The following is a 114990-nucleotide window of genomic DNA, read 5'->3' on the forward strand; positions in this document are numbered from 1 at the left end:
CCTCAGCTCCGACTGACTACAGACCAAAGTTTCCCTGAGCAAGACGTTAAATTACAAATTGCTCCTCAGATTAATGTTTTCAACTAACACAAAAAATATATTATGTCAACTGAATGTAATCTATAAAAACTTTGGGTTACAGTAATTAGAAAAAAACACAGATTTAATATCACTGCTTTGTGTCTGGGGTTTTTTTCACACACACACACATACATATATATATATTTTATATTTCATGGCCTTAAGAATTATAATAGGCTAAATATACGATGATAATACAGGTTTTCAAAATATAAACTAAAATCTGAACACAACTTAATCAGCAGGCTGCAGATTGTTTGACGTGTTTTGATTGTCTTATCTGAAATCTTCTAAACTCAGTCTTCATAGAACATTGTCATTGCTTTGTCAATGTCATCTGTCTTTGTTTGTATCTGTGTGTGAAACTTTTTAATTTAATTTAATACCATCTTGACTAGGACTCCCCTGGAAGAAGATATGTTGTATCCCAATGGGACCTTCCTGGTTAAATAAAGGATAAATTAACATATATAAAGGATACATTTATATATGTAAAATTAATACATATTAGTGCTGAGGGACTCATCCTGTGCATGTAAAGTTAATTAAACTAACGATAATAAATGTTAGTTGCATCTCTAGCCTATTTATCATTGTATCTTAATCATGCCATTTGTTGAGAAAGAACAACATTAGAACAACAGTTATAATACTACTGAAAAAAATAAGAAAAAATAATCTACCGTTATTTACTGTTTTTAAGAATCATATTTTTTTTCATACTTTGTATTCTATTGAGTTTTTGTCCCGCATTGTTAAATTCTAGACAAACATTTAATTGACTTTTGTACATATATACGCTAGTAATGATAAGAACAAATGAAAAGAAACAACGATAGAGAACATATAATATAATATAATATAATATATTATAATATAATATAAAATAGTATAATAATGTATTTTATTTTTTATATGATAGGTCTGTATGACCCATATATTCATAGTGACTGTAGTTTTATGATAAACTAATAACAGATGAAGGAAAAAACAGTACACCGTCGCATGTTAATGACGACACACTGTCCTTTGTGACGCACAATTGTGTCGTCACTCAGGCAACATGGCGGCCTCCGTGAGACTGCTGGTGCGCAGAGTGACCCGTCTCTCCCACGGACATGTCACCGTCTGTCCCTCGGGTCCCTCGGGTCCCTCGGGTCGTTGTTGTTGGGCTCCGTCGTCGTGTCGATGTTTCAGCGATGACAGAAACACGCACTTCGGCTTCGAGACGGTGCCGGAGGCCGAGAAGGCGAAGCGAGGTGAGGGGGCTGAACGGCGAAGGGACCACGATAACGAACTTCACTCGGAAATCCCGCTATTTGAGACTTAGATGCCTCTCGGGAAAGTCACACAACTTGATAAACGGAATTCGGGATTCATTTTGGCATCTAGAGGATTTACTGGACAATTCGGCCTATAAGTCGACCCCGTGATGTGACGCGTCTGTCGACCGTTTACATGGTACATTACAACGCTGTAAAATGTACGGGTTGTCCCTTCCGCGTTGTTTTGTTGGAATTTCATCAAAGTTAAAGGTGTTTGGTGTTTTACTTGTATGCCGAATTGATGAGTAATAGGTAGTAATTAGTATTACGGTTTTAACTATATTGTAGCAGCAAGTTTCCACCCCCCAGGTAACCGAGATACAATAATTTGCCAATTTTCGAACGGAGTTTGGTCGGAACAGAAAACAGAATATACTGTGTATTGTTATCAGACTGCTGCCGTTTTGTTTTCAAAGTGAAGCAAGTCATAGTATAAATCATGAGAGAATTAGAAGTATACAGACATAAACCAGGTACCAGTTCAAATGTTAGCGTTTATGTTATGCATGTACGTAGCCTTGAACCAAATTGGTTCAAAGTCAATTATTATTATTATTAATAATATATTGAATTTATAAAGCGCTTTTCAGGAACCCAAAGCGCTCAAATTATACAATTATGTACAAATTATTGTATCTAAACACATTTTATTGACATTAAGCACAAGTGTGGAGGAGATCAGTTTAAAAAGTTTGTAAAGTTTAAAAAAACCCATCTCAATGAAATATATAAAACTGACCAATCAGAGGCTTGTTTTCTCGTTGTCAGTGTATAAGGTGTTTGAGAACGTGGCCCAGAACTATGACGTCATGAACGACGCCATGAGTCTTGGCATCCATCGACTGTGGAAGGACACGCTGCTGCACGTCATGAACCCACAGCCCGGCGCTCGACTGCTGGACGTGGCGGGTGGAACAGGTGAGAAGCAAGTTTTCGTGTTCGCCTGAAAATCCTCTCTGGTGTCACACTTTTTTTCAATTGTTTCCTTTCAATTGTGATCATTGTCCTCTCCCTTGCAGGAGACATCGCCTTCCGTTTCCTGGAGTACATCCGCTCTCAGCGAGAGCGGCAAAGGCGGCATGTGGCGCGGTCCATGCAGGCGCTGTCGTGGAAGGACATTTCCGACGTCTACGCCGCAAGGGAGGGGGGCGAGGACGGGCCCCGGGAGTCCAGGGCCGTGGTCTGCGACATAAACAAGGAGATGCTGAAAGTAGGCAAGCAGAAAGCCGACAGCATGGACATGAGCGCTGGTAAGTTTTTTGGGGTTTTTTGGGCTGTGAAAACATCTGATTACAGGAGTTTTCTTTCTCTCGACACAGAGGTTTTCAGTCACGTTTACATGCAGTCCTAGTCTTTTGAAATGACGACACCAGTTTGATGTTTCTGACCAGAGCATCTGTGTGTGTGTTGATGTGTGTGATGTGTGTCAGGGCTGTCGTGGGTGGTGGGGGATGCGGAGGAGCTGCCTTTTGATGACGAGCAGTTTGACATTTACACCGTCGCCTTTGGCATTCGCAACGTCACTCACATAGATCAGGTAACTGACCGGACAAACGCTCCCGATGAAGACTCTATGTTCAGTGACATCAGCCTACAAGTTATAATTATTTGTAACGTGCAGTTTGTCCATTTGTTTCAAAATGCATTTTCCTTTGGATACTGAGCTGCCACCTACCTCATTCAACTAGTATGATCAACCATTTTTTTTCATAAAATGTCACTTCTTCATTCAATTTTTTAACCGATCCAACTAATGATCATTTTAGGAATCGATCAATCTCTTAACATCTCTTCAGTTTATCTTTAAGTGGTTATAAAGCCCAATATTTCAATACTTTTTTTCTTCAGGCACTCCAAGAGGCTCTGCGGGTCCTGAAGCCCGGCGGCAGGTTCATGTGTCTAGAGTTCAGCAAAGTGAGAGATCCTGTATTGGCGAGGTGAGGACGAGCGTCTCGGTGTTAATGAAAAAAATTGGGTTTTCCAGTTGCAACATGTTCCGCAGGCACTGATTGGTTTTTTGCTTTCATACATTCGTTTTAGGTGGCAAATGTGTTACACGTTGCATGTTTAATTGGTTGATTTAGATGCCACATCCTAAAAAAGAGGTTTATTCTTTCGAGAAACTCATCGCCTGGTTACTTCCTGTGGTGTGGACGAACACTGCCCTCTTCTGGTTTCTTGAGGCTCTGAGAAAGCAGCTTTGGGCTGCAGGTAACTAATATCTTATTCCTTTATTTGTTTTTATTTGATTTTCAGGCTTTATGACACGTACAGTTTCAAGATAATCCCAGTTTTGGGAGAGGTGATAGCAGGAGACTGGAAGTCCTACCAGTATCTGGTGGAAAGTATCCGCAGGTTCCCGGACCAGGTGAGAAAAAACATATCCCCCATCTCCGTCTGCCCGTTTCCATCTGTGCTACTTTGGATATGATTTTATCTCTGTATAAACTTCAAGGTCATATATTTTTCATGTAGCATTAGTTTTTTTTCTCCCATTATTGGTCAAGCTAAACTTGTTTTAATTATTTCCTCAGTCTATAAAATGTGAAAAAAAATGATATAGCCTATAAAAATCCTCAGATGTAAAAGCATGAACCAGCAGTTTTTTACTTGATAATTATTTATCGCCTATCAAGACTTTTGCGGATTCATTTTCTATGTAAATAAATCAACTAATCTGCTATTTTTTGTTTACAATAATATTTGTCATTGTATGTTCTTTAGCCAAGTTTCATCTGTTTTAATTCTTTGATCTTTGAGCAGCGGTGTCTTCTCAGTAGGATTAAATGTCTGAGTCACTTCCTGTGCTGCGTTTTTCCTGCAGGAGGAGTTCAAACGTATGATCGAGGACACGGGTTTCTACTGCGTGCGGTACCACAACTTGACCGGCGGAGTCGTGGCTCTTCACTCCGGTTACAAGCTTTGAGATTCACGTCGAAAAACTAAAACACTAAAAAGGAAAAAAAAGAGACTAGCTCTGCGTTTCAGGCTGTGTTACTGCCTGTCTGACAGACTGTCTGCAGAGTTCTCGGGACGGAGCATGAAGCCCAAGAGAAATTCTCTCTGCAGGTTCCACTGCACAATGACAGAAAATCGGAGGTCAGTGGACGTATTAATTATATATATTTTTTCTGCTTGTGAAAATTGTTGTTAATATCGCCATCAGGACAAGAAATGTTTTCACGGTAACTGCGGAATTACTGTTGAAAGCCCAGTGAGTGAAACCATTTGAGTCCATCTGTTTTGAATATAATTTTATCCACAATGGATAATAAAACCTGCAAATGTTGATCTGCGTATCTGAATGAATTCTTCCCGAAGCTGCAAATGGCGATTAATTATATATATGTACGTATATATATATATATGTATATATATGTATATATGTGTGTATATATATATATGTGTGTGTATATATATATATATATATATGTGTATATATATATATATGTGTGTGTGTATATATATATATATATGTATGTGTGTGTATATATATATATATGTATATATATATATGTATGTGTGTATATGTATGTATGTGTATATGTATATATATACATATATATGTATATATATATACATATATATGTATATGTATATACATATATATACGTATATATATGTATATATATATACATATATATATATGTATATATATGTATATATATATACATATATATATATGTATATATATATACACACACACACGGGCGTAGCACGTTCTGTTTTGTTCGTATTTAGTGTTTTCTAAGTAATTCGTGTCATAAGATCAATTAAAAATTGGCTGAATACATTGGTTGAGAGACTGAACTGTGTATGCCAAAAATTAGTGGAGGTTCTCTGAGGGGCACTCTCACCTCTTACCATCACGACTCAGCATGAGAATCTGTCAGCTAATCTACTGACCGGTGACTTTGTAATGTCTTCCCTCAAGAAAGTAAAGTCTGGGTCCCAACTTTGACTACCTGAATACAGTAGGAGTTAGCTAGCTAGTTACTATTAGACCACACAGTATCATAAATGTTAATAAAACAGTCCCACAGGGACTGCTTATGTATAGGGCCCAGATTTGGTGGTACACCCCCGTATATCTGTATCTATATGATATAAAACATCTCAATGTAGACTGCAAAGAAACGGAAAGGAGAACAGCACAACATTAGTTACTTGAATAAAACTGTATATTTTACAGATCTTTGTACACCTTAATTACAAAACTGTACGGTACTAAAGTTTTTAAAATCAGTTTTTTGGTCAGAGAAGATTTAATCGTCTTGTGTGCAATTACCATGTATATACAAAGTCTCATGTTAGTGATTTTTTTTCTCTCTCTCTCAAAACGAAAAGCAACCAAATAAGTCAAAAACGTTTTATACACTCTGAACATAAGACATGGCTTAAAAGATAAATATATTAGTAAATAAATATTCAGAGAACATATTTCCATTTATGAAATGTGTTTTTGCTATACAGGTACAGAAATATACACAAGATTGATTTCTAGCCTTTAAAAAAAAACAAAAAAAACATTTGTAATGGTAATGACAGAAAATAATTATACTCTTAGAAAATTAAAAAATATTAATTTTTGTACACATTTTTAATCTTCTTAAGTGCTAGAAACAATGACAAAAAAACAAAACAAAAAAATTAAATAGTGACTCAAGTACCCCAAAATGTTATATTTGCAGTAGGTACATATCTCTATGCAAAAGGCAAAGATTAGATTCTCACTTGATTACAGCACTGGGTTAACTTATAAATAGGGTTATTTTCTGAAGGGTCTCCTCCTCCTCCTCCGCGTTGAGAATGTGTATATTTCATAGAAACAGTATTTAAAAAAACAACAACAGTCTGTAGGACAAACAGAAAGGCATGAATGACAAAGCATTGATATTGCGAGTATGTATTATGCACGGCATGATAGGATTCAAAACGAATACATTGTGTTGTGGATAACTGCATCGTTGTTAAAAAAAAAAAAAAAAAGTCACAGTACGATAAGGAACCCTTTATGAATTATGAGTCTTTTTCCAGCTACTTTCCTTTGGCCTTTTTGATACATGCAAGAAGAACCTTTTTTATTTTATTTTTAATAGATATCTATTAGCCTCATTGAGGAAATTGGGTAAGTGACAGCAAAAAAACAACAACACTTTCTCTTCTAAGGGCTTCCGAACGCGAGGTTGGAGTGCTACACTCCTCGCTCCTGAAGAAAAACCTGCGTGCTTTTTTTTTTACCCGACACAACACAACACTTGTCACTTTGGTCTGGAGTTCGACCAAAGGCAGTGGTGTCTTTTAGATATTGCAACAAAAATAGTTTCACCGCCGGCGTAAGGCTTTCATGTTGCTCTGGCACATCTCGCACAGGTTTATTAGGCCACGACTGGACAGAGAAATGCAAATGCATAAAAACAAATTCTGTGTATCATTATCGAATAAGAGACCAGTGTCAGCCTTGCGTTCACATTTCTATGCATTTTCTTATTTCTTCCTGTAATATATATATATATATATATATATATATATATATATATATATAGCTTCTTCTGCACAGCGAAGAGAGAGGGTCACCAACACGTAGACCCATTTCCCTGCTCTTGAAAAAAGTTTTTTAAAAAACAACAATCATGTCTTTCTGTTTTGGTATAGCTATGTCCATACAACCTGTCTGAGTTGGTGGTTGAAGCTTTTATAGGCAGTCAGTGTTCATGTGCGCACATATACAAGATGTATACATGATGTAGATGCGGATGTTGGTGAATTAAGAGTGTACTTTTTATTTTTCGTAGAGTACAAAGAAAATCCCAGATTCCTAGGTCTCGCACAAAAGACGGGGAGTCTACGTAGATCGTTCTTGACGGAAAAAAAGATCTCTCAAGAAATGGGGCCCCGCTGAAGCTAAACCTTGACGGCACCGACGCCAAACCCTACTTCTGGTTTCGGTTAACAACCTCCTTTCTCGCTCCGCGGCATCGCCTCGCCACACGTTTTTCGTGGCCACAGGAATGAACTTGATACGCTACGTCTGGAAACGACGGGCCATTTCAGTAGAAATCCACACAATCTAAGATGATAACATTCAGCGCTCAAGAGAGCAAGGTTAGAAACAAGGCAACTGAGGGTTTCAATGATTGACTGACTGATACGGTACCAAATACATACTTCAGACTGTGCCTCCCCCCTTCGGGTTTCAAGTTCATATACCCAGACTTCCCTCATGTGTCGATGTACTGCTTCCCAACGCAGCGGGGCTCGCGGAGAGCCGAGGGTGGAACAAAGCCCTGGTCTCCTCCTCCCGAGGGTATGGCTGACCTCTAAACTGTTCCGAGGTGAAGTAACCCTCGCCGGGCTCGTGTCGCACCTCCGCCTCCACCGTGACACTGACGGGCAGTAAACTGTTCTTGGCCTCGGCGGCTCCTGTGCCCGATTCACAGTCCGTGTCCTCGGGAATTATGGGTATCCTCTGGTTGAGCTCACAGCAGCCCTGTCCGGTGCACATCTCCGAGTCTGCGTGTGCATACTGCACATTGACGGCGTAGTCCTCGGCGTAGCGACCCGCCGCCGCCCTGTGGACCTTCATCTCTTTGTAGAAGCAGCAGGGCAGCCCTTCGTAGCTCACCTGCTCCGAGGGGGGGCACATGTGCTCAGGAGCAAAGTAGTTCTTGGAGGCGGAGCTCGGAAACTCCACCGCCCTTTGACACCGTCCCGAGGCCAGAGGCCCCGCTTGGTCCGAGTCCTGCCCTTTGCACTCCGAATTAGGGGGGAGCACCTCGAAGCAGCAGCTACAGGCCGCTGCCCCGATCTCCCCCGACTCCTCCTGTGTCCCTTTCCCCCTGTCCGCGCCGGTGGCCTCCGGAGCCCCGGCTGAGGTAGTGCTAGTGTTGTTGTTCTCCCTGGGTTCCAGTGATGAGCGACTGCTGTAGTTGGGCTCCAAGCTGCAGTTGGAGAGGTGGTCCCCCGAATTATATCCCGAAGCCCCAGGAGGGAGCTGTAGGCAGTCATGTCCCGAGGGGGCGTGGGACGAGGCGTCCTCGGCAGGAACTGCGGTGCAAGCTGCAGCGCCCGCTTCCCCCGCGGAGCCCCGACACGGACTCTTACTCCGGTAGACGTACGGGTCGTAGTCACTGCTCAGCGAGCTGCGGAAGGTGGAGCAGCTGCCGTACACCCCCTGGTTGCTGACCTCGGTACAGTCCAACATGGAGTCGCTGGAGGAGCAGTGGCACTGGCCCGAGCTGCTGCTGCTGCTGTCGCTGCCGGGGCAGTCGGCAAGGTAACCGCTGCACACGGAGCGGTGGCCGTGGTAACAGCTCAGGCCAGAAGTGCTGCCGTTGTCGCCTATCCTCGACGACGAAGCGGGCGCCATGTGTACCACTGTGGGGTACAACAGCCCCTGCTGAAAGGCCCTGCTGTGGTGGCCCTTGTGGGCCCCTCCTCCTCCACCACCAAGGTGTCCTGCCACCGCAGGCACTTGTCCGCCCTCGGGCTGTTGAGGGAAAGTCAAGCCCTGAAAATAGTAGTGCTGGTACATAGTTTCGTACTGCGAGAAGCAGGCCGCGCGGGAAAAGTTGCGGCCGTGGAACTTGGGCCGTTTGAAAGCAGCGTGGTGCGGTTGCGCTGGGTAGGCGGGGGGTCCGCGGTGCTCCAACCCGCAGTGGTGGGGGTTGAGCGAGTGGTCCAGGTGGAGGGCGGGGTGGTAGCTCCGGAGGAAGGCGGACGTCGACTGCGGCGGGTACAGGCCTTGAGGGTCCGGGTGCTGGTCCACGGTGAGCACCGTGATGGCGTTGCCGTGGGGGTCCATGCTGGTTCTGGTCGGATAGGCGGTCACCTGGCCCGCCCGGTGCACCCTGCCCGGATAATGGACCGGCAGCACCACCCGTTGCCGGCTGTGGACTGGGTTGCCGGGCTCCATGCATGCGGCTCCTGGATTTCCCTTCTTTTGCTCTGTGAAAAAAGTAAAGAAATAATGTGACGTTCAGAATCTTGCGAATGAAAAGTGACATTACGAGCAGGTCTTTAATAACCATCAGTGAAATATATGTATAGTATAAAGTAAAATAGTCACCGATGATGTTGTGTCTACAGTGCGGACAGGTGTGATGCTGGAGCAGCCAGGGGTCGACGCACTTCTTATGAAATCTGTGAGCACAGGGAATAACCCGCAGCTCCTGTAGGGGAAAGACAGCAAAAAAAATTAAGATTAATTTTACCTGTACAGTAACAATATCAGTTAATACATTAACGGCAAATAGAATCATAATTTGACAACATATCAAATTATTGTGCTTTGTTTTTCTTGATGACCTTACTATGATTAGAATTTTAAAAAGAATTTCCAATCAACATTTGTAATTTGTGTACTTAAAATAGAGAAAATGAGACAATTTAAGAAGGTCGACAGTGTCTTCTTACAGCGGGAGGGACAAAAAAAAACTTAATAACTGGGGATTAATAATTTAGATCTCCTTGATAATTTGATCACCTTATTTATTTGTGAAATTTAGGATCATTGATCCTCTTCAGTAGCACCTTATAAAAGGACATTATAGTTTCAATATAAAAAAAATAACTGGAGCTTCTTAATTTTATTCAACAGATCAAATACAATTATCAAAAACAATCCTGCAGCGTTTCTATGAAACAGTCCAGTTAAGTTTCAGCGCTTACACCAACTACTGTGGGTAACAATTAAAGGTATAGTTGCACATTATGTAGTAAATTAGAGTCATTTTTTTATAATTAACTCAATGTTTTCCCCCTAATGGAAAAACTAACATTGTTTTTAATTTCTCAATAGCGTGACCGAATATCCAGCAGGTGGCGGCAAAGCAACGCAGAGCTGTCAAGTGCGGTGGCGATGATGTGTTGACGTCTAAATCGAGCCCAAAAATAAAACGCTACACTACATACAAACACAATTTTGTCCACAAAACAAAACAAACAGTCTCTCGCTCTCGAGGGGTTGACTTGAAAGAGAATGCCACGGTTGCGCTCCGAGGGAGGAATCCCCCAAAGTCACAAAAGCAGGAGCTGCACAATGAATATGGATTTTTAATATTCTCTTCCAGTCAAGGGCTCCGGCACCGCCATGAATACTCGACTCTGCGGTTTATAATTGTGACTCATCTTCGGGCTATTTTCCACCCGAGGTTTTTGTTGCTCACTGGTTCACTGCTAAAAAAAAAAACAAAACGCTTTGATGCCATTCAGTCTTTTATACATCGCCACTTCCTCTGTGCAATCCTGGCGCCAGGCTTTGTTGTGTTTTTCTACCGAAGACACACACACACACACGCACACACGCACACACGCACACACGCACACACACACACACACACCAGCAGCTACCCCCCCCCCCCCTGCCCAACAGTGTCCGCGAGCAAGGATGAGCAACGCTGTTACAGGAAACCCCTGAAAAAGTCCCCAAGATTAGGACACATAATTTGACAATGACTGCTTTTAAGAATTAAAAGAAAGCCACACCGGGGGAGGGGAAAAACAGGAAGCCGGTGCACCATGGGTACCGTTATCTCTCCAGGTGCTCGACTAGGACTAGAGCTAAACATCGGGGAAAAAGAAAAGGCGCCGGAAAGAACGTCGCCGAAAGGCCGCAGCCCCCCGAGCACATCGGGGGAACTTCCATTCCATTGTCCGCGTCAGCGGCCTCGTGTTTCATGTCTGCAGAGTGTGAGCGTGAAAAAAAAAACAAAGCTCAGTGGGTGAAGATTGACTGCGGCAGCGGCGCTGCCGGAGCGGAGACGTTCGACTCCCACGCGGTTCACTTGCTTTAAAGCAAATTATCACTCGTGCATTTGAATTATTTCTAAGAGGATCTGTATTACAAAAAAAAAGGATCAGCTCAAATTTGATGTGTCCATACCTGCTGGTGGACTTCACTGTTTACTGGCACAGTTTACAGTGGGGGGCAAAAAAAAAAAAAACTGAACATGCTCATTGTGCCATTAAATATTAAAGTTATTTTCCGACTTGATTTTGCGTTGTTGACTTTCTTCAAATGTTATTCCCTGGCTACATATGTGCGGAAAACGTGAGCGCGATTCGATCGTAATGTGTATGCATACTTGGGACTGTCTTTATGTTTTCATAAGCGGAGGTTTTTTGGAGGTTATGATTTCATCTGGGTCTGGGTATTTTCTTAGCAGGCTTGTGCAAAAACTACTAGACCCACCTCCACCGACACATGGTGGACGGATGAGGCCTGGGCTTGGAAAGAACCCATTCAAATGTCTGATCCTGAGGCAACTTAAACACTTTCCTTTAACTACGCAACATCATTTCTCAGGGAATAATGCACAGATTTAGATTTTCTGCTGATTTGGACTCTGTTCTATGACAAATATATAGGTTAAGGCTATCAGGCCACAGACGTTGGCGGTCACACCAGCGCCGGCGCCGCTTTTGGTTCTCACCTCTCCGTCGATGTACTTCTCCAGGCAGATGGCGCAGTCGGAGGTGGAGCTGCTGCTCAGCGAGTCGGAGGCTCCGCAGCTGCTCTCGCGCTGGCCCTTCCCTTTGGCCCTGAACTTGCGAGTCTCCATCTTCTCCAGAGCCTGGATGGCCATTCTGTTCATGGAGCTCTGCGGAGGGGGAGGGGGGAGAGGCGGGGTCAGAGCGGGAATATCTGCCGATGGGCAAGTGGAGGGTGGCACGGCAAAACCCAGATGTTAAAAGATGATGATTTTTTTAAGCCAACGTCCCTCAAAAAGTGCACGACAGCGTTGGCGAGATGTTGTCGTGATTTGCGACTTTTCCCTTTTTGAAAGGCCCTGCTTTTTATTTTGCAATGTTTGACTGACGCCTGAGCAACAACTGTCCCCTGGCTCCGCTCCTCCGGCCCCGTTCATCCATATCATGTGCGTTTCGTGTTGCCATCCTTTTTTTTCTTATTATATTGACACGTGCAGAACTACTTGTTGGGGGATTCAATGAAACGACAAACGCGTGTGTGACAAGCCTCAGGGATTCATAGCGGCCACTGCCGCTACGTCGCTGTGCGTCGCGATGATGAACTCAACTGGAGCGGTTCTTCTCTTCAGTGTTGACTCGCAACTAGATGATTGATAGTGGTGGATTAATCCCGGTCGGCGAGACGGCGACGGGAGAGAGGCACGGACGTCTCCGTCATCGCAGGCTCGAAGAAACGCGGAACATACGGGACTTTTATCTTGTGCAGGGGAGACTCAAGAAATCCAAAAATCTTTGATTCTATGATCGACTTTTGTCCAATGTTTGCAGTCAAATTGGATTCAAAAAATATTAGCAATGTAAAAACAATATTTAATCCATCCGGGGGGTCGCGTTGACGGGAAAAATAAATCGTGCGTTTGGGCGTTTTCTTTTCTGCCCGTGTAAGAGGCGCATGTAACCTTGGTCCTACGGGACTCACGCTGGGAGAATGAGTGGATTTACAGTAAACCGCGCGTGTACTCGGGACACTCACCTGGCTCCGCCTCTGCTTCAGCTTGATCTTGATGAGTAGAATGAGGCAGACGAGCGACACCACCACGAAGAAGGCCAGGAAGATGCCCATGTCAAAATATTCCGTGGGCTGCTGTGTGGTGGGGGGGGGGGGGGGGGGCAGAGGGAAAAACACACAATTTGTCAAAAATCATTTTCACAAGCAGCTCGTTGGTCTGTTATGTTTTTATCTGAACCAGGATATTGGATTATATATTCTTTTGCTTGTTTGCGGACCGTCGTCACCGCTCTGTTCCCTCTAAACGTTGTGGCAAATAAAACGAGAAAAAGCTTTTTCTGGAATGGACGTGCGACTGATTATTAATTTTTCTTTTCTCGCTGTGTGGATTCATGACCGTCGGTGGTCTACTCCGCTGACACAAACGAGGCGATTCTCTGGGCAGAGTTGAAACGATAAGTCGACCCATCGCGATTCCTGTTTCTGAAAATTTGTAAAATGTAAAATTCAATTTCCTCCGGCTCTGGACTCCTGGTCGGACAGTAGATAGAGGTTTCTTTTTTCGTAACCTTTTGATATTTCACAAGCTGACGGCTTTATTGAGAAGAGAAGAGGATCCCTCGCCGCCCGACTGCACAGTTGCAGACACGACTAGAGCATCTCCTCTATCAAATCAAAAACGTCTCCAAGTGCTGAAGAAGAGCGCGGTGAGGAAGAGCCGCTTGTTCCCACTCCTCCCCTGATCGCAGGTCCCCGTCTCCGGGGCCTTCCATTATGTCAAGTTACTTCACCTCAAAGCGTGTTGGTCTCTTATCGAATATTTCCGAGCAAACAAACAGCTCTTTGAATGGCCGATATTAATCTCTCGCAGCACTGAGAAGAAGAAGAAGAAGAAGAAGAAGAAGGACGAAAGAGGAGGAGGAGAGAGGCAAAGGGTCGGATTTCGCAGCTGGAATTTTATTCCCGCTTGTCCCCGCATCTTTGTCCCGAGCGCGCGAGCTTCGCCCTCACGCTCCTCAGTCTGAGCTCTCACCCTCGGTGGTCGATGTTGGATCCGAGCGCGGGCCACTTTCTGCTTGTTGACGATGTTCATCAGCTTCACGGCGTCGTTGCCCTTCACGTAAACCACCGGCCGCTTCAGGGGATCCTCGGCAACCTGGTTGAGCTGCGGAGAGGAGTAGAAAAACGTGCACACGCGTCAAACACAGGTGTACATAACACCGGCGACAGGACGACATTGGACTCGTTCACCTGCTCGATAAAACGGCCCTTTCGTTAAAGGGTCGTTACACCAATTAGGTTCAGTTTTCTTCCATTTGACCGCTCGGCTTTCAAGTTTTCATATTCAACAAGGCGAATAGCTAAAAAATTCATTATCAAATACATTATGATAAAGCGGTGGTACCCAACCCCCCCGGCCCCCGGCCCCCCCCCCATGTATTTATATCACTCTGCTCCAGGTCATTCACTTTCTTTTCCCATCGTTTGTGCTTCTCCCTCTCTGTCAGAGCTGCAGGATCCAGACCTGCCACTGCTACTTACTCAACTATTATCATTACTATTATGAATTACCATCATCATAATCATCATCATCATTAGCATTGTTGCTGGAGCTTCAGTCGTTAACGCTGATGTTCAAGACGTCACCGCGTCCATAAGTGTCACTATTACTCTCATTGTCATTATGACAACCAGTCTGACAACAAGTAGACAACTGCTCCTAGTCTCTGACACACACACACGCACACGCACACACACACACACACACACACACACACACACACAAATAATTTGTCCTATACAATACAGATGAAAGGTGAGAGAAAAAGACAAACAACAGTTCTGATACAAAAAGTTTTTTCCTCTTTAAGTCTCGTATGGACCATAAAAAGGAAATAAATTAATATTTACCTGATATACAAGGTAAAAAATAAACACACGTTGTGATCGACTGTGGCTCAGGAGGTAAAGACAGACAGGCAGCCGGCCACTAACCAGCGGGTCGGGGGTTCAATCCCCATTTTCCTGGCCCATAAGACTTGAAAACTTATAAAGACATATTTACAACTCTGACCATCGGAGTCATAGGCCACAACGAGCGCAAACTCAATCAGAAGCCTTCGAAACATCGTGTCCAATAAGCAAAAGGATTATTATTCTCTCTTATTCAAGTGTCCAACTCTTAAAAATCACTCCTCGGTGAAAGTGAGACTTCCGCAAATAGACTCTGCTCAACTTTAAGGTCACATCAGGCAGAAAGTTTAGGAACGACCGACCTAATGGATGTGAACTGTCTGGACATACAAAAGGCAGAACTCTCTCTCCTTTTACCAACTGGGGGAAAATGACCCGTAGGCTCGAGACGTGGAAACTGTGGTCGCAGTTTGCCGGAGGGAGCAGGAGGAAGTAGTGGGATGAATCGTGCGGCCCTGGCTCCCTCCCTCCCTCCCTCCCTCCTCCTCCTCCTCCTCCTCCTCCTCCTCCTCGTCTCTCGCTCTGTGCCCTGTCGCCTGCTGCTCGGAATCTGTAATTTTCGAAGAGCCCAGGGGAAATACCGAGGATATTCGCGTTTTCTATTTCTCCTGCTGTCGTCATGTTCCCCAGTGAAATATCGTATGTCCTGGCTTTGAAAGTGTAGACGCGGAAAAAAACCAGAACCCCTTTTTGATCTGCCGCTCGAGTCGGGGCCGCCGTTTTTTGAGGAATGACTCCGCCGAGACTCTGGCCGGGCCACTGACAAACAATGCACCAGTAAAAAGGCCGTACATAGAAATGTAAGCATAAACTGGGAGGGATGTCAAAAAACAATAATTTTTCCCTCAACAAAAACTATCTGAGCCGCCGTAGACGCATCCGGCCTCGCGTTAAACAGACGGAGGTCAAGCGCGTCCACTCGCTCCTAATTTTGGCCGCAGGAACTCCACGCTCCCGTGGCTCCTCCCTCCCTGCCCCTCGGCCTTGTGGGTCCTTGTCTGTGCTGATCGGGCCGCTCCGACTGGAAATGCCTCTCGGGGGGAATTTAACACAACCGCCCGGCGCTGGCCTTTCATGTGGTCTCCGCGCAATCGCTTTTATCTCTTCAGCTACGCGCTTTACGACCCAGCGGCAGCGGAGAAGAGGAGAGAAGAGGAGAGGAGAGAAGAGGAGAGGAGAGGAGAGGAGAGGAGAGAGGGAGGGAGGGGAAAAAAGGAAAAACCTGCAAGTCTGGGCCTGGCGTGGCGAGGATGAATACCACAGGAGAATTCTTGCGACAAAAGGCGCTCAGAGGAGCAACTATGGCGTATTATATACCTGTAAACACCAAAGACACAAGGAGCCAGAAAGACTGGAAGGAGGAGGAATGCGAGTGTGTGTGTGTGTGTGTGTGTGTGTGTGTGTGTGACAAGAACTACACTTTGTTCTTTGCTGCAGCCTCCAGAATGTGTTACTCAAAAGACAGATTCACGGTCTCGGGGGGGGGAGGTGGGTGGGGGGGATCGGGGGGGGGGGGGGGGGGGGGGGGGGGGTGGAAGTAATGCGGCGCTACCTGTGCAATTATGAGCTCAACAGAGTTTGGGTCACGGTCTAGTGAAAGCTGAACCTGTATATCCATTTTCAGTCCGCGCGAGAAGAGGAGGAGAGCGCACTCCTCTCCTCCTCCGTAACGCCAACTCGAGCTCAAAAGGCCCCGGGGACGGTTGAGCGAGCGTCTGAACATTGAACTAAAGATAGAAAGATCGTTGTCTGTACCAACGGCACGCACGCACACGCGCACGCACACGCGCACGCACACGCGCACACACACGCGCACACACACACACACACACACACACACACACACACACACACACACACACACACACACACACACACACACACACACACACACACACACACACACACACACACACACACACACACACACACACACACACACACACACACACACACAGCCAGTGAGAAGGACAGGGCCTGCTGCTGCGCTTTATCCAGAAGTCAAAAAGATTAGTTGAACGCCAGGGTCATTCCAGGTGTGTATGTGTGTGTTTGTGTGTGTGTGTGTGTATGTGTGTGTGTATGTGTGTGTGTGTGTGTACAAACCTGGTCGATGGCGTCCGGATTCTCCGACACGTCGAAGATGACGGCCGTGGCTCCCCGCTGCACCGCTCGCTTGGCCTGCAAACACACAACACGGTGACCCTTTCAGACGTGTTATCCAGCAACACAGTATGATCACATTGTCAACTTCCCCCCCAGGACAAAAAGGTTGTTTTTTTTTAAACATTCAAACTCCGGCCACTAGAGGGAGTTCTCTGCCCGAGTGTGACGGCGAGAGCGGCTCATCTGGAATGAGCCGCTGAGAAGTAAACAAGCCACCGGTGACTTTTGTTAGGACGCACATGTTGGTCTCTCGGTTCTTGGTTCTCCGTTTCCTCATGATGTCACTCTAATCATCATCAACATCATCATCATCATCATCTTCATCATCCTCATCATCATCATCATCATCATCATCATCATCTTCATCCTCATCATCATCCCAAATGTCCCCCGTTTGTGGGGCCGAATATCTCATGAAGGGCCAAAGAGTCTGTTTCATTCCACCAAATTGTTATCCCCCTCATCAGAACACCCCACCCCCCCGATTCCTTTATCTTAACTCCTGCCTCCCCTCAGACCCCCTGTTCTCAGCCCACTTTAATGCACGCCGCCCCTGTTTTAGACAAACGTTTTGACGTGTGCACCACGCGATCTAAAGAGAGCGTGGCCGGGGTCGTGTCCTGGTATCATCAAGTGACCCTTGGGTTCTCGCCAGCGCTCTTCATTACTGGAGGGAGGAAGAGGAAGGGGGGGGGGGGGGTGAAAGTGACGGCGTACAGTTGCTTCGACTCGGCTGCCGAGTGGCTGGAGAGCGTCGCCGCTGCAGAGAGGACGGGGAGGGGGCGTGCGTGGCGTCACGTTGACTTTCTGAGGAATCGGCTATCAACTCTGTGACAGGGAACTGAAAATCTCTGGTTTGCGGACGAAAAAAATCCTCTTGATGATTTGGGTCCATTTCATGGACCAAACAACTTCATCGATTAACTGAGAAAACAATCGCCAGACTCATCGATTATGAAAACAATCGTTAGTTCTGCAGCCCTGCTATGACGTCGAGCAAAGTCTCTGCATCTTTTGTCCGAATACGAAAGACTTTTTCATCGCAAACACTTCTACTGAGAGGTTCCGTGAGACGAGAAGAAGAAGAAGAAGAAGAAGAAGAAACTATCTACACTTGCTCAATAACGTAAAATCTTTGAACGTCCCATAAACTTGTGTATGACAGAATCTGTATATTCCTATCTTTACTTCTCTCGACCGTTCCAAAAGCCCCATAAGCTATTCAAATTATGATATGAAGAGGAAAACATTTTCTTTACAATAAAGAACGACACAATCCAAACAGCTGGCGACGACTCTTCTCTGTGAGTCGAACGGTCGTTCCGATGTGTGCGCCTCTTTGCTCCTTTCGTGCACGCTTAAAATCTGATGTGTGAATGTGTTATTATTTCTACATTTTCTTTTTAAAGGATGATTTGAAGTCCGTCACTCTGCAGCCGCCGTCTGCCTCATGTCAAAGAGCCGGTTCCCTGAAGTCTCGCACGGTGGATGAGCACCAAGTGGCACATCCAGTTTTCTAGCTGAGATTTTACTTGCACCCCCCCCTCTCTCTCTCTTCTACTTCCTGTGTGTATTTTCAGTCTCAGAAAGGGGTTAATGCTTAAATATAACTTTCCAGGAAGTAGCATGTGAAGCTCAAGCGAGTTTTCGGACTGGACTGCACCAACCGGCGGTCGGCTTCCCCCCTCGACCAGGGAGAGACAAGCAGAGGTCCGTCACTGACGGGAGTCAACAGTGACCCTGAGACACGAACACACATCTGGATTTCTTTTCCCGGCGGGACGAACCGCGGCACGGACAAGTTTCAGCAGGAGAGGAGAACAGGAGCGGAGCGACAAAAGGCCTTTTGATATGAATTGGGCAAATGGTACAGTACCACGGCACACCACTCTGGATGTGAACCAGCGTCGGGAGGGAACGAGCAACATGTCAATTTGATTTCTCCCCTTTTTGGTCTTTTAAAGTTGTTCATGAATCTGACTTTCGGAGCTCTTTTTTTTTTAACTCCTAATTAACTAATCGATCTTAATAAACTGGAACATAAAACCAAGCTCTCGCAACTTCTCTCTCCCTCTTTTCTTTCTTCCTCGGCCTGCCTGCTTTCTAACGTAAACCAACATTACACTTTTTACTTTTTGCCCTCCTTCTACTTTTTTTGTGCCTCGGATAAAAAAAAAAAAAAGTTCAAAAGCCGGATCTCGGCTCGGCTTTTCCCCTCTCACCCAGTTTTTTCCTTTTTTTTCTTCTTCTTCTTCTTCTTCTTCTTCTTCTCCGCCAGGCTCCGGCCCCCATTTGATTCAGCGCAAGTCTGCTGCTTTGATGTTCGGCTCCCCCAGTTAATAATTAATAGCTCTCGGTAAGACGCTTTGAGCAGAGCGAGAGAGAGAGCGAGAGAGAGAGAGATCTTCCTCCTAAAGAATCTCCTACTCGGGCAAGGCCTTACTACACGCCGCAGTGCAGGGACTTGCCTGGCGACGACAAAAATGCAGCCACAGGCAAACTGGCTCTCTTGACGAAATAAAACATAAAGTACACATGACGCATCTCCTTCCCAAACCCCCATGAGAAATAAAAATACAACCTCGGACTCCAAAGGACGGATACAGATTTCTTGTTTCATGACAATGTTCCCCACAATGTTAAAGACTTTTACCACGTTGCTAAATAGAGGAGTCAAACTGGCTACTGGATTTCACCCGGTGTGAGGAGATATTGTTTCGAGACGGAGCTCAGTGCAAACTTTTCAGAAATGCCGCAAACGCACGCTCCGTATCGAGACCGAACAGCTCCCAGGCGAAAAGGTCAGAGGTCAATTGTGTTCTTGACCCGAGTAAAGACAGGTCCCCTGGAGTGGACAACACTCACACACGAACTAGGAGAGCGCTGCATCACTTTATTAAGAGAACTAAACCTAGTGGACATATGGAGGCACCTGAATCCATCAAGGAAGGAATTTTCACTGTTGCCCCAGTGCCGACAAAAGCCAAATCTACAGTAGATTACTGCAGAACTTCTCTCCAGTGTCAGAGGCTGCCGTTGTAACAGTACAGTCATATCGGATCATGCAGCTGTATCACTGGTCAATGTGGAGCCAAAGTTGACACGTAAATCTCCTAAAGTCCGTTAAACTGGACGGTGTGAGGTTGCCGACACGAAAGACGACCAGTGCGGTGTGTTGTTGTTGTTGTTGTTGTTGTTGCGTTAAAGAGTCACAATCTGTAATCTCGCCTATTGTTAGAAACTCAAACCAATGATCCCCCTTTATCACGTTCCACCAAAGAGACATTTACCCCTCGAGCCGTTCATCATCAATCATTTATCTGATCTTTCGGTCATTGTCCCCGCGACCCATCAGATTAAACTGGTGACCCCTGGAGATCTAATGATATCATTTATTATAACATATCACTTTACTTTTTGATAGTTTGGGCACATTTACTCCTGTTGGTGTTATTTCATACTTGACATCATGGTCCATGTTCAATAATCCCAAGTCGTTGTACGTATCGCTCCTTTTCCCACGAAGGGGTTTCGGCAAGAATGAGTTTCATAAGACCTGAACTTTAGGGAGCATTTCGTCTGACGAGAAAATCGAGGTTACAAACTCGAGTGACAAAGGGAAAGTGGGTGAGGGACGCGATGGAGGGCCGGAGGAACGGGACGAGATAGATGGGAAGAAGGGAAAGTATTCGAGAACGTTGGTCCCTCGTCCTCCGTTCTTTCATGATGTCACTCTCATCATCATCATCATCGTCATCATCATCATCATCATCCCAAATGTCCCCCGTTTGTGGGGACGAATATCTCATGAAGGGCCAAAGAGTCTGTTTCATGATTCTTGATCTCGGGGGGTCCCCCGGCACGAGCGCCTGATCAGTCATCCACGCTGACAAAGAAGAAAAGAAAACGGCTCAACATTAACTCCCAAACACTCCTGAGCTGGACGCCGAGGTCCACACAGTACTGAGAATCCAGTCTAGACACAGAGGGACATGAAAGCTATGTTTAGCATCCCTAAGTAAAGCCTGCCAGCTTGTGAGATCCGAGGGTTAGAGACCATTTTCACCCCGTCCGGAGCAGCGAGACTCTCCCTCCGCGCCGCCCTTCGCGTGCGACCCAGGGGTTCCTCGGACGGACTCGGCACCGCGAGCGGCGCGCGGCGCGCCTGGAGCAGGAGAAGACACGCCCGGGTTACACCTGCAACGTCTTGGCTCTCGCACCATCACTCCCTCTCTCTCTCTCTCTCTCTCTCTTACGCGCCCATACTTTCTCTCTCCTCCTCCTCCTCTCTCGGCAGTGCTATAATTAAGGCAATTAAGTCTTCAGAGGACTCTCCACTGCTATTATGCCGTAATTTCATGTTGCCTCCTGGCTTTACGGTTTATTAAAAGATAAAGGCATACTTTTCTCCCATTGATTTCCTTATATGTGGTCGCCCCCCCCCCCCTCTCCCTCTCAGACGGGGCATGTGTTCCAAAACATTATTTACATTCGGCTAAAATAAAATCAAGTGTGTTCTCAACGTGGCCCGCGTGCGTCACCCTGCAGAGAGAAATGAAAGCGACGTTGGAGGCTCCTCCTCCTCCTCCTCCTCCTCCTCCTTCGTTCCCGCCGCACACAATGTACCTTTCTCCGCTCGTGGAGTCATTCCGTGTCGGCCTCGACATATTTCCGCAGGAATTTAATCCTTTGGCCCGCTCATCAAGCGTCACCCCGCGCGCTCTGCCACCATTTGATGTTTTGAAACGCTCCGCTGGCGGCTGGGGACTGGCAAGCGTTCATCTGTCACAACAAGTCGCCCTTGTTTACGGATACCTGACGCATTTCGCATCGGCCCGCGTGACACGCAATCAACTGGTTTTCGACGCCCGACTCGCCGGCGGTTCGCTCTCGGCTGTGTGTCACGAAACAGGAACTTTCTTTCTGCCCGTCACCGCGGGCACGTGGAAACTGTCCTGACGCCATTTTCTTAATCGAGGGCACGACGTGAACCAGCGTGACCTCGTTGATATTAATCCTGCCGTTTCTTTATGAATCCTCTTTCCTCTCCTGCGCAAGGTTTAGGCCTCGGAATCAAAAGGTAAAAAAGAAATAATTAAAACCTCCTCAGGTGCACCTTGGTCCCATAAAGTCGTCTCTTTCTCCCTCCACCCTCGCAAACTTTTGAACAGGTTAGGTCAGGACGCCGGACAGAACGTGCAGGAGATCATGAATGCATATTTGGCCAAAAGCAGGAGGAAGAACACGGAACAGATACGGAAGAGATGCTGCACATCCAGCAGACACAATGCAACATTATTATTATTGTTAGTAATTTGGGGTCGTGTTTCTTTAACCCGACTCATCAAGTGTAACCTTTCAGCTCTTGTTTTGGTCTCAACCAACTCCTAGGAGAAACGCCTGGCTCTTAAAGGGGCAGTGAGCGATTTTGTATCCGATTGGTAAGTAAACAGTAAATGATACAACATATAGTAACGTTGAAAAAATATGCCAAACATTCAAGCGTTGAAATCAGATTAATATCTGATTGAAGCAGCACAACATACGTGGTCCTGCATGTTTGTCTTTCTCAGATACTTCGAAAAAACTAAATGTATTTTTGGTCTCTGCGCTAAAACTCAGGTGTCGCTGCGTTCATCCTACTGAAGAGGAGCAGAATTAATATGCGGTGTTTTCACAGAGAGGCCGACGGGTTGGTGCCTCTCACGAGAGAGAGAGAGAGAGAGAGAGAGAGAGAGATTTGAGAGTGGATGTAATCACCTCACTCTCCGGCAAAGACAAAAATCTATATTGTGTAACGTTCATGACGGGCCGGCGTGCGCGTACACACGAACGCACTCTCGATTCTCCGTCTCGCTGTGGGAAAATCGGCTCCCGTGGGCGGAGGCTCTTCCCTTCCACCGGTTTAATCCCGCCAGGGGAGACGAGAGTTGTCTTCTTCTGACGTAGAAGACAACGGCGTCGCCACGTCGACGCCTTTACTTTGCCATCAGTCGGGAAAACACACAAGAGCTCCTACCTTCATCTGCCCACGTTCCCAAAGTCGACTCCCCTTTCAAGTAATTCTGAGTCTGCCATCTTCACCCCCCCCCCCCCCCTTCCTCCCCACCCCCCATTGTTCTCTTCCTCTTCTTCACCTCATCATCATCCTCCCCCCTCCACTTCTGTCTCTGCCCCAGTGCACATTGTGGGGCGGCCATTCACCGACCATTGCATAACCAGAATTATACAAGTGAATTGTGTTATCAAAGTGTGTGTGTGTGTGTGTGTGTGTGTGTGTGTGTGTGTGTGTGTGTGTGTGTGTGTGTGTGTGTGTGTGTGTGTGTGTGTGTGTGTGTGTGTGTGTGTGTGTGTGTGTGTGTGTGTGTGTGTTCGTGTGTGTGTGTGTGTGTGTGTGTGTAGGAGGAGGCCTTGCCAGTGGAACTTGGCAAAGGGCCGGTCCCCATTAAAGAGTCGAGAGAACCCGGGCAGGGAGGTGGGAAGCCTCTCGCACTCTCTCATTGTGAGGCCGACACACAGTGTCTCCGGCCCACAAACACGTTTACCTTCCTCCTTTGCTGCGGCAAAAACCCTGACCCGGATACGCTATGTATCTCCATTTTATTGAACAGCAAGCTCACGGCTTCCACAGTCCATCGCTTTGTCGAACACTGAGTACGTGCCACACGTTTGGAGGTCGGGGTTCAATACTGTTCTTCGTAACTTTCACACTGTCCGAATTATTCCAACGTTTTTCCCGCGATCCGACTAGTAATCTTGATGAGCGGCCCACTCCCCCACTCACACTCTTCACGCTCCTCCGGCTCCCCTCGCCCAAACTCAAGCCGGCGATCGAGCCGAGCGACGGTTTTCTTGTCCTTCTCAAGACGAGAGATCAGAAAATTCCCTCCGCAACCTCTTGACGGTACAGAAGACAGCGTTCAACTGATTGAACCCACAGTCGGAGTTTTGAACATCTCCCCCATGTCACACTTTACACATCGTCGTCCTCAGGCTCAAGTGACGTGTTACTCCAGCACATTTTCAAGAAAGGCCCCGGAGAGAGAGACACACAGAGTGACTCAGACTTTTGCGCGAGTGCCAGGCCAAATCACCTTCTCTTGGCAAAACGCCGAAACGCTGTGAACCCCCCCCCCCCAAAAAAAAGAAGAAAGAAAGAAAGAGAGAAAACAAACGTTCTGGCAGAAAGCCTTCACCGAGGGAGACAAAGAGATAATTGTTCCCCAGACAATTAAATGCTTGTCGTCATCACGTGGCCGCGAAGGAGGACTTCTGAGGAAACACCGAGACGCCGAACAAAGGCTATTTTCAAAAAGCTTTTCGTTTGATTCCTTTCACGGTGAAAGAAAAAAAAAGAGAAAAATGAAGCATCTTTCTTCTGATGCGATAAGCAGCAAGCGCACACACACACACACACACACACACACACACACACACACACACACACACACACACACACACACACACACACACACACACACACACACACACACACACACACACACACACACACACACACACACACACACACACACACACACGCACACACACACACACACACACACACACACACACACACACACACACACACACGACGAAGACAGATGCAGGCCTCAAGACTAATCAAGGGCCCGTCGAGTCGTCCCTCCTCCAGCCGCCCTGCGGAGGCCGAGGCGCTGGGAGCCCGGAGGAACGGACAGCCGCTAATTAAATTTCCTCCCCTTTTCCTCTCCGTCCCCTCCCATGTTGTTTTCTTACCGGTTGTTCGGGCTCTGGGTCCTTTGTGATTCGCAGGAAAATAAACAAAGCGCCCTCTGGCCCGGGACAAGAATACCACGTTCTTAAGTGCTGCTTCTCCCGGCTGGTGTCTAAACATCAGCGCCGGCTTTGGATCTAAGTGATGTTGTGAAGTCCTGGTCAGAAATGAACCATGGGAAAACTTTGAAGAAACAAATTACTGCTGGGAGTTAATTGGATTATCTGCAGTGAGATGGATTGGAGGTTTTTTCTGTGGATATTGAAACAGATAAAATCCCTAAGTTAAGAAAACACGAATGCATACTTGTCTGATATGAAAATATAAACATAAATAAAATATTTTCTATATAAGATTTCCTTTTTTTTTTCTTCTTCTCTTTTTTGCTCCTGGGCTCTCAGAGGAACACCCCGATATGCAAGAGGGAACTTTGCCTGGCATTTTCAAATTCAGAATTTTCATATTTTTCAGGAGATGAGAGGCGTCAGATGTCGTGGGGGGGGGGGGGGGGGGGGGGGGGGGGGGGGGGGGGGGGGGGGGGGGGGGGGGGGGGGGGGGGCGGTAACGTGGGGAACGAGTCAGGACAAGCGCTGGATGTGTCCTCGTCTGCTGCAAATCTCCTGACACATGAAAGATCAAATCTGAACTTTTTTTCTTTTCCTTTCGTTCTTCAACTTTTGTCTCGCTGACTGTCGAGAAGTAGAGGAGAATGCATTTTGAATCCTCCGCTATGCTTCATTTTTTAAATTTTACCAGAAGGTTCCATTTTTTTTTCTCCTAACCATCATTTCACGGTCGTGCACCATCCATAATGTCTAACGTCTGAACAGTGAAGAGCAGATGTTGGGAGAAAACGCTACTTTTTAAATCCAGCTTTGGTCTTTCGTCCGCTTCGTCACAGGATGCATTCAGGTAACACTCCGGAGTGTGGGTCACGGGTGTTTTTTGGCAGCGGTCAGAGCCCGACGCACAATGACTGCGGTTATACATCATATGAAATGGAGAATTGTTTCGAACAAATATGCTTCAGGCTGCAGTTATGCAGGTATGCGCGAGTGAAATGTTACACAAGCTGCGCCGACAGATTTATTGATGAAAGTGGCAATACGCACTTTTTTTATTGTTGCTTCAGACGTGTGATTATGAAACCGATGCTGATTGCACAATAAAATGGCTAGAGAATAAATTGATTGGCTCCTTACGAGCAACTACATCTCTTTCAACAATTCTGTCTGCCGCCAGGCACGGAATATGTTAGTAAACAATAATGGCGGGCGGTCGATGATTGGACGAAGAGTGGAAACTCTACCCGGCAACAGTGAGACAGTTAAAGGGGCGGTAAGCCACTTTTGGAGAAATCTCGTCTCTCTCACGCTTTGTCGTTGTTGTGATTTTACTGCTCCGGCCGGGCCGCGACCCCGCGACCCCCGGGACGGGAGTCCGACGCACGAACCACAAGGCCCAAACCGCAGTGCTGCGCGGTGCGGTCCGCACCATGTTTTTTTTTGTTTTTGATTTACAGAACCTGGGCTGCGCCGTAAACCTGGATTTATTTATCTTTTTAACGCGCACACACAAAAGCGACAGCTGACGGACGGTGAGGAAATATTTGCAGATTTTTTTTACAAAGCGTGTATTGCTTTAGAATCGCTTACTGCCCCTTTAATCGGGCTCAAACTTTCTTTTTTTCTTTTTTTTGAAAAGTTGCCTCTTTCCACCACATGAACGCTCTCATTTTTTTCAGGCCTAAACAAAGTAAATCCCGGCCCTTCCACTACCTGCCACGCGACACACACTCGTGGAACCGGAGGACTGAAGCGAATCTCGTAGCTCCAGACGTGCAGCCGAGGATTAACTGACATTTCGTGAAACTCGACAACGCGGCAGCGTTAGTGGCTCCCCCTTCACCCGGGCGAGCGTGTGTGCTGTAATCCAAATGTAGCCGAGGCATCTTTGCTGAGCGGCCACTTCTCGCTCCCTCCTTCCCCCCTCGATTTCGCCTGCAGTCATTCGGCTCTTTTCTCTAATCTCTCTCTGCCTTCAAGCTGCTTCAGCAGACCGTGTCGCTGCTTGCATGAAAGAGAAGTTGCTGTTGTTGCCTCTCTCTCTTGTAATACTCTATCCTGCTGCTGGGAGGGGGTGTGGGGGGGTTGCTGCTGCTGCTGCTGCCTGTCTTTTTTTTCCCTTGGCAAACAAGGCAGCGCAGGTCAGGACTCAGTCCTATAACCCCCCCCCCCCCCCCCCTCCATAACGCCTCCTTTCTTACCGGACCTCCTGTCTCCCGCTGTGCAGTCGTCCTTGCGGCGGACCGGCACAGGAGACCGATTTAACCTTTGGGTGTTTACTGGGTTTTTTTTGTTTTTTCTTCCAGCAGATGTACACGGCGAAAGAAAAGTGTTGGGGGAGGGAGAAAAAAAAAAAAACAAGAAGCCGGGGAATGAATGGCTCCGTCCATTTCTTTCGGACTCGCCGTCAGTCCTTTGCTGACATCCGCTGAGGTCAAGGCGTTTGGAGAGACAGAACGCAGTGAGGGACTGAGAGCGCAGCAGAAGCACAGGTCCATGAAAAGACAGGGATTCAAAAAAAAAAAAGGTACTGATTTATCATTGCACACCTCTAATATTGTAGGATCCACGATGGACACAGCGGTTAGAATCGACGCAGCAGAAATGGCGATATCGTCTTTTTTTTTTCTCATCCCGCACACCTGCCGACTCCGTTACCCACAATGCAGTTTGGTCATAGTTGGGGGCGCGCGGCACTCGAGCCGAGGCTGCCGAGGTTCTGGGGAGCTCACCTCCGTATTTTTTTCTTCCCTTTCTCATTTTTAAAAACCCCCTAATCGATGGCGACATTGACCAGACTTCGCACGTCAGACTCCCTCTGCAGCCACGAGCGGGAGTTCCCCTTCGAGTAATGTAGGACACAAAGCCTGAGGAGTCAAAAGAGGGTCGACGGGAAAACAGGGAATCAAACAAACCGCACTGTGTTTTTCTTCTTCCTCAAATCCTCTTTTCTTTCTGATGGTTTGAACCGTCTGAATGGTCTGTACACGTCCATCTCTTCATCCAACACAACACACACCTTGTTCTTTTTTATCTTTTGTCGTGTCCCGATGGAGACGACAACACAGCAGGAAGTGTGCGGGCCTGAAAACAGGTTTTCGAGCAGAACGTGGCAACAAGATGGCGCAACGTTTGTCTCCTCAAAGTCGACAAGTCGTCCATGTGCAGTATCTTCGGCCGTCGGATTGGTCCATAAGTATACGCCCACTGCCACGTCATATACCCCACGGTGACAACATGAAATCCTTCAATATGGTTTTAAAGCACTTAGATCCATCACAGATGGAAACACTCCCCATACACATCTGAGAACATCTAAAGGAATCAACAACTATCATTTTAAAGGGGGCATTTAACCACGACTAACTACCGTCCAGAAGTATCATGGAAATTCTATTGTTGTGCTGGTCCCCAAAAACAATAGTCATGTTCGGTGTATTCCCCCTCCTCACCCTTCCCGCCCGCCACCACGTTCCTCTTTCTCTTCTTCCATTACCTCACTGTCCCACAGCATGGGCAGCTCCAGTGTCACGCGCACACACACACACACACACACACACACACACACACACACACACGCGCGCAAACACACACACGCACACACACACACACACACACACACACACACACACACACACACGCGGCCCACTTCTTCTCCATCCCCTTGTGCCGGGGCCTAACCCTGGCGGGGCATAAAAGAAAGTTTGGACCCCAGGAGCAGGATGCCATTTTCACCCCCACTAGCCCTCCCGCGGAGGAATCATCCGTGGCCGCGAGAGGCATCAGATTAGCCGCGCGGGGACCAGGGGGCTTCAGTTTCCAGCTTCCGTGCCAAGCCGTGGGCCCCGGGCCTTAAAGACAACACAGCCCGCGACATTCGCGGCGGGGCGCGGGACATGAGGATTCCTCACTCACACGGGGCACATCCCCCCCCCCCCCCCCCCCCCCCCCCCCCCCCCCCCCCCCCCCCCCCCCCCCCCCCCCTTACAAAGCAACTGGGCTTAGGCGGAGATGAAGGGAGAAAAGACGCGGGGCTTTGGGTGACGTGGGTGGATGTCTGGCCCTCTATCTTTTTCGGAGATTTACTTTTTCCACCGCTCATCTTTTGATCCCGGCGCCGCTCCCCGTCCTTCTCTGGAAGCATGTTTGACAGACGGCGGCTGGTGTCTGACTGTCAAACAACAACTGCGATTAGAGACAAAAATCGATGTAAGGGGGTGGATGGGGTTGGGGGGGGGGGGAGGGGGATAAAAAGATACAACTCAGTGGTGCCTACTTTCTTGTCGTTCCTCTCATTCCCTCTGTTTTCTCCCCTCTCCCTCCGTCTCTCCCTCCCTCGTCTTCAGTCCCCGGGGGCTCCTTTCTTCTCTCCCTAAATAGGGGCCCGAGCTGTGAAGTCTAATAATGGTCATTTGGCCTCCAATTGAAAGCCGGGTAATTCGGCCCAAGGACGGCTCACTTTGAGCCACATGACACAAGGAGCTTCCCAGTGACCATGGAAACCGGCGCAGTCGGATCCCAGGCGCCTCCCAGCGCCGTGAAACGTGGTGAAGCGGTGATTTAAGAGAGGGACTTTTTTTTTTTTCTTTGCAGGGGGGTTGGGGAGGGGGGTCGGAGGAGCAGGAAGGTGGGTGAGGGTTCCAGCACGGCGTTAAAGACCGGGCGGGGGGCGGGGGGGGGGATAAGAGAGGGAGACAGTGGAAACCTCTGCCGACACCCCGCCAGGAAGAGCGGCCAAGATAATATCAGCAAGTTGAGGCGTACACAAACATGAAAGGAGAGCCCAAAAGGCAGCCCCCCCCCCCATCCCCCCCCCTCCTCGAGTGCCGCGCACTTCACAAGCTTTTCTCTCCACTTTTTTTTTCTTCTCTCCTCCTCCTCCTCGTTTCTTTTTCAGTTTCTCTCTCTGTCCGTCCCTCCACGCTGAGGTGTGTTTGAAAGTGTTTGTGTGTGTGTGTGTGTGTGTGTGTGTGTGTGTGTGTTTGAAAGTGTTTGTGTGTGTGTGTGTGTGTGTGTGTGTGTGTTTGAAAGTGTTTGTGTGTGTGTGTGTGTGTGTGTGTGTGTTTGAAAGTGTTTGTGTGTGAGTGTGTGTGTGTGTGTGTGTGTGTGTGGGGGGGTGATGAGGCGCGTGCAATTTTTTACCCCGTCAAACCGCAAAGGGCTAAACTGTAGCTGGACAAGCTCATTGTCTCAGTCCTGTACCTATTTCTATTTTTTTTTTTTTTGATTCCCAAACGCGGCACCGCGAGGACGCCACTGTGACAGCAATTCTGCATCAATGAGTGTGCCGTGATCGTGGATGCTGCTCAAGAAACCATGTGAAATTGCAGCCGGAACTGGGAAAGTTTGGGAGAATTACTTCATTCTCCAAGCCCTTTGACATTTACGTTTTCTAGAAACCTTACATTTGATCAAATGCGCACATCCCCCAGAGCAGAGCAACGTTTTTATGAAGCTGCCACAAACACTTGCCTCCATTATGCTGCTGCTGCGGCCGCCTTGATTTACACAACCAGTGTGAAAGGATGCAAGAAGGCCCATCTTTCCTTTTTTTTTAGAATTAAGCGTTGGGGAAAATCGCCTTATCAATATTCGGCATCTTCATGTCTCCGCTATGAAAAGATTTCCTTTAAAAACAACACAAAGCTTCACCTGTATCGAACAAAAGCCGCTGTAGTGAATCAATCGCTATTGTGGCCTTCGCACCGCAATTTAGCAAAACAGTGTTCGAGACCGCGGCGTGTAAAAGTGCCGCAATTTTCTTCTTTCCCTCTTTTGTCGAGGCTCGTGCTTCACTAAGGTCTTTGCAGAAAGAGAAAGAGAAGAGAGCGGCACATTGAGTCATTCAGCTGTCTGCATCTGCCAGCCTTGTACTTCGTCCTGCATCAGGCCGACGAGCTCGCGCGCGCGCACACACACACACACACACACACACACACACACACACACACACACACACACACACACACACACACACACACACACACACACACACACACACACACACACACACACACACACACACACACACACACACACACACACACACAGATCAGACGGCGTTTTGACGGGCCAAAAAGGGGGGGGGGGGGCTGCGTCAGAAGTGTTCTGAAAAAAAACCCCGCGGCAGCCAGTTGAGTCCGGCGCAGTGATTCTTCTTTACAACAAGCCGCGCCACATGACACCTCACTGGCACTGCCGTGGCCCCGGGACGAACTCTAGCACGCACCTGAGTGTGTAGGACAGCGAAAGCTGGCCAAGGGCCCTCGGAGCCAGTCGTCCGCAGAATCACACTCCTCTGTCTGTTGCCGTGTCTTTCTTTCGTTCTTTCTTTTTTTTAAAGCGGCTCTTCTTCAGACGCGCACACACACCGTCCTGTAGGGCTTTGCGTACTTTATGCATCCCCTTCATTCCACACACACACACACACACACACACACACACACACACACACACACACACACACACACACACACACACACACACACACACACACACACACACACACACACACACACACACACACACACACACACACACACACACACACACACACACACACACACACACACACACACACACACACACACACACACTCTTTGCAGCTCTGGCTGACATGCCAGACACGGTTGGAGTCCAAAAGCCACTTAGCACTAAGACGCAGCAGCTGTTTGCCCGGGCCTGCCGACCCACGGTGCCAACTTGAAGAAAAAAAGGACACAAGAGACGCGCACACACACACACACACACACACACACACACACACACACACACACACACACACACACACACACACACACACACACACACACACACACACACACACACACACACACACACACACACACACACACACACACACACACACACACACACACACTCCTCTGCCCACTCACATTGTTCAACGGCAACTGTGGTTTTTTGGGCTTGTGTTTTGTATGTGTGTGAGAAGACTGGAGCTTCCCACACAGGATACACTTGTTGTGGCTACGTGTGTGTGTGTGTGTGTGTGTGTGTGGGTGTGCGTGCGCGCCCCTGGCAAAAACTTGAAAGTGGCAAGCTTTTATTCCTGGAAGGATATGTCAATAAAGGAGCTTGAGAGTTTTCTCGTTCGCTCTAGTTGTTTTACGGGGGGGGGGGGGGGGGGGGGGGGGGCCCTCGCAGCGGCGGCGCAGTTACGCTCCGCTGCGATGAAATGTTGTCTTTGGCCGGCGTCTAAGGTGGAACTGATCGCAGTTCAGAGACGGAGCTGGTCAAGGGCAGCGCCAGGCCACACACAACAAGCGCATACCGGGGAGTTTTACATGCGATGCCCGCCAAGAGGCTCGCTCGGACACGGGCTGCAGCGCCGTGTGGGAGGACGGGTCGCATACTTCTCAAATCCCAGCCGCCGACTTACCGAACCAGACACATTAGCCTTCGTCAACTCTTAGAAAAAAGCCAAGCCCCCCCCCCCCCCCCCCCCCCCAATCTCTTTCCCTTCCATCTAACTCCCCCCCTCCTCCTCCTGCTCTCCGCCCCCCACCCCTCTCGCTGTTCCTCTCGGTTTAGGGGCTGATGTCATGAGAGCGCGGGCAGGATGAAAAGGGGGGGGGGAGAAAAAGCCGGCGAGCTTAGGCCCCGTGTGGCCACTGGGCCGACACTGCGGCACTTGAAAGGAGAGATGTCTCACTGGCCCGGCGACAAACTACCACCTACCGGCCCGAGAGCCGGTGGCGTGATTTCATGTTCCAGAGGCGCTGCCAAAAAACGCAGCGTATGGACGTGGAAGACGACGGGGTGGAGATGAAAGCGGGGGGGGGGGGGGGTCGCTTCTGGGAAAGTCGAGCGGCCGAGAACACGGCGCGTTATTGGACTGCAATAAATAGTTCCGACTTGAGAGCGGATGTGTGCAGAGGTGTGAGCATGATTTACAACACTTTACAAACGCCGCGCAGAAAGCGGATACTCGATAAGCTGTAACTGAAGAGAGGCAGCTGTGTTCCGCTAACACCGGGGCACCTTGCGGTGTCATCCTGACGCGACGCGCAGAAGTCAGACGGGGCGAAACCACTTCAAAGACAGTCGGCCACAAGTACAGCGGCAGCTGATTTACTCTTGGGTTTCCTGCCCTCGCCGGGCCGAGCGACGGCCGCGGCACACAAAGGTCGGAGGTGTAACAGTCCCGCACAGGCTCGCACAGGAACCCAGACAGGAAGTGCGGGGAAAAACTGTGTACATATACATGACAGGTCAGCGCTTTGTTGAGGACTGCACGTGGACTTCAGAGGGCCCGGCGCAGACCGACCCCCCTTTTCCCCTCCTCTTCCTCTACTGCTCGTATTTGCCGCCGTCAGAGCATCTCTCTGCGACGGTGTGAGCGGCCTGATCCGCTGAATGAGGAAAATCACACTGGTGACAGGAGTAGTAGATGTATGGACAGTTTCCTGTGGAGCAGGGGGTCAAACCAAGAGGCTGCGTCAAGTGAGGGCATTTTCAGAACGACAAACATCAAAACCGAGAGGCTCAGCTGAGCCATAGAATGATCAAATATAGCCGGTAGCGTGTCGACCGGCTCCCGAGCACAGCTGGGGGGCCTCGTGTTCCCAGCCACTTTATATTTAGGCATGAATTAGAGTAAACAGCACCCCCCCCCCCCCCGCCCAATTCTGTTTTCTGCGTCCTCTGGGATCCTGTAATTGAATGGAATCTAAATTGACCAGACAAGGCCCCAACACTGTTGGTGGCAAAGTGGCAGCAAAGTGGAGTGGGCTCTTGGGTTCAGTCAGGGGCCAGTCGGGTAAGGGCGGGCGGCGGGGCTGCCAAACATTAGGCCAGACCAGGCGGGGTGAGTGTGTAGAAGTGGGCATCGCATCCATCGGCTGGCCGGGCAGTGTAAGCAGACTGGCAGGGGGTAAACACTGCACTGTCTGGCCTGGCGAAAGCGGCAGTGCCAACACAAAGCACCCAGCTGTGTTCGGGCCCCGGGCAAGGGTCTGTCAAGATGCAACAATGGGCTTCCCCCTCCTCTAATTATAGTCCTGGCTGGATAAACACAGAGGAGGCCGAGGGGCGTAGAGGTTAGGGAGGCTGGCTGGAGGCCAAGGGGTCAAAGGCCAAGGTTCCTGCCATCCCCACTACGGTGTCCCCTTAGGGAAACACCAAAAGCACAAAGTATGTAAAAAATGGCCAGCTCATTAGCGCTCTGCTTTGACTGGTTCCACTGAGTGGAAGGTGTGGGTTTCTGGTACTCACGGCGGTGCCCCAACAGGTCCATGGGGTCATGCCCGTACGCTCAGCTTGAACGAGAGCGCGGCCGAAACATCGGTTTTAGCCATAAATATTGGCCGGTGTTGAGCCTTTCACAGACATATTCGGCATCTGTATTCAAGTTTGCCGATATGCGCCGATGTGAAAGCTTTTATTTCACAGAGTAAACAATGCAGAAGAGGTGTTCGTCCACGTTTATGCATTTAAAATAATCCGTCAGTGATCTGGGTGTGTTGCATTAGTAGCGACTGGCCTTTACCCTCAGGCAGACTTGAAGTTCAGGCCAAAGAGGCCTGGTGACCTCATCATCAAACTCGGGAGTCCCTTTCGCTCCAACAGATGTTACCTCCAGTACCATCACGTGCTTTCAGACAGGAACTAGAGTTGGAGTCTGCCTTTTGGCGTTTTACGAACCGGGCAGGAGATTGTCCGAGCTTGCAGGAGGCAGGACGTGGCGGTAACCCCGCTGCGGCGCAGTGTTTTGGTGAAGGTCAGCGACCCGCCCACTCGCTCGCTGCAAACTTTGGACCTTTTTCTGGAAATTTGACTAGGTATACCTGACCCTAAATACAGCCCCTCACAAGCTGCAACCATGTCCGCCCGACTTGTCGTACAGACGTGAACTATTCCCAGGACAACTGAGTAGTGGCAAGTGGTAAACAACGACTTTAACCAGTTATAGTTTCCTCCGTTTCCCCCGTGGGACCTGTTAACCGCTCCTCAAACGCGGATGCGTCACCCCAGCGAAGACCATTTACGAAAGAAGCGAAGCCACCCGGGACCATTGATATATTCTTAGCTACGGTCGAGGAGAAAAAGGTTTTGAGTGCAGAACATTAGGCCAGATTTCAGGTCCCGGCGTAAGTATGCATTATCTCGGCGGCAGCAGCCATCGGGGAGAAAGTGCACCATTAGCATGTCTATGCGGTACAAGGGCTCCTTAAATTATGAATGGCTGCTCTCTTTCTGTCACCAGGCATGCACAGGATAAATGAGACTATAGCCCCCCCCCCCCCCCCCTCTCCCACATCCTCCGGGGAATGTTGGTACATTCCATTAAGAGGAACACTTAATTAAAGCATGATAAAATACCACTCGGAGACTCCAGAGGGGTCTGGGCACAGATGGAGGGAGGGAGGGAGGATGGAGACGAGGGGGCGGCGAGGGCCGAGAGAGGGATTCGGCTCAGCCTTGTTCTCCTGGCGTTGGGAAGTGAAGTCGCGCAAGTAAAAACGAATCATCTCTTCCGGGAATTGTCTCCGCGACCGCGGTAGATCAAAGATCATTTCTTAAAAGGGGTTTGATTAAGAAAAAGGGAAATACAATTCCTTTACGTAGAGTTTGGCGAAGAGGGGGAACTGTTTGTACACACACACAACGCAGCACGGCGCTGTCTGCACAGTGCGGAGCCAGAAGCGATCACGCACCAACATCCAGCGCACCGGACGGCGTCGATGTCCCTGTTGATCTGTGGCCCTTTTGATTTTTTTATAAGATCGGGTTTACTGGCAAACAGAAATCCAATTGTTATTCTTTCCATGTATTCGTGAACGTTGCCTCTATAGCAGGTGTTTCGTCTTTTTAAAACTGAAACGATCTCCATCCACACCAGCGTTTTAACTCCATATTAGTATTTATACCAGTCCATATAAACACACCTGAAAATGTATATTACATGACCATTCTCATACGCTGAGTATGTGCGTACTGCGGTAAACAGGAAGATGATGCTCTGCTCTGCAATTGGTTACTTAGTTACGGAAAATACTACGGACGAGAAACAACAAAAGTACGATCAGGGACTTCTTTCTTTTTTTTGACCGACAAGAGGTGGAACTGGTACGGACAGGAAGTATTTACAACGCGTCGCCTTCACCGCCTTAAGATGGACTTACAGTTGCCCCCGCTCACACACGTCAGGCTGCACATATGAGTAAAACATTTTTTCAGCCCAATTGCAAAGTTAAATCTGTACAACGCTGCAGTGTGTTGGTTTTCCAAAGATTAACTCGTGAACAGTTGCGCTGACCTGTGCAAGTAAGATGAAGTCATTGATCAACTTGGCACTCAACGGCCAGCGGAAAGAGCAAAACAACCCCCCTCGGTCTTTACCTTTCCCAGGACGGTGAGACAGCTGGGGTCCAGCTCGGGTTGCTCCAGCTTCACCACTCCGACCCAGCCGTACTCGTACAGGTCCTCCTCATCGTTGTTATTACATAGTCCCAAAGGATGCATCTGGAAAGGAGACAGAAGCGACACAGTCAGTATTAATATCACAAAGGTGCGGAGTCACCATCAATCTTAAAGGGGCACTGCGGGGAAACCATGTCATGTACTTTTTTCAGTATTTGCTCCAGGCGTGACCGACCTGCAAACGGACTACGGCGATTTATCATCCACGTGTGCCCCACTTTGTAAAATGAAATGTACGGAGAGCTAACGAGCGCTCCATGTCTCCGGGGAATTTGCTCTGTGCAGCGCAATCACGCTGGATCTGAACGTGCAGCGCAGCGTCCCACCTGACTTCTCAGAGAACCTGGCCGAATAAGCAAAAGTGGAACTTGCGCCGACGTGGTCGATTTTGACCGAACTCATTCTTGGGGAAAAGTGCATTAAGTCTACTTCCATGCTCATGTCTGAGAATGATTCATGTGCATACGTGCATGACGACCGGAAGCTTTTCACCGCCACCGCAGTTCATGTTCAGGTCTCACAAGAGTTGCACACACTGCTCTGATTAAGGTCCATCAGAATATCTTAAGGGCTACACGGTGGCGTGGTGGTTAGCACTTTCGCCTCACAGCAAGAAGGTTCTGGGCTCGAATCCCCGTTCAAACCGGCCTTTCCCAAAGCAAAAAAATCTAATAAATGAAAGCAAAAAAAGGTAAAAGGAAAACTGCAGCTTTTGGCCGTTCCCTGAAATAATGCACTGCTCAAATTAAACTGTAAAGATCTGAAAGATCCTGGATCCAGGCCCCCACCCTGCCAACAGTGCAAAGACAAGCTCCTGCATTAGAACTGGGCCGGACTGACCTGCGGGCCACTTATCCTATTAACCCAGTGACCACAACACCCCAATCAGCCAGAACTGTGACGCCGAGGCCCTCGGCCACTCTGGCCCCCCGGGGGCCACCGATGATGACCCCAGATACCTTTTCTCCCTCTGGTGACCTTTGAACCCCCCCCCCCCCCCCACTTCATCACGCAGGGAGCAGGTTGGAGGTGCGGCGGGGCCAATTCAGAAGAGATATTCAGAAGGCGCCTAACTCACTTCAGTGCCGCGGGGTCAAGCCCCTCCCTCCCCCGACCTGGAGGCTTTTTCTGGGGAGGACTCGGCTCAAGAGTAAAGGGGGTCAAATGCAAATCGGGTGTGGAGGAATCATAAGGAAAAGGCAGTGAGGACAACGTGTGCCGTGCTGCAACCAAATCTGAGGCCGAGACGAGCGGAAGGCCCAAACGGTGGCGGCGGAATTGGAGAGTGCGCGAGTCTTAAAGGAATCTAAGACGGAACAACATACTAATAGACTTATACGATCGGCACGCATCTGAATGGCACCTTTAAAGAAAAGGAGGCTCATCCTTGAACCCCTCACTCCCTCGCAGGCCCTCCAGACGTGAGCGTGATGACGCCGTGAGGAGTTTCTGCTGCGATTTTCAATCACAACTCAATGAAAATGAACCAACGGAGCAAGGCTACGCCGTCGCAAAACACCTCTTCACAAAGAAAAAACCTTGGGACGCGATTTTCCTTCGCTTGCAAACACACACACACACACACATGAGCCGAGCCGCCGCGCTCTGGATGACTGTCAGGAAGATGGATTTCAACCCCGGGCTGACAGGAGCGGGGAGGCAGCGCAGGTATACATTACACACACAGTTGGTATGATAATTTCAGAGCGCACTCGCCCTCTCGGCCTTTGGAGGACACCAAAATTGCAGGGGGGGGAAGGCGAAGATAAAAGAGCGTAAAAAACCTAGTTGGGTTTCCATTCAGGCTGCGTTGACCCGACCCATTGACTGCGACGGACTGCATCCCAACGCATCCCAGTCAGCTAAGGTAACGTCATGAGCGGCTGGGCGGCGGGCGGAGAGAGTCGGTGTGGGAGGATCTGGAGAGAGTCTGAATCTGCCCCCACGTCCGGGTCTAAATGAGGAGCAGGAAGTGGAGCACCACCGTTCGCCCTGTGATTGTGACCTCTCTCTCTCTCTCTCTCTCTCTCTCTCTCTCTCTCTCTCTCTCTCTCTCTCTCTCTCTCTCTCTCTCTCTCTCTCTCTCTCTCTCTCTCTCTCTCTCTCTCTCTCTCTCTCTCTCGTCCAACAGCTCGGAGAGGGGCGAGCGGGGAGCCCCGCCTGCCGCCCGGCTCCTGAACACTGGGCCATTGTGCGGGGGCTCCTGCCCTCCAACTGGGGCACTGTTGTTGTTGTGGACCATGTTGTTAGTTTAGAGGCGGGCAATCGCACCATTATCTCCACCGCAGGCATTTTCTTTCTCTTTTTCTTTTTCTCGGGCTCTCTCCCTCTTTCTTGTTGTTGTCAGATGTTGACGTAGGCGTCGACGGATGTGAGGAGTGGGGAGGGAAAAAAGGATGAAAAAAAAGAGGAGCGCCCGGCGTGGAGGCGAGAGAGACGGAGAATCCGGTGAAGTGGGTCAGAGCTACCGGCCGCGCACACGAAACAGTAATGAGCACATATTTGAGAACGTGCCTTCACACACACACACACACACACACACACACACACACACACACACACACACACACACACACACACACACACACACACACACACACACACACACACACACACACACACACACACACACACACACACACACACACACACACACACACACACACACACACACACACACACACACACACACACACGAAATGACAAAGACTGTCCCCCCTTGTGTTCCGACTGCTAGGTTTCCCCACGAGGCCCCAAACCCCCCCTAGCTCAGCCCACTGGAAACACCCGGTTGCTCCACTTCGCTCCACTCGGCTCGGCTCCTCCGGACCCAGGGTTCGGAGGTGAAGGGCGTCCGGGCGCCCCCCCGACGTGCCACGAGGGGGCGGGCTCTTGTTCTGCCCTGCCCGTCTCGCCCCCCCTGCAGCAGCCTTTCACATGACTATCCCGTTACACAGGCCACACTCTCAATGAAACCCTGCCGGGGATTTGAACTCCACCTGTCACTCAAGCTGGACACACCCCCTGCCAAACCCCCCGGCCCCCAACCCCTCTCTCTGCAAAACCACCTGCAGAGGAAGTGCTCGCTCGCGCGGGATGCCATCTTCTCAGCACTATTATATCACATTACAGAATGATGAGCAGTTAATCAACTATCTAATTAACTAATTAATTGATAATCGATTCAAGTCGTTTTTAGGAATAAACAAGTCCAAATTCTCTGATTGCAGCTTCTTAGATGTGAATATTTTCTGGTTTCTTTTGCCCCTCTGTGACATTAAACTAAATATATTTGGTGTGGGGACAAAACAAAAACATCATGTTGAGGTTTTGGGAAACACCATCGTCATTTTTCATTTCACCCCTTTATGACACGTTCTAGACCAAATACTGAATCGATTAATCGAGAAAATAATCGACAGATGAATCGATAATGAAAATAATCATTAGCCTAATCCATTAAAAACTGTCTTCCTCCGCTTTGATGGCGTAGCAACAAATTTCATTTTCCTGTCAATTTGCTTTAACACCCTTTCCGGAAAACTTGATTTCAACTCCCGCCGCTCCCGTTCCGTCGAGTCCGTCTCTTCCACAAACAAGTGACCTGACAACAGTCTGTAATGGGATCACAACAGGGCCCTACTGCTCCAACACGCCCACCGCCCCCTCCCGTTCCCCCCTCCTCTCCCCTCCCGGCTCTCAAAGGAAATCAAAATGCAAGTCACACCGTCCAACGCCATTCTTCTCCGGCCGTCTGTGACACAATTCGCTGAGCCTTTGATCACACAACACCCACTTCTCCTGCCCCACCCCCCCCCCCCCCCCTTTTCCCCTCTCTCCCTCCGAGTTATTGGTGAACCCTGGTTACAGCCCCCCAATTTGCCCTCATCTGTCCGAAAAGCGGTCGCCATGCTACACCGCCCCTGCACCTAACAGCTCGCCGTTATCCTCACTCGTCTCCTCGCCACCGAAGGAAGAAGTCATAGTCATCCGCGAGTTTGTTTTCTTGCGTTATATAACTATTAAAACATTTTAAAAAACGGCTGTATTTCGGCACATGAAACATCCCTGAGGTTAAGAAATAAAAAATGAAAAATGAAAAAAATTGAAAAAATTGCTTTCATTGTGACAAAGCAGAAATTTCAAAGACTTTTTTTTCTCCTCCCTCTCTCTCCCTCTCTCTCTCCCTCTCTCCCTCCCTCTCTCCCTCCCTCTCTCTCCCCCCCCCTCTCTCTCTTTTAGCACCACCGGCCAGGAAGAACCCTTGCGAACATGTGAGTGATGCTCACGGGGTGCAGCCAGATCAGAAATTCAAAAAGAGGCAAAGAAGTTGCTGAGTGTGTGCGTCTATTTAAAGCCGCGCACTTGCCGAAAAAACCTCACGCAACGAGACTTTTATTTGGGGGGGGGGGGGGGGGGGGGGGGGGGGGGGGGGGGGCTGCGACACAGCGGGGCGGCTCAGCAACATTAAAGACACGCGGGCGGGAGAAAAGATCCCCGAGCTACACGGATCTACGCGGGATGCAGACGCAGACCTGCATCTACTTCCTTCAAACATCTACTCTGAAAAAGGGAGAATATATATATATATATATATATAATATATATATATATGTATATATTATATCTATATAAAAGCACGAAAACTTTTCCCAAAACGGAGTTCCACCGGCGTCTTGTTCTTGTGGCATTTTAGGTCACAGCGAGGACAAGTTCCTGCCGCGGCGATCAAAGCCGCCTTGTTGTCTGAACCAAGTGCCGGCGGAGGACAATCTCTACAAGCTGCTCTTTGTGGCGCGGGGCTAAATGACCGACCAGACGGATCCGCTGTCCATTGGGTTGTTTTCTTTTCTACGTAGTGGGGGGAGAAGAGCTGGCACCTATTTCACATGCACACAAAAATCTAGAAGAAGAAGAAGAAAAACACCCGGGCACGGCGCCAGTCCTCGCACCCATCTGCTTCCCCCAGCGCCGCGCATGTGGGTTGTTGTTTTTTTAACGCATCTCGCTTGTTTGCGCACAGGCTCAGTGTGTGTGTGTGTGTGTGTGTGTGTGTGTGTGTGTGTGTGTGTGGAGGGGAGACTGCAGTCTGCAACACAACATGGGTGACCGAGGGGCGACGGCAGAGGCATCTCTCTCACGTCGCTCGGCGTGAACTCATTCACCCCGCCAGAAGAAGCATCCCGCCCCAAACCCCGACCTCCTCCTCCGACGCCCCCCCCCCCCGAGCACTGTGCTTCAACCTCCCTCCATATGGGGGGGGGGGGGGATTGTCAACTTCCTGGAATAACACACCAGTCTTGCCAGCGGAGGTGGCAGGTGGTTGTGTGCGGATGGGATGACTAGGGTGGGACGCGTCTGTCTGGTCGCCGCCCGCAGACCGAGTCTCCCCAGGGCCCTGTGGTGTAACACACTCACAACTTGTCAGGGCTGTTTGGGAAACAAGAAAAGAGCTGAGGAGGGGGGCAGGACTTCTTCAGGCCAGGATGGGGTGGTATGTAACAGGATGTTCACACACACACACACACACACACACACACACACACACACACACACACACACACACACACACACACACACACACACACACACACACACACACACACACACACACACACACACACACACACACACACACACACACACACACACACACACACGACTTCACAACCTTGAGCCTCATACAGAATTATACCACCTGGCAGTACATATATACGTATATCAAAAAAGGGAAATATACATATATATATCACACATACTAATATATGTCAGACGAACAGCAGTGTAGTCGACGAACCACGTCAGTTGAAGGTGTTTGGCAACTGTATCTGTTACTTTTCAATCAACACTGTATACTTGTTCACACCCAGAGATAAATGTGGCCCCATCTTCTGCAGATGGTTTACTGGTAATAAGGACACGAATGACCTCCATTCGGGCGGCGAACCCTCTTCAGACCTGCGGTAAACATAATGGGAGGTCAAACGGACGAGGTGAGACGCCGCTTACTGTACGTGAGCCGCAGAGGACGGGGAGGGAAACGCTCTTCCACACCTACTAATGAGTGTCTAGTCTGCCACGTAGCCTCCAACAGCCGCCACGCACGTACAGCGACATGCCAATAACAACCCCATGAACCAGATCAGGTTCGCACAAGCTCCAAAAAACAAGAAACGAAAAAACACACAGTCGACCTCCATCAGATGCAATTCCCATTCATAACTTCACCACGTTGAGAAGTGACTGATTGACGGCCATAAGTCAAAAGGGGTCAAAATTTCCCAAAGCCTCGTCGCCATCTGTTCCACGTGGAATTTTTTTCTTTTCTTCCTTCCCCTGCTTTGAGCTTTCATCTCCACACATCTCCCGCGTTCCGTTACCACACCTTTCCCCCGCCCGATCCCCGACGAGCTCTGACATCACGTCAGCGGCGGGAACGAGGGAAGGGAATCAAAGTCTGACACTTAATCCAAACTATGACACACCCGCCCCCCCCCCAAAAAAAGCCCTCAAGGAACGGAGAGCGGTTTGAGTTCAGGATGGGTGAGGCTAAGCCCCCCCCCCCCCCCGGTGCAGATGGGGATGTGCGTGTCCTCTCACCGGGGACGCGAGCGTCCTTGGCTGAAGGCCGGTCGTAGCCTTACTGCCAATCTGAAGACGGGACGAGTCAAGTCGGGCTCTTGTCGTTTGTCTGCGTCTTGACAACAAAATAGACCACGTATAGTCTGGGATTACACATAGTTTACGAAATGAGACTTGCGGAGGAAAGAAATGCGGGAAATATTTTAAAGCCAAATTTGTTTTACACATGAAGATTTAAGGGGATTTGCTGCACTGTGACCTGTTCTATCCATTTTTTCCACTGAAAAAACTCTGCCAAGAAAATGTATAAATGTTACGGGTTCATTGTGAGGTTGGTTCACTTATTTATTGTAAATTTATTGTAAAAAGTGTGAATTTTATTTTATTCTATATTATTTTTCTAATTACGTGTATATACTGTATGTCGACTGCTAAATGCACCTTAAGAACACCCCGAAAAATCCTGGTATCTAACCCCGTTACTTACCTGGCAATAAAACTGATTCTGATTCTGAATATACGTCGAGCAATTTCTTCCAAAACCATGAAAGTGTTTTTTTTTTTTTCTTGTTCAGCGTCCGACGTCATCGCAGCACAGGAAAATGAGCGAGGGAGTTTTGAATTGCACTCCGCTATGTATAGCGTGCATTAATATACTCACAACACACACTCACACTCTCTCTCACACACACACACACACACACACACACACACACACACACACACACACACACACACACACACACACACACACACACACACACACACACACACACACACACACACACACACACACACACACACACACACACACACACACACACACACACACAGCCAGCCCCTCTCAGTCGCTCTTTGCCCCTCTTTTCCCAGCACTAGAAATAACTTCAAAGCGGGCTGGTAGCCTTGAGGAGAGAGGGAGCGGGGTCCAGTTACAGCGGAGCAGCTGGGAGGGCCCTACAGGTGGGGCCCCCGACACTCCTCCTCCTGTAACACTATCGCCCGTAAAGGGATCCCTCTGCTCCTCCGCTGGAATAATGAAGACTTCCTCCTTTTTGTCTCGTCCACTGGGACCGGAGGAACAGTTCGCCGGTCTCGCCCGGCATCCGTCTTCCGTCTCGGTGGTCTGCGCCGACATAAAAGGAGGAAAATACTCAAAGCCGGAGCTTCAGTTATGTTTTATTCTGTGTGATTCAAGCCACAGTAGTACTGTCTGTCATTTGTCTGTTTGCCCCCCCCCCCCCCAATCCCTTCCCCGAAAATCACCTCCACGCCATCTTCATAGCAACGGGCACAGCAAACAAGTGCCAGGGTTTCAGTGGGAGAGAGGGGACGCTGGCAGAAGACACCCAATATCATGTAAACGTCCTGATATGTAGCACAAGGCCCCGGGGTTGACAGCTTTAACACTGAGCAGGACGCCGAGCTTGTGACTCTATTAAGTCTCTGCAAGTGCATCCCGAACACTGTCAAAGGGGTGTGTGTGTGCATGTGTGCGTGTGTGTGTGTGTGTGTGTCTGCACTCTCAAAAGTCTCTCTGGTGTCACTTTCAGCTCTTCAGTCTTTAAAAACCCAGAGTGACACGAACAAAGGACAGGCCGACAAAGTTCAGGGGTCAACGTTGAGCTGGGTGCCCACCATTTTGGAAAGAGAAGGAGGGGCCGGGGGGGTGGGGGTGGGGGGGGGTGGGGGGGGGGGGGGGGGGGGTGCACAGCTGCAAACAAACATATTGTCTCTAATATGAGCAAGAGGGCTGATGTCCCTATGAGGACAAATAGGAACGTATAGGTGAACACACGCATTAATGATGTTTACCGAGGGTGCCACTGTGAATTAATTACCACGGCCAACAATATAACAAGCAAAGTAATTATGAATCATTAATGAACAGTTCTACGGGAGAACCCAACTGCAGAGTCGAAGCGTTGTCTGTCTCGTCGATTGCCTCTTTGTCGACTTTTGAAAACTCAAAAGGGAGTTGACTTTCTCAAATGAAAACAAAACAATGTCAAAAGTTTGCAAGTTCCCAGAGGCCGAAGGTGACTTGTCTTCAAAACGCTTCTTTATCTGAAAACAACAACAACAAAGATATGGAGGTTTTAACCGCACGGAAAAGAGAAAAGCAGAGGCTGAAACGAGCAAATGCTCTGCCTCTCCGCTCGAGGGGATAACTTTGACTTGTTGATCATTTCTCAAATGCTCTTCTCCCACCGTCCGACTGAGTAATCGCTAATCACAGCATATTTCATCCAACAACAGTTTTTCTGCCACCGTTTGAAACAGCACAGTCAATGTTTGCGCAGCGCAGTTAATGAGCTATGATTAATGCTGCTGCGGAACGGCTGGCGAGCCCCGGGGAGGAAGGAGGGCGCACATACCTGGAGCGGTCGGGCTCGCCAGCCGTGTGTGTGTGTGTGTGTGTGTGTGTGTGTGTGTGTGTGTGTGTGCGCGTTCGCGGGCCGAAGGGGTTGGGGGTGGGCTAAAAGTGGACCGAGGGGAGGACTGCAGTCATCAACACCTAGGCTCTGAGCGGCCTTTGATGTTGCGCGGCGTCTTTGATGGCCCCGGCGATGGAGGAATGCTGCTCACCCTCCCCTCCCCTCCCCCCCTCCCCGCCTCAAAAGCCCCCGGGGTTGTGGAATGCAGCGCAAGCTGCTGCTGCTGCTGCTGCTGCTGCTGCTGCTGCTGCTGCTGCTGCTCGGCCCACTGGAATGGGATTAGAGCGCAGGCCCATATTGCCCTTTCTCCACCCCCTCCCTCATCTCGCTCCCTGGACTGGGCAACAATGGCGGCAACCTCAACCGTAACCCCAGAGATTGGGCTGATGGTGTCAAGAAGATTTGCCTAAATTGTGTATGTTTTTTTAACTCTCCCCTATACTTTTCAGTCTTCACTTCAGTTTCATAATAACCCAGAGGACGCGGCAATTTTCATTCCTGCGCCTCCCTGTGTTGGTGGTGCCGCCAATTTTTTTATTTGTTTTACACGCCGCAAGATGAAAAGCGGCTCATCTTCACAAGTGAGAAGTCTGAACCATTGAAAGTTTTGCCTTAAAAAGTGACAAATGATCTATTAGTTGACAGGCAGATTACTTTTCTGTCAGTTAATCAATAGTTTCAGCTCTAAATAGTTCAATACACCACTTACTTACTTAAAGGCAATAATCCGGTGTCAACCTTTATTTTGATGGGGGGGAAAGTTGCACAAACTTCTGTGTTGCAAACTGTTGTGCATGGAAGATGATCGGGTGATGACATGATCGTTTTATCCCAACAAAGACGGTGGATGAATATTCTGAACAACTGCCCAGCTCCTTCAGTACAGCGATTTTTTTCTTCCCCCACATGAAAAAGCCGTATACATTCGCAGCACGGGGGAAGGAGTCCTGTGGAGATCAAAACGCGCCCGAGGCGAGCGGCGTTGCCTGTGATCGAAAGCTGCACCGACTGAAACCCCTGATGCTCGGAGATATCAGATGAAGGGAAAGGCAAACACGACACGATACAGCAGATGCAAAATAGCAACAGATATATACAGTATGTTTACGTGCGATAGTTTCATGGTGTCACAATCCAGCCACTGCTCACTGGGCGAGAGGGACGGAGCTTTCGGTAAAGGTCAGGTTCATTCCGTCGAATGACCTTCCGCACAACAACTGCACAAACAAGCCACTTCGGCGGTCGCACGCTGGTGTCTGTCTGGGGGCTCGGCGAGACCAGAGCAGGCCGACCCGGGCGTTTCGCTTTGAGCCGCAGCGAGTGTTTGCCGAGGACTGTAACTCGCCGCCAGCGAGAGCCTGCGAGGAATGTGAACAGGACTTACAGTACATGCGCATGTTCACGCGGTCAAACGAATGTGTGCACAGACGGTGGGCTTGGTGTCCCCCTCCCCGCCGCCTCCCTCCAGTCCTTACCTCAGCTTTCACCCCGGCCACAGGGTTGAGGGAGGGAGGGGGGGGAGGCAAGGTGGAGAGGCAGCCAGCATTAGCGCTGGTTTCAGATTTCGGCCGCCTCCGACTTGTTTTCTTTAGGAAACACTTACTGGGGCTCCCGATACACCAGGGGAAGTGCTCACCTACATCACATCCGGGTCGGAAGGCTAAGGTCACACCGCACTCGGGAGGCAGGGAGTTGGGAAGTCGCGGGGGGGGGGGGCACCATTAAACCGCACGTGGAATGCGTTTAGCGTCACCAGCGATTAACCTCATGATTTTGTCTCAAAATGTATCAACCCTTAAAAAGAAAACACGGAGGGATAAGTGGTGAAGGGGGATTTGAGGGATTGGTTTTCCTTGAGAAAGCTGGCGCACATAGAACCGGGCCGTGACAATCCCCCCAAGTCTTTTCTTGGCTCACTTCTGCCGGCCTTTTTTTCCCTCCCCCTTGCTCCTCTCTTTCTATTCGCTCACTCTCATTTCTGTGAATGGTTGCACGATCACCTTTCACGACAACCTGGGGGGGGGGGGGGGGGAGGCTCCGTCCAGGAGCTCAAGGCCCCTCCGAGGAGCTAATGATATTCGACAGGAAATGAGAATGTGGATAAATAAAGCCGGGGCCATTTTCCAGGAATAATGCAATGGAGAAACGTGGATCGGGGATGGAAGTAGAGGTGGTTAGATGCTAACGGGGGGAATAATGATTGTGCTTCCTTCTTGTATTCCACAAGTGACGGCCTTGGAGGGCAAGAACAGGAGAACCAGAAGCTATTTGGATGATCTCCAAACCACTAATTGCTTTCTCATTGTTGCATCTCAGAGGATAAGATATACAACGCTTTTCACGCCAGCACAATGTATATACAGTATGTGCTTGAGGCGTATTAGAGTCCTCGTGATGCACAAGCGTGGCCTACATCAGCCGGTCTTTGTATTGCACACACACTTTTTAGTCACATTTGACTAACAGAAGAACAATGAACCGCAGCACAGTAAAGCCAAAGCCAGTCATTTTGAAACATTTAAGTGATCCTTATTTAAGTTTATTAGTATCACAGTATCAGCAAATGAAATGTTCTCAGGTTTTCTTTTAACTCTCCAATATCAGGTCAGGATCAACTATATATATAAGCCATTTATGAAACGATTAGTCAATTATAATTTTGCCAAACGTTCTTCTAACTTCTCAATTGCCTCCTAATTTGACTCAGGCAATGCAAGAACTTTAAATATATCAAATGGGGCTTTGGGAAACAACCAAATGATTAACTGATTATGATTATTTAAACTTTAATTCCAATTTGAAGTCAACACAAGCCCTAAATATAAACTTCACCGTCATTAACAAAATGTGACACATTTGAGTCGGCGAGATACGGCTCGTTTGAAGCCTCTTTTTAATGCTTCTTTTCAGAGTAATTCTTGAAAACAATAGGGAGGTCACACTGAAGCGCTTTTCAGACCTGAACTCCGGAAAAGATGTCGGCAGAATTGCGTCGTTCACAAGGCCCACTCACTTGCTGAGAGCGCCAACCCACCGTGACGTCACCCGTTGGTTTGTGAGGCCTCGAGTTTCGCATTTTGACCAGCGCCACGTTGGCTTTTTTGAAAACCGGACATTTAAATACAGTTTTAGCTAGCTGAATTCTCACATGGGCTGTCAGACATTCTCGTGAGATTTTACTCAGTGAGGCTACGGGAAAAGTTCCAGAAGATGTACTGAGCAACATTTGCGTCCTCACGTACAGCCTCTCCAGAGAAGTTCAGGAAAATGTCCGGACTTTCTGTCGAAATGTCTGAAAAAAAACAGCTCAAGGGGAATCTGGAAGGACCAGTGGGCAGGTTTATCCCACCTCTGGTCTTGAAAGCATGCGGCCAATCTCTGCGTGAGTTTTCGTAGCCTCTCTCTATGTGCTTATTCTGTCCGGTGATCAGGTTAGACAAGTCCCTCCATTCAGGGCTACACAGTAAAACCGATATCCCCAAAGAGAGGGAGGAGGTGAAGAAGAAGAAGAAGAAGAAGAAGGGGGAGAAAAAAAATCCTATCTGGGAGATTAACTCGCAGCACCCAACCGAGCCAGTGCTGGGTTCACTGGCTCACTCAGTCCTATCCTGCCCACTAGTCTCTTGTTCTAAAGCAAAGCATGTCTTTGATACTCGACTAGAAGGAATCTGGAGGCGTTACAGGTTTCTTTTGTGCTTTGCAATGCACAGAGACTCTGTGTGTGTGAGTGCCAAGGCTGGGATTTCTTTTCTTTAACACCTCCCCCCCCCAACCTTCGCTAAGTCAGTGAATCATAAACCTTTTCTCCTTTTCTAACCATCACAAACATGTCGTCGAAAGGCTCAAATTCATCCTGCACTTTCAAGCCGACTGTACTTTCACGTTCAAAGTGACCACACGTTGGTGCTGACCACGAGTTTCAAGGGTGAATAACCCTCGGATGGAGCGGGAGGGAAGGGAGGGAGGGTCGGAGTTTGGGGGTGTGTGGGTGAGGTTTGACTCCCCTTGGAGATTTTCTTAAACCCATTACATCAGCTTTTTTCTGCTTCATGGGCTTTAAGTCCGGCGCTTTTGTGAGGGTAGAAAATGACCTAAATTGACATTCAGAGAGGTTTTGGTTGGTTAATTGTGGCCAGGCATTTTTGGCATAAATAAAACAAGATTCCTGAGGCCTTCTTCTTCTTTAACCCTTTTGCAAATTATGCCTCTTTGTGAGCAAGGCCCTCAATGAATGTTAAGTACCCATCATCCCAAAAAGCATGCAAGCTTTCTCAAATATGCTCAAACCGTACAGCTCAAAAAGGGGGAGAGGGGCATGCCATCAGAATGATTCTGATAAGCAATACGAAAAGTGAGTAATTGCTTAACCCCCCATGCTGTGATTCAGCTTTTGAAGAAACCATTGCAGTTCTCACCAAGCGTGCACTACTCCTGATTGGCCAAAATATTGAACCACCTCCGACTTGATCGCCACAAAGAGGCTGTCAAAGTGGCACAACTGCTTTGATGCACCGTAGGAAACTGGCCACCAGCAGCACAACCAAGCAGTGAGCACAAAAACACCATGCAGTCTCCCAAGCTTTCTTCCAGTCCAAACGGCGAAGGGGGGAAAAAGAAGAAGAGTGGGCCCGAGGAGGAAAGAGTGGCTGGGCAAACAGTGAGGGGTATGGGCTCAAAAGGGGCCTGGTTGCCCGGGAGAGGGGGACCCGCTGCTCCAACAATGTCCACATCAAGTGTCCGGCTACAGGCCAGGCCCCGCAGAGGTGCACTCCCAGTGTACTTGGAGGTCAGTGGCATGCCGGACAAAAGGGAATGGAGCGGCCTCACTCCTGCCGAGCTGCTGGGCTCTGGGTACAGAAGCTTAGGACTCGGGAAGAGGTGTTTGACCGATGTGTTTTGGGGACAGGATGAAGGGGTACAGGAGAGAAACCAAGCACAGGATGAGGTGCTGCTTGCTCGAGAATTTCCTCACAGCAAAATCCCATATTAAAGTTTTCTTTTAATAAAAATCTTAATCTTCCAGAAACAAAATAACAATGGTGCTCCCTAGAAGTATGGGATGGGAGATGGCTTTAAATACTTCCCCTACCCATGAGGTTGAGTCAGTGTTGCCATGGAGAGGAAGTTGGTCACAGGTACAAATCAGAGCTGTTGCAAACTTTCAGAACACCTCATTGCTGCAATTGGGCCTAAATCGCAACACTTTAGTTGGTTAATCCATCCAAAATTGATCCATAAAGTTGAAAGACCTTTTTATTTTTTAAACTGCTGAAAGATTCTGCAAAGTGTTCTTTAACTTCTAATCACCACTGGGGGCAAATGGCAGAGAAATGTAAGCCTCGCTGGCGGATGTTTACTGCAAATGTGAACCTGGCGAGATGTCGTTGACTTTTTATGACATTCTTGGTCTGTTTCATGGAAGGCCAAGATATCCTCTATCACAGTTATTCATCTGTTGTGCTGATGATTCAAGTTTATTTCCCCCCATCATAAACTTGGGAGTGCTCCAAGTCAAGAATTTCATTTCCAGAAGCTACTATAAAGGCAGATATCCAGCTCAGGAATCCTTTTTCTTTTATGCTATTTAAGTATATAACGATCCAGCCACACCTCCTTCTGGCTGTTTGAAAAGTAGAGTGCACACACACACACAGACCTACACACTCACTCACTCACTGTCCCCTCACACACAGCAATAAAAGGGGGGTGGGGCCGCAGTGGTGATCGGACAAACACTGTTATTGGAACTCTGCCGAGCAAGGCTATTGTGCAGGCCCGCGGCAAAGAGACAGAGAGAAAGGTTAGGGAGGGAGGGGGTGGGAGGTGGCGTCAAGGGTGCTTCAATAGCCGGCTCCATCAGTGGGAGGAGATACACAAGGCAGAAAGGTGCCGGGCCAAGTTGAGGCCTTGCCGAGGTGGTGGAAAAAACGATGGGACTCGCAGTGGCAGGTGTTAGCAGGTGAGGCGAGGTCAGAGAAAAGGAGTGCGTGAGTTTGGGTGCAGATAAGATTATTCCAGTTTGGATGCGGCTCCCAGTTGGTTAAATGCCCAGATCAGTTCAAATCAGAGTTTAACAAATCTAATCAAGTCCTTCCTCTTTCTGTTTTATCATCAACAAGTAACGTCTGAATGAATTCAAGTGGTAATTTTGCCAAATAGCAAATATGTATTTTATCTTTAAGAACTTCACAAAGAATCAGAACGTATTGACTATTTAGATGCCAATCTTTGCGTCATTGTCAATAGATATCAACTTTTTTAGTGTTTTTGTAGTTCCACATTAAAAGTTAAACATGAATAGATTTGAAAAGGGGTTTGAAAGGGAATCTGGGAATGAGCAGAACTGATACAAGGTTAAAAATGTATCAAATGTTATTGATCCCTAAAGCCTGAGGGAATAAGGTAAAATTTAGTAAAACATGCTTTACATGATTGAAACAACTTTCTACTGAAGAAAGAGTCCCTTGTGGATTGTCCAGAGAAATAGGGAGTGTTTATGGAAAGACAAGGTCACATGGAGTTTTGTTTTGCGCACAAACCAACCTTTAACTTTCAACTCCGCTAATCCTTAAAAAACAGGACCATAAGAGTTATCTTGCATGTGGATCCTTTTACTATTCACCTCAGGGCCACATGGGCCGAAGGTCTGGGTGTGGATTAATGTCACCAAGCTATTCAATCCCCCTCCTCTCCGTCCCCCATCAAACCGCACCACCGCCTGAGGACTGGGGGTCTGTGGATTTGGTACATTCCACTGTGGGATGGGATACGCTTTGGCTTCTCCAACTTAAGTGTGTGAAATGTTTTGATTCCCAGGATTTCATGCGATTTTGCAAAGCTGCCTCTGAGGAGTAAAAAAAAAAAAAAAAAGGTAAAATAACATACTCCAACCACCATCAAAACAAATTAGGACGGCGTGTAAACCACCCTGTAAATATTACTAAAACATCAGTGGCAATTGCAGACGGAGAAAGTGGCACAAACAAGACCGTCATCCCCTTCATTGCTCCAGCCCTTGCAAAGCCTTCACCTCCAAAAATGCATGTTTGTGCCCTTGGCAACAGAACACTTCCCTTTCTGCTGCAGGAGCAAAATAAATAGTCTGCATGAGGGCAAGGGGAGAGAAAAGTTAACTTTTAATTGGTGTGGAAATAATTCCATCACCATATAGGCCCCTTTATAAAAAGGGTGATTTGTTCTTTTGATCACCCCAAGTGAGTGTTTATGGAGTCGCTGCGGGATCAGCCAGGACCCGGGGGCAAGGCCATCCAGCAGAATTCCTTCGAACATTTGTTTATCAGTAGGCCGAGTGCAGAGCCGCGCACAAACGCAGTATTGTTCCTCCCCGTCCTCTTTGGTCACGCTGCCAGAGGTAGGAGCTGAGAGGGCCACAGAAAGAATGGGAGTTTGCGGGGTCGAGGGCTGGGAATAAGCAGACCTCGGGGGCGACTGCCCCTGAAGGAGTTAAACATCAAACCCGCTTCACACACAATGACTTCCTGCCATCGGCGTTACCGGGGCCACTCTGAAAAGGTAATGACCAACTTCTATAGATGAGGTCATTTCACAGCCGAGAGGAGCGTTCCATCGCTGAGTGGTCAGGGCTTTTTTCCCTCCTCCTCTCCAATACTCTCCTTCCAGCACGTTGTGGCATATAAATTTATACAATCAAAGCCAACAGGTTGCTCCCACATCGATGCTTTTGTATGGGGATATTTGGAAAAGACTTATCTGCCCAAGAGTTCATTGACTCAAGTGTTATAAACCCCCAGGGTTCCATGTTATTTGATTAGATTTTTATTAGAAACAAGGAACCACTTAGCTGGCTGTAACCTCTGGGGCATTTGGCACCATATCTAAGAGGATTGCAGGTTGCAAGCCTTTCTCTGAAAAAAAAACAAAAAACGGATGGCCATGGTAAACACGGCCTTCTGGAGACAAAAAAGAAGCAGGGAATCCAATGCAGAGTTACTGTAATTGAGACAGGATGTCACAAAAATTGCACACTGTTCAAAATTGTATGACATTGTATTGAAGACGACATGCAGCGCTGCAGAATTGACCATCTCTTTGAGAGCTGCGTATCCTATCCGTATAAATTGTGGCTTTGAGCTGATTTATACTGCAGTGTGATTATGTGATTTTTTTTTTTTTTTTTTAAACGTCTGCAGGGGTGCGTTTTACTTTGGGCCTCCACCACCATGTTTGCATTGAACAGCGAGGATTTACGAGACTAGACTTTGTCTCTTTGATAGGCAACACAGAGCCTTTTGAAACTCATAATCGGCGTGATGGAAATATCAAAAGGACGGAGGAAGATGAAAGGTCAGGCAAGGGTCCGTCTGTCGCCGCTTCGGCCAAAATTAACATACGCCTCGCCACGACACCTTGAAGATGAATACGCAATTCTGAGGACCCGAGGATGATGAATGCCAAAAGCGGATGAGCGCATATTCAAATAGCCTAGCGAGTCTCGCCTATTTTTGCATATGAAATTCCATTGCAACCGAGGGTCGGGACCCCTGGGTCCTTAAGGAAAGAATGTGTGACTTGAAATGGGAGACCAAAGGGGGCTGCTTCACATCCCCTGGCCTCCCAGCTGGGAGGACAGCGTGCGGATCAAAGAGGCTCTGTGAATCTTCAAGAGGGGCGATCGGGATAAACTTGGGAGGGCATGTGAAGGGTCTCATGCTCCTGCTGCTCGTGCATCGCGTGTCGAAGTCCCCCCCACCTTGTCCTCGGGACCATTTGCGGCTTTCTCCTTGTTCCGTTAATAATTCAGGATACATGAAAAGACCACAGCTAGCCTCTGCCATTAGAGTCCCCAGGGTATGCTGCTAGCAGCGAGTGGTGCCATATTAGAACACGAGTGAAGCATGATGAAAACTGTCGGGCCGGCTTCTTCTCTTCCTCAAAACCCTACAGTTCTTTGCTGTGTTTATCTCTTTACTTGTCAATTACATGACATCTGTGCTGAGAAAAAGCTTAAAAGGTCAGAAAAAATTTAAACAAGTTAATGGACAATTAACAGAAAATGTCCCGAGCAACATCTGCGTTCTCAACTACAGACCCTCTGGGAAGTATTCCGAAAGATGTCTGGACTTCAGTGCATGTTTGAGACTTATCCTAACCTCCATCATCAGCATTGAGAAACAGAAACTTCTACATCTACAAACAAATTATCCATCTCAGTCATGTCAGAACAGGTGAAAGACCCTCGGCTCCCACCTAAACCTGTGTGTATAAGTGTACCTGGCGCTTCACAATAACAAGGGCCCCGAGAACAGAGCATCTTTTGTAGGGTAGAACTAGGACAACCAGCATCTCCTGCCGGGCTCCTTACCCCTATGTGAGAGCTGAAGTCTCCCGACCTCCTGCACCTAATCTGCCAGCCTGCCAGGGCCCAGCCCGGAGGAGGCTGTCATCACTACCACAGAGGCCTCCATTCATCCCCGCAAAGACAAAGCCAAAAGTGTACGGCAGCCATCCGAGGCATCCAAGGCATCCAGATATCCACCCGCGATATCATTTTAGGCTTTTGTGAGCCCGTGCTTTGGTTCACCCTGCGTCCTCTCACCACCATCCCTGCTCTTAGCTCCATCCCATGTGAAGCATTCGTCTGTTCGGTGGCGCGAGGACCTCATATGACACCGCGCCGCCTTGGTGCAAGGTACCACACATTGGAATTGGTTGCCAATTAGTGAGATTCTTTTTTTTTTGGTAAACTAATGAAAGCATTAACAGCTGTTTCTTTTGACATGTGAAAACATGCACTGGCGCTGTATATTTAACACCAACACTTAATTTTCTTTGAGAGGTCTTTGCCGACCATCGATTGGGTGTGTCTGCAGTGAAGACCGATACATCCATTCAAATTAACACATTATAAAAGCTCATTAAACACAAGGGTACTTGGTCAAACAGGACACGAAGAGCCGCGTAGTTCCAAAACACTGAAACACAACATTTTGCTGTTGAACATGGCGCAAGGCGAACAGCACGAGTGGTGCTTTGACTCGAGAAAACAAAAAGTGCAGTGCAGGAAAACTACTTATGTCATTCTTGTTGCTATGACTCAAGAAAAGAGAAACTTAAAAAAACGGCATGTGTTTAGACCACAGTGGGGTTCGCATTGTTCCGAGTTCACACCGCACGCTCCCTAGTCAGACCCTTTCCGGCCCGGCCCTCCTCTGGCCACACTGGGGCCCCTGAACTTGGTGGTGAAATCTCCACCTGCTGATAGCATCGGCTGCTACACCACCACCCCCACCTGCCGCCAACCCCCCCCCCCCCCCTACTCTCTCTCCCTCTCTCTCTCTCTCTCTCTCTCGGGCATGTGTGGCGGCCCCTGATAAAAGAACTGTAGATAAGAGGAAACAGGCTGTGAGGAGGAACGCACTGCAACCAGGAGCACAGAACACAAAAGAACATCGGGCCCAGTGGAAAGGAAGGAGAAGAGAGGGGGGGGGGGGGCAGGAAGGGGTGAGAGATGAGAAGGTCTGAAAGTGATTTGGGGGGAAAAAATAATGAAAGCTGCTGTGTATCCCAAGGCAACAAAAAAAAAGCAGAGAAGAGAAAAGAATTCAAGGACGAGTTAGTCCTGGAGGAAAATACCCTTTTCCTGCATTAATTCTATACTGTATGTATCGACTCCTTGTTTTAGGATGCACGCAAAAAATAATAATAATAATAATCTTCTGCAAGAGCTTGTGTAAGATTGAAAGACTTTCGAGCTGCTGCAGGCTTCAAAGAATCTGCGCCAGTGTTGTGACATTTTTCCCTGAAATCATGAATACAGTCACAATGCTGTTTTTGCACTACTACCAGGCACTTCACAACCTCCATCATGGACATAAAAACACAAAGCGACCGTCTGCCGGTTTCCAGTTCGGTTCTCCGGAAAAAACAAGAGTGAATGTAAATAAATCTGAGCTGTTGACACGGGCGCCGAGAGTGGAAGGGACAGGTGCCACAATGACTCCGGCGACCTCCGGGAGGGGGATGTATGCATCCCATAGCGGTGTCCCCTTTCAAGATGGACACCGGAGGGGGACAAACCAGTTGGTCCACCCAGGGGTGTGAGCAACGGCAACGGGTCACTCCTGCTGCGAGCCAGGGAAAACACCCGCGGCTTAGGTGACATTTAGCGCGCATTGTTTGGGGATCTTGGGGCATATACTCGGATTTCTGTCCCTCCCACGCAACAGACAACATTTCTTATCTTCAGATCAAGTTCTTTCTGGAAGGCCTTATTCTCCCATGATTCATTTTCTATATTATTTTGGACAGAATCACTCTCTTTTTTTGTCTCCTGTGTTTACTTTCAATCATGCGGGGGGGACAGGCGGCAGTTGGAATACTTCAAATGTAATCCAATATATATATATAGCTCAAGAGAATCTATTAGCCCGCATTTGACCAAGTAAGCGCCGCTCCTGGCCTGGCCTTCCTCCCGTTGGCCCCGAGTCAACGCAAAGTGCCCTGCTAATCCAACAGTTGTCCGTCCGTCCGCGCTCAAAGTCACCTCTGAGTCCAGCTGTAGCACTCGCGTCAGGAATCCGCGGGCTCTTTGCATACCGAGCGGCCGGATATCCTCTCGTTAAAGAGGGCCCTCAAAAAAGCCCGGGCCATGTGTTGGGTGACAAGGGGAAAGGGGGCGGAGGCAGGGATGTACAGGCAGTGCTTCAGAGGCCTTTGGACTGACATCAGCATCACTTTGAGCCGGGACAAAGCGGCAAAAAGGGAGAGAGGACAGTACCGGCTTCCATAGCAACCGACCCCATTTTTTCTCCCCCCGTGGATCCTCGGCGGCCGAGCACTGTGCCTGCAAAAAGTGCAGTCGCTCCTGCTCGGAGCCCACGGATGTGTGCGTCTGTGAATGGCCTTTGTGCTGCTGCCGGGGGCAGAACAAAGTGAGTTCAGGTTACTGCACTCCTCCCGTTATTGGCCCACATTGTCTCTAATTATTCCAGCAAACATTGACACAGCATGTGTGGTCTCACATTTATACGCGCCCCCCCCCCCACTCTCTCTCTCGCTCTCTCCTTCCCCTCCCATGTTTAAAGGAGTGAGAGAAGACACGGAGGGAAAGAGAGCAGAAAACAGCGAGACAGGCTTCATGAGAGGGAGGGAAGGCACGACGAGAGCGAGAGAGATGTACTTGCATTCAAAGATTGGCAATTTATCGTGGTGCGGTTATACGCGACATTGCATCAGGTTTGCGTGTCGTCTTGTTTTTTTTTCGTGCTTGGGAAGAGAACACGGCGTATAATCAGGGGAGTTCCTCACCTTGCCACCTCCACTCAGGAGAGAACAGATGCACCATGACAACTCCAGCTATTAATACATCGGCAAACCAACAACGACCAATAGCCGCGAAACGCAATAACCGAAAGACAAAAAATCCCCAGCCCTTCTCCACAGCCTTACAGCTCAATCCTTACACTCTAATTTGAATTCTGAAGCTTTCCACCCCCACGTTGCCTGGGCGATTCTAACTCCAGTCTCTGCAAAACAATAATTATGACAAACGTATGCATCGGTAGCTTACCAGATCCTCCGTCCACGAGTTTAGCTCGGGGCGATGCTGCAGAAAAAAAGCAATTCCCGAATATGCTACGTGCGGCTGCCAATAGGAAGTGGTTCACAAGCAAAAGGACGGTCTGGTGTAGAATCAAATCACAAAAAATCTAAACAAAAAAATCCAAACGGTTGCAACGGGCAAGATTAGTTACCGTAAAAGTGGCACCAGGCTCTTGATGGCATTTGCACAGCATCGTGACATAGAAACAGCCATTACTGTAAAATCCTTTTCTGGAGGTCTGGTGCCTTTCCAGGTTTTGATTTCCCTTTTTAGGTTAGCAGACTGTTAAAGGAGACATATGCTTATGTCATGTGCAGGTGACACTGTTAAAGGGGCACTAAGCGATTTTTGGAGAACGCAACCCGCGACCTCCGACGCGCTAACCACCAGGCCAAAACCCCGGAGTTGCCGCGCCACCTGCTAGCCCGTCTCTTAAGGTGTCGACGCCTGATGTTGACAAAAGTGCAGAAGCGACAGCTAATGGACGGTGACAAAATATTTGCGGATTTTTACTAAACGTGTATTGCTTTAGAATCGCTTACTGCCCCTTTAAGTCAACTATGTCAGTGGATGAACCTTCTGTGCGACAGGTTGTATCTGCTCAGGTTTGCAAACAGCAAAATAAATCACATCATTTGTTTTGTTTTTTAGCAGGAACATACCAAATAGTGTGGTTTTATTTGACTGTAGCTTTAAAATTTAAAGAAAAGATATGAGAGTGCTATCGATCTCTGCATCTAATTCTGGGCAAGAAAGAAAATAAGCATATTTACCCCAAAATAACAAACTATTCCTATATAATGATGCTTAGATCAAGCATGTATTTCATGAGTTTCTTTCGGATGAACAAATCTACAAATTTTAAATCCTCCTGCGTATGTTCTTTGTGAAAGAACGTTGGCTCAAACCGGCTGGTGGGGGCCACTATCCTCGGAGCCACATTGCCCCATCGAAATGCCTGCGGGATGCGTGCCACCCCAGGGGTGACAATTTGACTTTGTCACATGCCTGTGGGTTGCAGACGGACCAGCGAAAAGGGCTGTACTGGCCCCTCTTTTCCCCCGCCACTCTCATCTTCTCCCACCCGATCTCTCGTTTCTCTCTCAAAACAGCACTGTGCGAAAACGAGACTCGCTTGACATAAACCGAGGGCACGTTATCATTAGCGAGGCCAAGTGTGTTTTGCACAAACAGCCCCGAAGGCTGTTTGAGCAAAGAATAGCCAGGAGCTGCCTTTTTAAAGAAAATCTAAAATTGCTTAACAATTTAAAGTGCCACTTTTGAATAAGGACAAACCAGGATAAACAACGGAGATGGAGAAAACAAAGTGGCCGATATAATGATGCGCTCCATCTCATACACACACACACACATATATCATGACCTGTAATCCAAGCTTTGACGACATGCACGGCGGGGAAAAAACGATACCTTGACATTTTTCTTTTCCCGACAGCAACATGTGGAAACAACGGGAGGGCGACACACGGATGGCACGGGGGACAGGGACGGACACAGCTGGCCAGGAGTAATTGTCCTGACCTTTTCGTACACACTCAGGTTCACGCTGAGCCAGTGGCACACAATTTGCAATGCATGGCTGGGAAATGTCATATCTGACATATGGTCTTTATGGATGTTGTCAAGACATCTCTACTCCATTTGCACTTTTCAAATCTCACCCACCAATGACGTCTACTATTTCTATGGACTCCTTTATCTATATTTTCCTTTATTATAGCCGCACAGTGCAAACGTACATTTAAAGAAAATCTACAATAAAATTAGTCAAGATCTCATTTAGATGGATTTTCTATAAGGTTTTTCTATGTTTTGTACAGTATCCCACAGCGTTTTGTAGAATATCCGCAGTTGGACGCTTTGGAAAAGCGCTGTGCACCTGCAAACTGCCTGAAATGGAGGCGATACGATTATTATCTCACAGTGCGCCTCCCTGCTTTTCAGATTTTCTATGTTCACGATGCCGTTCATCTGATTCAGTGATGAAGCTCTGCATCGGGTTGGGTCCAGTGTTTGTGGTTTTTTGTTTTTTTGTTTTTAAGTCTGGCTTACTCGTAGCACGCATGCTAGATCAAGAACAGGACACAAAAAGAAATAATCAAACCAATTAATGAATCCAGCAATAAAATATTAATTGTAGCTATTAAAAATAATTGCCGACAGCAGAACCTGCAGAATGTTCTTTGCACAGCCGCGGGCACAACGCCGAAATGAGACGAGAGGATTCATCAGTATATTGAGTTACTCAACTGCTCTTATAATCCCTTAATTGTTAAATGCTTCATTAAGTAAAAGTGACAAACGCAGCCAGCTACTCTTCTCCTGTGTTACATGACTGTGTGACATCCCTTTGTGCTCAGGGGAAGTTTTGGAGCACTTCTCGTTATTTAATGACATTCCACCGGCTAAAACTCTGAAAAACAAGAGTCAAGAGGTGAACTGATGAAGATAAGAATTGTTATTTGCAGCCCTGAGTGGAGACTTTCGTTATGAATCGTGTTTTGTCTCCGTCCGTTTAAGCACAGCTATTGGGGGCTGGACGGTCCTGTGATAGTCACGAAATTGCTATAGTCTACGTCCCGGGGAAAAAAGGAGGTCTCTTCTTTTACAAGCGGCAACAAAGGCTTTGTGCTGCAGCCTCCACTTCCGAGTGCGACGCAGGACCGCAGGAGTTAAAAAAGACTGACCTCCGCATGAACTCCAAATAAATAAAAGTAGCAGCTGTTTACTGCTAATTCAACATCAATGGGGACGCGCAAATGACAAAACAAGGGGCGAGGAGGAGAGCACTTAAATAATAAAGGGCACGCAAAATAACCTTTGGCAAAGCAAATTATTGTTGAAAAAAGAAACAAAAAAACGAGGTAAGATACGTTTGCGCCGCGTGCTCCTCTCAGCTGTCATGGGAGCTGTCAATGAGTTATCAGCGCGGTGATCGCGGGGGCCTTTTGAACGGATCCGTGGTCGTGCTTGGTTTAACTCACATTACAAGGGAAGCACATGTGCACAGTCCTTGCCTCACACAAACGCACACACACACACGCACACACACACACACACACACACACACACACAGGTCTTGTATAAACTTTACAGAGAACAGAGTCAACCTGTTGTGTACTTTAGAAAATGCCCAGCGGATTAAAAAGTATCTGCTGAAATCAGATAAAAGTGTGTTTTCTGGCTCCAATCGTCCATCAGAGAGCGTAAATAAAACTTTTTCTTTCTTCTTCACGTTAGCACAGCGTCAGGACGGGAGGCGGCCAAAATGTGTCGTCCTAAACTCTCAGTCAAACACTGAGTATTTTTTTCTCTCTCTCTCTCTCTCTCTCTCTCTCTCTCGCTGTGCTTGTGCAAAGCAACACCTCCACCTTTATTTGTACGGCGGCGGGATTTAGCTCGAAGGTCTACGATTACATCATCAGCGAGTTTTGCAGCGCTGCATATCAGGGCCGGCATTAGTCAGAGAGGCCTTTGAAGAGTTTGGCCCAGCCCGCACTCGCTCGCTCTCTCCCCTCCCCTCCACCACCACCACCCCCTTCGGCACTGCCTTTGATGTGAGCTCGTGGAATAGTGCTGCGCGTCGAGGCCTCCCCGCCTCGCCTGATCCTATCTGCTCAGCCGGCACATTCATGTGGTTTACACCCGCAGCACGACTCCCGGCAGCTATTCACCCGGCCCTGCAGGCCCCTCCCTGTTCAGGGTCCAGGGTCCGGAGAGGCAGGCGGCATGGCGTGAGCTGTCGACAGGGGTCCAAGGGGGAAGGACGGGATGAATTGTGGAGCTTTTTTATGAAAAGCCCCCGGGGCTTAGCTATAGAGTTTTTATTGGCGCAGCCGCTGCATCAGCGATTGAACTATGTTTGTCGATTCATGAGAGAAAAATTTTACACCCGACCCCGTGGGGATTTGTGCAATGACTGTATATAAAAGCTGGACCATTTGTCCAAAATACTCCAGATATGGGCGCCGCCACCTTGCTCTGGTGACGTCATTTGGAGCAGTGGCATTGAGGTCCTGCCAACACACCCGACCGACCGACCGATCGATCTCAGCCGTCGCCACATGACATGACCCAACCATTTTTCATGTGTATTGGAAAACAAAACTTGTATAGCTCGATAAGAACGGGCTTAAACCACACACAATTTTTTTTTTGACTTTTTACTTTGGCCCCATGTCCCATCCAACTTATACAGAGTGGGCCGGGTTTGTGGCTTATACTGTAGTCTGCCGATAGGGGACAAACAACAAGGTTGTTGGTGGTTTTTTTGCTTTGTTGTTGTCGTCGTCCATCTTTATATACAGAAATTGGGTTAAAGGTACTCTCCTTAGGAGCGGAACCAGAATGTGTTGGCGAATGTTTTGCTCTTTCCACTACATGGATAGTGACCCGGCGCAGCCTTGGTTGACAACTACACAACGAGCAAAATAAATATTCAACTTGAATTGTCTTACAGCAAACAAGACGGTGAGCTGAGAATAAAAAAATAAATCCCAGACATCTTCAATATACCTCCGCGGCTGCGGGGCAACATGAAAAAGAAAGCCATTTTTTTATCCATTTTCAAATATCTGGGGCGCATCTTAAGCAACAGGAGGAGTGGGAGGTGGGGATAGACGAAGCAATATATCTTCACTGTGGAGCTAGGCGACGTGCAGCGCTGCCAGAAAACAAAAGAATGTGCAGATAACCAAGCTTGTTGTCATCTGACCCAGCCAGCCCAATCCATCATAGCTTTGGCCCCATTGCGTTACGGCCTGGGTGTACCTCATTACTGGGGCAACTACCTGCACACGCACACACACACACGCACACACACACACACACACAAACACACATACATACACACACACACACGCCTCTAGAAACAGGTCGAGGGATGCGAGGGTGAGGGCAGGGGATGAACGCGACGGGGTCGGAGGCTTCCACCTGAAACTGATTTGTCCCCATCTGGCACCGCTGTAAATGATCTTTGCCACGGTCGTGTAGGAACCCATTAAAGGAAACAAAAGCGGGAGAAAGAAATATGGCAGGGTCTCTGACAGGAGGGCCTGTCAGCAGAGAACTCCGCCGCGTTAATATGATGCATTAGGCCGAGGGTGATCATGTGCACAAAACCGGTAATGGCTTCCCTGAACAATGGACAGAGAAATTGAAACTATGGGGCTGAAACATATTAGCATGAATCAAAATGACAAGAGGGAAAGGGTCCATATAAACACCTATTTTTTTTTTTTTTTTTAACAAATGAGGTTTATAATTATGTATGGGTGTAAACAAAAGAAAGAACTTTGAACCCCTGTGTTCTTGAACTTGAGGTGAGAGTGACTAGAGAGAGCTCTGATTTCAGGAAAACAAAGCAATTTGTTGAGAGGATTGATGACACAGGGATGTAAGTATATTGAGAGGTGGGAAGCGGAGGAGGAGGAGGCAGATAGAGCGTAGGCCGCCGAGAGAGAGAAATAGACTCCCTGCACAGCTACCTTCATAGTCTATTGGCCCAAAAAGTACAACAAAAGGGGGAGGCTGGCGTTGTGGCCTTCCGCGGTTAGTCAGCACATTCCTCGCAAACAACAAAGCATGCCTCTCCCTGGACGGGCCACTGTGACCATTGTCGTTTCATAACCCTCGACCCCGCGGCCTTTGTTTTGCCGACCCTCCGTGTCAGTGGATAAAAATGTGGGCTGACGGGATGGACTGGGCCCTTTCACCGCCGTCTCATCAAACAGCAGACGGACACACCAGGGGCCATTCAGAGAGCGAACATACCCTCTCCGGACGCTCCCTCGCCTTTGACTCGTGACTAATGTGCTCCTCAAAAATAAACCCGGGGTGAAGACACTTTTTCACCTGTGAGGGTGTGACAATCTGTGACGGTGCGCTTCCCAGAACTCGTCATAGGAAAATCACGGGGGGGGGGGGCTGAAGATGAATTAACATTTCCTCATCGCCGGAGTGTAAAATGCGGGCGGCAAACAAAAGACGTTCATACAAACGAGTTCGGACACATAATCAATAGCAGATCAGGAGCAGAGCGACGCGGGGGAATATAGGGTCGTCGTCCCCCACCCTCCCCGGGGAGAGGCCTGGATAGTGGAGAGGCAGCGAGCACCAGCGCTGAGTGCTAATCTCTCCTGGAGTGGAACATCAAAAGGTCGGCTCAGCCTCTCAGCCCCGGTGGAAAACGAGCATGTAGCTACTGGGGCCGCCAGTACCGACATGCACTTGCTCCAGGTGGAGCTGTGCAGCGAGCAGGAATGACAGGGAGGCTCGGGGAGAGGAGACAGGCGTCAGAGAGCCAGGGGCAGCATGAAGAAAGAGGGTGAGGGGGGCTCCTGGATTTGGGGAGACAGCGTCGGCCCAATTAAAAGAAGTCTGGACAAGTACCGGCCTATCGAACGGGAAGTTTCATGCTTTAACAAAGGGCGCGCACCCCGAATGCACCCGTGTGTATCACGTGTTTTTCGGCTAAAATGGCTAAAAATACAATCCCATATGTTATTGTAATATGATAGAATAGAGTAAATGCCTTTGTTGTCATTGGACAGCTGTTAAAATGAAATTTGAGTGCACTCCTCTCTGGTTCCTGCGTCTCGAAAGTGAAGATTCGCAGCTTTCTCTTATTTGACATCACAGTAGATTTAATGCTTTTGGGTTTTTTTAATTGTTATTTGAAGACCTGATATGGCAATTTGTCTTCTTTTGACTATTCCCAGGCTTTTAACGGTTAACTAAAAAAAAATAATCATCACCCTGAATAGAGTTTGGGGACATTTTGATGCATTTTTAATGGCAGATTGACAAAAGTAATCACGAGGAATTCAGGGGAGAACAACAAATTTTGCCAGGGAACACCGCAACGGTCAAAGTTACAATTCATATCAGTGCACGCCAGTTAAGAAATAGTTGTAATCATCATTTGAAGTCATTCTTGTGCAATAAAGGAGCATCTAAATTTTGGCCGCATCCAAAAGCACAGACTGGTGGTGGTGGTGGTGGGGGGGAGGGGGGTGAGAGTGTGTGTGTGTGTGTGTGTGTGTGTGTGTGTGTGTGGGAGGGGGGTGTTAAGCAAGAGAAAGAGAAAAACAGTTTAGTCTGTTCTATTCCGAAAAGGGGAGAAACGCAGCCTCAAATTACTTTGGCCGGGACATGAAAGTGAAACAGGGTGGCGGTTAAAGAGACGATAGCACTTAAAATACAGCTGCAACCGCCAAGCCAATAAATGGAAAAGAAGAAAAAAAAAAGTAGGGAGCAGCACTTTTAACCTTTTAAACCAGCGTTTGTGTACTGCTACTGTTGCTCCGGCGCTGGGAGTGGCCCGCGCTCCCTGGCACCTCCCGTCTGGGACCGGCCCATTATGGCCTCTTGGGGTTTCCAGCCTGTGGTGAGAAAAGCGCGCTGGGTGCCTTCAACCACTAAAGCTCTCATTATAGTCTAAATGCAGAGCGACACAACTGCTGCCAGCTCCAAGGTAGGAGCTCCAGTATTTAAGCTCATCGTTGTCTTAGCTCAAAACCGCCACTTTCCCCCTGCGCATCCAGTCCAAAAAAACTGGCCCCTCGAACAACCATCCCATGAAGTCGTCCAGCCATGGTTACTGGAGCTTCATGCACTTGGAGATGGGGAGTTCAAAGGTTAAACAGCTCGTGGGTGTTGGCGGAAACTCGTAAGCCTCTTCTTCCTGACGCTGGATTCAGGCGATTGCTCTGCGTCTCTTAAGGGAGGAAGTAGCTGAAAGCCACATTATTCCCCGCTGGATCTGGCCCCGACTACGCTATGAGTACCATCTGGTCCTCTCTCTCTCTCTCTCTCTGGGTGCCCCTGCCACGTCCCTGCCTCCGCTCCTCACTCGCATGCTGACAGCGTGGGCCCGCTGTGGATATCAGAGGCAGATGTGCGGTCAGGCGGCGCATCGCGGCTCATCTCGCCGTACAGGAAAGACCATTTGCAAGAGAGAGAGATAATGGAGAATGATGAGGAGCAGATGGCGTTTCACCCAATTCGCATCGTTCGCGTTTCAATCGGCGGACAGCTCTCGCGAGCGCCGCCGCCGAGCCATCCGACTGAGCCCGATGAGGCTATTCCTGAAATTAAATGATCAACTCACCTGGGGAGCAGAGCGCCCACAGTCTGCTAAGCTGGCTTTGTCAGACCCAATGCCAAGGCAGTGTGTCCACGTTCACACCCCGGGTGACTCAATCAGGGCATGACTTGGTGACTTGGTCGTGCCAATCGTTGCCCTGCTTAACAGGCTTAACTCAAGTCCAAAGTGCTGCCGAAACCCGGAAAGGTATCGCAGGAGCATCATCCAATGACTTGTTCACTGTAGACGCTCCAAACTCGGAGTTTCACCACTTCCATCTCTGGGCACGTTTCGTTTTTAACCAGCACATTTTCATCATCACAGTCTAATCAGGGAAGTATTTCAATCTAGGACAAGGAGGTGAATACAGTTAAAGAGGCCGGCGGGGTGAACAACCTGCAGTCGCCAGGAATCATTTAGAGTCAACAGCCGCTGCTGTAAATAAAAAGCTTAAAGTCGTCTTAAGGGGGAATGCCTGTTGATGCACACTCGCTCTTGTTTGCTGACCGAATCATTTAAGGGACACGCCGATTACTTTGCTGTTACAAAGTCAAACTGGGGCAATCACAGAACTGGCTTGGGAAACATGGGGTATGGCACTGTGGCCAGATCTTCGTCATCATAACCCCCCTCTCTCTCTCTTACAGCAGAGCGAGAAGCAAATTAACTTAATTTATTATTTTTGGCCCCCGGCAGCATGTGCCACTTTTTGCACTCTTCAGGCAGAGCCAAGCGGGTGTTAGCTTTAGGGAATTAGCGGAGGCGAGCTGGGAGTGTTGCGAGCACAGATTGCGGTTGGGGTACCTGCTGAGGCCAGGTCACTACTGTACACACAAGGCAAAGACAAACCCCTCAGGTCTCTGTCCAAACAGCCGAAGTGAGAACTCGGAAGGCCCCATAAACCTCAGGCGGACCAAATCAAGCACCCCATTCACTGCGCCCCTTCAAAAGCAGGAAAGTAAGTTAGTGCAACAGTTGCAGAGGTCACCGCGGCCAGCTGAACGCACACGGGCCTTCTTCAACCCCAAGTCCAGAGTGAAAACACTATATCCGTTACAACGCCGCAGCAGTTTCCCAACACTTCGCTGTCTAGAAGTCTAGAATTTGCAAGTGGGGGAATGCGATACCGGTTTTAAATTATACTCCTTCGGGTCGGACGGTATACATTTGTTGTCAGTTTCAGCGTTCATAAATCTCTGGGGTTGAACATACGCTGCGAGAGAGAGCCGGGATATAGCTCGCGCGCTGCGCCGGACAAACTGCCCCTCATTATAGCCCTGACAAAATATAAGCTGCCTCTAAGTGGTCAGAGAGCTATGTTAGCAGAGAAAGCAAAAAACCTAAATAGATGTGGTTTTCCGATGTAAAGCCGAGGTCCGACATTGCAGTGTGGTTACCGAGTGGCGCCGAACGGCCATCGACTGCGTATATAAACAGGGGCCAATTTTTTGGTGTGCTGAGTATCCCCTAATTTGTATTCCCCATGTAGCATCTTTCTTTCAAAGTAAAAGTTTTTTTTAGGGGAGGACCAAAACTCAAAAAATAAATAATGCAGTTGTGTACTGAAAAGACGCTGCTGCGCGGCTGATACGGGCCTTTTGTTGCAGAGCGGCGGGGGGGGGGACGGATGATGGGGGCGTACGACGCGGAGGAACTTGATGCAACATGATGAACTTGGCCACACACAAAAACTAAACCCTCTGCACAAACCAATGATCTCGTGAAGTTCAACAGTGTCTCCCACACGGACAAAATGTTACTTTCAAATGAGTCCAAAATACAAAAAGGGCAGTACCATATACAAACACTCCCATCTACCTCCAGGTGGCCTCCAGTCGTCCCTCCTCCATCTCAAACTCACTATCACTCAGATCAGGAAATAAAACATTAAATCTCTGGCACATGACCCCCCCCCCTGCTGCCTTTCAAGCTGTGGCCAAGTAGATTATGCAAGAATGGCACTGGAGAGAAAAGCTTCATTTTGGGGGGGGGGTGACTCAAATTCAACCAACCAGCTCCAGTCCAGTCCAGTGCACTTGTCATGTTTGAGGGGGGGGCTCATTGAGGGGTGCCATGATGACTCCTTGTTCAATTCATGTCATTTTACTTTCTAAAAAAATCATAAGCGAAAACATGCAACTTCAAAATAAAAGCGGTGTTGGTGACGAGCTACAGAGACACAGGCTGATGTGGGTCAGTTCACACGCTGCCCCGGGCAGGATAAACAAATCAAACGTTTTGTTTTCCATATGAAAAAAAGGCATGAATTTGAAGCAAAACCCTCCGCAGGAGGAGGAGGATCATACTCGGGAGTCCGGACAGGGGCCCCAACACCGCCGCCGCAGCAGCAGCCTTGTTGCGCTTGTAAAGAGAACGCGTAAAGTCTGCTCCGGTCCGGCACAAGTTTACAAACTTTTGTTGGGGGGGGGCGAGCGGAAAGAGAGGATTCATAACTTCTTTTCGTTTTGTTTGTTTGTTTGTTCCCGTTCTGTTTCCAAAACGCGTGCGTAAAAGCTCGAGCCCCAGCGGCGCACGGGCTCCGCACATCAACACGGTAACCTGCAAGAGCATGTTTTCACTGTGAATGAATTCCACAAGATCGGAGCCATCTTGTGACCGCATACGCTCGCATGCTTAGTACCATCCTCACACACACACACACACACACACACACATACATACATACACACACGCTGCCTGCGCACACACACGCACACACCATATACAAGCCAGGCCCCCGACAAGTTTTTAAAGGAGGGCATCTTGGTAAAAAAATAAAATAATAATTCCACCCCGGGTCCCGGCAGTGTGACTCGGGACTGCTGCCTGTCCCGTCACCCTCCTCCTCCACCAGCCACCGGTGTGTGTGTGTGTGTGTGTGTGTGTGAGAGAGAAAAGACACTTTCCACGTACTTGAACGATCTCCCCCTCCGCGCTGAGCGTGGCCCCTGCCTTGGAGAAGCGCCCCTGCAAGCCCGTCGTGTACGTGGTGTAATCTCCATTGGGGCTGGACTCGAACAGGACCACTTCCACGAAGGCAGTGTCCTTGGCGAGCGCGGGACCAAGGAGAGAAGCGGCGACCACCGAGAGCACCAGCGCCGCCACCGAGTCGGGCGCGCGGTCGGAGCCGCCGCCGCCGCCTCGCCTCGGTGAAATCATCATCTTCTGGCCGGCTGGTTCTGCGGCGCCGATCGGGACATAATTTCACACTCGGGTTTGGATTAATCGGGGGTGAATGTAAATTGGCAGAAAGAAAGAAAAAAAAAAAGGGGGGAGAAAAAAAAAAAAAAGGAAAAAAAATCCGACCCCTTGTCCCGTCCTGCGCGCGCGCTGCGCCGCGATGCGTAAAATAGAAAAAAATAATAAAGAGTCAGAATTGTGCAACAAACAGCTGCGCCTGAGCTCGAGCGTGTTTATTTCACCACTGCGAGTCTTGTCAATTACATTGGCTGCATACACTCTCTCTCTCTCTCTCTCTCTCTCTCTCTCTCTCTCTCTCTCTCTCTCTCTTTCTCACCCCTCCTCCTCTTCTACAAAGCGGATCTCCTTTGATCTCCAAACACGTGATTTTTTTTCTCTCTCTCTCTCTCTCTCTCTCAAAAGGGTTACATCCCCACCCACCAATCTCTCTGCCGCCGCCCCCCCCCCCCCCCCTGAAGTGCCAGCACTCAGTTAAGGAGGCACCGCGGACTTCGCCGAACCGAGCCGGGCCGAGCCGAGCCGAGCCGGGGGGAGGAGGATAATGTGGATGGGGCAGGGAGTTTGTATTGTTTTTTGTTTTTGTTGATTTTTTGTTGGGTTTTTTTCCGTGTGTGTGTGTGTGGGGGGGGGGCGTAGTTGAATTTCCGCGGTTAAGTTTGAGTAAATTCAGTTTTGTTTTGTTGGATTGTGAAACCTGGGAGGGGGGGGGTCCAGTTCACTCACTGCTGACATCCCGGGGCGGCCTGTGGGGGGCCCCCTTTTTTCTCTCTCTCTCTCTCCGTCTCTCTCTCTTTCCCTCTCTCTCTATGTCTCTCTCTATCTCTGTCTCTCTCTCTTTCTCTCTCTCTCTATCTCTGTGTCTCTCTCTCTTTCTCTCTCTCTCTATCTCTGTCTCTCTCTTTCCCTCTCTCTCTATGTCTCTCTCTCTCTGTCTCTCTCTATTTCTGTGTCTCTCTCTCTGTCTCTCTATCTGTCTCTCTCTCTTTCGCTCTCTCTCTTTCTCTCTCTCTCTATCTCTGTGTCTCTCTCTCTGTCTCTCTATCTCTGTCTCTCTCTCTCTTTCCCTCTCTCTCTATCTCTGTGTGTCTCTCTCTCTCTCTCTCTCTCTATCTCTGTCTCTCTCTCTTTCCCTCTCTCTCTGTCTCTCTCTCTCTGTGTCTCTCTCTCTCTCTGTCTCTCTATCTCTGTCTCTCTCTCTCTTTCCCTCTCTCTCTATCTCTGTCTCTCTCTCTTTCCCTCTCTCTCTATCTCTGTGTGTCTCTCTATCTCTGTCTCTCTCTCTTTCCCTCTCTCTCTGTCTCTCTCTCTCTCTGTCTCTCTCTCTCTCTGTAGTGTGTGACTCCTTTTCCGCCTGTCTGTCTTCGTTCCACCTTAAAGTGAACACACCGGACGCCCTCGGGATTTAAACCAGTCTAATCAGATTTCGATCAGGTTCAGTTTGTGATGATTGAAGTGTTCGAAACACCTCGACTTGAATAAACTCTATAAAACCGTCCAATAACATTTTCATCCATCGTTCCATCCATCCATCTATCTATCTTTCTTTATATCTATCTATCCATCCATCGTTCCATCTATCTATCTATCTATCTATCCATCCATCCATCCATCCATCCATCTATCTATCTATCTATCTATCTATCTATCTATCTATCTATCTATCTATCTATCTATCTATCTATCTATCTATCTATCTATCTATCTATCTATCTATCTATCCATCTATCTTTCTATCTATCTAAGAGACAATGTCAAAAAAGTACATGACGGAAGAAAGTAGGAAAATACAAAATACAATTAAAAACAAACAAAAATGGTGCTATCTATCCATCTATCCATTTATCTAACTATCTATCTATCTTTCTATCCATTTATCTATCTATCTATCTTTATATCTATCTATCTATCTATCTACCTATCTATCTTTCTATCTTTCTGTCTGTCTGTCTGTCTGTCTGTCTATCTCTCTATGACCAGTATCTTTCTATCTTTCGATGGACTTCAAAGTCTCTGTCATGGAGACGGGGCCCCGACGGAGCCAAAAACAGTCGTGTAGCTCATTCCAGACATTTTCACAAACCTGAAAAATGTTGACGAGCAATCTGACACGTGCGGCTTCTGGGTTTCTTTCCAGAGCGTGAACGTCGGCGTGAAAAAAAGGTGATTTCTCCAACCATTCTCTTCTCTGTTCTCAGAAAATGAAACAAAAGGAAGAAGTGTCACGTGTAAACCTGGAGAGCATCTGCCTTTTCTTTCTTCCGGCGCGTGAGACGGCTCATTATGTGTCCGCAAACAAGCACACTGTGTCCTGAATGGACATTGAAAGACACACACACACACACACACACACACACACACACACACACACACACAAACACACACACACTATATCTTTTCATTCCTGGAAAAGGAGACAATATGAATCTTTGTGCAGCCACAACAATTTGTGGAAAGAGCTCATGGTACTGTACCAATGCATTGTACAGGGTGATGCTGTTGCCCAGTGTTGAGTACAATCTCCCGGTTCAATGACTTGAATGACACCACAGCAGCGTCTCTCACAAAGAAAACACTCAGGTGCTTTCACGTAAAAGCTGCCATAGTGATCCATGTCCCAAAAGAAGAGGAAAAAAAAAATGCCCCCAGAAACTACAGGGTCTCATCTTGCTGTCAGCTGTGTTGGCAGTGTGATTATGAAAACCAACTGTGAGGACTTTTTTAAGGTCAAGAATGCAGCCGCCTCGGAGGAGAGCCGGCGCGGTGGTCAACATGTGTTTCTTCTGACTCAAAGAGAAGAAGAAAGAAAGAAAGAAAAAGAAGAAGCAGTGTGGAAAACAATTCAAAGCTGAAACTTTAGACGTTCCTCCGAGCGCCTGCGGCGTGACAATAATTTACAGATCACACTGTCGGGACGTCTCTTCTGTTTTTTTTATGGATCCTGATCCGCACCACGCGTCCCGTATCGCTCTCGTGACACAATGACACACGTACGACTTGGAGGGAAGAGATCCATAAACGTGGGACTTTTAAGGGGAATTAAGATTAGATTTACTTTATCGGTTTGGCCGTAATGGACCACAAAGTGCATCAGGGCAACACTGTCACAGTGAAGCTCCGGCTCCTCTTTTTGTTGCAAGTCTGCCCTCTGCTGGTCACTGCACGTTTGTTCAATCCGTGAGCGATTTTCATGGACAGGATTAACTCTCCAGATTGTTCCAAAAAGCAAGCATGGTCATAGTTGATGGTGACCTTTGACCCTTTGGAATGCTTTCAAAGAAAGACGTATTGTGATCAGAATACGCCTCATTCGCTCACAAACTGTTCACTCCCACAGAGTTTTTCATCGGACAAGCAGCTGTGGATCCTCTCCCGACGCTCGAGTCTCCCGTACGGCACCGGTGTTCAAAACTCTCGGGGCCACCCGGAGAAGAATCAGCTGTCCGCTTGTTCAGGCTGAGAGAGAGAGAGAGAGAGAGAGAGCTGATGATGAGGAGTGACTCTTGATGATTGGACGATGGGCGGCCTGGCTCTGCTGCCATGACTGCACCATCTCTTCCAATATGGCCGCTCAGTAGGGGGAGGGGGCTATCTACGGAAGAGTATAAGGGTCAGGCATAAGGGAAAAAAATTAGAGTGAGAAATGGGAGAAATGTCGAGATTAAAGTCGAAATGGCCCTAAACGTCCAGGTTGTGGTCCCAGTTCAGCTTTCACACATCCACGTTAACTAACGTTAGCAAAGCTACGCTAAGCTTCGGTAACTGCACGCTTCTCAAGATGCATTCACGGTTGTTTGCACATGACCGTTAATAACTATCCCGCACTATTTTGACAATCAATTAACTTTCTTGTTTCCTCGGTCGAGACATTATTCAACTTTTTCAATTTTGAGGAGATACTGTTTTTTTCGTCGTTGTATATGTTTTGGACTCTTACTTGGACAAAATTTGCAGTTTTAAGACGTCACCTTGGCTTTGGCAATGTGTAATGTATATTTTCATTATTCTCAACATAGTTATTGTATTAGTTGAGAAAAAAATCCTCAAAATAATCAATATCGAAAAAAATTGCTTTGCTGCAGCCCTCAACCGGGCAAAAGTGACATTGCATGGATGTTTATATTTAACGGAGAGGAACCTTCAATGTGGCAGTGTGTGGGGGAAAACAATCATATCATATTTATATGAAAATACAATTTGTCATTTATTTATTCACTGGTTTCCGCAAGCTCGTGCCATTAACTGTGTCCTCAGCTACTTCACTTCTTTTTTTTTGAGAGATTCATATACACGTCATTATCATACAACTACAATGATGCTCATAGTTTCTGTTGATGCCCATCGCAGCGTGTCAACTGAGAATACAGATTTGCCCTTAAACGACGCTCGCCTGCATAAATAAATAAACATGAAATAAACACCAGAACGCGGGTGACTAATAATACACCCAGATGGAACGTTTGGATGTGTTTGATCCGTCCTTCGGCGCAGCACTGTGTGCACCAACCGGGGCTCCCAGCCTCCGTGAATTGTCCCTTTGTTGGCACGGTGCTGACGTTATGTTTTAATGAAGGAAGGAGATGATGAGGACGGGGAGCGTTTACATTCATGGCTCCCAGAAGAAGAGTGCATCGCTGCAGCATGTTATTACATAAAGCAATTAGGGGGCCCCCGCAGCCCCCTAGATTATGGGGGGGGAACGCTCTTCCCCCCATGACTATTGACTCCGGCCGGCTCAGAGTATGTCGCATGTTTGCAATGATGTCATTGCACAAACCCCAGTGGGAAACTCTCATGAAATGTTCCGCGAAAGGATTATACGTTGAGAGGACACAAGGGGGGGGGGAAATACCGGCACTGACAGAGTGATCGTGGAATGTCTTCTGATAATAATAACAACAATAATTATAGACCTAGATTCAGATTCATATGCATTCACAAACAAATGAGCTCTTGTGAGGATGTGAATTTAAACAGGCTCAAATCAATATATTCATAATCTCATTGATAATCTGAAAGGAGTTGGTTGTTATCAGTTATTATCAGTCTGCAGTTCCCCCTCGGATTTATACGGAGCCCTACTGTATAACAAGTTTCAGTTCGTCGTAGTTGTTCAACTCGTAACTTTGCTGCTTAGCGCAACTTTAAAGTTGCTCCACAACTGCTGGGTGTGTAAATGAGCAACCGTTTGCTAACTACTTCGCCATATCCGCTTCAAAGGTATCGTGATGCACCCAGGGCCGTACTGAATTATCGAACACATATTATCACACTAAACCCTCTGTGACGTGATTGGTCTTGAATGGCCTGTCTTTGGCAGGCCGTCTGATGTCAGATGGCAGTGATGAGGATGCTATACTCACAGCTGGTTCTCCAGCTGTAGGTCAGTCACTCGTGAGCAGAAGCGATTCTTTTCCAACGCTCACTTTTGAAAACGTCCAGTTGTCCCGAACACAGAAGTACACCTCAGGAAAATCCTCAGGACGCGCATACGGCTTCTTGAAATCGAGCGGAGGGAGGTTGCTGCACGTAGGTCTGAGCCCGTCGCCGCTTTGCTGCTCTGCGATGTCGTGTTGTGTGTTGTCAGGCAACATCAGATGGTTCCACATTAAGAAAAAATATATGTTCATCTGCGTGTGTTTCATGTCCTCTCTCCTCTTTCCAAAAGCCCAGAGGAGTTTTTCACACTCATTCCGATGTCATAGCAGGCTTTTGTTCCTCGCTGACCAAAATTCGGTGCAGTTTTTGCAGCGGCAACAAGGCTCTCCTTCACGAATTTCGAGGTTTCGGGCTTGTCAACCATTCGCTCGCCCACGGCAGAGCTTGCCTGCGTAACACCGTCCCCGGCAGAGTGTGGTCGGGTGAAAGCTGCTTGGTTTGGGCACGAACGCCGCGCGAGAGCGTCGACTTCATCCGAACGCATTCTGTCCTCGGAACTCCTCCAGTGGAGCTGGAACTATGAAATCATTATACATTTGCTTTGCCAGCGTTTTATTTCTGTCATACTCCATTTTCACCTAACGTACAGCGTGTGACAATACACAGGCCAAACAATTTGAGCACTCGACAGAAGAACAGACGAACACGTCTTGTGTTGATGACGAGGTGCTTTTCAAAAGTAATCACGTCTGACTGCAGTTCGGGGCCAGACAATCACAATTACAGTATCAACTTTACGGCGGACAAACGACGGCATGAATCTCCTACTTTATAAGTAAAATGTCACAGACTTTGAAGACTATGCAGGGGCCGGGCCCTGTTCCCTCTCCCCCTCGGATCTGGCCGGAGGGTGAAAGTCGACTTTGAAGTGCAGACTGAACCAGGGGGAGGTATTTCAATGGGCCCCCTGGTTCAGTCGAGGGGTAAAGTTGCAGCCGAGTCTTTTGAATGGAGGCACCTGTACGTTTGAGGCTTGCAAGAACAGGTATGTTCCCAGAGGTCAGGGGGGGGGGGGGTCGGAGAATTCAAAGCCATTTCAGTCAGCTCCAACGCTCATAATCTGTTCTGAGAAGCGAGGAGGATGGGGGGGGGGGGGGGGGGGGGGGGGAGGATATGATGTTGATACACTCACACAGGCGTGAACATGTTCTCAAAGGACTGGATGGATGGATGGATGGAATCTGTACACACGCGCGCACACACACACGCGAAGCAACGTGACAAATAAAAGGTTGTGATTTACACAAATGTACTGGTTCACTTCACTTACCATTGGCGAAAAGAATCTCTAACTTTTAACGGGAGCATGAATCTTCTACTCTCGTGAAAACCACGTTGAGCTCAGCTTTACTCTGAAAGAAAAAGAAAACACGAATCAAAAATGAGAGAGACAGAGAGAGAGAGAGAGAGAGAGAGAGAGAGAGAGAGAGAGAGAGAGAGAGAGAGAGAGAGAGAGAGCGAGGGAGAGAGAGAGAGAGACAGAGAGAGAGAGCGAGGGAGAGAGACAGAGAGAGAGAGAGAGAGCGAGGGAGAGAGACAGAGAGAGAGAGAGAGAGAGAGAGCGAGGGAGAGAGACAGAGAGAGAGAGAGAGAGAGAGAGAGAGAGAGAGAGCGAGGGAGAGAGACAGAGAGAGAGCGAGGGAGAGAGACAGAGAGAGAGAGAGAGAGCAACGGTTGGAGGCTGACGTCCTCACCAGTGATCAAAGAGTAGAAATAGTGGGTCGGGTTTGCCCGGTGGCGACATGACGGGAACGAGGATGAGGAAACAAGAGTGGAAACAGGAGATAGATGACGACCTCTCAGGACAGTGTGTGTGTGTGTGTGTGTCGGTGTGTGTGTGTCGGTGTGTGTGTCGGTGTGTGTGTGTGTGTGTGTCGGTGTGTGTGTGTGTGTGTGTGTGTGTGTGTGTGCGTACGTGCACAATAGTGTCTGTTTTCACGTTTGGTAACTTCCTCCGCTCTCAAGTGTTGAAGCTGCACGGAGGAAAGAGTTTTTTTTGTTTTTTTTTTAAATCTCAAATATCCACTTGCATGAATGACAAGGGGCCGATTCGGTGGCACACTGTCAGGGCCTATTGATGCACCAGTCCAGAAGATGAACTCAACTACTGGCTCATGCAGTTTCACGAGGGAAACGTTTTTTAATGCTTCAATCTCAAGCTGCAGGAATGGATTGACATTTTGCTTTTTAAAAAAATGCGCTCTCCCTCATTTTCCTGCCAAGAGTTGGCGGAGGAGGTCGATACCACTCTCCCGTCCGCCAGCGTTTATGGATTAAGCTCTTACTCGAAAATGTCAAATGTCAAAAACTTTTTGTACTTCTTATGTATTTCTTTTCTCATTCATCAACTGGCACCTGTAGGAGTCCACCACAGCTCTCACGGATATTTAGCAAGCTTCAAACTTAGATGTTTAAAAAGGGTTTAAGCTCTTTTTTGGTCTCCACCAACCGACCCCTCATCTGGCTCCTTAGCGTCCTAAATGTTCGACCATGTCCACCAGCTAGTTGCAAGCTGTGCCCGTTTGCCACATTTGCTGTCGAGCATGAAGTGCACGTCCAGATTCCCGAGGGGAGACACTGTGACGGATGCTGCAACACCATGAGAGCAATGAGACTGGACCAAAAACACAAAAAGTTGTGGGCCAGACCAAAACCCCCCCCCCCCGATGAGCTGGAGCTGCAGATTCCGCTGATAATCCTGGTGACTCCGCTTTTCACACTGTCACGCGTTGTTTTCACGCCGCCGCTTTAAAACGTTATTATAGAAAATATTGAGCCCGCAAACCCGTCGATAAAGATATCGGGAGTATATATCGCTGAACGTAGAAGCGAAATAATACAATTCTTATCTCAAGAGTTGTCAGGGACCAATACAGAATGTGCAGACAGGTGCCCAGGATATGGATCCTTTACTCTGTTTGATTAAAGCACTTAAAATGATATCACATATTGGACTTTTTTTGCACTCTTGTATGTTTATATCACCTTTTTTTTAAAATTGAAGACGAAAAAAATTGGTAAATTTTGTCTCATTACATTAATTAAATCTCATCTCATCTTACCGTATTTAATTCCTCACTACTTTTAAATGTACATATTAAAAAAAATTATATGTATTTGTCTTCTTACTTGTTATGGGGAAATGTTTGAGAACATAAAAATGCTAAATTGAATATCGTCCGTATGTCTGTAAATTGTTTTTTTTAAATTATAAATGAATGCTTAATTTCCCTCGATAGAAAGGGAGTCAATCAAAAAGTCGTCTCTCCGCCTAAATTAGAAGACATTTGACGTTTAACTGACATTACTTCATAGGTACTTTGTTACTTTATTAGTTCAATCTACAGACTTTAAAGCCCAGTAGTAGTTTTTCTCTATTTCTAATCTGACAGACACTGTCGGGCCCCCTGTTGGCTCCTCAACCTCTCCCCCGACTCCGCTCCCCCACTCTCGCTGACGGCTCCATCATGTTCCCTAACCTCCCCATGTGACTGCTCCCTCGTCGCCCCCCCACCCCCCCGAGAAGGACGGAAAGCAACGAGTCACACGCGCCACAATCCCAAACGATGTAAATGCCCCAAAATGAAAAGCTGGGCCTGCAAGTCACTCATCTCGGAGACGTGGGGGTGTTTTGGTTTTTGCGTGCGAGGACATGCTGACACGGCGCGGCGCTCTGCCACATGTGCCACCCAGCGGTCGGGCGGCAGGGGGGGGGGGGACGGAGTGAGGGATGATGACTGGAGAAGCGGTCGGGGAAAGAAGTGTGGTTCACCAACGACTGGAAACAGATCGTCTTCCCTCTTGGGTCTCTTTGACGTCTGGGAGACTTATTTTGTTTTTCTGCAGATTTTGTGGTAAAGTGCAGGGTGCACACACACACACGCACACACATGCTCAGACAGTATAGGATCTATTCGAAGAAGAAGATTTCAAAGTGACTTCGGTTCAAACTAGTTGCTGCTCGACATAAATTCAGTTTTATCCATTCAAGGGTTGCGGGGGGGGGGGGGGCTGGAGCCAATCCCAGCTGACATTGGGCGAGAGGCGGGGTTCACCCTGGACAGGTCGCCAGCCTATCACAGGGCCACATACAGAGACGGACGACCATTCACTCTCACATTCACACCTACGGTCAATTTAGAGTCTCCAATGAACCTGACCCCATTCTGCATGTCTCTGGACTGTGGGAGGAAGACGGAGAACCCGGAGAGAACCCACACATACACGGGGAGAACATGCCCTGGTTGGTTTGAACCGGGACTCGAACCCAGACCCTTCTTGCCGTGAGGCGACAGTGCTGACCACTACGCCACCGTGCAGCCCCCAATATTTACTTTACAGAAGTTAAATAATTCAAACTTCACTAGATTTCCCTCTCCGGATTTGGGCCGACACCTCTGTAACACACTGAAATACATACACACCAATCAGCCGCTACATTACTGGCGCAATGTTGTGGCTGATGATTGGGGTGGTTTTCGAGCCCCTAAAATCAGCTGCATCACTTGTTGTTGTGTAATTTATTGTCTTTGCTCCTGATGGTGTTTTTTTTAATTATTATTATTAGCGTGGTCAGCTGTATTTCATAGCTTCAAACCGCCAAGAGTTTTAGTGAATTACTGCAGGGTAATGAGTCATTAAAAGAGTATTTTAACTGGTTCGGTCCTGTACGCACATGCTTTCATCGATATTTCTACACCTAGTTTTTCTTTCTTTTGGGAGATGTAAGGGCTCAAAGGGAAAGTCGCGTTCAAGTCATGTGAATTTTATAAAATAAACATAATGTTTTTATGTCCAACTGTAAAAAAACAAAAAAAACAGCTTCACTTGTTGGACGCAGAGATGATATTCCTCATCTCTCCACCAAGAGGCAGAAATGAGCTGATGCCCATGAGCTCGCCAAAAGGAGTTCTCATTTTCCCCAGCTGGCGTATAAGACATCAACGATTGCAATCTTTTTGTTGTGCACTTTTTCGAGTAGTTGAAGTCGCCTCTTTACTTTTGTCATAGTAATAACCTGCTCAATGTTAATGTCAATGTTGTCTTTTTTTATATGTAATATGCTGTTAGAAACACCAGGGGGCAGTAGGACACATGACTTCCGCATGGAAAACTCTATGGCCTAGACTCATGATCATCATTAGGGAAGTCAGGAAAAGGTTTACCTAATGCCATATATAGATATATATATATATACACATACATACACACACACACACACACACCATTTATATTGTGGCTCATGTGCACCACACACATCTGAGTTTGACTCTGACTAAGGGAAGAGGAAGTGACAGTGCCACAGTTGTTAATGCGAATTTCACATCTTCCCCTTTGCCTCATGTGTTGCATCAGATCAGTGTTGCATCACACTGGAACCATGATGCAGATGCACTAATCACTTCCTGTAGCTGCTGGTACTAAATCTTTTTCCTTTGGAAGAAAATATTTTTACATACTTGATTATTTTGCAGATTTAGGGTGTGATTTAGGTGTTGAGTGCATTTCCATATGATAATGTGGATGTCAGTCAGTCCTGCCCACCTTTCTCATTTTGGCAAATTTCAAATACACATATACAGCAACTGCAACCACACACCTCACCTATAGCACATACATTAAGACCCTTTACAGTCAAAGTGAGCATCGGGTGAACACAGCAACATCAGTTTTTTCTTCTCCATCTGAGTGTTGCAGTGTTGTCGCTGGCAAATCGTGTTGTTTGCTGTTTGTCAATGTGGCCCATCGGACAAAAGGAGCGATATGTCAGCTCTCTGTACCAACAAAGCGCGGCTTATCTGGGCGGACAAATTGCTTGCGGAGAAACCCTAAGACAATTGCGGCGAGGAAAGACAACAAGCGCTGTTCCACCGCTTGGATGTAGGTCAATTTATACCGGAGGGTTGTATTTGGCTCAGTGGGTTTTGTTTCCCTGTGATGTCTCTCAATCAATGGTAGATGTGTCATTGGCCGCAGAGAGTGTGTATAATGGATGGATTAATTAAAAATCTGCCAAGCATCAAAGACTCAAAATGATTTCTTGAATCCAACAGCAGGGACATCATTGTGCTACTGAGCACCACTGGCGTCTCTCTAATCTCTTTTTTACTGCCTGCTTTCACACACATACAGGCAAAGTCGTGTACATCTTATCTTTATATAGGCTGGCAGGCACGTACATGCACTCAAACACGCTGGCGCACACTCAGATAAAGAGTCAACTGGTTGTTGGTGGAGAATTCAGAGTGAAGTTATTGAATGAGCGCGGAGGTATGACAGGACGGCAGTGCTGCTTTTGCAGCAAAGTGGGAATGATAATGCAAGAGCGAGAGCAAGCATGCTTTTCCTAAAATGTATGATGGACAGTGACAGAAATTCTACATAAAAAAAAAATATACCAAAGGAAAAATTGCAACAAAGATGGGAGAGAAATAAAAGACAGAGCAGGGGCTTGAGAAGGGTGTGTGTGTGTGTGTGGGAAGGCCCGAGGCCGAACAAACACCCCAGTGGATCATGGGCGGGGGGTGAGATGTGTGATGGGGAGGAGGTATATCAGGCAAACACATCGACCCACCACCCCTGCAGCTGGCCGCTGTCCCAGGGTGTGACCTCACTCACCTCCATTGTCCAGCCGGGCTTTACCCCACAACGCCGCCCGTTTACTCCATGTGCCCACGCCGATGAGCACACACGGGCGTTGCCGTTTGCCCTGCATGCCGTGCCCTCACCGTAGAAAAACAAAAAAAGAAAAGCTGTTAGATTGACAGCGGCCTATAATTAAGCATGCGCTGGTTGTTATATTGTTCTTAATTAAATCAGGATGATTGCTGGAAGCTGAAACATGCTCTAATCTACTAATATTTGTTTTGAATCAAGGTTATAATTAAAAGGAGAATACAATGGGGTGCCGTGTGGGCATGGTGTGACTGATGAGAGTTGCATCAAGTATAGTCAGTGTTGGCCAATGTATTTGGAAAGACGCCCACATTGTAGCACAGCAGTTTGAATGCCACGGGGGTGCAGTTTGAACTTGGATTGAAATCTTACGACACAGCTCACGTCTCCATCTGGATTGGATAGGTACGTGTTTTTTTTTACACACCCTGACAGTTGTTTTTTTTATGCTTTTGGGTTTGGTGCATTTTGAATTGTGGCTTTGAGGATCCACCCTCCCTAATCACAGGCTCCAACCTAGAGCTCCAGGGAGGATACTTACTTGCGCGTTTTGCGAATGCCTTCGCCTCTGTGTGCATTCGTGTGTGGGTGTGTGTGCGTGTGTGCGTGCGTGCGTGTGTGGGTGTGAGTGCGTGTGTGTGTGTGTGTGTGCGTGTTAAGTAGTGGTTGAGCGGCGTCTAGCAGCCAGGGCGGACTATACATAGATTTAGCTGTGCACACAGTCCCTCTCGGAGCCTCCGAGGAAGATCATCTGGATGTGTAGCCATTGATTTAAAGGCTGGCGTTGCAAATACAGAAGGCCTATACATTTGTCAGTCCAACAATGGATAATAGTGCAACACATCTGAAACAGTATCCGGGGTGCACTGAGGAGTCTTGTGTAGCCGGTGAACTCACACCCTTACAACCGTTGGCAGCTTTAGTTCTTATACAACCCCACACTTATGATTACTATGTCTATTATTCCTTTAAATCCATCATGCATTGGTCTGCTGACCCTAATGATGATGGCATGTGAAGCTTACATGGAACTCATTCAACCCTTCCACACGAACAATAATAGACCAGCTGGAGTTTACGCTTTGAGGCCAAATTGCTCAACTTCACTATTCATTACAGAGCAGCTAAAGCTAATTGGCTGTGCTAAAACTTTATAACCCTAAAAAGTCACACAGTTTAAAGCCGAAACTTGTCGAGTCAATCCCAAAAACTGCTCACGCTTGGGTCACATTTTGCCACTAAAACATACATTTTGGTGTTTTCACCCGGATGTCATCTGAAAATACAACATTTGACGCACATTTAAAGGTACTAGATGATACTCGAGGCAAATAGTTTGGCATTCTGGGAAATATTTGCTTCCTTTGATGAGAAGAGCAATTCCACTTTCTGTTAAATATGATGCTCGAGCTACTGTAACAGCTGGTTAGCACACGTTAGCATACAGGTAGAAGCACGGGGTGGACAGCTAGCTTGGTGCTATGGTTTAATCCAATCAGTTACCAAATGTAAAAACAACAACAAAAAGGTTTTTTTGTGTGTGCCAGTTCGCTGAGAAGCATTGAATAAACAAGATAATCTCTTCATTAGTGGTCTTTTGTAGGTTTGGGTAGGCAGACTGTTGCCTTTGGAGAAAACCACCCTTTGCTATGCTAACCGTCTGCCGGCTAAATGGATCCTTCTTTAAGGGTCAGACGTATAAAATAAAATCAAAAATAAAGATTAGACTGTGTTTCTGTGTGTGTGTGTTGTGTAGTGATTTGTTGAAGTAGTTTTTAATCAATAACAAGCTCCAGGTTCTAGGTCGAGCTCAAGTGTGCTCCGAATGCCCTCTCGAGTCTCTTAGACCAATCGGGCGGCAAAGGCATTTGCGGTCTCGAGTGTCTGGTCCGTCCTCGTCTCACATTCGTATTCAAAGAGCGTTAATTGTTTGTTCGAACATTGTTCCCATGTAAGCACATCATGCATTAAGAGGATTTTCTTGAATCGACAGAGCATTACTTTTGCGGTCACAACACTTATTTTCTGTGGGTTGATACCGCTGATATGGGTCTGGGGACATTTTTACGGAATGTTGAAAACACTGCGGCCCGAGCACGATTTGCATTTTAAAATGTAAAGCGTTCGCCGAACAAAGGACATAGTTTGACTACTAACTGCCGCCCTGCACATTTCCACGTTGACAGCTGGCTATGCACACTGGACCGAATGTTGAAAGACTTCAGTCTTTCAGTAGTTACTATGAGACAAAAAGGAAAAATCCCTCTGCAGAACATTTTTTGAATTCTTTAGAGTTGTTTATCCCACATAACTGAGAGCTAAGCAAATATAGGGGAGGGGTCACTTCACTAATAGCAAATGTGACACTTGTCTCACCATGACGGGGGGGGGGGGGGGGGGATCCCCAGCCGACTTTCCAGGTCGAAAATAACTGCGTGTCATCACATGGCAAAGAGGTAGCGTGCAATATTAAATGATCTTTGCCAGTTTGCTCTCTCGGGGTGACATAAAGAAACTCAAGAATAGGAAATGGTCACGACGAGGTTCAAAGGCACCCCTATTTCCTGATTTACTTTCGGGCTTGTAGCGAGTAAGTGTCAACTTGTGGCCACTGGAGTTTGACCCTCTTGGTAGATTGCTGAAAAAAATAATAAAGCGCATCCTGCATTGGAATCCTGTTTGTCTTTCTCCGACACTACTACACCAGACACTACGACACACTTAAGCACACCATCGTAAACCGCTGCTCTCACTCTCGCCGGTGTTGATTGGGCTGTGCTGGTAAAGCTCGGCAAACAGGCCAGTGTTTGCTCTAGCTGCAGCAGTGACTCGTCCTGGGGTGAGGGACTGGAAAGGGGAAGAGGAGGGTAACAAGCTGTTAACAATTACAGTGGCCCGCCACTGCAAAAATGTGTGAAATCCTATTTGAGGACAAATAGGAGTTTCAGGCTTGTGTACTTGTGAACGTGCTTTTTTCTCTCAACAGTTTCTGGCTGAGGCAAGTTTACTTTGCGGGGCGACACCTTAATCGGAAACAGTGGATGATTGTTTGCTGTCTTTTTGTGATGGCATGAATGTCTCCACGCAGTCTTGTAGCACACAGACATATTATTATCATCGTCGTAAACTCTTAACTTAAAGATGGCAAAAGGTGTGTTTGCTGAGTTATCTTTGGTCACCACATCAAGTTGCTTTTTAAATGTATTGCAAAGAACTCATTTTGTTTTAGTGTAATACGTTATTCTTTATGGATCAAGCAAACCCCTATAGTTTCATTAGAAAGGACAACTGTTTTTTGGTCTACTCGAAATTAGGTTAATTGTTATAAAGATATGAAACAAAATGTAACAAAACACTTTCACACAATCTATATTTTGTTTTTTCAAAAATCTAGCATATTTTACCTTACTTTTTTAGAGGTGACAATTTTGGATTTGATTACAATGTGAGAAATCAAAATGAAATTGTTTCCATCGCGTACCTAAATGAATCATTATTGTAATCATCATGTGATGCAACATGATTGCTGTTTCTTTAATTGTAAGGCTGATTTTTTACATTTTTAAATTTATTCTGAAAATCAATGTGAGCCAATTCGCTGAGAGTCGTCGACTCTTCCCCTGGTATACGGATGACAGGAATCTTTTGACAAACAAGAAGCTGTCAAATATACGACCGACACTCCTTTACGGGAAGTAGGACATGAGCATTTCATGGAAAGATATCGGAGTGGCAAAGCTTGTTTTGTTTGTGTGGTGTGATTAAATTCCTTCAAGGGAAAGAATGAGGGGCAGTTTCCTGCACAAGATAGAGAACAAGGAGTATGTATACTGACTTTGAACCTTGAAACTTAAAAAAATGAGGATTTCATAAACAATGATTCCTATCCTAATAAAAAAAACAATGCGCAGGGGCATTTACGTCGTTTGGTCCGTTTGATATGAAATCTAAAATCCTGTGATCGTTGACCTTTGAAACAAACACGGTATTTACAACAACTCTGGCCAGAGAGCTTGTAAATACCACGCATTTGGGTAAAAAGCGTCTCAGATTGTCTCATCATAATGAAACTCCCACACGCTCACAAGTGTATTAGACTTGAACTGTGGACTTTTAGGGAGATTGTATCGGTGAAAAACACGATGCAACTCCTGGAAATAGAATACACTGAAATCCCTGAGAAGAGAAGAGAAAGAGGAATAAGATGGCTGTGTTGTTCACTTGAAAACAACAAAAAAAAACCACTGTAGTATTGACGGGAAATTACATTTGCAAAGAACCTGGGGGCACTTTTTTTCACTCTACAAATACTGAAACTTCAAATGCATAATTAACATCAGCGGGGGCGACCAATCACGTGGCCCGCAACGCCATTGCGTCAGAGCCGCCGGGAGCCAATCAGCTGTCACCACGACAGTAGAAAAAGATCGCGGACGCGACGGCTCCAGTTCCACAGTTGGAGAATTCACCGTAGAACGGCGGAACCGGGGAAACCTTCACGGGGTTTCGAGAGACTTTAACGAGGATAACCGGTAAATTTACAGACGGCGCCGCCAGGATATTCCAACATGGTGGTGGTGGCAGCAGCAGCAGCGACCGGCGGAGCCCACAAGGTGCTCCTCATCTCCGGGAAGCCGTCCGGCGGCTCCGCAGCGGCGGCGGGCTACAGCCGGCCGCTGTCCGTCGTCCTACCGTCGTCCGCCGCCAGCCAGGCGTCGTCGGACTCGGACTCCAACAGCTCCGCGGGGCCGCCGATACGGAAACGGCAGCGGCTCACGCACCTGAGTCCGGAAGAGAAAGCACTACGCAGGTTAGTTTGAGGGAAAGAAAAAATATAAATATATATATATATTCACAGCGGCCATTGTTGTAGGAATAAACACAGGGGGACACGCCCAACACGTATCGATCCCGAACTAGAACAGTAGTAATCGATCTTTTTTTAACCCTTTAAATCTTAGCACGACACCATCTGATATCGTGAGTAGGTTAATCGAAGAGCGAAGTTGACCTTTGATTCTATTAAAGTGCGTCAACGTTGTTATTCTGCGGCGCTTCGGACTCTGAACGACGTAGCTCGTCTGGTCCAAGGTGGGCCCCGCCCCGCCCCGCCCCGCCCCGCCCCGGCCCGGGTGCAGATTTCCCCCGGGGATTTGTCTGCGTGGCAAGGAAGAAAGAAAAAAAAGAAAAATGGCCGTTGACTGCGCAGCAACGTGAACCCCTTAAGTCACGTCAGAGGGCTTAGTCAGCACCATGGAAAAGACTGAGCTCGATTCCCCTTTTTTTCTTTCTTCTTCTCTTCCCTTTTTATTAACCCTTCCATCTGTTTCTCAATTCTTCTTCTTCCAGGAAACTCAAGAACAGAGTCGCAGCTCAGACAGCCAGAGACAGGAAAAAGGCCAAAATGGGGGAGCTGGAACTGCAGGTCATAGAGTTGGAGCTGGAGGTAATGAAAGGAGTCCAAAATAAATAAGCATCATTTACAAACAGAACATTGTCTTGCTTCAAAGTCATGATTCCAGAGCTGCAACAGTTGATCCATTAGTAATCGACTGCTAAATTAATCGCCAAACTATTTTGATAGTCGATTAATCGGTTCAAGTCGTTTTTATGGAAGAAGAAAAAAGTCAAAATTCTCAGATTTCTGTTTCTTAAATATCAATATTTTCTGGTTTCTGACGCGTCTGGGGTGAAATATTTTTTTCAGGTCATTTTTTTTGTTCAGATTAGATCTGAATTTTGAAAATTAGAAACAAATAAAAAAGCTAAAATGGAAGGAAATGAACACTGAATTTTACAGGTGAAGTGATCCGTCCATGTCTGTACAGCAAATCCTTTTCTACATGACTATAAATCTTGAAATGAAACATTCACTGATCAATTCAAGAATCATACCACAAATTCAAAGAGAGAAACAAGTAAATAACTTTTTAAAACATTAATCCTCATTTTTAAATCTTGGCACGCACAGATCAATTTGCAGTAGCGCTGCAACAGTTAATCAATTAGTAATCGACTACTATTTTGATAATCGATTTATCGTTCAAGTAGTTTTTATGGAGAGAAAAAAAAGTCTAAATTCTCTGATTTCAGCTTCTTAAAGGTGAATATTTCCTGGTCTCTTTGCTCCTCTGTGACAGTGAAGTAAATATGTCTTGCGTGTGGACAAAACTAAACATCATCTTGGGGGTTTGGGAAAGACGGTCGACATTTTTCACCATTTTATGGACCAAACAACTAATCAAATAATCGAAAAAACAATCGGCAGACAAATCGATGATGAAAATAACCGTTAGTTTCAGCCCTACATTCTTAATGTCTTCTGACGTATAAATGTAAATATAGAATGATTAATGACTTCAGTCTTGACAGGTGTTTTTTTGTGGCATTTACCCTGTTTTGGATAGTGACCGTGAAGAGACGTGATGTGCGCTAAATGTAGTCAAACTAGGGACCTCCTGCTTGAAGGCATGTTGTCCACACCTTATCGTTAAGCTGTCAGTTTGCCCTATGAAATACTTTTTTTTCTCCTTGCTTGTTTTGCAGTTTAGTTTCAAGTTTGGGTTTGTTTCTCTCAGGTCACTTTGTGCGTCAAGCCCCGATAAAACGGTTTCAAGTTTCATGTGCTTAACGCAACACCTGTTTGTTTTGTTTTTCCTTCCGGCAGAATCAGAAACTTCACATCGAGAACAGGCTGCTTCGGGAAAAGACGACGGGCCTACTGACAGAAAATGAGGAACTGAGACAGAGACTTGGGTTGGACACCCTCGACTCAAAAGAGAAGGTAAGGTTCAGTTGGTTGGCTTGCAGTGTTGCCGTTTTTTTTTTAGTTTTTTTTTAGAGTGGATTGAGCTTAATTCTGTTCTTTTTTTCTCCTCGCAGGTTCAGGTTATCGTGTCCACCGGGAACGACGCAGGTTTGGGGATCGGGTCTTCTGAGTCCGCAGCACTCAGGCTACGTGTGCCTCCGCAGCAGGTGCAGGCCCAGCAGTCCCTAAATCTGAAGACTTCCCAATGGATACAGATGGTCCTGACAGTACAGACTCTGAGGTGAGTCTCCCAGCAAAAGATTTGTGCCCTCGAGATTTAATCCCGTTTCCAAGAGCGCTCGGTAATAACACCCGAGTCGGGTCGTGGGTTAATAGGCTAATCTCCTGTTCTCTCTCCCCCTCCTCTAGTCTGATTTGCTCATGGGCATTCTGGACATCCTTGACCCAGAGCTGTTCCTCAAGTCTTGTGAGCAGGAGTGCCAGGAGCCGCAAGTGCTGCTGGTCGGAGGGGGGAACCCAGTACCTTCCGCCACACCTGCGCCTCTGGGGGCCCCACCAGTTAAGCTGGAGGCCCTTAATGAACTGATCCACTTTGACCACATCTACACGAAGCCCGTGGAGGAGGTGTGCGGCGGCGGGCAGTGCAGCGACTCGGAGAGCGACGCGGAGGAGACGATCGACGAGGCCTCCTTCCCCTGTGCGGAGGTGGTGGTCGTCGAGGAGGAGACGGTCTGCGTCAAGGACGAGCCGGAGGAGTTGGTCATCCCCAGCTGTGACGCTCACAGTCAAGTGGATGACTTTTTCTCCGCGGCCCCCTCCCCCGCCATCAGCGGCCTGGATAAGGAAGCCTGCCTTGCGGACACCTACAGTGACTCCGGATACGAAGGGCCCCCTTCCCCTTTCAGCGACATGTCCTCTCCCTTGTGCTCAGAGAGCTCCTGGGAAGACATGTTTGCCAGCGAACTCTTCCCCCAACTTATCAGTGTCTGAATCCATCCCGTCAGCTCAATAAGTTATAATATATCCAGCTAACGTGTAGTGTTCATTAAATACAGTTAAGCATATAATGCTTCATAGTAACATAGAACACCACTCAACCCTATATTTAGGCCAAAACTTAAGGACATAATCTCCTTTCTATTACAGCGGGTCTGTACCACTGATACTGCATTGACTTGTGGGATATGGAGTCTATGGCCCCTTATTTTTTAGCTTCACTTAATTACCACAGAGGATCTAAGATTGATTTAGGAATCTTATCGCTCGCCGTTCAAATATGAAATGTGGATGGAATTCAGTATTTCTGTAACTTTATATGGGGGGGGATGGGGGACCGATCATTTAAATATATTATTTATTTGTATACTCGGCTTCGGAGTCATTGTATGTCTGCATGTATAAAAAAACTGCGATCTTCTAATTTGTTTGCCGCTCTCTTTGTAGTCTTAATTTCTGCATTAAAAAACTTTTTTTGCATTGCATCTCGTCTCCTTGTTTCCGTCATTGCTTGATTGCTCACAGAGGGAGAACTGGGACAAAGCTTCCAACAATACGAAACAAAAAATACACGTGAAAGTAAGATACTTGAAAAATATCGATGATTCAAGATCTGGTAATCTTCTGCAGTAACATTTACATAATATTCCTACAATTAAAAGGTATTTTCAACTGGAGTGGAAACTACTGCAGAAACATCATGAATTAGTTTACAAAGATATTGTGTTAGGCAAAAATTTCCAAACACTCGCTGGCTCCCGTTGAGGATTTGCCCGTAAATTATATTTTTCTTTGAATTTGGGTTATTTGGTAATATCCTATTGTCAGGGATATTTTTCTCTATGGATGTTGAATTACTCCAGTTGCAGTTTTCTGTATTGTTTGTTCACCTACAGGAACTTTGGAAAATGGATAAATAAAAATAATTGAATAATTGGCTATTACCTTTTGATTGAGCCTGCTCGGAGGCTTCATTTAAAAAAAATAGTAAAAACTGAATGGATAAGATAAGATCTTTTATTGATCCTCTTGGGGGAAATCCGGGAAAGTTTAGGGGCTCGTCCGGGAAGAGGACTGTTGACTGAAGCACCTCTCGAATGAACGTGTAATCTAGTCACCAACGGAATCTTTTTTTTACCCTCTGATGTTATAAGAGGACATCAGGAGATTGTAATGAAATATGCAAATTATGGTAAATTAGTCTGTTGATTGTTTACTGTGCCCCCAGTTCAGTGTGAGGGGGTCAAAGGTCAGCGGTGTTTCCTCAAAACGGACTCATCGAGTGAGTTCAACAATTGTTATCACATGTTACGTCTTGTGTGTGAAATGAATAAACATGATTATCATTTTAGTTCCATCACAATAAGCTGCGGAACGCGCTGTTCATTTTCCTTGTCACTCTTCTGCCGACACGCTGTTGCCTTTTTCGGAGAAGGACGCCATGCTTGTGTTACATAACACTTCTAGCTGTAGCTGGGGAGTTTCCTGGGAGTCTGAACCTGAGACTGTCTCGAGTCTTTACTTCCCAACAGAAATAGGTCAGCGTAAGTATTGTTTGTGTGTGTTTTGTGCCCGGTGTGAAGAGAAAAGACGGAAGGGGAGGGGGGTTACACCTTTCGCCTGAGGCCTTTACTTCAATGACAGTGGGGATTCACTCCGCCTGTAATAGAGGAGACAGTCGCTTCTTCTTAAGTTCCCAGAGCTGTGATTGGTTTGACCCACCCTGTGCTGCACAAGAGCCCCTTGAGCCCCCTCGTCGTCGTTGATTAGATCAGGTTTTTCAGATACAGCACTGATGTAATTGGTCTTAACTCTGCAGGGCCCCACAGTTTATCTCTTTCAGCTTTTGGGCGGGGGGGGGAGTCCTGGTTACTGGTTACAAACCTCCTATATACGTTTCACTGCAGATATTACCATTGTAATATGTGACCTCCATGTTGTGTTCTTGTGGTATGGGTTGAAAGGAAACCGCACCGGTCTTTGACGTACGTAGTTTCGCTTCAGCTACCTTAGAAAGACTAAGCGAGACATTCACAGCTTCCTGTCGTGTCGCTGCAAACCACAGCAGAGAATTAAATCAGCGTCGCAGCTGTTGAGCTGAAACTAGAAAAATATTTGCCCTCAGCAGGTCGTTTTAAAAAAAAATAAAAATTTTGATTTCGGGACGCAAGTTGCGGTTTATTTAGCGAAATCTGACTCACTGCTGTTCCAGCTCAGTGGATATACAGTAAGTGTTTCACCCACAGCGTTGAGGTGAAACAAGAGTGCAAACTTTTTTGGGGGTTAAAAATGAACAATCAGCACGCCAAAATCTGTCAAAAGATGTCTGAGTTGTCTCCTAAATTTCCCCCCCCCCCTCCATTAGAAAATAAACACTTCATTGTATTCCTTCCGCCGCCATTTCACTTCTACCCTCTGCTTTCAACCAACTTCCTCTCAAAGTGATTCCAGCTAATACAAGATTCTCTCCCACTGATGCACTGCCACTGAAGTACCCACAGTATTTTCCCTCTCAGCAGATTTGATAGTGTGCGATTTCAACATGCTCTGTGGCTCTGTGACGAAATCCCGGCGTGTAAAAACGTTAAAACGTATGTTTTAAATTCATAACCTAAGCGGAAAGGTCACGTACTGCCAAGCCATGCACCCACTAGACGACATCTACGACGGACATTACACATCTAATGGTATGACGTGCAATATTATTATTATTATCATCTTTGTCGTCGGCCACATTTGGCTTTTCCCCCCCTGTCACAGATACTTGTTGTAGTCTCCAAATTGCGCTCCAGCCCACTAAATTGGTCAAATTACGACTCGACTGATCGGATGTGTATATGACACTTATTGTTTCTGTGCAGTTGCTTCACCCTTTCAATAATAAAACATAAAAAAAACAGTGCATACGGTAATGTCAACAGTTTCTCACCCCCCCCCCCCCACATAATATTCAAATGTTGCTTAACGGATTTGGAAGCAGTCTGATTCGTGGAACGTTAAGTCGGTACGTTCGTGACGCGTGGTACAAAAGTGATATCTGTAACGCCAGTATGTTCTACATGCTGGGATGCAGAGTGCGTTCTGAGGCCTGAAGACGAAATACTCGTCGCACTCAAAACCCCATTGCGGTAAAATCGGTGCACGGTCGTTTCATGAACTTGTGGGACATGAATACGTCGGTAACTTTAAAGTTACGGTGTAATTATCTCCTGCACAGTCATTCGGTTCGCATGGTTTATAATTGTCAGCGGGGTTTGAATCATCCAACATCCACGGGGCCCGTCTCCTGCCGCTGTCGAAACATGACACGCGAGATATAGTTTGTGACCTAAAGATTGAATCTTCCATCGATTATTGTGGCCCCCCCCCCCCCCCCCCCCCCCCCCCCCCCCCCCCCCCCCCCCCCCCCCCCCCCCCCCCAGACTGGATGAAGACGGAGCTCCAGATCGGCACGTTACGTTGAACCCAACCTGGCCTCTGGATGTCAAAGTTCAGGCTCAAATTAGAGCCCGATTTGTGTGGCGATAATGTGACACTGTCGTCACCTATGCATGGATTTGGATAAACCGCGCCGCAGGTCTCCGGTTACTGCACTCAGCGGTGTCATAAAGGGGATTGCTAAACCTACACTGGCAGCTGCCGCTCCAATGCAAATCCAGGTTTAGAGCTGGAGCTGTCCGAGCAGCCCAGACTATAAAAACAGTGCGCTCAAGGAAACCGTGCGTTTGAAGCGAGAACGGTGAAGGAAAAACTGAAGCTGATCAAACAGGACTTTCAGGACAACGTGAGTCAGGTGTAAAGCAAACAGAGTGGCCAGGGCAGCGGGAAACGCACAAGGTGGCTCGTGTGACAGTCTTCTCATGTGAGGGGTCATGGTGATTGTGTTGTTGGGTGGGATGGGGGGGGGTCACACACTCTTTTTGCATTTGCAGAGGCTCGAGGGCCGAGCGAGTTCAGTCACCTGACCCGAGTGAGGAATGATGAAACCCCCCCCCCCCCCCCTCCCCCGCCTCCGGCCTTCTTTATTAAAAGGCAGATCACAAGCTGTGACGGGGAGGGAGGAGGGTTGGGGGGCGGGGGGCATGGGCTTGGTATTTAGGGCACTTTATGAATGATTCAGCTGGGGGACAAGTGAGTCATCATCCCTGTAATTGCCAGCGAAGAGCATCTGTCCATCCCTCGTCCGCGTGGACACGGAGCAACGCGATTCGCCGACGAGCTGCTGCGCTCGACCGCGCGCTCACGTTCCGGGAAAAATGAGCCCTGTCAATCCCGCCTCAGCCGCCCCAAAAGGCGCGTTGCTGCTCTCGTTCTCTCTTCGTGTCTGTCCGGTTTTTCCACATGTCCCCACACGCAGTGAATCACTGTACAGGAGAAACAAAGCCATCGATCAGCCGCCATATCATCGGCATTCCTCCTGCTTCGGGCCGCTCCTTTCCAGAACAACGGAGGAAGAGAGGAGAATGCCGGCACGATAAGTGACAGACCTCCCGTCTCGTCGGGATCCAGTCAGCCGCCTCTTAGTTGCATCACAACTCCAGTGCGTGCGTGACAACAAGGAGCCGCGACCAGTGACGTGACCAGTGACGCGCGCGTGCCAGCGTGTGCTCGGACACAGATGCACACTTCACAGTCGAGGTGGCCTGACTCTCGAGCCGAGAGAGAGAGAGATCGCCATGCTCGGTTAGCACCATGGCAACACAAGGACAAGTCAGTGGAGTGTGTTGAAGCACGGCGGCGCTGAGCCAAAGTGTGTTCCTGAAAGTCAAGAACATTCTGTCCAAACAAGACGCCTCTTAAAAGTACCACAACTGCCTACGTTCGCCCACTTTGTAAAGTCCAGCGTGTGTGGATAAATAAATGTTCTGTGTTTCGTCCCCCTGCTCCAAACTTCAAGCTGTTTTCCGACACGAACTCCGGGAAATGCCCCGCAGAATTACGTCTGGGCAGTTTGCTGTTCGCGACCTGTCCAGGGTGAACCCCGCCTCTCGCCCAATGTCAGCCCCCCCCCCCCCCCCCCCCCCCCCCCCCCCACGACCCTTAGATGGATTAAGGCGCAGACGATGGATGGATGGATGGACAGTTTGCCGTTGGCATATATGACAGGCGCAACAGGAGATTGTCGGACGAGTCGGACGCGTTTCACGACAACAGGAACTTTCTGTGGCGTATGGGTAGAAGCATAGATTGAATATGAAAATGGACGTCTAGTCACCGGTTCCAGAAAGTGAAGCCAATGCAGAAGTGCCTGAGTACCTGTATTCTCTGGAATCGCCAGCAGAGGGCGACTCCACTTATATGTTGCCATAGAAGTCCACGAGAAAAGGACTCTACGTCTCACTTGATTTAGAATGTCAGTAAACATTTTCCCGAGGAGTTTATGGTTCAATCTCTAGTTTTAATTCTTCTTCAATACAGCACGATGTCCATTTCGACGATGAAGCGCCGAATGCATTGGAGCGTGGATGCGGCGCGATTGACAGCTAATAGATGCATGGTCGCAAGTGTAGGTGGGCGCGCCGCGGGCGAGCTCTCAGTTAGACCCGGGCCCCAGTATGTCTGGTTGCAAAAAACCAACATGGCGCTGGTCAAAAACGCCAAACACGGGGCTTCAAAGCGGCAGCTCCCAAACCAACGGGGGACGTCGGCGGTGGGTTGCCAGTTCCCTCCGGAGGAGGAGTGCGAGCTCCGAAAATGGTTCGGGTTTCAGTGCAGGTCTGAAAGCAGCTCTGGTGTGCAACTCACCCATCGGACCACTTTGTGCGGTCAGGCCTTAAAGTCAAATTTAGGAGGAGTGCTTGAAATCTTTGGAAAGGCAACACTTCTACAATCAAGTCCCTCGTCTGTAGTGTGTTCCCTGATGAGTGGACACTCCAAGGCGACAAAAACCCAGTGAGGACAACCCACGTTCATTGTGATCCATCGAGAGAGAAACTCTCGCGACACACACAAAACCGTCTTTTCTGCAAACAAGCTTGAACAACAACAACATCCTCTCTGGGTGCGAGGGGGAGATGAGAGGGGACATTGTGCGCGAGCCGGGCGGCGGCCGGCGAGCCGAGGCTTCCCGGAGGGATGTTTGATAGGCCCTAGTTAATGCGAGCTGCGGGGAGGACTGGCGTCACGCGTTACACAAGGCTCCATTGCCATGGTTTCACTTCCTGCACATGTGGCAGGTCCGCCAGAGGCAGCCCGACTGCTGGGAGGAGGAAAAAAAAAAAAGAACACGAGTCGCTCGGATTCCTCCTGCGCGGCGTGGCAGATCCTCCCTTTGACGCGCTCCCGGGGGGGGGGGGGCACGTCCTGAAAAATCTTTTGATATCATTCAAATGACACCGCTTTGCATTATGACTCAATCTCCAGTCTGATTCAAATTCGGAGGTTTCAACTCTCTACGACAACGGACCAGAGCGTTTGGCCTTTCAACCGCGCGCTGCACCCGGGGCCCCCTGAGGTTAACGCCTCATAAGCGTCAGCGTGCGTTTGCCTGCAGCCACACAGTCTGGACGTGATCACAGAGCACAGACAGACACGCGCACGCACACACACACACGCGCTAAGTATAGTAATTCCCAGGCGGTATTTCATCCTCCATGTGTTTTCATCAGGATCAGCGGCTGCGATCCGAGACAGTGAAGAGCCGCTTGGCCGTCACAGCGTGTACCGTGTCTGTCGTAACATCGGACAGTCCCACGGCGGACGAGTCATAGATCAATGTAGCTTTGAACCGTATGTGCGGAAAACTTACAGGAGAAAGAACAGTTCGTGACCAAAAGCTCCGCAGCCACTCTGTGAGTCTGTACTCCGGTCACGTCGCCCTGGACAAAAGCGTCTGCTAAATGAACGTCGTGTGAGCATTGACGGAATTTGACAGGATCTGAACGCAAAGTCCGGGGGCCACCAGGGTCACGAGCATGCGTCCTCTGAGAGCCACGGCCGCGCGACAGTTGGGATAGTGAACGGTGATGAGGCGATGCCTTGCGAACGGAGACCTCCTCTGTTTTCGTCTGCTGCGGAGCTCACCCGGGGGGGGGGTCACGTGTAGCCACGATGGCGTCGCGCATGACGGCGTAGCGGCGGGACGACCCGGGCCTCGCAAGGTTGCTGTCAGTATTCGAGTGAATGACGAGCATTGTGAAAACCCCAAGACACGTGTTTTCACAATGCCGTGACGGGCGGCGAAGCTTTAAGGATTTCGCAAAACTTCGAAAAAAAAACAAACAAACGACAACTTGTGATTGAGTCATAAATAAGAAAAAAGCCAGCAGGACAGAAATATGATGCGTGATGACAGGACAGTACTGAGGTGGTGTGATGCAACACGAAGACCACCTACAGCTGACACACAGTACAGTCACGGTCAGGTTGTAAAATAATAATAATAATAATAATAATAATAATAATAATAATAATAATAATAATAATAATAATAACGGTAAACTTTCTTTCGCCGCCGTAACCCCCGGCGACAGGTGGTGTCCCCTCGGCCCCCCCCTTGCATGTCACCAGTGCACTTTTACACAGTTATTTTGGGTCGGGCGGTGAAGGCGACGCTCATGTCGAGCCGGTGTGACTGTGTGACAAGTCACTTCGAACAGTGGGCCTCATTGACATTAGTCGGCGTGACACCCCAAAAAACCCCCCGTCCTGTCCGTCGGTTCTCGTCGCTTGGTGAGAGTGCACCTGGGTAGACATTTGGAGAGCGCGCGTGTCCGACCTTGAGGGGACGGCGACTGTGTGCTCCTGAGCTTGTTTGAGCAGCGATAAGAGCCTGTGTACATGTGGAAAGAGCCAGCTGTGGGGGAGCTTATCAGTCCAGGACAAAGGGCTCGCGGAAGCAACATGCAGGAGGAAAACAAAAAAGGAATTCATAAAAAAAACATGTCACTATAGCTTTTACGGGTAATTTCACTTAAATACAACATTGCCAGTGAGCAACGATAAGGATTGTGATACCAAATCGTCTTAGGGATTGGACACCCGGTATTTCACTACCTCTAATGTCCTAGTTTAAAGTTTATTTCACTACAACTCAGCATCTTTCCTTCTTTCGCGGAACCATACTTGGATCCAGCGTCTGGCTGCGCAATGTTTCGCCAGCGAGCGAACTCGTCCCTGTTGGTCCTCAGCCAGCAGCAGCAGCAGCAGCAGCAGCCAAGTTCACTTTCGGTAACCGCACGAGCCGCTGCCGGTGAACCGAGGGGGCAATATTGGATTTTCCTCGCGAGTGGCACATTCGTCGTCTGTGCCTCCGTCAGACGAGCACGCCCACCACACACCGCGGCCTCATGTTCCAGTAACTCGGTGGTGATCACTGTCAACAACTGAAATCCTCTTATAATGGAACTGTTTGTTTATAATCTCGTACGGTTTTCACCCGGTTCTTCTCATTTCTCTTCTCCTTCGACATCTGAGTTATCATTCTTTTTTTGACCTACTCTCATCCGTTCCCTGTCTGCCTTGAGTTTAGTCAAAGTAGACTCCACAACCTTTTGGCAGTTTGACCGTTTCCCCTCCTGGGCTCCTCTCTTTCTTTCCTGTCAATTTTGAAATGTATATACACCTTTAAGACAGTAAGTCCTAGTACAGTCACACACTCAGCGAATAGTTTTTTTTTCAGACTGACGCAACAGCCGCCACACTGCAGACATCTGGGACGGACCACGGCGTGATCACAACTGCGCTCCACTGCGCCCCCAACAGACCGGCCGTGCAACGGCAGCTGTTTTTTGAAAAGAAATGACACACACACACACACACACACACACACACACACACACACACACACACACACACACACACACACACACACACACACACACACACACACACACACACACACACACACACACACACACACACACACACACACCGCACGTCTCAGTGTCCGCCCAGTTGTTTCGTACATCTTTCATCATTCACAGCGGTTTCACCACGTTAAACAGACCTGATGACAAAGATGTACAAGCAGCGAAGAAGAAGAATTCCGTGAAACTTAAACAAGTGACTTAGTGTTTGTACTTTCATAAAGTCTGGGGCTTGTGAGTGGTCAAAATTTAAAAACAGCGTGTCTAAACTTTTGGGCTGCGTCCACAAAAACAATCTCCGTCCAGACGGTCATTTTAGCTCCACGACAGAAAGGATCTCTGTCCATGCAAACATGCCTTAAAAATGCATATCACCTGACCATGCATGAGCACTACAGGCATGTGCCTGCCAGTGTAAACAGGAAACTGTCTTACACTTCCCGTAATGCAACTCAACTGTATCTGTCATTAGACCTTCCCTGTCCTTTAAAGTCAACAGCCCAGTTTGAAACACACACTTTATTATCATTACATGCGATAACTTATTATCCTCAGACCGCTGTCACATGGTCTGTGGCGGACTAACGCCGCGTGCCATAACTCGGAGCTACCGAATTGCTCAGACTTCATAGTGCCACGGAGAGCTGTGTATACATGTAGTGTTTGAGAATCAGTGTCGTGGGTCCAAAGGTGTGTGGCAACAGTCGCGCCACTAAAGTTGTGTTCGGGCGCAGTTGTGAAGTTCAGACTATTTGTCTGGATGCAGTTCAACTTGCCAAATACAAGGTCATGACATTTTGGGGAACAATCCGAAGGAAAGAATGTCAGATCGGAGGATTCACCAGCATGTACCATGAGATCCTTTGATCTCAGGAGCGCGTGTGTGTGTGTGCTAGATCACAGGAGCGTGTAAACCAGATCACAGGAGTGATAAGTCTGACGAGTAAATGAGCAGACCACCGTCTCGTCGTAACTCAGAAATACTCTTAGATTTGAAGAACAGAACAGGGGGCATAGTGGCATGGCCTTTTTCTTTTTTTTTTTTACATAAAGCATTAGAGTTTTCAAAAGCTAATTTTAAAGCTTAAAAAACATCTCAGCCGCACTCATCATGACACTATAATATTCTTTCTTAAACTTTTTGGAATAATACTCTGTAATTTAGACACGACTCACTGAACACGTGACTTTTGTAAAATAAACGTTTTCATTTCAATCAATGCTCCTATTCACCCCATACACGCTCACTGCGACTACCCCGTTGTCCGCTTCAAAGCCTCTTCCATATTTAACTTATGTTCATAATCGTACCAGTTGCAGCTATTTTCTATTGCTTTGTTATTATTATTATTGCTAATTTGCTGTCTTCCACTTTATTTGGTCTAGACTGTGTGCCCCTAAAGGCATGTGAGCTCTACAACCTGAGTGAGAAGTAATGAATGAATGAATGAATGAATGCTTGTTTCCCCCCCTTCATGTTTGCCTCTGCAAGCCCACCATCCCCCTGCCCCGGGGGCTGAAGTGAGGAGTGTGTGTGTGTGTGTGTGTTTGTGGGGGTGGGATGAGCTCAGTTCCCAGACTGTGCGGCATTCTTGAAATGTGTGCAAGCTCGCCGCTGTTCCCGACCCCACCCCGGCTCTTCCAGGCAAGAAACTATCCCCTTTCATTCCGTGCTGCTCTAACACTACCACACACACGCGGCTGTGCGTGGCCCCGCCCCATCTCACATGGAAAATAGTACATCTTATCAATAACGGATAAGGACGACGAGAAGTTACCAGAAGTCCTTTTCAAAAACAGGAGTTAAAACACCGTCGAACACGTTTTTCCTGAACTGTGTGTTTCTAAGTTTAATAGGCACGTTGTGTATTAATGTTTAAAACTAACACTGGGTTCACACAGTCGCAGTGACGAGACAGGATTTCAGACGCGTTCACTTTCAATTCGTCCAAAAAGGGCAGATGGAAGCAATAAAAAGGGAATGTACCAGGCCTGGAGCCACGGGCGTCAGGCAACTTTTATTCACAGCCCCATCGGAGGGCGGGGCAGGGTCAAAGGTTAACACAAGTGTTTAGCTGGGTGCTTCGGCACCAATGCATTTCACTGTCCATCCGTCACACCACTGGTTATATCACCTGTGAGCATATTTAAGGCTTAACATCTGCAACAAAAGATGAATACAGGGTTGTAACCAGAGAGGCACCTGGCAGCTCTTTGTCCAACCTCTGGATGAAAGGAAGAAGTGAGAGGTTTGCACCTGTCCAACTTCCGTTCCCCTGCTCAGAGTTTGTCCGTACACGAGTTTGAACCAGGTGCTCATGAGAAGAAAGTGACCCCTCGAGCACGACCAAACATTGTATCTGGGCATCTGGACGCGCTGCACACTGCAACCGTTGACAGACGAAGAGACGGGGAGGGAGGGACAATTTAAAATAGAAACAGAAACAGACAGACCGAAAGAAACACGACCGAGACGAACATGAGGTCAAAAGTAAGAAACTGGAACTTGCCAACCGAACCAAAGTGTACTTTCGAGCCTGCAAGCCCTCACACACCTTTCCCCTAAACACACCCACACACCCAGCAGTTCCAGACCCCCCCCCCCACCCCCCCCCCCCCCCCCCGACCCCGCCGCACTGGGGGGACCAGACCTCAAGTCGACCGTGGTCCTCTACCACATAGTGTCCTGATGAGGAATCACAAAGAGAAAAACTGCGACCCAGCCCAACGTTGCCCCTCTGAAATCAGCGAGCCATCTTGACTGTCGGCGCCCCGTCATTACACCTTCACATCAGGGGTGTATCGCCCCCTGATTTGTGACCGGCAGGGGCGTGTTCCCGCGGGGTCTGGAATTTGGAAGTCGGGCTCTCGGCCCTAATTGGCGGTTTTCGCTGGGAGCGACCGGCGGTTTATTACCAGGCTTGAGTTTAAGGGGGAAAGAACAGAGGGGTTGAAGAAACCCCCCAGAACCCAAACTCTTTTATTTGTATAACCTGAGGAGGGTAAAATCATTTGAAAACTATTTTAGCAGCACTCATGACCAAACTGGTGAACTTATTTGAGGTGTATATTTTGCTGCGAATCCCTAAATGATAATTAAAATGTGTGTGTGTGTGTGTGTGTGTGTGTGTCAGCTTCCAGTAACTCTGTGAAATGTGGTGTGAGGACGTGCTTCCTGGACACGCATCTGCAGGCTGCAGACGGAGCTCCCTCGCTCCCCCCTCCCCCCTCCCCGAGCGCCTTCAGGAAGTGTCTGCTGCTCTGCGAAACCTCTCAGCGCCTGCGGCACCTGGCTCACCGCTCGCTCCTTGCACACCTCCGGCAGAGTGGACGTCCTGACGGAGGGAGCAGAGAACACGCTGCAACACCAGAACACGGTGTACATTAGTTTGTCATATGCGTGGCACATGTGCATACAAATCTGACCTCGTCCCCCCCCCCCAATAAACGCGCTCGTGACCCCCCACACCTCCCTTCCCCCCCACCCCCGACTCCACATTCCACACCAGATAATCTCTTCACCAGGCTTGCGTACCACGCCACGTCTTGTTGCAGGTCACATGATGAAGGAGGGTGGTGGGATTCAGTCATGTCAAATCTCCCGAGACCCCCGTTTGACCTCTTTAGAATAGCTTACTGCCCCTTTAACACACAGACCGGCTTGCAAGAAAAAAAAAATGCAAAACATGTGAAATAACTACCGGGACGAGTCCTGAGGACGTTTAGGGGGTTAAATGTAAAGCAGCTAGTGAGCGGGTTGAATTATATAACATGATGAAATATGATTTATGATGTGTTTTCCATTCCGCTGTGAAGAATTTAAGCTTGCAATTAAACTACATTACTTCACTATTTAGTCTAATTGCCTTTTAATCCATTCATATCATTTATTTAATCACAAATTCACATTATGTAATTACACATTATTGTTTATGTTATTCTAAATGAGACCCCCCCCCCAAAAAAAAAAAAGCCAGATGCTGTTGGCAGATAAAGTGACTGAAGTACAGTTTGACTGTTTCCTTCCTTCGGCCTCGGACCTGGAGCCACTCATGTCCTCGGGAACCGTGGAGCCGGAACAGGTCACAACGAGTCAGACTTGTTCTTTAAAGAGACTGTGGGTCAAACGAGGCAACAGCAAGAAGAAGAAGAAGAAGAAGTCCCACCTACTGAAGCTAAGAATGGATTCCGCGGTGCGTCACCCGAGAGATATTCGGCCTAAGATGCTGTTCGTTTGTTCCTCGTGGGCGGAATTCACCCGTGAGACCGGTCGGACATGAAGCCGTTGACAGAAGCAACTTTGACATGTGTCATCAAGATTCAGGTTTTCTCATGAACTTCTGTCTGAATCTCAACCCATTGTTAAATCATCACCTACAAATGTAAAGCTGGTTTCAACTGATGTTTGTTTTCATCATTTTTTCCTCTATGTTTACTTTCTTATTGTCATTTTGTCTTGTTCTGTGCCCCTCTATTCTTACGTATGTTGATTAAGCGTCTTATTATTATCATCATCTACAGAATATGGAACTGTGAAGGCCAATTGTGGGTGTATTTGTTCATTTCTTCGTGTTTGTGCTTGTTGTCATGTGCACATGTACCGGACAAACAAGTGAAATTGCAAATTATACACGTTCTGCAAATACGGTCCTACTGTTCTGTGTTCAAATCTAGAGTCAAACTCAGAATAACTGAGAGCCCCAGTGTCCCCGGAGAAAAGAAGAGAGTCACGTGACGCAACGTGGTCGCACGGTGGTCGTCACGTGATCACACCGTCGACAGCCGGAGGAGAATATCAGGCAGTGGAAAGCTTCGGAGCGAGTTCCTGACACAGACTCTGTGATCGCTGACGTCAAAGCTCTGAGCAGGCCGGAGGAGGAATGAAGATGAGGGCGGCGGGAAATAGAAAACGCCAATTGAAAATGTTGTCACTGCAAAAGGGCGTTGGGAGGAGGACAGGTTGAGCAACGGCAGGTTTCTTCTAACACTTCTCCTCCTATAGGCTCACAGATTATTGTCCCCGCCGTGATAGTTTAGACCTTTGTCTTTTCATTTTTAATTTACAATTAGCTGCTGTTGATATATTAATAGAAAGCCTTTGCTACGGTTAGACGTGACTCGCGATGGGGAATGAGGGTAGAAGTGAATAATTGAATGGCAGGAGGCCGGTAATGATTATGGTTTATAATCTATATATGATATGCTTATCTGATGTGGATGACTCCAACAGAAGTTGGCCTGCTGGTTTGTCCCTCTAGAAATAATGAAGAAAAAGTTTTGGAATTCCTTTTAGCTTTCCTTTTTTAATCCTCCTCTTGTGTCACCGTGGTTTTTTTTTTTAGGTTTAACTTTTTTGTTGTTGTTGTTGTCGTCAGGAGAGACGTGACTTTTCATGGGACTTGAAGGAAAAGCAGGGTTGCAAGATGTCAAGTGATATCAAGTTTACACAGCACTATTAAGGGATAACAATTTTGCACGTGTTTCTCTGCTTGAAAGTCAATCGTATTCTTGAATTTATTAATCCGGTTACCGTAGGACAAATACTGTACATATCCGGCTGTACAGACGGTTCCATGAGTCTCTTATTTGTTTGCTCAAGGTTCGCTCAGAAAAATCCAAAACCAGTTTTACAAATAGTTAGATTTGAATAATGAGTATTTCATCTTTGGCAGTTGGATAGTGTGTGTGTGTGTGTGTGTGTGTGTGTGTGTGTGTGTGTGGTTTCCTGTGTGCTTGTTCAGAAGTGCTACGATCATTTTCTCTTCTTTCTTTCTTTTCATTTTCATGCACAGTACATTGAGCATCCTGTTGTTCACACCGATTTCCTGTTCTCCTGTCTGAACGGACGGGTCTGATAAAGACAGAGAACGAATGGGGGGAAAAATCAGTTCCACTTAATTATTTTGATTTTCTTCAGACGAAAAACTGTTCTACTGTCGTAAAGATCCTTCAAATGAAAACCTTCCTTAAGGAAGATGTTTGTAGCAACACAAGTATAAGTATCACAGCAATACATGTATTTCTGTCCATGTTATTTCCATTTACAATCTCACAGCTCCCCCTTGTGTCCACATGTCTTTACTACACCATGAACACAGGCAGGAGAGTTGGCCCTAATATTCCCACTGGAGCAGAAACTCCTTGAACAATAAATCTCCCCGAGAGAATAAAGCCTCCATTAAAAAATGTTAAACACCGGCCTAAACGATTCAACTGCCTCTATGAGCTGTGACCAAATGAATCACAGTGTGGCCAATCGGGCACTTATTAAAAATGTACAGCGCCATTTCTCAAGGGAAATAGTATATGGGAAGAAAAAGAAGAAGAAGAAAAAAAGAACTGCAATAGCTAATAACTTTTGCAAATTGACGCGCTTGAGATTTAATAAATAGAGTTCTTATTTTAATTAGCCCAAATGAATGTGAGGGATTAACTATCTGCTCAAAGAGAAACACGAGGCGAGAGAGAGAGAGAGAGACGGTGAAATGCAAAGAAGGACCTAATTATTCAAAGTTTTACAATTCCTTTTATTTTATTTTTTTAATTTTCTCATCAAAGAGTTTGACAAACTACTTGTTTAAAGAAGAAACAAAAGGAACCTCTCCTCCTCTTTCAACTTCATTTAGCAGGCGAAACAATGTAGTGTCTCCAGGGGCCAATTTCTGGATTCCAGACTTCACTCCGGGGGGGATTAGCCGGAAGAGCAGTTAATTGCTTAAAACCAATGACGCCGAAATAATCTTTTTTTGGTGGGGGGGGACTTCTTTTATGATTGGAGCTGCAGAGAGGGAGGGAGGGAGGGAGAACACGTGTGAGAGAGTGATGGAGAGGGAGAAGAAGAAGAAGAAGAGACAACAACCTGACAATGACTCAGGCGGATGAACGGTCTTTCATCATCGAGGCGGCGGTATGTGGAACATGTAAAGTACAGGAGGCGGGCGGCGGTGGATGGCGGTGGATGGAGATCATGATGACTCATTAATGCTCCGCTCTCGAGCCTGAAGCAGTGCACTCTGGGAAGCGGCGCAGGAGGAAAAAAGCCTCTGATCGCCCGCGGCCCGAGCTTGTGCATCGGACAGACAGCGGCTCTTTCTCTTGGATGTTTCATTTCTGACTCGGCAGGCGGCGGCGAGAAAGTGTGTGAGCCCGAGGTGGAACAGGGAATTCTGGTTTTTCCATTTTTCTCCCCCCCATAAAGCTGCTTCCATCTCTCTCCGCACGAACAAAGTGACCAGTTCTAGTTCACCAAAAAGTGCTGTTTCTATGACAACAGGGATGAGTCTTAGCAGTTTCCTCACAGTCAGAGGTTCCTCCTCTTCCTCCTCTTCTAGTCTGAGTTCAGGGGTTGAGTCTGGATTAATGCTGCTCCAGAGGAAACTTACTCGTACAACAAGTCAGGAGATGTACGTCAGAGATAAGATATGAATACTTATTGAACCCCTATAGGGGGAAATTCAATTTGACACGACAGCACACAAAAAGGAATAGAAGAGAAACAGAATGCAAAAATGAATGAGATAGGAATAGAGATATTCCTACAGTAAAACAGTTGTTCTACATGTATGTACTTGTGCAATACAATATGGTCTCTTAACATCCAGACTCTATACGTGTGCAACGTCCCTGAAATACAGATTATTAATATACAGGTGCATTATGTCATTATGTCAAAATATATATATAATATAATATTTTCGAAGTGTTGACGACACACACACACACACACACACACACACACACACACACACACACACACACACACACACACACACACACACACACACACACACACACACACACACACACACACACACACACACACACACACACACACACACAGTGTGTCAGTGCAGCAGACTTCAGACGTTGACCCGTAGAGGTCAGCACAACAAAGCTTTTCTCACCGTCAAAGATGGAGTCGCTCTGCGTCTCTCATCCCAACGCGATCTCAATTTGAATCTTCAAAATTAGCCCGTGCGCAGGTGAAAGTCCATCCTTCATCACTCTTATTAAGTACGACGTGATCAATTCGTCTCTCCGACCTTTTGAAAACCCGCCCCCATGAGGATGGTCAACAAACGCGTTGCTGTGGGTCAAAGGTCGACATGCGGTGCATCATCCAACCCCAGTGGAGCTACTGCACCTACACACGCACGCGTCCAGAACTGCTGCCGCTCCCCTCGCGCAACGCAAGTCGCCACGTGAACTGAGGCGGGTCATCTCACCAGGTATCGTCCTGGCGTTCCCCAGCGATGGCTTCGGATCTTTCCAAACGTTTCTTTGTTTTGTTTTGCACCATGCCAGAAATATCTCACTGTGACGTCTGCAGCCATCTGCGTGTGGACCGGTTATCCGTGAGAAAACCCCCCCCCCCCGACATAAAGCCTAGAAATTATGAAATGTTCCCATAATAGCTGCATGTTTCTTTTAAACAAACACCCCGTTTTCCTTTTAAAGCCTAAAGCAAAGTCTTAAAAATCCATATCGGCACCTCGCGGGAACATCTGATCCTTATAAGTGCACACACACGTGCACACACACGTGCACACACACACACGAGCACACACACATGCACACACACACACGAGCTGACACGCAGCAGCTTGGCACCCACACGTCTCTCAGCCGAGGACGAGGAGCCAGACACGTCTCCCCCCCCCTCCCCCCGTGCCCTTGCCTCTCTCCCACCTGTCTGTCAGAAAAGACCCGGGCCTTAAGTGTGTGTGTGTGTGTGTGTGTGTGTGTGTGTGTGTGTGTGTGTGTGATGCTGCTATCAGACTAATTATCAGGGCTGAAGGAAGCACAACACTTGGCCAACAGCATAGCACCGGCTCTCCAAATGTCCTCTGCTGGCACACACGGCCGCCCCCAGGGAGTGTGCGCGTGCGCGTGCGTGTGTGCGTGTGTGCGTGTGGAGAATTCTCGCTTATTGGCTCAGTCATGTTTGTCCGCGCATCAAGATTTAAGATTCAGTGTTTATTAAGTGAGGTGCTCGAGTGATAAAATGCCTCAGGCTTTTCCTATGTTTTCTGTGTGTGTGTGTGTGTGTGTGTGTGTGTGTGTGTGTGTGTGTGTGTGTGTGTGTGTGTGTGTGTGTGTGTGTGTGTGTGTGTGTGTGTGTGTGTGCGCTCACCTGGGTACGTGGGTGTCACAGCATCAAATTCCTCTTTCTGCAGAGCGTGCCTTGTAGAAGTACTAATGAAAAAACACAATCAGTCAAATCAAATGGCTTTTGAGCAAATGAGGGGGGGGGGGGGGGGGGAACAAAGGGTAAACAAAAGTTCAAATATTAGATGGAGTAAATAAGTGTGACAGATACCTCGGTCGAAACGACCTGCTCCCATCTTCTGGGTCTCGTTATCGCGGCCGCGCTCCGGCCAGGGTCTCCGCCGACGGAGAGTAACGGCCGGCGCTGTGATACGTCGATCGCTCCGCTGACCTTCTGCCACTCACCTCCAGCACCCAGCACAGGCCTCCGAGGCCGAGGCCAGCTCGACAGTCGCCGCAGCCATTATCAAAGTCATAATTCAGCTCGTCGTTAAACTGCACAGTGTTTCAGATTGATGGCCAGCATCAGCTCACGCCCGCCCGCCCGCCCGCCCGCCCGCCCGCCCGCCCCGGCCGAGGGGCCCGGCGGCGGCGTAACCTTGTGATAATGTTTCGTTTCATCCCCTCCTTGTCTTTCCTGTGCAGTGATACCTCAGCGAGATCATTCGGCCCATAAAGCGCAAGACGTTCCGGGGGATTGGATTTAAAGCGGAGTGAAGGCCCCGGAGGCTGCGGCACGATGACGTTTGTGTACAGTAAAAAAATCTTTTTGTAGATTTTTCTCTTTTCTTCTTCACTTCTTCCCCCTCTTTTTTTTTGCTTCCTTTTCATCTCGATCAATTATTTAAAGCGCCCGGTCGTGTGCAATAATATTTCTGCACTTCATACGACTTCATCCATTCTCCAATCGTTGCGCTCCCCCCGTCGCTCTTTATTACCATCACGAGCGGTGGAGGAGGGGGGGGGGAACGCGGCGGAACGGTTGTGGGAGAAGAGATCATAACGATCAGCAGAGAACAATATCAAGGCAGGAAAAAAAAAAGACAAAGAAAAATGCGTTGAGAGTGAGATGTAAAGAGAAAGAACCTTGGGAAACTGCCTTTGAGGATTGAAAGTACATCACAGATGCAGTGTAACCGACGGTCCTCTGGTCTCCTCCGCTCTCGCCCCCCCCGTGGTGGGTCAACGACACAGGGGGTGGATTCTGGGTTCGGGGGCAGGATGGAAGGATGCAATCTCGTCTCCGTAAACCTGGACCCCCTCCGGAGCTTCGGACTCACTACTTGCTACTATTTCGTCGGCAGCCGTGAGGAGAGCTGGTCGGATTCTCTAAACGCACAGGAAAGGGGGCTTCAACGCTTCCTTTCCTATCCCCCTCATCATAGGGCATGAGGAGCTGGAGCTTCATGATGCGAAGGGAAAAGAGAAACAGACGTCCCGCAATCCATTGCGGCGGCCATGTTTAGCGTGAACAATTCAATCCGAAGAAGTAGAAGAGTATGAATGTGACCCAGGAGAGACGCACGTCATCGTGTCAGTTACTGTGACAAATGAAATCATTTACATCCGATGTCACGCGGTGGTGAAACACACCGTCGTCCACCTTCGGGAAAAAATGTGTAGTTTCACCACGACAGGCGCACGTCAGCGACATCCGCCGTCGCGTGATGACGCAGTTTAGTGGAAGTGGAGTCGGCTTCTCCTACGTCCCATGAATCCTCCTTTGCGCCTTACCTTGACCTCATGACCTTTTTCCACTGAGGTCAGGGAATAGTGGACAGTAAAAGACGATAGGACGGACGATCTGACCCCACCCACCTGACACCAGTTGCTCATCGGTCCGGCGCCCAGAGGTCGGCAGCCGCGACGAGCCAATCGCAGACGGACACGTCAGTGCTTTTAGCCCCTGGGCCGAGGCCGCAGGCGGCGTGGAACCACTCTTTAATAAATGACAGCTCATGTATTATGTATGTGTGGTGCTTTCTGAGAGACGTCGCTGTCCAAGACGCCCCGTGCGCTTTTGCCTCTCAATGCTTCGCTGCACTCTTCTCCTATCAAATGTGAACACCGTCGGGAATCGCAGAGGGATTATTGATTCATAAACGTATCACGTTACAAAGATCAGGTTCTAACACATTGCCATGGCATATTTAAAAGCAATGCAACCTGTGTTGACTCAATAAAATGAATTTAAAATCGAATCTCTCGCCACATGTTTGCTCTAAATGATCCGTTTTGTGTGTGTGTGTGTGTGTGTGTGTGTGTGTGTGTGTGTGTGTGTGTGTGTGTGTGTGTGTGTGTGTGTGTGTGTGTGTCGATAACCTTTAACGCCAGAATAACTTACTCGGGATCCCGGGGCAGGCAGGGGGGGGGGGTGGGGGCGACTCTGCCGGAGGCATCCGGGGTCGAGGCCTCCACCATCCAAATCAGACAGCGGAGGTGGGCGATGAGCGACCTCCCTCCAACAAGCACGCCAAGATCTGAACTTGGACATCTGACATTTATTAGTCCATCAATATTTATGCGCTCTAAAATGCATCAATATTCAATATGTTTTCATTGTGATAATTCACAGGCTGTACCAAGCCCAAAAAGAACAAAACACAGTCATATTTCCACAATAGAAAAAACACTCAAACCTCCTTCACATCAAATATGGATAGAAAATCTTCCTTTTTAATAATTAGGACTATTTGAAAATTAAGATTTTAAGAATTTGAACAGAATTTAAAGTTACAAATGCATTTTTGAAAAAAAAAAAAAAGATCACAGTTTGATGATGGATGGATGATGGATGGATGGATGGATGGATGATGGATGATGGATGGATGGATGATGGATGGATGATGGATGGATGGATGATGGATGGATGGATGGATGGATGGATGGATGGATGGATGATGGATGGATGGATGGATGATGGATGGATGATGGATGGATGGATGATGGATGGATGGATGATGGATGGATGGATGATGGATGGATGATGGATGGATGGATGATGGATGGATGGATGGATGGTCTGCGTGGATTAGGATCCGTCAGGTAACCAACCATTGTCCACATACAGTACAGGTCCGGAACAGAAAACAAGACTGTGTTCCGGCTGCAGTGACGTAGTATGATATTATACGTAGTATAATAGGGTATGAACATCTCGTCTCCTGAGCAGAATAAATACACGAACGGCATCTCATACGGTGCGAAAACTAAAATTCGCCATTTAATCGCCTTTCAACCACGTCACACGTGTCGCGACACAACGCGTCACGTGCACTTCTTTTAATTCCAAAAATCGCGTCCTCGTGGCGTCGAATCCTCCGTACGAGATCAAAGCATCGCAACAACAACGACGACGAAGTGTTGCTCCTGTGAAAAGCACTCTGTTGTCAGCCAACACCTGAGAGTCGAACAAAGCAGGTTTGTCGGCGGGAAAACTTTATTCTTCTCTCCCTCCGAAAAGGTGAGCGCCGGTTCACACGGCATCAAAAGGAGCGTGGTGTATGAAAGCAATACAAAATGAAAGCATCGGGGGGGGGGGGTGGGGTGGGGAGGGGGAGGGGGGGGGATCCGTCATTGTCAGATGTTTTACATGAAATATTCTGCAATCTGCCGGTTTGTCTTTTGTCTTTTGTCTTTGTTTGATGTTTGCCGAGGTGCAGTAACACATCTGTCTGACACGAATCAAGCAGACGAACACCGACGGACAGAAAAGGGCTGGACTGAACTCCGGGGACTGAACTCCGGGGAGCGCAATCAAACGATGCTTTTCGGACATCTCGTCTCTGTCTCGTGGGCCGATGATTCTTTTTCACGTTTCGTTGCCCTCTCCCTGTCTGCATGTCTACATCTGCCTCGGTGCCTTCCTCAAACAATTTCTTTTCAAGGTCAGCGTCGCGACCTCTCTCTCTTTTGCCGGGGAAATCCGTTTAACAGCTCAGATTTACAGGCAGCTACACAAACTGTACTATGATGAAACACAACGCGACGTGTTGTGTGTGTGTGGGAGCCGTGCGTGCGCTTGAAGGTCATTTGTCCTCGTCGTATGATAACTCCATAACTTTTTTTTGGACAATTAAATGTCAGAAAATAGGGAATTTCTTTAGTCCTACACGCGAACTTTGGATTACATATTTCAAACGATAAAAATGTTTTGATCGCAATTACATTCTAGGACAATATATCGTGCAACAAAAAGTAGTTAAACACAAGACGAATGCTCACAACACAACCTGCCATCCGACGGGAAACTGAAAACATGCACAATTTTCTCTCCCTGACGATCCCACACTAGGCGAAAAGCCAGCGACGCTGCAGGTCATCGTCACGGTGGCCTCTGTGGGCCACCAGGTCGCTTCGTGCCGACAGATTGCAGGAAGCACTTTTTGCAATAAGCTGCTTTCCGAACATGAACTCCGGAAAGTGTCCGCAGAATTGGCGTTCGCATATGACGACCGCAGCAGGATTTAGGAGGAGCATGAAGAGAACAGAGTGTTTTCGTTAACAGTCATCGACACACACACGCACACGCACGCTGTGAATCCTCCGGAGATCTTTCTCACACTGGGCTCCCTCGGAGCGTCTGGAGCGCCACCTGTGGACGTCTGCCGCCCTTCTGACATAACTGCACATCCCCTCTGGACGGGACAATGGCCATGTTTCTCAGTATGCGCCTCACACTGCACACGTCCTGTGACCGAGGCGGTGAACGGAGCCAGAGGGAGACACCGCCAGACGAAATGGAACCGCGCTGGAGCGAGTTGTTGCCTCAAACTCCTGAACGTCTGCCAGAGTCAGAGGAGAGACTGGGAGGTCGTGGCTCCGTCCTCAGCTGCTCCTCGCTCCCCATCTGCCCGCCCCCGCCCCCTCCTCCAATAATGATATATGTTCACTTTCCAACAACCCAAATGACATCTGAAACCCCCCCCCCCCCACATGTCAAGCCCACATATTAATCTCCCGTCTTTGTCAGAGACATAAAAATACCATCAGAGCTGACGAGTTATTGTCAAAAGTGCTCGCATGTCATTGGAATAACACACACACACACACACACACACACACACACACACACACACACACACACACACACACACACACACACACACACACACACACACACACACACACACACACACACACACACACACACACACACACACACACACACACACACACACACACACACACACACACACACACACACACAGTAAGTCATCCAAATCGGAGCAGGCCAAAGCAGCAGGCGGGCACAAACGACAGCTACCTGGAGCGTTACGGGTGAAACGTGTCACGTCGGGCCATATTAACCACTTTAATCACATTTGCTGCGATTTATTTTTTTCCCAACCGTAACCTTTCCCGCAAACACTGCTCAGTTTTTAAGTAATTACCCTTTGCGTGAATTCATTAGGTTTATTAGACCTCATCCGACTCGAATGTAACTAGAAGACGCTTCCACTTCCTGACAGTGAGCACGACTGTACAAGCGGACTGAGGGGTCGGAGCCACGGTGACCTCTCAATATTCACACGACCTCTTTCCCGGGCCAAACTCATATCTCTTTCATTTATTTTTTTAATGCCAGGGGCGAAAAGCAGACAAGCAAATGCACAAACGCCTGCAAATGTTCAGACCCCTCTGCTGCTCCAGTTCTTATATGCTATCTAGTGAGCAGCTGGCTGGTAATATTTTTTGCCCACAAGTGGAGCCAAGCACTTCAGACTAGGAGGCGGAGGAGGGGGCAGAGGAGGGGGGGGGGGGGGGGGGGGGGGGGGGGGGGGGGGGGGGGGGCAACGAGCACTTGTGTTCCAGAATGCTAATTTGGTTCCGTTGGCTGCACAGAGTTTAGCTCGGAGGCATGTCGGTTCTGTTTGCATGCCACCGCACGGCTACTACTACAACTACTACTACAACTAATACTACAACTACTACTGCAACTACTACTGCTACTCCAACTACAACTAATACTACAACTACTACTGCAACTACTACTGCTACTCCAACTACTACTACAACTACAACTACTACTGCTACTACAACTACTACTACAACTAATACTACAACTACTACTGCTACTCCAACTAATACTCCAACTACAACTAATACTACTACTGCTACTCCAACTACTACTACAACTACTACTGCTACTCCAACTACTACTACAACTCCAACTACTACTACAACTCCAACTACTACTGCTACTCCAACTACTACTGCTACAACTACTACAACTACTACTGCTACTACAACTACTGCTACTACAACTACTACTACTGCTACAACTACTACTGCTACTACAACTACTACTGCTACTCCAACTACTACTGCTACTACAACTACTACTACTGCTACTACAACTACTACTGCTACTACAACTACTACTACTGCTACTACAACTACTACTGCTACTACAACTACTACTGCTACTACAACTACTACTGCTACTACAACTACTACTACTGCTACAACTACTACTGCTACTACAACTACTCCAACTACTACTGCTACTACTCCAACTACTACTGCTACTACTGCTACTACAACTACTACTACTACTACATATTAATCTTCAGATGCGTCAACGAAGTCCAAATTTTGCAGCCGTCTTAATTCGAATGTGCAAAAAAACGACCAAACTTTGATTCCCTGCAGAAGCTTCCGCCGGCTGCCAGGAGAGTGGGAGGGGGCTCGTGACCTTGCAACAGGTCGTTGTTGTTGTTGTTGTTGTCGTCGTCTTTGTATTGTTAATATCCAACTGGCCGGAATTCTGCCTGTTCCACCGTTTGATGAACCACTTGCACAAAATGTTCGGAGCACGACAGAAGAAATTTCAAACCGGTTGACAAGAGGAGGGGGGGAGGGGGAGGGGGGGGGACGACAAAGAAAAGAAGGAAGACATTGAGAGGAAGCGATGTATCGTCAATACGAAAACACAGAAAATGAAACCTTTGTGTTTGTAAAAAGCGCCAAGAATTGAAAAACCCCCATAGTGCGTTTTTCTTCCTCATGCCGTCCGTCCGTCCTTCCAGTCAATAACAAATCATTTGTTTTTGTGAGAGTGAATCACCGCCTCAAAATTAGAGGCCGGCTTGAACAGCTCATCAAAGAAGACAATGCTTGGAGGGAGGATTTGCAATTTAATTTTTTAATGTCTCTCTCCCTCGACATGTCAGCACAAGAGGGGGGTTGATGATGGCGGAGCGGGACGCTTCTTTTTAACAGACCAGATCAAGGGAGCCCCTTTGGGAGGCAGCTTGTTGCCAGGCAACAAAAGAGACAGGGTTCGTAGTGCGCGAGGAATCCGTGCTGATATGACCCACTGAGATAAACTGACTCTGCCCATCGCTTCCACTCTGGTGTGATCACGAATCCATGTGTGTGTGTGTGTGTGTGAACTTTCAAAGGCCCGAGTTACAATGAAGAGGCATCAGCATGATACTCGACCCTCTGCAATATGTCGTGAAGACGTTCAAAATAAAGGTTTCACCCTCAAATCCAACCAAAACTATTAATGTAGAGGAAGCAATGAAACTTTGGGACGTAGATGTAATAGAAAGTTAAGCACAGACGATGTAAATGACACTCATGGCTGCAGTGCAGGGACAAGTCAAACAAGTGAACATGTTTAAAATTTGAATTCCTGATTTCAACCTCATCTTTAATCAAAGGGAAGAAAAGGAAGCAGTTGCTCAACGAAGGGGGGGGCCTGAAAATGGCAACCGGCCTGAAAATGGCAACCTTTCCTCATAACACCTGTATGAATTATTCAGCACTCTGGGCTCTATCAGAAATGTCAGGCCGGTTCAAAAAGTAGCCTTGGTCGCCCCCAGAGGAAGTTGTCTCTACACCCCTGTAGTGGGGTTAGATGGGGGGGGGGGGGCACACACACACACACACACACACACACACACACACACACACACACACACACACACACACACACACACACACACACACACACACACACACACACACACACACACACACACACACACACACACACACACACACACACACACACACACACACACACACACACACACACACACACACACACACACACACACACACACACAGACACAGACACAGACCAGTGC

General features: G+C 47.8%; 3 protein-coding genes across 5 annotated transcripts; 2 read left to right on the forward strand and 1 right to left on the reverse strand.

Moving 5' to 3' along the window:
- The first annotated feature begins 1123 nt into the window (after positions 1 to 1123).
- coq5 (coenzyme Q5, methyltransferase) lies at positions 1124 to 4695 on the forward strand. Its single transcript, XM_035641012.2, has 7 exons — positions 1124 to 1340; positions 2175 to 2324; positions 2426 to 2656; positions 2837 to 2943; positions 3255 to 3343; positions 3663 to 3774; positions 4231 to 4695. The coding sequence occupies exons 1-7, from the start codon at positions 1145 to 1147 to the stop codon at positions 4330 to 4332; spliced, it is 987 nt and encodes a 328-aa protein (XP_035496905.1). The 5' UTR covers positions 1124 to 1144; the 3' UTR covers positions 4333 to 4695.
- An 874-nt stretch (positions 4696 to 5569) lies between these two features.
- znrf3 (zinc and ring finger 3) lies at positions 5570 to 83598 on the reverse strand. Of its 3 annotated transcripts, XM_035639022.2 has the most exons (9): positions 81215 to 83598; positions 75867 to 75948; positions 36169 to 36291; positions 16927 to 17001; positions 13880 to 14011; positions 12871 to 12981; positions 11840 to 12007; positions 9475 to 9577; positions 5570 to 9353 (listed from the first exon to the last, which is right to left on the reverse strand). In XM_035639022.2, exons 2-9 carry the CDS (start codon positions 75867 to 75869, stop codon positions 7609 to 7611), a joined length of 2460 nt encoding a protein of 819 aa, XP_035494915.1. In that variant the 5' UTR covers positions 75870 to 75948; positions 81215 to 83598; the 3' UTR covers positions 5570 to 7608. The 3 variants fall into 3 exon arrangements, with proteins under 3 accessions (XP_035494915.1, XP_035494913.1, XP_035494912.1); XM_035639020.2 differs by lacking the exons at positions 75867 to 75948; positions 81215 to 83598 and adding an exon at positions 68873 to 69481 and having other exon boundaries at positions 12871 to 12978; XM_035639019.2 differs by lacking the exons at positions 75867 to 75948; positions 81215 to 83598 and adding an exon at positions 68873 to 69480.
- Positions 83599 to 85699: 2101 nt separating this feature from the next.
- On the forward strand, positions 85700 to 88766 carry xbp1 (X-box binding protein 1). Its single transcript, XM_035639024.2, has 5 exons — positions 85700 to 86081; positions 86621 to 86717; positions 87939 to 88055; positions 88154 to 88320; positions 88449 to 88766. The coding sequence occupies exons 1-5, from the start codon at positions 85840 to 85842 to the stop codon at positions 88624 to 88626; spliced, it is 801 nt and encodes a 266-aa protein (XP_035494917.1). The 5' UTR covers positions 85700 to 85839; the 3' UTR covers positions 88627 to 88766.
- The last annotated feature ends 26224 nt before the right edge of the window (positions 88767 to 114990 follow it).

The sequence above is a fragment of the Scophthalmus maximus genome, chromosome 19 (assembly GCF_022379125.1).
Source record: "Scophthalmus maximus strain ysfricsl-2021 chromosome 19, ASM2237912v1, whole genome shotgun sequence".
Classification (NCBI taxonomy): domain Eukaryota; kingdom Metazoa; phylum Chordata; class Actinopteri; order Pleuronectiformes; family Scophthalmidae; genus Scophthalmus; species Scophthalmus maximus.

Coding starts and splice junctions, on each gene's coding strand:
- coq5 (XM_035641012.2), top strand. CDS start 1,145: ATGGCGGCCTCCGTGAGACTGCTGGTGCGCAGAGTGACCCGTCTCTCC. Junction 2,325..2,425: donor GGACGTGGCGGGTGGAACAG/GTGAGAAGCAAG, acceptor TCTCCCTTGCAG/GAGACATCGCCTTCCGTTTC. Junction 2,657..2,836: donor CAGCATGGACATGAGCGCTG/GTAAGTTTTTTG, acceptor GATGTGTGTCAG/GGCTGTCGTGGGTGGTGGGG.
- znrf3 (XM_035639019.2), bottom strand. CDS start 69,121: ATGATGATTTCACCGAGGCGAGGCGGCGGCGGCGGCTCCGACCGCGCG. Junction 14,012..16,926: donor ATCCGGACGCCATCGACCAG/GTTTGTACACAC, acceptor TCCTCTCCGCAG/CTCAACCAGGTTGCCGAGGA. Junction 12,008..12,870: donor TGAAGCAGAGGCGGAGCCAG/GTGAGTGTCCCG, acceptor CCCCCTCCGCAG/AGCTCCATGAACAGAATGGC.
- xbp1 (XM_035639024.2), top strand. CDS start 85,840: ATGGTGGTGGTGGCAGCAGCAGCAGCGACCGGCGGAGCCCACAAGGTG. Junction 88,056..88,153: donor CCCTCGACTCAAAAGAGAAG/GTAAGGTTCAGT, acceptor TTCTCCTCGCAG/GTTCAGGTTATCGTGTCCAC. Junction 88,321..88,448: donor CTGACAGTACAGACTCTGAG/GTGAGTCTCCCA, acceptor CCCCTCCTCTAG/TCTGATTTGCTCATGGGCAT.